Source organism: Saccostrea echinata, unplaced genomic scaffold (assembly GCF_033153115.1).
Source record: "Saccostrea echinata isolate AGI-Se365-2 ecotype Australia unplaced genomic scaffold, CSIRO_AGI_Sech_v1 ptg000016l, whole genome shotgun sequence".
In the NCBI taxonomy this organism is placed as follows: Eukaryota; Metazoa; Mollusca; class Bivalvia; order Ostreida; family Ostreidae; genus Saccostrea; species Saccostrea echinata.
The window spans coordinates 16,750,003-16,894,181 of NW_026889765.1; the positions used below are offsets into that span (position 1 = coordinate 16,750,003).

At 35.0% G+C, this 144,179-nt stretch overlaps 5 protein-coding genes across 5 annotated transcripts; 4 read left to right on the forward strand and 1 right to left on the reverse strand.

Annotated features, from left to right (window-relative positions):
• Positions 1-7,276: 7,276 nt before the first annotated feature.
• On the forward strand, positions 7,277-50,441 carry LOC133188189 (mucin-2-like; the record flags this gene model as incomplete). Its single annotated transcript, XM_061323567.1, has 47 exons — positions 7,277-7,447; positions 9,841-9,863; positions 10,301-10,345; positions 12,510-12,582; positions 13,069-13,190; positions 13,677-13,772; positions 15,444-15,632; positions 15,827-15,841; positions 15,982-16,189; positions 16,745-16,916; positions 17,249-17,435; positions 17,854-17,963; positions 18,156-18,318; positions 18,776-19,013; positions 19,556-19,901; positions 21,132-21,441; positions 21,729-21,899; positions 22,224-22,470; positions 22,633-22,941; positions 24,493-24,740; positions 25,259-25,443; positions 25,797-26,065; positions 27,347-27,477; positions 27,934-28,240; positions 28,611-28,738; positions 29,592-29,930; positions 30,310-31,125; positions 31,393-32,034; positions 32,378-32,871; positions 33,071-33,215; positions 33,606-33,680; positions 33,920-34,043; positions 34,572-34,897; positions 35,856-35,900; positions 35,997-36,135; positions 36,229-36,623; positions 36,874-37,009; positions 37,185-40,456; positions 40,715-40,844; positions 40,963-41,330; positions 41,594-41,744; positions 42,011-42,268; positions 42,627-43,039; positions 43,371-43,763; positions 43,978-44,170; positions 45,347-45,543; positions 47,020-50,441. Coding segments are annotated over exons 1-47 (16,830 nt in total), but the record flags the coding sequence as incomplete, so codon positions are not given.
• Positions 50,442-50,468: 27 nt separating this feature from the next.
• On the forward strand, positions 50,469-80,294 carry LOC133188190 (mucin-5AC-like). The gene is made up of 36 exons (XM_061323569.1): positions 50,469-53,715; positions 53,949-54,275; positions 54,493-54,546; positions 54,901-55,133; positions 55,513-55,627; positions 56,395-56,679; positions 57,236-60,394; positions 60,871-60,960; positions 61,148-61,470; positions 61,619-61,754; positions 61,992-62,351; positions 62,646-63,035; positions 63,317-63,694; positions 63,969-64,343; positions 64,520-64,915; positions 65,187-65,363; positions 68,627-68,794; positions 69,161-69,552; positions 69,896-70,046; positions 70,270-70,350; positions 70,633-70,923; positions 71,124-71,308; positions 72,274-72,369; positions 72,733-72,883; positions 73,009-73,134; positions 73,725-74,009; positions 74,932-74,982; positions 75,208-75,417; positions 75,765-75,811; positions 75,918-75,972; positions 77,358-77,434; positions 77,799-77,909; positions 78,551-78,637; positions 79,184-79,309; positions 79,485-79,536; positions 79,744-80,294. The coding sequence occupies exons 1-36, from the start codon at positions 50,547-50,549 to the stop codon at positions 80,091-80,093; spliced, it is 13,059 nt and encodes a 4,352-aa protein (XP_061179553.1). The 5' UTR covers positions 50,469-50,546; the 3' UTR covers positions 80,094-80,294.
• Positions 80,295-88,503: 8,209 nt separating this feature from the next.
• Positions 88,504-89,514, reverse strand: LOC133188191 (uncharacterized). The gene has a single exon (XM_061323570.1). The coding sequence runs from the start codon at positions 89,512-89,514 to the stop codon at positions 88,504-88,506; it is 1,011 nt and encodes a 336-aa protein (XP_061179554.1).
• Positions 89,515-96,009: 6,495 nt separating this feature from the next.
• LOC133188519 (uncharacterized) lies at positions 96,010-97,724 on the forward strand. The gene has a single exon (XM_061323987.1). It carries the CDS (start codon positions 96,022-96,024, stop codon positions 97,684-97,686), a length of 1,665 nt encoding a protein of 554 aa, XP_061179971.1. The 5' UTR covers positions 96,010-96,021; the 3' UTR covers positions 97,687-97,724.
• A 10,541-nt stretch (positions 97,725-108,265) lies between these two features.
• LOC133188192 (hemocytin-like) lies at positions 108,266-113,113 on the forward strand. The gene is made up of 11 exons (XM_061323571.1): positions 108,266-108,429; positions 108,785-109,177; positions 109,297-109,334; positions 109,483-109,653; positions 109,745-109,822; positions 110,215-110,382; positions 110,660-110,844; positions 111,439-111,534; positions 111,900-111,986; positions 112,592-112,646; positions 112,872-113,113. Exons 2-11 carry the CDS (start codon positions 108,891-108,893, stop codon positions 113,111-113,113), a joined length of 1,407 nt encoding a protein of 468 aa, XP_061179555.1. The 5' UTR covers positions 108,266-108,429; positions 108,785-108,890.
• Positions 113,114-144,179: the final 31,066 nt, after the last annotated feature.

The following is a 144,179-nucleotide window of genomic DNA, read 5'->3' on the forward strand; positions in this document are numbered from 1 at the left end:
AATCACTATACATACCTCTAGTTTTTCAAGCAGGGGTATTAAAAACAAACTTAAAAAACATTTGAGAACAACCCCCACTCCTCCCCATCCCCCTCCCAAAAAAAAATTTAAAAAGCAAACCCAAATCCATACAAAACAAAATAAACAATAATAAACCTAAAACAATACAATATAAAAAGGAAGCAAGCAAAATAGCAAAACAAACAATTCCAGAGGAAGAAATTAGTTCGAGAAATTCTCTAATCTGGAGAATGAATGCATGTTATGATACACTGTATTGACTAGAACAATATGTCTTTGGCAATTTCTCGGAAAATCACGTATTCCTATATGACTGTTGGTATATTTTGAATCATTTTATTGCTGAATACTGCTGGACAATTTTGGTCAACTTTTAATTCTCGCAACTTCATTCCTCATTCCCACGTACTGAAATAAAAGACGATTGAATCAAAAAAGGGACACAACCTTGAAATAAGCAATTGATTAGGGAAGAATCCAAAGAAGGCAAAAAGGTTGGTTTAATTTAAGAACTAACAAAATGGTAACATTTTCACATAGTTGTATATTACAAAACAATATTGTTATTACGATAATAATAAATAAGTGTTTTGAAAGTAAATGATCGAGTCTGAGTAGTGTAAAACTTATGTTTTCTTTTAACATCTGAAATTTTTGAAGACTTAGCTGAGGAATGAACTCATTATCGAAAATTTACTTTCCTCTGAACTCTGTTTTTATTTCGATTGAGAAAAACTGGATATGGAAGGGGAAAATGCCTTTGCAGAAGTTTATTCAGGTATGAATTGGATTAAATCAGGTTTCCCTTGACAAAAAAGCGAGGTCCTCCAGTTAATTCACCTAATCGTCGAAACAGCGTCACGTGTTTTTGATAACAAATATTCATAAAATCTTTGTAACAAAATGCTAAAAAATACCAGTCAAAACAAGCGATACTTTGAGAAAGTTATTTTCAATATGAATCTAAATCTGTTATATTTTACTAACAATACGTACATCTGTAAAAATGTAAAAATTAAACCTAAAGACAACAAACTCTAAGAAACTATACATTTCAGAAGTTAAAAGTAAATAACAGCAGTATTTTGCTCGCAAATAGTTACGTAAAAAATTGTATTAAAATCATTTCCTATCAAATTGAATATCATTCGTCACTTTTGGAATTACATATAAATTGCTTTCAACATCGCAATTCTCGGGTCCTACATACGTTCATTTTGGCAACTGGTAACGACCAGGGCTCCTGGAAACGTTTTATATATTTTAATTCACTATCGAAGAATCCTTTTGTATAAAGAAAATAATCTACAAATATAGATACCTGATGAAGTCAATCCCTAGATATAAATGTATATTGAACTTCGAGAAACTGTCTACCGAGCATGAGGTGCACAGGTTGAATTTTTTCTCTTTAATTTTCTCTAACGTCTTCTTAAAATCAAACTACATAGACAATCTGCTTTTGTACGCAAATTGTGAACAGCTGGAAATACTTTTAAGTTCCTCTACATAAAACATCGTAATGACCTAACAGGAGTGACAGTGCAAAATTTAGCTCGTGCAAAATAAATAAATAAATTAAATAATAAAGCGCATGATTTAATTTTCTAAAAGAGGAAATATTTAAATCTTTTGTCATTTGTAATTTCACTTTTACTACAGCAATAAGTAAATGAAAACAATGAAAATTTACAGGAATGTATTCATACCCATCTTAAGTTGGTGATTCGGTTCTCATCTGTGGTATTGAAAGTTGAATGCTAAATGTTAAAAATCTATACAGCTTATCAGTTGTTATAAGAAAATACATGTACATACATTTAATGTAGATGAAATGAAATTTAAAGAAAATTTAGAATGCTGTTAAAAATCAAAATTCATTCCTGTATAGTGCCACATGCACGTATACACAAAATTAACTAATGTCCTGATCAAAAGAACTTTTCACTGAATTTTGAACTCGTCATCAAAAGCATCTTTAAATAGACGTGAAAATTTCAGGGTATTTTATTCCTCATTCAACATGATGATGTTGCTGAAATAACAAAAACCTCATCATACCAGAAGTTAAAATCATACTGCAATAATTATTGTTTGAGGCATCAAAATTCCTTCTTTAAAACTAAATGACCTATTTGCACACACCAGAAAGTACTCTACGGGTGAATTCTACATTATCTATAAATGTACAATACACTTAATCGATACTGTCTCTGTTAACGGACTTCATTTTCAGTTTGATTAAAGGGTCTTTAAGAACAGGTGACACCAATGCGACGGGTTCATATCTAACCCAAATTTTACTCAATGTAGCGCAATTCATGTTAGAATACGTCACTAAGGCGTCACATGCACACTGGGTATTCAAAAAATGGCGTAAAAGCGTTTCATTTTTCTACACCACTAAGACAATATGTGAATTTTTATTTTTTATTTGTATGACATTATGGTGATATTAGATATCTGCGTCTATAAGCCCAAGATATAGCAATTTCGGATCAGCGTCATATATTTTGATTTACATTAATAATTAATGACTAAAGACTTTTAAGCAGTATAAAACAATAGTAGTTAGAATTACTGAGAAGTTTTACGGATTTATAAACGAAGATTTTCTTATCTTAGAATGTTATTAATTATTATTTGAATCTCATTTGTTTGTTGCAGTTACCAGGTAATTTCTTGCTTAATTTGGCCCAGACAATTTGTTTCTGTGGTGTTTGTAAAAGACTTGCTGTCTTGGAAATCAGAGAATGTCTCCGTCAATATATCGCCCACGCTGGTTCGATATGATTGACGAACATTGAAAGACAGCTACCCATTCTTATTATCAAGTATGGTTCCTCAGAGAGCATTTTAGAGCTTATGTATTCATTTCAATATTGAATGTTACTATCTTTGAATATAACAGAACATTAAATGTTCCACTGTAAAAACTCGTATTCAATAGCCCTTTAGATAGATCCTCTTTAAAAAAGCAAACCTAAATTCATCAAGAAACAAAACAAGTAAAAACTCACAACAAAGCAAACTTTAAAAACCATACGAAAACAACAAATAAAAACAAAAACGAACCTAAAATGAATAGAAAAACAAAAGAAATAAATAAAAATCCTCAAAAAGAAAACAAACTCAAAAGGAAGCAGTCGCCCACGTGGCGCAGTTGTTAGAGCGTTCGCAATAGAGTCGCGGAGTAAGGAGTTGATCCTTACGTCGCGGGTTCGAATCCCACTGTGGGACATGGAGACCGGTCCTTCGGATGAGACCGTATAAACCGAGGTCCCGTGTCGCAGTAGGTGCTGGCACGAAAAAGATCCCTCACTGCCCAATGGCCCTGAGTGCCAAGTATAGGTCAAAATTTGTAGCTCTCCACCGAAAGTGGTGGCGTCTCCATATGAGTGAAAAATTCTTGAGAGGGACGTTAAACAATAAACAAACAAACAAAAGGAAGCAAATAGACCAAAAAAAATATAATATCAAAATAAACAGTGTCATAGGAAAGGAAAAAATCAAATAACTTTAACAAAAGGAATTCAAATTTCCTAACAGTAGTTATTATATTTATATTTTTATATTTACTCCTCACCAAAATACTCACTGCTTCAAACGTATTGTGCTACAACATATTCAAGAAGTGGTTTAAATCAAATGTGGATTCAAAAAAAAAATATTAAAAAAATCTTTAAAATCTCAAAACTTTTTCAAACATCAATAGCATCAAAACATGACATTTCTACTCTTTATACTACCAATCATCACAATAATTTAAAGAGCAGGCTTTCTGACGTCATAGACAAATGCTTCCTCATTAAAAATTGAACTCGTAAATATTCATACCTTATGACTGGTCATGCACAAAATCATTCCGAATCAACATACAGTTACTCTGAAGTTGAAGATATTGGAGTTCTTCATTAACAATATCTATGTAATCATTAGAGATCAGGTCTTTCAGCAATCTTTTGGATTGCGATAGGCACTAATTGTGCTTCTTTATTAGACAACCTCTTTTTTATATTCCTATGAAGCGGAATTTATTCAAAACTTTATCACGAGAAGAAGTAACTCTGCTGTACCTTCAACTCAACATTTAGAGATAACGACGTTTTATCAATTAACAATAGTTACTTTAATTTATTCATATGTCGACTCGTTATATCTCAATGAACTCGAAATAAAAGACACCACAGAGTCTGCCTCATCTGTTTCACATTTGGATGTTTTACTGACTAAAAACGATATTGTCCAACTTATAACTAAACTGTATGACAAACGGGATGAATTCATTTTTCCATCGTCAACTCCCCTTATTTATGTAGCAATATTCCAACATCACCTGCATATGGTGTTTATGTCTCCCTACTGATTTGATATGCAAGAGCATGCTCTGAATATATACGATCAATTTTTAAACCAAGGAAAGCTACTGACAAATAAGTTGATGTTACAAGCATTACAACAACTCCGTTAAAAGTCAATTAACTTTTCGCAAATTCTACGGTCGTTATAAAGATCTTGTTGTAAATACAACCTATTGTTGGGTCATGTTTTGTCTGACATGTTTCATACCTTTTGTTAGATCATTGCTTTTATACTAAAGTTGACTGTGAATTACTCCTTCTACCTTATGAAGGAGCTCACGGCGGTGTGACCGGTCGCCTACTCCTCTTAGGCACCTGATCCCAACTTTGGTTTTCCAGGGGTCTATGTTTTTTCCATGTTCACGATTCGTTTTGTTTCCTGGATTTTTGAGATTAATCGCTGTTCATTATCTTCACTGTTTACATTGAGTGTTTTCTGCAATGTCAGAACCTTTAATCCCCGTATTAAAAATATTGTTTATTGATATTCATGTTACATTGTTGGAAGAGCCCACTTCGGCCTTCGAAGACCAGATATAACTAGTTTAGAGTTAATCAATTGATTAACGACAATCGGTTTCATATTTTTAAAAAAAAGGAGAAAATATTCAGTGGATGTAAATATGAAATGATTCGTTGTATCTATAGGTACAGGTACAATTAATATATAGTTGGCAATTTTCGAGCAAAACACTACGACCTCCGATACGACTTCTGGCTTTGCTTTATGTCTATGCTTCTGGTATAATCATGCAGTTATTGTTTTTGATAATATTACTAATATTTAAATTAAAAAATTAATGAACTGATCCATAGCTCCCAATGTTGGAAAGCATGCAACGTTAATTGCTGGCAAGAAATGGACATTCAATACAAATTTGAAAATTTTTACAGCCCAGATCTTTTTTCATTCCATTCTGTCATTTACATTTTCTTATATTTCTGTGCTCTTTTGCGGCGGACGTGAATGTGTTAATGTGCAATATCACAACTTTTTTGTTTCGGCCAGGTAATTATTCTTCATAATAACACTGGCCAGTTTGAAGGTCATCCAGGGACGGTCTGAATAAGAATACGACTTACTAAGTTTGAGCAACTTGACCCTATCCTCATTCATATCCGATTGATTTATTGTATGTTGTTTTACGTCCCATTCGAGAATTTTTCACTCATATAGAGAAGTCACCATATACGGGTGAAGGGCTTCAAATTTAGACCTTTACTCTGCACTAGGGGCCATTGAGCAATGAGGGTTCTTTATCGTGCCAACGCCTACCGTGACACGGGGCCTCGGTTTTTTAGCTCTCATCCGAAAGACCCGCAACTTTCACTTCAAAGTGCCGAGCGCTTGGAGAAGGAACAGTTGCTACCTATTTTGTATCATTTAGGTCAGTCGCGGCCCTGATTAGAACACACGACTTTCTGATCACGGAGCTCTACCAACTGAGCTACCGTTACGGCTCATTCATATCCGAAGAATTTCAGAAAAGTATTAGATTTCCAAACTCAGATTCTAAAATTAAATCTAAGGAGCATTATAGTTTCTGATACCTTTGAGTCACCAGTAAAAACATTTTCAACAGCCCAGTAGGAAGCAAATTCACTTTGAGGGGGCACAACCATACTTTTTTTTCAGTTGGGGGGGGGGCACTATCAACTACCAAAATTCCTTGACAAGAAAAAAAAAACAGAAAAGGTCATCAGACGTTATTATTGAGGGGGCACAAACATATAGTAGCTATGTTTTCTATAGTATTCTATATATAGGCAAAATTATTGGGAGCATGCCCCCCCCCCCCGGTTCCTACGGCCATGCTCAAGATTGATTTGATATCAAATAAAGGATTCAAAGTTAAAGCCGGGTCACCATTTCATTATATCTCATTACCTTTTGACCTTGACGTTTGACATATGACCTTAAAGCAAAATCATGACAGACTTAGATTGAGGACAACAACATACTAACTTTAAATCCATTTCAATCCATGGTTCGAAAGTTATGGCCCGGGCACGATTTTGTTCTACCCTGAAAGAGCCAATAAATAGACAGCAATTTTACACTGTATCATGATGATAAAATGATATCTCATTCCTGTATCTATATTCTTTGAAAAGAAAAAAAGGAAGTCGTCAGTGGATTATGATAAATGTGCAGTGATCGGACTGGATAATTCTACCACTCTAGATACGCTATACATGGAAGTGCTTCCGAAGAACTATATCTTTAATAACTATATATTTTTGACAGAATACGCGTTTTTGAAATTATACTACGTATCACAAAATTGGATTTGTCAATGATAGAAATAGGACATGGATACTAGTATTATGCCTTAGGCATTTTCTCATCACCAAGGTATTGAGATCAATAAATATTTGAATACCTTAATACACAATATATTATGAAGAACAAGAATATATCGACGGTATCTGCGTCATTGGTGACAAAATAAATTGCGGGAGATATAATAAAATTCTTAAATAGAAAAATTTTCTTTTCCCTTTTTCTTAGTGATTATAGATTGTTAATGTTGCTGATGACATTACATATTGTTTTGCAACCATGTTACAAAAGTGCTAGTCATTGAATTTATATAACCGAATTATGAAAGGTGTACCCGATTCACATAAAGGGTCCCCTGCTCCATATCCTCGAACGAAGCGATTAATCATGACGCTCAGATTGGCGATATCTAAATCTTTTCAAGCTGTGTGTTTCCAAAAGTAAACGTTCAATGAAATTTTAAATAAAAGACTTTGACATTGGACTACTCATACAGGTCTCTGCAAATGATAAACTTTTTGTTGTGATTTTGGGGGGATATGTCACGTGGTTTTCGGGGGTTTATATACAGACGCACATTCGGCAGAAAATCAGATTTCGTAACGAACTCTGATATTTTTGGGGGGTGTAGAGAAACTGGAGCCAGTACTTGAACATTTTGTTTTGTAAAATTGTCTGCACACTTCCATTTTAACAAAGGAGAGATTTTTCAAGTCATGAATTCAGGCGCCCTAGCCTGGGCGATACTATTAGGCGCCTTAGTAACACAAGTTGACGCAAGGTAGGCTTTAGTTAGAAATTAAAACCTAAAATCTCAAACTCTCTGCCTTGTATATATCTTTCTTTTAGCACTATAACAATTTAGCACGTATAAGTTGAGATGAGGCTTATAATTCGTTATATGTTATCATGTTCATAAAACGTTGCATAGAAATTATATGTCTCTTCTCAATAGGAAAATATATTCGTGTCTTCTTTGATGAAAGTTGTCTTGCGCATTTTAAATCTCTACTCAACATGAAGATACACTTTACAAGAAACTTTAGACGGTTACGCTTTTGAGATTTGTATTTTTGTATAATTTTTTCTTAATTATTAATTTTCTTAAGCCTATATTTAAATGCCAAAAATCTTTATATCTTTCGTCTTCTATCTATCACTTTTGACGTATATATGAATCCTATACTAATAAATAAGCTAAGTAACAAGATATTTTTACAGTAATATTTATTGTAGAGTGCATGCTTGTCATAAGAAAAAAAATATTTTATTGTTAGGAAACCGTTAACATAGAAAAACACATCTATGAGACTGAAAATGTGAACATCGTAGTTTGAACGTTGGAGGATATCGAATACTAAAAACAAAACAGGCAAAAATTTAAGCCAAGTCAAAAATGAAGTGGTTGAGCTTTTTCAAACATTCGTTGTACACTGCAAAGGGATAAACACAATGAATGGTCAAAAGTATTAAAGGAAAATATTGCAATAATTATAACGTTTATGTGTTAAGTGCGTTCTCTCAGAGAATGGGTCGTGCTTGATACATGTACCTGTATAGCAATTTCATGACATCGCTTGAGATTTAATGTTGGAGATATGATTCTACTGAGAATGAATCTAAAATTTTGACTAGAGACACTAAGTTTTATATAGTTCAGAGTAAAATTTTGACTAGACACTAAGTTTTATATAGTTCAGAGTTAAATTTTGACTAGACACTAAGTTTTATATAGTTCAGAGTAAAATTTTGGTTCCATGACCTTAAAGGACGCTTAAGAAATATCACCAAAAACTTCTTATCAAAAATCGAAAAGTTGAAGAAAAATCAAATAACTGCGCAAAATTCGCCTTAAAATGGAGGGATACAGAAGAAGAAACACTAAATTCAGTTTGTTTGTTTGTTTGTTTGTTTGTTTGTTTGCTTTTTTTTGTTTTTTGTTTTGTTTTTTTTAGAATATTAAATCATGACAGGTCATGTAATAGGTTTGAGGTTAGCTTTTGCCCAAACAGTTTTCTTTCAAAGATATGTAAGCATACACTCTTTATATTTAGCAGTTTCGTAATTCGTTGCCCTTGTATGCAATTTGCGATTCCATTTCTTTCAAATATTAGTTCTAAATGTTTGATAGTTCCTTGTGTGATAACATATGCATAATTACATTTCTAGAGTTAATTATAAACATAAATTAAAATGGTCCGTGTTTTACATAATTTTAATGTGACATATGAAACAATATGGTTCAGGTGACATGGATGTATTGTGTGTTATTATATTCTGAATTATTGCATTTTGCGTTAACGACGCAAAATGTTCTATAAAGCAAAATATATAAACGCAGTTTATTACATTTTGCGTCGTTATTTTAATTTGCGTTGTTGCAAAGCATGTTGCTAAATAAAGATTGCATGGATATTTATTATCCACACGTGTTAATTGTTTCAACAAATTGATTTGCTTTTGATTTGTGAAACTAGTTTTTACGGTATTCATGATCATATTTGAATATATGTAAATTCTGTAATGAGTATTATCTCATTCTCACGATATGATTTTACTCCCATATATATGGCAAAGACTTACAAATTAACTTGATTTTCCATTTTTTCCCACGAGATCATGGGTTTTTAAAGGCAAAGTTAATCTTCCTCTAACTTTATAAGAAATGATTTAATTAATTAAGTATTATCACATGACAAGAGTTGGTATTGAGCATCATCGTATTGTGTCAATAGCTTTACAATGGAGCTGGTCACAAAGTATTTATATTTTTTTACCCTCTCCCATCAGGTAACAACTTACATGCATGATGAAAGGGTGTGGGTCATGCGTGCAATTGATAATATGGTAGAAAATATGGATAAGAGCGAAAAAAAATATAGAAAAATGCATCATTATTTGATCGAAAAATTAGTAATGAAGATAACTTAATTACTAATTACGCTTAGTATGTACAGATATACATACAAAATGTATATACATCAACACAATCATCTAAATATTTTTTATGAATGATTGCATAATTAAAGATACAGAGAAAGTTGTTACTTAGTTGGAGTTCTACCCAGATAAGTTATTTGACATCGGGAGGAAAAGTTTAATATTTATAAATTATGATCTCTGGTCAGTTAATAAACTACATGTACTGTATTACATATTTGTATTTATTTTCAGGGCACATCGACAAAAAAGGCAATGTAAGTACATGTAGTAGAACCATTTTCATGATTTAAAAATAGATATAAAATATACATTATATCTTTGATTAGCACAGCCATGTCCATTTTTGTGATTATTGTGAAATAAATATAAAAAGACTCACAAGATCTAACCTTTGCTTAAAAAAAAAGTCAATCTGTAAAAATGGCGAAAAGCGTTTTCATATTACATGAAGTTTGTCATGAAGTGAATCGCCATATCAGAGTGAAAAGCTTCTGGATCGAACGTCCAAACCTTTTGAAATTAATTTAGACCACTTTTTTGTTATTCAATTAAAGATAATTAAAATTAACCTGATTATATCAGCCTTGAAGGGTCAAAGATAGGTGTAACATCATATTGGCATTTTTTCATTTCTCGATTTAAAAAAAAATTTAAAATTTTGTTGTTTTTTTTTTTTTCTTTCTGTGTACAGTTGGCGGTTTCGGTGGTGGAGATTCAAACCCATTTGGTCCCGGAAGTGAGTATATTGGATTTTCTAAACTAAAGTTTAAAATGAATGATGATGTCTCGATCTGATGAAGCCGTTTAAATTATATAATTTGTTTCATTTACTATAAATTTGAAGCAATTTTCGAATTAACCTGTATAATAATGTGTCTTTTTTTTAAACCACAAAGTATAATTAGACGATTAGATATTATTTGCGATTTTTTTAAAGTTCAAAGGTTTTGAATTTATAGGTACAATGCGTACTGGGTTTCTTATAGCTAGAAGCGTATAAAATATGTGTATATTCCGTTCAAGATGCACGGTTTGAAATAGTTTAACTTCTCAATTTAAAAAGAAAGGGGGGGGGGCTTAAAAGGCTCTAATGAAAGCAATTACTCAAAAATACAGATATAACATTGATTACATCAGAATTAATATGAAATTTAATTAAGTTTAAGAAAAGAATTGACAAATAACTTCAGAGAGAGAGAGAGAGGGAGGGAGAGAGGCAATCTAACTGAATTAGATGTCCGAAATCGCCTCTCATGCATCTTTGAGAAACGGTAGCGGATTCGGAACATCTAATTTTCATTAGACTGGAAAAGGCCTGGGGGAGCTGGTATTTTCTCGGTAGAGAACTGTTGGCTTTCGAATTACTTTGTTTCTTTTTAATGTCATCTATGATGCATAAATACATGATATTTATTTGTTTTTTAATTACCTGTATTAATTCTACGAGTCTTTAAAATTGAATCTTAACAGTATACTAACAATTTTAGCCAAAACTGCTTTAGAAAGACTATATAGGCTTACGTAAAAAAAAAAAGAGGGGGGTCATGTTTTAGAAAGGTACAAGTAGCCAGAACAATATTTGTTTTTCTTATAACCCTATCTCTAAGGTATAAGATAACACGTTTCATATCGACAGCTCTATATTTGTATACAGTTTATATATGAACATACCGTAATTTTCAATACCCTCTCCGCGCCAAATCTCCCAGGGGTTCTTGATATCAGATATAGGCTTTTGTTAACTGAAAATAAATTACCTTATAAAATAGGAAAATAGATGAATCATTATTTGTTTTAGAAGACAGGGCACAATCTTACTTCAATATCACGGCGACCTTTCGCACGAACGATGTAACACTTTGAGTTATTAATAACTCGAAAACGCGGCGAATTTTTCTGTCTCTTACATCAAGATTATTTTTCTCTCGTGTCTTCTTTAATCATATTTAAATCACCCACGATTTTTTTTTTATTTTATTATATATTGCCGGGACATAAGAATGAACTGCAGATACCCAGTATTCTAATTTCAGATGACATTGTTTAAAATTATCAAGGCCTAAAATATCTAGATAGAAACCTTTCACGTATAGCGTGATATTGTCCTTGAGATATATACCAAGTGCGGCGCACGATCTTCCTTTATTTTTTATTTTTGTTCCTTTATAAAAATTTTTGAATGATTATATTATCAATCACACATTACTTGAAAAAATATGCTACTTATAGAGACTCTTTTGAATTGATTAGCTATAACTTAATTTAAACTTGTCATATTCTTGTAGAAAGAGTGTGTGATAAGTTTTTAAAAAAAATTGTTGCACTCATAATGCGTTCAAACTAGAAAAACAATCGATTACGTATTTGTCCATATCCGAGTGTTTCATAGTACGACTCTCTGAATCCTTCACGCAGCATCCGGTTAACAAAAAGCGGGAAAGATAAAATAGTAAAATCATGTTATCTGTTTGTAGATTTGATATTACATTTTATTATTCATTATAAATCATTATACATGAAAATGCATTAGCTGTGACAAAATTTAAATTCTAAATTAGTTTTGCAACCAGAACGGTAACGTCCCTGCATCTCCTGCTCTTCGCAAACACCCTGCTTCTGCCAGGTATTGCCCACAATAAACATGCTGATTATTATGGCAAGTATGGTGCGCATCGGCATGATGCCGAATTTAAAACTTTAAAAGGTTAAAATAATAGTTCTCCTTTATAGTTAGTAAGGAGACGGTCGGTCACCTGAGACCTAAAGGTGTCAGGTGTATTCGCTGAGACAATTCCTGGTGGTAAACAATTCCATTCCTTGATGGTACGAGGGAAATAGGAGATCCTGATTGATCTTTTATCATTTTGTATATTTTAATAAATAAATCTTGTTTTTTGCAGCATCCGGTGCTTGCAAACCTTTAGCAGCTCCTACAGATGGACAAATAAACTGTGGGGATTCTACGATATTTTAGTGAGTATTGCAACATGTAGTTCTAAAAGAATATGGATGCAAACATGGTAAAGCAACTGTTTGTGATCACACAGTTGCTTCTTAAATAAAATTATGAAGGGGGTCAATTCTGGTCACCAAGATAATTGATCGGTAATAATTCAGCACAATGTGAAGCAATCATACTTATCCACACCTAAACGCACACAAAGTGGTATACATGCAGTATTGATTATCAAAACAATGGAAATGCATCTTTTGCTTAAAAGTACTCAAAAACTGCAATGTTAGAAATATCTTTGATTTGGGTTGCTTTTTTGATAGTCCATAGTACATATATGAATAGTCAGCTTTTTTTCTATATTTCTTACAAAAATCTTTTATGAGAAAAATTGCATATAACATGTATAAATACCTTTATCAAGCTATATAGCTAATTTAAGCTATATAGCTAGATCAAGAGATTGTGCTGGACCTGATAATATTTCTGTTCTGTAAATTTTTCAGCCGCTGTACAGCACAGTGTAACTCTGGGTATCAATTTGATAATGGAGACTCAACAATACAGAAAGATTGTGATCCTATGACAGGACAGTTTTTTGATGGCCCAACATTTCCAAAATGCATACGTAAGTTAAAAAAAAATATTAAACTGTTTGTTAGCATCAATTGGCGCTTTGTTAGTCCCAAAAAATTTTCTCACTAATTGTCCATGTATCCATGGTACCATTTAGCATGTTTAGGAATCATGGAACTTAAGTTATATTACAGAAGCATTTGGTTTTTAACTGTGATTTCACAGACATTTACATAGTAAAGCCTTAATTCAAATAAAATTGTAAGTTTTGATACTCTTTATAGATATTCATGCTTGCTACATTGATAAGAAATGGAATATAAGTTTAAAAAAAAATTACTCTGATGCCAAAATAAACTAACCTGTTGTAGAGTTTGTTTTAACACAACATAGTACAAATGCTGTTATATTATGGTTACTTTGACCAATAACTAAAAAAAAACAAAAAACTGGCAATTGTTAATAAACTTTAATTAAGTCTTTGCATAATCATTCATAAGTATCTGAAACTGATTCTATTTGTTTTCAACACTTACAGCCACCTGTAGCCCAGCTTGCCAGAATGGAGGGACGTGTGTTCAGCCCAACATCTGCTCATGTGCTCCTGGGTGGAGGGGAACTTTCTGTGAAAGTCGTAAGTTTCCTTAGATTAAAAAGATAAATTCAATCAACTCTTAAATAAAAATAGGTGAACATTGAGATAATTTATTGATACCATTGGTATATGTGGCAACATTCATGCTTTCATTATAAATTAAAGCTCATTGACCATCTGGAAAGAGAGATAACTCTCAGTAGTGATGGGCCAATTGTCACCGACAATCGATTGTCGGTCGTTAGGAGCTCTTCGATGCTACAAATCGATTACAAAATAAATGTCGCTGACATCGCTGACAAAAAATAATATTGTATGACTTTATTTTTATTACCAAATCCAAGTGCAGAGAGTTGTTACGGTAAGTAGTGATGAATGTTTAAAATATTGAAGGTATCCATGCCTTGTTGATATTTACCACCATGATTGATTATAGGGTCGGGCTAATAACAGAAAACGAACACTATTACGAGGTTGTACTATACATAGGAAAACATTTTTAGTACAGACGATCTGTAACGTGTAAACATAATTATAATCAGGAATACAAGTCCAATTTCTGGATAACTACTTTTAAAACATGTAATTCCAAGAAATAAATACATGTAATGCGAGGTGGGACTAATATCCGTAATATTCCCATTCAATATATTTAATGAGATTTTTGTAAAAAAAATAAAATAAATTCCCATTCAATATAGTCTAGAATTTTTTTAAAGTAAAGAAATATTATTTTCCACTTTATTAAAAGAAAAAATGATAAACAATTTTGAATATTATATTTAATTAAATGATTTTTTGTAAAAGTCTAAACTGATATCTTGATAAGTTATAACTTTTTTTATATATTTATTTCATTTGATTAAAAAATTTGATTATAATCGATTATTAATCAATACGTTCTATTTCCACTATGGAAGAGTTATACTTCTTAGTGCGCTCTTTTGTGAAAAAGTTGGAAAATGTACAAATCTCGCGGGATTTCTGGGACAAACGCAACATAAACATGTAAACAATATGTTGAATGTCGATGGACAAATCCTAAGAAAATGCAAATGAAATATTTTATTGTTGTGGACTTATATACATCAAGAGTAGGAATGACAACGATATCAGTTTATATCTATTATTGATCGTATGTATCTATTTATCGTATGGTACATCTAAATACAATAAACATGCCTCGGAAATGTCGTATTTTTTTTTTATTAATGGATGATAAATTTAGGGTTCTCGCTCTCTTACATTTGTCTTTTAGTTCTTCTATTCTTTAATTGGAATGACAAATACATTTAACATTTAAAATTGGATTGAGATTGGCATGTTTTGTATTATCCGCAACGCCATGCTGTCCCAGTCAGATGTCCAAACGTGCCTCTAATTTTGAAGAGTTCGCTAATGGAAATAGAACGTATTATGCCTAGCCGATTATTACCAATAATCGATTCTGATTTTTTTTCCGATTTCCCATCACTAACTCTCAGTTAGATGAAAGTCTATAATCATTCCTTTTTAAAATTATCAGCTGATTGAAACTGCATTTATGTCAAATTTTGCTTAAATTATATACATGTAAATGCGTTTTAATTATAAATTGAATTCCTTTAGGAAAATCATCAGCATGTAAGCAAAACTTTGAGTGAACAGAACATTGAATCTTTGAAAATTAAAAGGTCACTACATTGTTAAAATTTGTTGCTAACATTGCAGCGGATAGGAAATGTATCGAGCCTGCCAACCCAAGCAATGGACAGGTCCAGTGTCAGAGCACGGCCACCACAATGCAGTGTTCAATTTCCTGTCAGGGGGGTTATAAATTTGAGTACACCCCTCCCACAGAATATGTCTGTCGAGACGGCACATGGAGCCCAAGTCCTACTTTTCCTAAATGTATCCCAGGTAAGTGAAAATCACTACCGGTACTTACCGGTAAATTTGCATATCATTATTAACAGTATGTAATGTTAATTTCAATATTAAATATAAACCAGCAATTGTATTATATCTTATCAGTATTACTGAAGCACAAACAAATAAATTTAATTTTGGTTATGTATTTTTAAATAAATTAGTCTCATTATTTTTTTTTATAGCTGGACAATCCACAGGTAATTATCTTTGAAAGAGACATTAAAAAAAAACAAAAACAAAAAGAAATATTTTTTTAAAGAAAATTGATAATCAGTGTTTTATTTTAGAAAATTCTTTGCCCCCCTCCCCCCATGCCAGATTTTCTGTTGTATTGCAGTTAGTCCACCCACACAGCCAACACCAGCTTTTGTGCGAGATGCCATGTGCGTAGCCTGGGGACAGGATCACTACAGGACGTTTGATGGCAATGTTTTCTCGTATCAAGGCCAATGTGAATATGTGCTCGCCAAAGACTGCAGCGGAAACTCATTTCATGTTAACGTAATCAATGATCGCAGCTGTACACCAAATGCTCCCTGTCATAGGTAAAAACTTGAAAGAATGTCATGATGTTTGTTTTTTTCTTCTGTTGATTTTTTTTTTATTAAAATGATATTTTTCTTTAAGTGTGGATGATTGGATATAAAGGCTCTCTAAACATAGATAAGTTATCAGAATTTGTACAATTTGTAGAATAAAATACACTTATAGCAAACATGCTTGGAACAAAATCATGCCTACAGCAAATTAATTTTCAGTCCCTGTGGTTTTAAAACATATTGTGAACTTAATGTGTATAACGAATTGTGTTCATAATGAAGCAAAACTGTTTGCTCCTTGAACTTCTCTATAAGTATGTCTGACTGTACATTGAATATATGGTAATACTTAACTATAACCCAATCAATCAGACAAAGGAACATAAAATAAATATATTGCCAAATATGAGAATAAGGAAAGAAATATACATGTATGAATAAGGGGGGGAGGTGGGGTGGAAACATGCAAACCAGTTTGTCTGCCAAAAAACAAAAAAAAAAAAAACACCTAATAGTCTACCAAAATAATATATTTGATTAAATTAACATTTTTTTTTTCAGGAATGTAGATATTTATTTTGGCTCAACAAAAGTGCAATTTAAAGCAGAGGCTTCTGGAGAAAAAGTACTTTGGGATGGAACTGAACTTACCGTCCCTGCGAGTAAAGAACGAGCGGAAATTATAAAAGTCGGACACTACACCATTCTGACACACTCAGCTCTAGGCTTCAAGGTACTGTGTGCAGTAATTAAGGTTCATTGACCGACTGATAAGAGAGATAACTCTCACTGAAAAAAATAACTATCATTCCTTCTTACAATTGTACAGTAAAAAGGCCATTTCTGTGAAATCAGTAGCCGGGAAAGAATTTTTCACTGTATTTGTTTAGGATCATAATTGCTATTTTGATATTATGACTGTAGTTAAATGTATATGCTAACTGATAAATAATTATTCTTTATAAAGGGCTATTGTAGTGTCCAGAAGTGCTCCTCCCTGCATTCTACATAGGACTAAAACTTTATTCTATGACCCTTTGCTCTATATCCATATTTTGCATGTAGGTGCGATGGGATGGGAGAGAATCTGTCTTTGTCTCCATTAATGCCGCTCTGAAGGGTAAGATGTGTGGTCTGTGTGGACTTAATGACGGGGATAGAACAAATGACTTCAAAACCTCCTCGGGAGCCACCGTCACTAAGGCAGACACCGCCACATTCGGCAACTCGTGGAAGGAGACTGCAGCAGGAGGTGATTTGTGTTTAGCATGTTGGAAGTAGTTTACAAAATTTCTTTGAACTTTCAGCAACGCTTACAAACTTCTGATGAATTTTAAAAAATTACAATGTTAATTTAAAAAAAAAGAGTTTGCAAGTTTTTGGGAAAAAAATGGTGGGTAGGTGTCCTTATAATTTTAACTTTTTTCCCCCCAAAATACTCTTAAACAATTAAGGGAAAGGGGAATAATATCTGATTTCATTTGTAATATTCAAGAACTTGGAAGTTTTTTTCTTTACTTACTGGAATTTAAAATCCTTTTAAATTGCTCTAAAAATACATAGAATCTGTACCATTTTCTTAATTGTTTTTTATACATGTATCTAAAATGTCACTAGAATTGACTGTAATATTGACATAGCTCTGTCCAATAATGATTGTTTTTCTTTAGCTGACACCTGTCCTGACAGCACACAGAAGACATGCACATCAGCAGGCAGCACACAAGCACAGACAGTGTGTAGCCATTTAACCAGTGGCAGCTTCCAGGCCTGTAACTCAGTAAGTAAAGGCCTGTAGTTCAGTAGTATTTCCCCCCCAGATTTTTGGCAAGCTTGAATTGCAGTCAAGTTACATTTCAGAGAAGTATATGTACTGCATGTACCATGCACTATTTTCTCAATCTACAAGATCATTTTGACTTTCAATTTTGCCATCAATGTACATTTTCACTTTCTATTTTCACTTTATTAGAAGGTAGACCCCACCCCATACATAGAGGCATGTAAGCTGGACTGCTGCAGTGGTGGAGACTCTACAACATGTGGATGTAAGAATTTTGAGGCATATGCCCGTGCCTGTATGGATGCGTCACCAACACTTAGAGATCTGAACTGGAGGACAAATCAACTTTGTCGTAAGTAGTTGTATAAATTCAGTCAAACCTTGTTATCTCAAACTACATGGGACCGTGAAAATACTGATATCTGAGGATTTGAGATATCCAGTGTAAAATACTTAAGGAAGAAGCAGTTGGGACTTCCAAAGCACTTCGATATATATCCATGGTATTCGAGATACCGAAGTTCAACTGAACCTTCTTTGTTTACAGTTGTGTTGTTGGCTTTGTTATTTTTAATGGGAAAAGAATTGGATTCAATAGGAAGTCTTCTTTTCTTTTATTGATCCAGTTTATTTAAAATCAGGATATTAGGAAGTTAAGAGAGGAAATCTTAATATTAGAGGATCCATGCAAAATTTTTTTTCTTTTCCCCCATTAATGATAAGGTACATGTATCTTATTAGTAAATCCATTCCATATATCCTGGAAAAACTCCATCAATCTATGTTTATCGTAATATTTTTTCTTGCAGCTGCCCCATCCTGTCCTAACAATCTGATCCACAAGGAATGTGGTAATTGCCAACTGAAGTGTGGTGCTGGGTCTAATGTGGCAGGCTGTAAGGAGACCACATGTTTTGACGGCTGTTTCTGTCCCCCAGGGATGGTTCTGGATAAGGGTGTGTGTGTGTACCCAGAGCAGTGCCCATGTTTACACGGAGACAAGATGCTACCTGCAGGCTCTGTGGTACCCAAAGACTGCAACAAATGGTCAGTGATGATTAATTCTAGTAGCAAAGATAGTGGTTAATTCAGGTGGATTAGTATACATACCCAGAGTTCAGGCCCCAGGGTGGGGCTTAGTAGATCATATATTGAAAATTCATCATACATTGTATCTTTAAAATCTTATTTATACCTGAGCATTTAGGAGACACTGACAAGCTTCATACAATGGATAATGAGCACATAGTTCCTAACTAAATTGTTATTTTTACGTAATTTGAATCCAGAGTTCATTGTTAGGTTGGGCAGGCTTGGATATAGTGAGAAAACTTGTGTTACCCAAGTGACCTTCAAGGCCCATGGGCCTCTTTTTTCATGGATTATATTATTCAGACCAGATCAGATAAATTACACCCTTCTTTCTCTTATTCAATTTTAATTGTAACTGTATGAACCAGTAAAAAAGGTATGAATTAATTACTGGTAAGCAAATTATTAAAAAATGAATGTAATACTAGAATGTTTGATACTGGAGTTAATGACAAGATCCTTTGCAATAGTTTTATGTCTGTGTGTTTGTATTTCAGTACATGTAAATCTGGAAAATGGGAGTGCACTACTAAACGCTGTGCTGGAACCTGTGCTGCCACTGGCGATCCCCATTACCTCACATTTGACGGGGTCCGCTACAACTTCATGGGAATCTGTAGTTACTATATGGTCCAGGATAACGATTTTGATATCATTGCTAACAACATTGCTTGTGGTCACGGACATGCATCTTGTACAAAATCCATCAGCTTCAACTATAACCATCATTTCGTTACTATGGACCACAATCATGTGTTGACCATTGATGGACATGATATTACCCGGTTGCCATACAAGGAAAATGGAATTCAGATTTTCATGGTGTCATCATTGTTTATGAAGGTATGAGCCTCAAATGAATTATTCAAGTTGTTTCCTCAAAGAATTGAAGAAATAAATAATTACAAAAAGAACCAGAAGTCTCTGATGAGACTGTAGCTCTACTGGTCTGTTTGTATAACAAAAGAAAAGTAGCACTTGGATTTGAAACATTGCAACATGCAACAATAAATAGAATTATGTATCTTAATGTAGTCTACTTTTGTGACAAGTTATATTGAAATCAAATGAAAACTAGGAGTAGTAGCGTTTTGAAAGTATTTCACGGAAATTTCTATTTTTAGTAACCATGACAACACCATTCACCCAAATAAAAAAAAACAGAAATACATATTATGTATCGTAGTGTATTCTATCTGTGTGCTAAATTAGATTGAAATCAGACCAAATTTGTAGGAGGAGTAACGTTTTAAAGGAATTTCAAAGAAATTTCTATTTTAAGTAACCATGGCAACACTGTTCATCGAATTCAAAAACCAATGCAATAAATTATGTATCTTAGTATAGTCTTCTTGTATGCCTAATTATATTAGAAGCAGACTAAAACTGTAGCAGGAGTAGCGTTTTAAAGAAATTTCACAGAAATTTCTATTTTTAGTAACCATGGCAACACCGTCCATGGAAATCAAAAACCGATGCACTAAATTATGTATCTTAGTGTAGTCTACTTGTGTGCCAAGTTATATTGAAATCGGACCAAAACTGTAGGAGGAGTAGCGTTTTAAAGGAATTTCACAGAAATTTCTATTTTTAGTAACCATGGCAACACCGTCCATGGAAATCAAAAACCGATGCACTAAATTATGTATCTTAGTGTAGTCTACTTGTGTGCCAAGTTATATTGAAATCGGACCAAAACTGTAGGAGGAGTAGTGTTTTGAAAAATTGTTTACAGACAGACGGACAGACAGACAGACAGACAGACGGACGGACGACGGACACCTTACTATCGCATAAGCTCTTCTGGTCTCTGACCAGTAGAGCTAAAAATATGGACATGAACAAATTGTTAAGATTTGACCTAAAATAAAACTGCATGGATATCTGAAAGTTACAAAGGTTACCTTAAAAAATAAATGATATGACATTCACTGTATTTGAAACTGACGCAAATTATCCCCCTTCCCCTATGTAATTTAACTTTCATCCACTACTGCAGAAGTAAACAATGCCATTTAAAATTGTGAATTAAACTTGAGCATGATCTTTGAACGTTTTAATTGTCTATGTAAGGCTGTCCTTGGAAACGGAGTTGAAATTCTCTGGGATGGAAGAACAAGGGCATACATCACCATGCCAACAACCTTCTTCAACAACACCAAGGGCATGTGTGGGACTTGGGATCACAACCAGAAGAACGAGTATCTGACGCCCCACGGTGACATCGAACCGAACACCAATCTTTTCGGTAATCACTGGAAACTGCAGGCTAACTGTCGAGATGAACCAGAGAACGCAACCACAGATCCCTGTGTTGATAATGCAGTAGGAAAAGCTCAGGCTGTGAAATACTGTGCCTACCTCAAAGGAGATGTGTTCAAATGTGAGAAATTAATTTTTTTTTAAAATGAAAAATCATCGAGCATACTTTGAAATGAGATTAGTTTAAAATTCTTTTTTTCTCTTTCTTGGAAGGGGTAAGGGTTTTAAAAAAAAGATTAAAATGTTTTTACTACCATTTACTTTGAAGTTCATAATTTCAAAAATCAACTTGGAGAGTTTTAAAAGTTAATTTACAAGTCTCCTTCAAAATACTCTTTTTCTCATGCAGTAATATCTTGTTTCAATATTAATTTTTTAAGAATTTTGTTTTATATTTAATCTTTTTAGCCTGCCATGCTTTAGTGGACTATACTCCTCTATATGAGAATTGTATGTTTGATATGTGTGCATGTACTGATAATCTAAAAGACTGTCTGTGTCCAATGCTGGCACAGTACGCTGCGGACTGTGCTGCCTCGGGCGTTAACCTACATTGGAGGAACAGTATACCGGAGTGTCGTAAGTGAAAACAGTTTTGTTAAGTTAGAATATTTACAAGAATTTTCTCTGTCAAACACATACGGGGATCTATGTCCAGATTGCTACTGAATCTACTGAAACTTAGTTTTTGTCGAAAATAGCAGTATACATGTATACTGTATTTGAATAATCATCTACCCAAGTTTAAGAATTTCTAATTATAAATTATTGCATGAAATACATACATTTTATTATGTTAATCTCTACATGCTCTGCTTTTGGATCAGTGCAGCACCATATATTCTTTTCCTTTTTTGTTACAATTATAAACATGTATATTTCATTATCCCCCTTTTTTAAAAGGTTTACCATGTACGGGTGGACAGGAGTACAAAAACTGTCCAAATGAGTGCGTGCGAACTTGCCACATCATATCCAACAACCCAGTCTGCACCCAGGACCTGACCCGCTGTGCTGAGGGCTGCTCCTGTCCTGAGAACCAGACCCTGAACGACCACGGAATGTGTATCCCCATCAGCCAGTGTCCTTGTGAGTTTGGCAGCAAGCAGTTTGCACCAGGAGTGCAAACCAAAATGGAAAACCAAATTTGGTAAATAGCATTTTTTCCAAATTCATTAAAACTCTGTATTCATGTTGGTGTGATCAGCCAAGGATGCAATAAACTAGAAGCAAACTAAATAGATAAAGCTTTTTGCTCTGATTGAATTTCTTTCTAAAATTTCTAAATGGAAAATAAACTTATGTATTTCAGTACCTGTGAAAATGCCCTCTGGAACTGCACCCCGATCACCAACACAACCAAAGTAGAGATCCCAAATATTTGTAAGGAGACGGAAATCTACACCAACTGTACCTCCCTCTGTCCTCTCACGTGTGAGAACATTGGAGCACCACCCACCTGCCTGCCCCCTGCTGCTGATGACTGCACCCCGGGGTGTATATGTAAGGATGGATATGTATGGGATGGTAATGATTGTGTACCACGACTGGAGTGTCCCTGTTATCATGGGGGGAAGCCGTATAAGGAGGGGGAAAAATACTACCAGGAATGTAATGAATGGTAAGTGTTATCATTGGGGAAAGCTGTATAAAGAGGGGGAAAAGTACTACCTGGAATGTAACGAATGGTAAGTGTTATCAAGGGGGGGGGGGATCTGTATAAAGAAGAGGGAAAAATACTACCAGGAGTGTAACGAGTGGTAAGTGTTATCACGGGGGGAAGCCGTATAAAGAGGGAGGGAATACTACCAGGAATGTAACAAATGGTAAGTGTTATCAAGGGGGGGGGGGGATCTGTATAAAGAAGAGGGAAAAATACTACCAGGAGTGTAACGAGTGGTAAGTGTTATCATGGGGGGAAGCCGTATAAGTAGGGGGAAAAATACTACCAGGAGTGTAACGAGTGGTAAGTTTTATCATGGGGGGGAAGCCGTATAAGTAGGGGGAAAAATACTACCAGGAGTGTAATGAGTGGTAAGTGTTATCATGGGGGGAAGCCGTATAAGTAGGGGGAAAAATACTACCAGAAGTGTAACGAGTGGTAAGTGTTATCATGGGTGGAAGCCGTATAAGTAGGGGGAAAAATACTACCAGGAGTGTAACGAGTGGTAAGTGTTATCATGGGGGAAGCCCTATAAGTAGGGGGAAAAATACTACCAGGAGTGTAACGAATGGTAAGTGTTATCATGGGGGGTGGGCAGCCGTATAAAGAGGGGGAAAAGTACTACCAGGATGTAATGAGTGGTAAGAGTGAGAATGGAGTGAATGGGAAATAACTTATTTTTACCTTCAGAATTCTTATACACATTCAATGTTCATTCAGGTCATTCATATACCCTAGTTGGGGTGCTTGTCTTAAATTAGAACTTAGCAATATTTCTGCATTAAATTTTTGTTGGATTTGTTGAATCAAGTTAACAATTGCGCAATGAATTTAAGTGAGTGTTGTGGATATCATGGCTGTTTAAAAATGGATAAAATAATATTTTTTGTTTCTCTTTTTAATACTGTATATACTCGCCTATAAGTAGGTTTTTTGGGAGTTAAATTTTGTTCCAAAAGTCTATGTCCGACTTATAGGCAAGTCATGAAAAGATTAATATTTTTTTGGATGGCGAAATGTAGTATTTTATAAGCATTTTCCATGATTATCGTTGAACAAAGTCTGGATATATTATATCATTTATGTTTTCTAAGATTGTCCTTAAAGTACAAGTATTTACAAATTTTAATATCTTTTTTTATCTTAAGTGTGCATAATGTATTTTTCTTAATGATTTAAAATTAAATGTTGGTGTCATTTCTAAAAATATTAATCATACCAAGTTAAAACATTAGAGCATTGATTTGAAATTGTCAACTGATTTTGGCAAAAAGTTGTACCGACTTATAAGCGGGTCAATGGCAAATCCCTCCAAAATAACCTCAAAAAATACAACCAACTTATAGGCAGACCGACTTATAGGCGAGTATATATGGTACGTTGAGGTAGAAAATTCTTACACATTGTATACTGTGTACATGAACATTTAACAATGCATTTGGAAAAGTGTTTCTTGATCATGCAGGCTTATTAATTAAAGCTAAATTATATTTTATTTATGAATTACAGCACTTGCAATGGTCAGAACTGGGTGTGCACACACAAGGAATGCCCAGCTGTGTGTAGTGCCTTCGGTGATAGTCATTATACAACATTTGACGGCAAGCATTATGAGTTCCAGGGAACCTGTAGTTATGTGTTGGCCCAGTCCACCACTGATAACCCCAACAAATTTGTGATCTCCACAGAAAACATGCCTTGTGGAAGTACCGGGGTAGCTTGCACCAAATCCATCCACTTCACCATTGGGGAACCAGGTAAAAATCTTAAATTATTAGTGTTTCTAAAAGTGAAAATCATCTTGGCCTCAGATTTGTGTGTTCTCAAAAGACAAAAACTGCTTAGAGGTGAATGTTTCTTGTAGAGGAAACTTTTCTGAAGGTGTATGAAACATGTTTTGACTGAAATGTTTTAATTTCAGAATCTGTAATTTTTCTGTGGAAGTACAATGAAGTCTCTAGTGTTGTTAAACTGCATTTATTGTAAATTAAGACATAAACTTTGAATACTGTTAAATGTATCAATTACATGTTATTATTTTTTTATTTTTGAACATTGTTGATTAAATAAATTTATTGGCTATTTATAATGATATGGCCTCTATTTCTTTTGCCACTCAAAGCAAAATTATTTAGATAAAGAAAAAAAAAAACTCACACGGTTTGAGAAATTTGAGCATACCTGTTATGTCAAGACAGCAAATATTTTCCACAAAATTTTTAATGCCCCAGTTAAAACTAGAATATTTTAAAGAGACAATTTTCTTCTTAATAAGGGACTGCTAGTTACTTCCAACTGACCTTGATTCGAGGAAAGTCCCCCCAAGTAGATGCCAATACCCCATTCTCTATCCAGGACACGGGGAGCTTCTTTGTCATCAAAACTCCCACAGGAATCACCCTCACCTGGGACAAGGGAACCCGTGTGTACCTCAAACTGGGCACCCAGCATAGAGGGAAGGTGAGTAGATTTTTGTTGTAGAAAAAAAAAGCCTTCAGCTAAGGTAAATATTTCTGAAATATTTCCTCTTGAAACTCCTAGTCCTAGGTACAAAAAATAAAATCTTTCTTTCTGTATTAAAGAAGTCTTTGGGAATGGAGGATTTGTATTAGGATTTAAAAACTTTATTTAAAAAAAAACACAACAACAAAAAATGAACAAATTCTTTGACTCTAAATTAGATATCAGACCTTGGTTAGTGCTTTGATACTGGTAATAATACAGAGACAGGATTAGTCTAAGAAGAAAAATAAAGTCTCTTAATTTTAAGACTTTTGTGTGTAGAAGTTTTTTTTATTGTTTCTTGTTCATAGGTGGAAGGACTCTGTGGTAATTTCGATGGTGACCAAGGAAACGACTTCACAACCCCACAGGGTGGTCCCCCAGCAGTACAGGTCACGACCTTTGCTGACAGCTGGCAGGTGAACCCGGACCTCTGTGTGCCCTCTAAGACTGTGACAGATACTTGTAAACAGAATCCAGAGAGAGAACAATGGGCCAAGAGTAAATGTAGCATCATTAGCAGTTCTATTTTCCAGCCCTGCCACAGCTTGATGCCAGACTACCTGGCCTATCAGTCTAGGTAAGTTAAATCTGTCGAGATGTGACAGATCCTGATGCCTATTTAGTAGGGATGTCAAAATATTTATTTTTCTTAGTCGATTATTCGATTGCATTATTCGAACGATAGTCGAATATTTGAAACATTTTCTGAAAATAAAATTTTATTTCAAACTTCACTGGTACATGACGTATTTATAACTCAAAAACCCTTAATCTGTTTAAGAAGTAACATAAAAATCAATGCAGCGTGTAACGTTGGATAGCAAGATTATATGAAATAAATTTAGAAATCTAATATTCCTAAATTCATGATTTCATGACCCATCAATCGAATTCATAAATTGGTCTGTACATGCAGTTAGTTTTTATTTTAGTTAGCATTCAAAATTTGCTAGTCGATATTTTTTAAAGCTTATTGTGAAATAAATTAGGGGGGGGGGGGGAATCTCACACTATCCAAACGCCGGGTGGCTGTTAAATTGTTAAGCAGTTAGTTACTGTTTATTCATTTATTGATTGTTCTGGCCATCAAAATGTCCTTAATTATGAACAATTTAAAATGCAAGCGAATTGTTCTAATAATTATCGAATCGTCAAAAACATGTCACATGTTCCTCGCATTTGAGCAATCTTAAAATAAAAGATAATTGGTACATCGTATAAAATCAAGTCCAATTAATTATTTTACAAAGAAAGCAAGATATATATTGATGGTTGATTTATTACAAAAACAACACAAGCAGTAACTGGTAGATAATTAATTCTCGCGGTAGTGAAGCATTTATAATTACTGTACTTTCTATATATGCACATGGAAAATCAAGTTTTTTTTTGTAGAGGAAAATTACCTTATCAACTGTCTCCGAGGAAAGACGGTTTCTCAATTTTGAAATGAGAATTGCATATCGTTATCACTCTTTTATTGCATTTTTTAAAAATTATAATATTCGAATGTCGTTTCACTATTCGATCGTCGGTCCATTCGACTGACAGTCGAATAGTCGACTATTCGTTGACATCCCTACTATTTAGACAAGTGCATTGAAGATGCATGAATGTCCATGAATACTTTAGAAATACAACCAATGCCGCTTAAATGTTTTCTTTGCTCCAATCAATTCATTATTTAAGCAAGTACATAAATATTTTTCATTTCTATTCAAGTACACCGTACATGCATGTTGATTGTATATATATATCATTTCCAGTATGCAATGCCATGATGATACTTTTTGGGTGAGTTTTTCCTAATTTCAAGTCAGTAACAGTTTATTATATTATGTAACTATTTATGTTATAGGTGTATTTTTGATGCCTGTGCCTGTGACTCCGGAGGAGACTGTGAGTGCTTGTGTACTGCTATTGCGGCTTTCGCACATGAGTGTGCTGTCCAGGGCGTTCCCATCAAGTGGAGGAATCCCGCCCTCTGTCGTGAGTTGACGTACTATATATAGTACTAGTACTTGCTATTAGAGGTGAATAAATACATTGTCCTTATTTTATTTGTTAACTTTATAAAAAAAGAACTTGATAGATTAGGAAAAAATTAGAATCTGAAAAGATACATTACACAGAATTTCCTTTTGATGCTTGTTAGATATATTCAATTATATTGCTAAAGACAAAGAAAGACATAGATTTTTTGTTCCCATATGAAATCATTATGAGTAACCCAGTTTCTTTCAAGTATTTGACAAGAAAGAGCAGGTCTAAGTCTTCATTTTTTTTTTCAATTTGGACATAAATACATGTATTATGGTACACAATATAAAACAAGGAGGTTGGGGTGGATGACCTAAACTATGTACAAAAGAGGAAAAATTTACTTCTCAGTATTCAGAATGAACAAAATAACCCATGTACATTGTACCATATTTGTTTTTTTAGCTATCCAATGTGAGGAATGTGAAACATACAACCCTTGTATTTCTTCCTGTCCCAAAAAGACATGTAAAAACCACCTGACCTATGATCAGATTACTAAGGACCTGGGTTGTAAGGAAGACACCTGCATTGAGGGGTGTGACACCAAACCCTGTGCCCCAGGGATGGTGTATGACCGGGACTCTGCCCCTATGAAGTGTATCCCCGAGCCATTCTGTAACACCCCAGCTTGTACCGTCAATGGTAGACAGTACCGACTTTATGAACAGATCAAGGACCCTGCTGTGTGCAGGCAGGATTGTGAAGTCTGGTAGGTGCATACTTAGCTTGCTGAAGCTATCTTTAGCCCTGTTGTCTAATAGGAGAGAATTTGTAATGTCACATTTCAGTAACAATGAACAAAGAGTTGAATCGAAAAGTATTTGAATTATAGCAGCTCTAATGCTGAGATCTGTGCTGAAGATTTTTGGAATTTCATGTCATAAACAACCAGTAAAATCTGTCACTCTAAAACAACATGAAACATTTTTTCTTTTTTTAAAAAAGCAGAAAAATATGAACAAATATCACAAAATTAATTTTGAGCAAATGTAGATGTGTCATTTTTATTTCTAGATATTTCACTGCTGATGAAAAATTTTGTTACTAATAATTATATGGCATTCTTCACTTCTTAACAGTACCTGTGGCCCTGATGGTAATGTAATGAGAAACAGTGTTTGCCAGAGTACAACTGCACCAGTGACCCGATTTCCACCAGTGACCTACCCAACCACTACCACTGTGGCCCCAAATGCATATAGTCAAGGTAGTACTTATGTCTCAAATTTTTCCACCTCCTGCTACATGTAATAGCAGGCATTTTGTTACATTTATTACTACAATCATGATAAGATTTCCTCGTTCTGCATGTTTAGTTGATCTGTTGTTAGCCTTTCTTGACCTAATTGTTATTGTTCTGTGTCATCCCTGATAAATTCTTAATTTAGTCCACTCCAGATCCAACTGGCCAATTACGAACAAAACTTGCCTCAAAGTATCAGTGTATAATTGTATTTGCTTATTCAAATTAAGTACCATATACTTAATCTTAGAGGGAGATAGTTAAGAAATAGAGAAAATAGGCTGGTCATTTGAAGTTTTCTCAAGAAAGAGAAATTAAAGATTTCCCTGATACATTGTACATGTATTTCAGAAAATTCCAATTTTTTTCTACATATTGAGACTGCCTTATTTTTATTAAAGTCGTAAGTAAAATATTAGCAGGGCTTAATTGACTCTTTTTGGGACCATTCCTGTACAATTTCTATTGGTAATTTTAATTGAAAATGTGGCAAAAATTGGAAATATTTATGACATACATGTATAATTTTTATGTACTATAGAATAAAGTCAGATTGTAGGCTTATCCTCTATTTACATCTTTATTAACCATTATAAATTCAAAACTTAAGATTTTTTATGAAAAACATTGAAAAAATTCAAATTGCATATCATTTTGGAATGTTTACAATGTATCTTATTTTGGGGGAAAAAAACTCAATTTTCATTAAGACAGGGTCCTTTTACTGGACCTACATCGCAATTGATATAAAGCCCTGATTGATGTCTTTTTTTTTTCATGTTAGCAAATTTTTTCAATTTTCATCCATTTCCCCTAGGCATTCCAACATTTTCGAAACATGCTGGACATGACGGATATACACCTCATCTCAAAAAGTCTCACTGTGAGGATGGCTGGACAAAGTGGATGAGTTTTCACACCCCGACTGGATCCAGCCCAGATGATTTAGAGATCAATGAGAAACTGAGAATACAGTACTCATACTGTGCTGACAGTCAACAGAGAGCTATTGAGTGCCGAGTGATTGGGACAGGGCAGGCTGCTCACCAATCTGGACAGAAGGTGACATGTGACCTCGGAAAAGGCCTACATTGTAGGGCCCAAAATAGCACAGAAGTCTGCAATGATTATGAGATTCGATTTATGTGTGACTGTAGTAAGTACCTTGAAGTCTTTGAGATATTATGTTGTCAGGAATTTTTTTTATAATGTAATATTTTTTATTTTATTGTACATGAAAATTTGGAGCATCATGTGGATCAGGATGGGTTAACCGGTTTTCATACATGTATAAGATATCTATCCTCAAGTTTCACTAAAGACCCATGCTTGTGAAAAACATTCATTGCAAACAATACTTAGTTTTTGTTTTCTTTAAACCAGACTTTTTTTTAACTATGGGATTTTTTTCAGTTATTTGTCAATTTCAGTTTAGTTTTTGTTTTGTTTTGTTTTTTGTTTTGTTTTTTTGTTTTTCTTGTGCTGAAAATTTTAATCTAAATGTCAGGAAGTGATCCACCTCTTGTTATTTTTAGGCTTATCCACCCATGCACCCACCTCCCCCACCACTCCAAAGTCCACCACAGAATTTTTCACTGGAAAAATCCCTGTCACTGATGACTTTGGTAATCCTGTTTTACGGCCACTGACTGACCAGTTCCACAAACCAGTCACTGATGATTTTGGAGAGACGGTTTCTTTGGTTCCGGCATATATCACCCAGGCCAGACCAACTCCTTCACCACCAACTGATGAATTTGGAAGACCTTTTGTTATGTATCCGAAGACAGACGAATTCAAGAATCCAATCTTGGTTCCAAAAACAGATATTTACGGCAATCCAGTTACAGATGCCTCTGGCCACACCACAATGATACCAGAGTACGTGACACAGGATATCCCCACAGCAGCGCCACCTACTGACAGGTTTGGAAATCCAATTCTGTCACCTAAAACTGACGAATTTGGAATTCCCCTAAAGAAGCCCACTGTCACTGATGCATTTGGTCAACCCACTGTTTCAAACAACACCCTGACTCCTCAGCCATACAAATGTGTGCAGGGCTGGTCACCGTGGATGAATGTGGATACTCCAAAAGGTGAAGGAGCCTCCAGTGAGATTTATGGTGCTGGAGATATTGAGAGCTTGTCTGCACTCAGGCAGAAATACAGCTTCTGTGCTCACCCTACCTCCATCAAATGTCAGTCTGTTCTTGACAAAGTGCCGTACACTGTGGCTGGTGACGTGGATGTGGTGTGTGATGTTACTAAGGGATTGTTGTGTGTGAACAGGAAACAGGCTAGTGGGCTCTGTGAGGATTACGAGGTTTCTGTCTACTGTGACTGTGGAGGTATGAGGGAATTATAATATGGTCTTTGTGTAAAGAAAGCATACCATACATACATGTATAGTGACATAATGAAAAGTTGGCACACTGTTTTAAGGCAACAAGAGAGAGAAAAAATGATGATGATGAACTGTTGGATATACCTGTAGATAAGCCCTTTAAACATAGGCTAAATAGATATTATAGTGGTGGATGAACATAGTGGATACTTGATGTGAATTATTTTCATGATTTGACAAATTTTCAGTTTTTATTGTTTTTGTTTTTTAGAAACAACACCAAATCCACCCATGGGATCCACACCAGCACCCAGACCAGGTGAACCCCACCCCCCTGTTCCCTCATGTGAATGGTCACAATGGATGAACAGCCACAAGAGGGCACCAGGAGACATTGACGAACGTGAGACTCTGAGCCAGTTACGTCTTCACTATGATTTCTGTGAATTTCCATCAAAGATAGAATGCCGCGATGCCCAGACAGGACAGATGTTTGACAAAACAGGAGACCTAGGGGTGACATGTGACATCAACCGGGGTCTCGTTTGCGAGGATCTATACCAGAATTCTGCTGAGGGCTGTCGGGATTACGAGGTCAGGGTGTACTGTACAGACGCGTGCCAGTCAACAATTAAACCCACTGTCTCATCTCTCTGTGGGGAAGGTTGGACAGACTGGATAAACAATGTACATCCATCAGCAGCTTCCCCTCTTGATGTGGAAGTACCGAGAAGCATCCCAGGATTCCCAGCCACCTGTAATGAGGTCATTGCAGTTCGCTGCTCGGTCGCTGCCACAGGATTGGATTACAAGAGTAAAGGAGAGAATGTTATGTGTACAACTACTGGACTTAAGTGCACTCCAAAGCCAGGGGACACTTGTGAGGATTACCAAGTGCAGTTCTATTGTGCTTGTAAGTGTTGTATTATTATATATCTCAATCTGTCAAACACGTAGATTAGTACTTAACTATGTGTTTTATATGCTGCCTCACTAATTTTTCTTGAATTTTTTGCATCATGAGGCCACATAAATTTGATTTTTAGGTAACTATCATCCTTATATGAAAAGTTATTAAATTTTATTATCATCCTATTTTCAACCAATATTAAGAAAAAAAAAAAACTACATGGCTGGACTCTTTGAGAGCAGCAGGCAAAGAGATGAGAAATCAATTAAAAAAAAAATAATTTTATGTGGCCTTATTTTATGTTGAGAAATTCAAAAATTCTCTCACAATGTTTTCTTATCTATAGGTGCCCAACCTCCTGTTCCACAAACAGATATTTTTGGAAATCCAATACTCATTCCTAAGACCGATGCCTTTGGCTTCCCAGTCTTGCGCCCCAAGACTGATGCTTTTGGACAACCTGTTACTGATAAAGATGGCCACACTTTCATGGTTCCAGTTCCAGACAATACAACTCAACCAACTCCAAAACCAGAAACTGATGCCTTCCATAATCCAATAATGGTCCCAAAAACTGATGTGTATGGGCATCCAGTCACTGACAAGAATGGAAATCCAGTCCTGGTTCCAAAACCAGACAACCAGGCCATTCCAAGCACAGCTTCACCAGTCTCTGGTTCCCCGGAACCAGGAAAGATTGTGTGTAACCCAGGCTGGACCTATCCTATGAATGTGGACTCCCCCAGTACGGGAGATGGGGACCTGGAAACTCTGGCCAAACTCCGAAGCAAATTTTCGTTCTGTCATGAAGATGATATTGTGGCTGTCAGTTGCAAAGAGGTAGGAAAGAGAAAACTTTAAGTCAGGGCTTTGTTGTAATATTATTTCGAAAACCAGATTTTTTAAATTCTTTCATATTAATAGACAAATATGTAGGACACAAAACAAATTAGAACAGCTGGAATCTAACATTAAAGAATTCAAATACCGCAAAATGATTTCTTATTGATATTACATTGTAAATCATTATTTTTTGCAGTTATTAAGTGGCCGGTCCCCTGCCGATCTTGGACAGAAGGTCACTTGTGATAAGAATGGTCTGACTTGTCTGAATGCTGATCAACCCAGCGGCAAATGTCATGACTATCTGATACAGTTCTACTGCAACTGCAAGCCCACCCCAGGTAAACTGTTAAGAAAACCCTGACCTGGTCTTATTATAGTATGTTTATGAATTTTCATACTGGAAAAACATGCATATTTGGCAGAGCCTTATTTTCATACAGATTTTGCAGAGCCTTATTTTCATACAGACAAGTGCATTATATATTTTTTTTCAAGTGACATGTTCATATTAACATGAAAAACAATTTGTAATTAGAGTTACTCCTCTATAGTTGTGATGAGGACTTTTATGAAGCTCTGTGTTAATAAAATTCCTACAAACAAACTATGATTGACATTGCATTTATTAATAACTTGTAGAAATTTTTTTTTGGGGGGGGGGGGTATACAATGTCATGCAGGGAAGTTTCATAATAAAAATGACTATACAAAGTTGATTTATATTGTAGATGTAAACATGACGGTATCCCCAAGTCCCACACAGCCCGGCCCAACCACACCCCCACTTAAACACGGCCAAGACAGTAAGTGTCTGAACAAGTGAATTAGATAGCCTGAGCTTAAATTGGTTTTATTCATGCAATTTCATGAGACATCACATTTAATATGTTGTCTTATAAATAACTGTAAATTGATTGGATGATTCTGCTCTGATTTTATAATCAAATGATCAGTCATTAAACTGTTAATGTAAACCCACTGTTCAAAATTCTGAAGAAAATTTTGTGCATCCATTGACATTGATATTGTTCTGTGTACACAGACTGTGACCATGAGGTGGGCGTGGTAGAATTCACCCCCGACCAGTTCCTGGCCTCCTCTTCCTTGGATGTGGACCACGACGCCGACAAAGCACGACTTCGTAAATCCACAGCTTGGGTGGCAAGGTAGATTGAAATTCTTAAGATCTGTTTTCACAGATGTCATTTAGCTATCATCTCTTTGGTATTTCTTCAGAATGGAGCACACTGTATTACATTTAAATTCTCTGTGTCTTGGAAAACTAATTACGTATTATCCACTTTAATAGCTGTAATAGATTATATTGCAACTATTTTTATAAATGATGAATTTTCTCTTATTGAAAGAAGTAATCAGTACCAGTTTTATTTGACTGTATCAAAATACAAGAAGATAATAGCACTGTTAATCACCAAATATGGTGTTTGCATTCTCTTATGATAGGAAGTTCATCCTATCACAGGATCGACATTCTAATTTTGTAGCATTTTACAGTAAATTCTTTTGTATTATGTATGGACTCTGTAAAGTGATTTGCATCATGTTCATAAATCTAATAAATTGTTTGATGCAAATTGCTTAATTAAGTCAAGGTCTGGAAATTAATAATTTTAAGTAATTTAGAAGTTTTTTTCTCCTACCAATAATGTACACAAGTTTTAATTTCACCTCAGGTACAATGATGAACATGAATTCATCCAAGTCAACTTCCACATGCCTACAGCAATGACAGGTGTTCGTATCCAAGGAGACCCAAAATCCCAGTCCTGGGTCACAAAGTTCACTGTTAAATTTAGTAACGATGGTCAGAAATGGACTCCTTATTACCAGAGTTTCGCAGTGGCACCTAAGGTGTTCCAAGGAAGCAAGGATAGTGACACTGTTGCTTCTGCATTTTTCGATCGGGAAGTCACAGCTCGATACTTGCGCATTGTTCCCCAAGAATGGCACAACCGAATAGCGATGCGATTTGAAGTCCTAGAATGTCCCAAAACTACTGGTGAGTGCCTGGTGCTAAAGGAGTATAAAGAAATACACATTTTTTTTGCTGAAATTGGGGGAAATGATAATTATTTAAAATCGTGAAAATTTTGTCCTTCTGTTCTGTGATTTTTTTTCTAGTTTAAATGCATGGGTTTTCATACATTGAGTGAAAATAAATGCATGGGTTTTCATACATTGAGTGAAAAAATAAATATGTTTACATTTAATGCCAAGGAAACTTATACTAGTCAAAGCTCGACATTAACGCTTGTCCGCTTGTCCGGTACCAGTGAAAAAAAAATACGGACAAGTAAATATTGCTTGGCACTTGTCCGATTGGACAAGTGCATTTTAATGTAAAGAAGTCTTCAAATAATAAAAAGAACGACTATTGAAAGTTCATCGGTAAAGACGGAAGAAGTACATTAAAAACGAACTTTGATCCCGATATGAATTGCTCTGTAATCGAGTTCACACTCGATCGGGATTGAAGTTCACTAATTGCATAATACTGCAAAGGCATGAAAATTACGTCGAGTTACGAAGTTTAGATTCTGTTTGATGTTGACATTTTCATTTGTGAACATTTATGTTGTTGTTAGGATAGAAAGTCTGGATAAAATTTGTTTTTATGTGTTTTTTGTATTTATAGATAACATCACTAATCAATCACATGTAATGGACTTTAATTTAGTTTTTAAGTTAACAGTACTGTATCTTTGTACTGAACAATGCTCGGACAAGTGAAGTTGAAGTTCGGACAAGTAAATGTCTTGGTCACTTGTCCGAATGGACAAGTAGGGAAAAAAGTTATTGTCGAGCCCTGCTAGTGTTTAAAATTAATCTCAAACGGAAATATTAAAATCATTTTCTAATGGATTATAGTTTTAATTAGATGGAATGTCAAAGTGACACAACAAAGTTGCACAACCTAATACATGTTGCCACCTTCAATTTGTTTTGTAACATTACAGAAACACCATCTGTGTCCACTATGACCCCTTCAACAACACCAAAACGTGAGTGTTGATGAAAGTATTTTTTCACAGTTGTGTACAGATTTGCCTTTACAAATTTTACATTCTGTTGATGATAAATTTTACCTTTTTTTTCAGGGGAGTGCTTGGACCCAATGGGAATTGAGAACAGTGCTAAGATCTCAGATAGTCAGCTGATTGCCTCATCCTCAAGGGATTCCCTCTCTGGAGCCACTTCTGGTCGTCTCTTTAATGACCTTGGGGCCTGGGTCCCACAGTAAGTAAAGAATTTTAAAAGACTGTCCGGATTAGACAAGTTTTATTGTAATTATCAGCATGCTTTTCATTCCTTTGATGCATTGATTTTTAGGGATGGTGGTCAGAAGAACTGGATACAGGTTGATTTTGGTTCCCCCCGGAATATCTCTGGAATCCTCACCCAGGGAAGCCCAGGGGAGGAAAGATGGGTCACAAATTTCGCAGTATCTTACAGTACCGATGGACTTGACTTTTCTCTGGTCAATGGACCAGATGGCAAGGCAACCATGTTTAATGGAAATGTGGACCAGAACTCAGTGGTGAAGAACATGTTTGCATCACAGATCTACGCTCGGTTTATACGGATCGTTGTCATAGAATCCAGTCCAGCTGGAGCTGGGCTGAGGTTTAATTTACTGGGCTGCTCCCCCGAGTCCTCAAAGACAACCACAGGGGCACCAAAGATCTCTACAGTCACTCCCAAACCTGTGTCAACCATTGAACCAAGTACGTTAATGGGGGAACTTAAGTGTATGTTTGCGAAGTGTCTGCTTAATATTTATCCTTTTTTATCTGAAGTATTTAAATTTAATAGCTATTAAAGTAAAAAAAAAAATAATGATCAAAAAACATTTTTCAAAATCAAATGTTCTTCTCTAAATAGACCAAGTATTTAGAATCTATTTAGTGTTTATTTCTGCTTGCACATATCAGTGAAATTAGTTCCTTTGTTTTACTAATGGCTAATATTTTACAGTCTGTAGTCAGTCCATGGGAATCGAGGAGGCCACAAGGATCCCAGACAGACTTCTGACAGCATCATCAGAGAAAAATGCAACATATGCTGCTACACAAGGTCGCATCAATACTGACCATCTCTCCTGGAGACCACTGTGAGTATTTATCTTTTGGTCAACGTTAAAACTGTCATTAATATTGTTTGGGCATTGATTAGCAATGAAAATTGATTTGGCTTCAATCTTAATATTTAGGAATATTATTTAAGCTATGTGATTCCAGTACTCATTTATACCATGTCTAGAAGTCGTTTTATTTTTGTACATGTAGGTCTACAGATCAAACACCATACATTCAAGTAGACTTCTTGGAACCCAAACTTATTACTGGCGTAATAACTCGAGGAGATGGAATTACCAATAACTGGGTCAAAACCTTTACAGTGTCAACAAGTATTGATGGAACCAACTTTTCTCCGTACAGTGATGGAGGAATTCCAGAGCCTAAAATGTTCACTGGCAACAATGACAAAATCACGGCCGTCACAAACTTCTTCAACAGACAAGTTCTTGCCCAGTATGTGCGTATCTATCCTAAGTCAGTGAATGGAGAGGTTTCCTTACAGTTCAGTGTCCTGGGTTGTAATCCTGCTCAGAATCCAGGACCCACAACTCCATCCCCCATTGTTCCAGAAACAGACGAGTTTGGTAATCCTATTCTGATCCCAAGGACCGATGAGTATGGACGTCCAATGACAGACTTTTACGGCAATACTATCATGGTTCCTAAACCTTACACCCAAGGCAAACCAACTCCTTCACCAGCAACAGATGAACAGGGCCGCCCTATCATGGTGCCCAAAACTGATTCTTATGGAAAACCAATAACTGATGAACAAGGACACACAGTGATGGTTCCACTACCTTATGACCAGGCCACTCCCAAAGCTATCCCAAAAACAGATGCTCAAGGAAATCCCATCTTGGTTCCCAAGACAGATTCCTATGGAGTACCCATGACTGATGAAAATGGGCATACTATCATGGTGCCTTTGACTGAACCTGCAGAGAAACCCACTGTGGTGCCTGTAACTGATGCTCAAGGCCGGCCCATACTGGTACCCAAGACTGATTCTTATGGAAAACCCATGACGGATGAGCATGGTAGCACTATCATGGTGCCTATACCATATACACATGGACCTCCAACACCATCACCACAAACAGATGAGTTTGGAAACCCAATTCTGGTACCAAAGACTGACTCCTATGGAAAGCCAATGACAGATGAGCATGGTAATACAATCATGGTGCCACTTCCTGCTTCTACAGCAAAACCCACTCCAGAACCAGTGACTGATAAGCAGGGAAACCCTGTGTTAGTACCCAGAACAGACACTTATGGAAGACCTGTTACAGATGCTCAGGGGCACACCTCAATGGTACCTCTCTATGTCACGCAGAAAACACCTGTTCCTGTGCCAAAGACAGATGATTTTGGTAATCCCATCATGATCCCAAAAACAGACACCTATGGAAAGCCTATGACAGATGACTTTGGGGAGACCATCATGGTGCCTGATTACTACACCCAAGGTTTACCTACACCACGACCCCAGACAGATGAATTTGGAATGCCAATCCTTGTGCCAAAGACTGACACCTATGGAAAACCAATGACAGATGATTTCGGTAATACTATCATGGTTCCTCTGCCTGAGGCTACAGAGAAGCCAACTCCCTCACCAAGAACTGATAAGTTTGGAAATCCAATACTGGTTCCCAAAACAGATGAGTATGGAAGACCATTCACAGACAAACAGGGACACACAGTGATGATCCCTCTAACTTATCCCCAGAGTACACCAATACCAAACCCAGTCACTGATAGATTTGGAATACCAGTGTTAGTGCCAAGGACTGATGAATATGGAAAACCATACACTGATAGGTTTGGGCACACAGAAATGGTACCCATACCTTATTCACAAGGTCAGCCTACTCCCAAACCTAAAACTGATGCTTTTGGAAACCCCATCCTGGTGCCAAGGACAGATGAATATGGAAAACCATACACAGATGAACACGGAAATACTGAAATGGTTCCAGTGCCAGAAAACCAGAATACACCAACTCCTGTGCCTCTGACTGATGAGCAGGGAAATCCAATTCTTGTTCCAAAGACAGACTCTTATGGAAAGCCAATGACAGATGAACATGGTAACACCATTATGGTACCCAAACCAGCCCCAACTGGAACTCCCACTCCAGTTCCACAAACAGATGAACATGGAAACCCAATCCTGGTGCCCAAGACTGATTCCTATGGCAAACCCATGACAGATGAACATGGTAATACCATCATGGTGCCATTGCCTGCCACACAAGGGGTGCCCACAGCTGAACCCTTGACTGATAAATTTGGAAATCCTGTCCTGAGACCAAAGACAGATTCCTATGGCAAACCAATGACGGATGAACATGGTAATACAATTATGGTACCAGTTCCTGCCAATCATGGAAGTCCTACACCAGCACCCCAGACTGATGCACAGGGCCGTCCTATTTTGGTTCCAAAGACTGACTCCTATGGCAAACCTATGACAGATGAGCATGGAAATACTATCATGGTGCCATTGCCTGCAACACAAGGACAGCCCACTCCTGTACCAGAAACTGATAAATTTGGTAATCCTATTCTGGTGCCAAAGACTGATTCTTATGGCCAGCCCATGACAGATGAACATGGTAATACCATAATGGTACCTAAACCAGCAACACATGCTACACCAACCCCAGTACCAGCCACTGATGAACATGGTAATCCAATCTTGGTCCCAAGAACTGATTCTTATGGCAAACCAATGACAGATGCAGAAGGAAGTACAATTTTGGTCCCATTGCCAGCAAATGGCAGCACTCCATTGGTTATTCCAGAAACAGATGAATTTGGAAATCCTATCCTGATTCCAAGAACTGATGAGTATGGCAAACCATATACGGACAGCCAGGGCAAAACTGTACTGGTTCCAAAACCAGCCACACCACAGAAACCTACACCTGAACCAGAGACTGATAAATTTGGTAACCCTGTTTTAATACCTAGGACTGACGAATATGGAAAGCCTTATACAGATGAGTATGGCAGAACACAATGGGTGCCTAAACCAGCCACACATGGTCTCCCCACTCCAGCACCAGAAACTGATAAATTTGGAAACCCAATCCTTGTCCCAAGAACAGATAGTTATGGAAGTACATACACTGATGAGAATGGCAATACAGAAATGGTTCCAAAACCAGCTTATCAGGGAACACCGACTCCGGCACCAGAAACCGACCAGTTTGGACAACCCATTCTGATTCCAAAAACTGATGAGTATGGCAGGCCCTACACAGATGAACATGGAAACACAGTTATGGTTCCCAAACCAGGTACTTTCGGAGCTCCCACTGTGGTACCAATGACTGATGAGTTTGGACAACCAATCCTGGTTCCTAAGACAGATGAATATGGTAGACCGTACACAGACAGGTTTGGCTCTACAACAATGATACCACTGGTGCCTGTTCCCCAAGGTGTTCCAACCAGGGTACCAAGAGGTGATCAGCAGAACTTAATTTTCAGATACGCTCTGAAAATAAGGAATTTTTTTCTATGATCTTAATTCAATTCCCAGATAATTTTTTTTCTTTGTCATTTTTCACCAAATTGGTGAAAAATGTGCAGTGATGTAAATGAGTCAAATGATCAAATATTTGTTTTGCTTAATATTCATTCAGATAACTTTGATTCCCATTTGAACATTTATAATCAGTGGTATTACGAGATATAGAGGTATGTCTTATGTCCTGTTTCAGTGTGCCTGTCCTACATGGGAGTGGATGATAGATACGTCATTAAGAACAGTCAGATGACTGCCTCCTCCTACAGTGGAACCAACACACCAGACCAAGGTCGTCTCTATGGTGACTTCTCTTGGCAACCAAGGTTAGTGTAGAATGGTTAACAGATTTGTAATGTAATTTCAACGTATTTGACTTGCATTGATATTCCAGATCTTATCCACAAGGTTTATTTGGTAACTTACTGGTATTCTTTGTTGCAGATCAAATGACACATCACCTTGGATTCAGGTTGACCTTGGAAAATTGTCTTTGATATCTGGGGTAGAAACCCAAGGAGACACGATCAACAGAAAGTTTGTCAAGACCTACACAATTTACACCAGCATTGATGGGAAGACCTTCACCCCCTACTCTGACATCCCTGGGGCAGGAATTCCTAAAGTGTTCTCTGGGAACAAGGATGGGGATACCCCAATGAGGAGCTTATTCAACAGAAATATCACGGCTCAGTACATCAGAATTTACCCACAATCCACTTCTGCAGCTGGAGCAGCAATGAGGCTGAATATTCTGGGATGTAATCCTACAGCACCTGTGAAACCTACTCCCACTGGAACAGCTACACCAGGTGTGTAGTGAAATAATCGTACTCTAGTAAATTCTATTGTTTTGTGCTAGGTGGAGTTTGAATGCAGACAAAATGAAGCAAAGGTTGGGGCCAAATATTGGATTTATTATGTCAAAGTTCAACCATATATCCAGTATCACTTTAAAATTCTCAATTGTAGAAGACAAATTCATTTACTAGAAATATATTTTTGATTGGACTTTGACATGAAAAAAAAATACATGTACATCTATGTTATAATGTATTGCATTTTGATGTTTTAGTTTGTGATGTCAAGATGGGTCTGTCCAATGGACTCATAGTCTCTAAAGCTCAGTTCAAAGCATCCAGCGTGTTGGACGGTTTCCATGGGCCAGAGCGTGCCAGATTATATGGCCACAGGGATGGTAGCTTCACCGGGGGCTGGACACCAAGGTCAGATTTTAAAAGAGTCAAATGCTCTCAAATTTTACAGCATAATTTCTGCAGATTCTTTTATATTTTCAATATACATGTATTAAGTACTGACTGTAAAATTGATTTTTATAAAAAAAATTATACTTAATTTTCATTTAGTATTATTAATAAAATGATTTAAAAATTTTTCTTTGAGATCAAGACTTGCAATTTGTCTAAGATGTTGTTTGCAAGTATATGTAGATCTGAGTAGATTTAAGTTCAAGTCAATTTTTTTTTCATAGTGTGAACAATAATCGCCAATGGATTCAGGTTGACCTACTTTCAAATGAAGAGGTATATGGTGTGATAACCCAGGGCCGTTCTGACCTCCCCTACTGGGTTACTGAGTACCAGGTGTACTACAGCACAGACGGACGATCATTCCAACCCATAACTTCCAGCCCAGGGGACAAAACGCCCCAGACCTTCAATGGAAACATGGACAACCATAATCTAGTCACCAACGTCTTTAACCAGAAAATAGTGGCACGATTCATCAGGTGATTTTTGTATACCAAGACTTTCACGAAAAGGGTAGACAAATGATAGAGAAGATTTTTGCTTCTTAAGTCGAACTTGTCAGCAAAAATAATGCAGTGAGATTGAATGAATCAATTTTGTATCTGAAGAATAATGAAAATGTAATAATAATGAACATTTAAGAATAATATCAAGATGATGAGAAAGCATAATAAATATTAGATAAACAATGTAGTATATGATGTTTTTTTCCTGGGAAAAAAAACAAAACCAAAAACCAAAAAACCTAGTTACTTTAATACCTAAGTATGATTTTTTTTTCTTATTTTCCATTTTAAATGGGCATGTGATCTTTACTTTCTTTTATATCACACTTAGAATTGTTCCTCTGAAGTGGAGAGAGGCAATTGGTCTGAGGTTTGAACTGGTCGGCTGTAAACAGCTCACTCCTTCACCTCTTGTCACCGTCCCTCCCTCCTCATCAACAACTGCTGGTCAGGGCCCCCTCACTTGCATGTACTGGACACCGTGGGTCAACACCAATACCCCCGATGCTACCGGCGATTATGAGACCATAATGCACCTGAATTCACTTGTGCGATCATGTAACTTGACAGACATGAAGGCCATCGAGTGCCGTGCCGTAGGAACCAAAAAGTCGTGGGATGAGGCGGGTGATGTGGATGTTAAGTGTGATCTTGTTACACAAGGTCTTCTGTGCTTTAACAAGGTGCAGAGGAGTACACAGTGTCAGGACTATGAGATCAGGGTGTTCTGTGATGAATGTCCAGGTAAGAAAATAGGTAGTAATTAATTACTGTAAATGGAAGCTCAGTGTAAATCCATGTATTCTAGTTGATTTTTTTTAATCTTTCTATTAATAAAAAAATCTGCAAACATAATGTCTCAAGCAAAAAACATAAAAGATGATAATACTTGTGAGAATTATTCCTATTTTTCTGTATGCCTGGTATATTAATAAAAAAAAAATTAGAGAAAAAAAATATTAAGGAAACAAATATCTATAAAAGCTACATGTGTAGACTCTAACTTTTGAAATACAATCCTTCACATATTTTTGGTGAAAAATTTTCAAAAGTTAAGAAAAACCTTCTCTTTCAGCCACTACAGGTGTGTCACAGCCAGTGACTACACCTGCTCCTGGTGGATCCACTCCCAGCCCCGGCGTGTCCACTCAATCAACTGTAACCCCTAAATCAACAACGAAAGAACAATGTCAAAACAAGACTTTCTGGTCATCCTGGATCAACAAGCAGAGCCCAGGCAATGGTGGGGAGGTGGAAAAAATGACTGCCTCAGAAAAAAAGAATTTCTGTCCAAATGGTATAATTAACGGTGTAGAGTGCGAGACAGTGGATGGGCAGCCATGGTTTGACACCAATCAGATTCTAACCTGTGACGTCAGAGATGGACTGAACTGTGATAATAGCATTAACTTCGGAGATATGTGTAAAGACTACAGGATTCGTTACCAGTGTCAAGTGATTTGTAATGGTAGGTCTCTAATTTATTTTGAAAAAAATGTTTTCTTTATATTTCTTGCAGTAAAGCCACAGACTGATCTTAACTATGATTTTAGAAGAGGATACTTGATAGTAATAGTGGAAACAAATAATTCTTCCTCCTATAATATACCTGACCATATTCTGGAAATGGATAACTTGTTCATTGAGTGACAAACTGATTTATTTAAATGTTTGAACTTCAGAAACCACTACAACTACTAGCACCACTTCTACCACCACCAGTACCCCCACAACAAGCCCCACCCAGTCTACCAGCACTCTACCCACCACCACCAAGTGTGTGGAGCAGGATAAGGTGTCCCCTTGGATCAACAGAGACAAGCCTTATATTGGAGATGGAGACAAAGAGGCCATGACTGGAGCAGAACTTGCCAGGTATGTAGGACAATGATTAGGGAAATTCTGGCCAGGGATGTAAGGCAAATGACTATAGCATATTAATGTTAAAATGCCTCTTTGCTTATGTCTGGAGAAAAATATTTCAGAAACATAATTAATAAATGTCAAGATTCATAAAATTGTGAACATTGTGATCCTCATTGCCAAATAGTGAAAAGAAATTATTTTTTATTCTTATATATGTTTGTTATTTCTACTATAAATAAGGGATGTCAACGAATATTCGAACATTCAAATATTCATTCGATAAGTTAATATTCGAATATGAATTTAAGATTCGAATATTAGGTGTTTTTCAGATTTCCTGTGCTGTAATAAATAAATTTTGATTAAAACATTGTTGGAATTATCCCTGTTTAATTTACTAGCTATCAATTTCGTTTGCCTGATTTCTTTCACTACTTTCTTTTCTTATAGAACTACTAAATTATTTTGTTTTGAGTAAGGTGTTAAAGAATTAAATAATGCTTTAAATACGATACAAAACGAAATATTTGTCTATATTTTAAAAACATTGTTTCAAAGATTATATTTTATTATGATTGATTATTGTTGTTTTACGCCGAGTCGGCAATATTTCAGCCATATTTAGGGCTGATAATTGTTATCAGTAATTAATAACACGTATTGAAATCTAGACAGTATTTGACTATCTAGCCTTTGGTAAGGCGACTGGTTTCTCAGTTGGAGCTACTATAAAAACACATGTATCATTTGTTAAAATTATATTTGTCTGCATTTACATGTAAATCAATTAGTTATTTCAAAAATAGACAAATATCAAATAAAATTCCTTATTGTAAACCTACAAAAGTCTTCTTACAATTTTACTTTCAATATAAGAATAACTACGCTAAACCTTTCATGAGAGTAGGATGATGCATATTTAAAATAAACCAGATATTATTTATTTTATTTATTATATCGAATATTCGAATATATTCAAATATTTTCATTGAATATTCGAATATGAATTATTGACAAAATTGACATCCCTACTAAAAATACAAATGCTTGAAACTTTTATGAAATCGATATTTTACTCTTTTACTCTCATTTCCAACTGGATCACAGAGGCTTATAGCAAATCAATGTAATTTTTGAACTTTTTAAAAATGAATTTCTATAGTAATTATTTTTCAAATAATTAAGGTTCTGTCCTGCGGAGCTTGGCAGCTACATTAAGAAGGTGGAGTGCGTGGCAGTGGATGGTATGATTCCTAGCTACAGTACGGGAGACAAGATGATCTGTGATAAGGACCTCGGCTCAGTTTGTCTGAATAGCGACAACTTCCCCGTACAGTGCCAGGACTACATGATCAGATACACTTGTCACCAAGCATGCTTGCGTACGTATCTTACATAAAAATTACGGATAAAAATTGTGTGGTTAGGGGATTTGGTGTTTGGTGTAGTGGCACCAATATTGTTATAGCAAGCAGATCTTAATAAATTATTATCAATTACAGTGGCTGCAACTTTATTGTTGACAACTTACACGAACGATCACATTACACGAACGATTCTGCACGATTAATGCATGATTAATCCTGTTTAATGAACGATCCTTCACGCACACGATTCTCCACGTTACACAATCTTTCATGATTGCTAACGCAAGTGCATGATTCTTCACACAAAATAGTTAAAAATATTTAGGAGTGAATATTTTGAAAATGAAATAAGGCTTAATACTTATTTATTATTGATCAAATAATTATTGATACTATTCATCGAGTTTGGAAAATGAGAAAAATATTTTAAAATGGATATTTTTGAAACTAAATAAGACTTATTAGTTATAATAAATTTTAATTTACAAATATATATTTATTTTTATATACATGTATTTCTGACTTAGGAAAATTGATTTTTTTCTTTTCGATCGATATGTAAAAATGTATTTCATGATCGATTGCTACACGTTTTATCAGATGATATAGATGGGCCATGAGTTTTGATTCTATTGGATTTTATGATATGCAGTAAGGGGGATAAGATTTTTAAAAAAAACATAAAAATGAATTTAAAATATATCCATCTTTCCATTGTGAATTTCTAAAATTAACAATTGTTATACAAATCATATGCAGAAATTATAGAAATAAAGTAAGTTTCAGAGATAAACACGGATAAAAGTAACCCCAACAATCATGTCGTGCACATTCGCCGACTGAATATTATGTAAATAAAGCAATGGGACTTATTATTATAATTATTATCTTGTAAAATTATACTTTTTGATATAAAAAATATCTTGACCACATTTAGCAGTAAACATAATTAACATCAAAGAAAAAAATCGTAATACATCTAAAATACGGTTTACCATTAAAGGTAACACTATATAATTGAAGAGAATACAATAATGTACGGCTTACTATATTGCTTATTTACTAGTGATATTGGTTCGTTCAATTATGTAAATCGCACTTCATTTATTTTATTTAAAAAAAGAAACAGACCAGAAAATGCTTGTTTAACAAATAACATTCTGATAAAAACTTACAAAAGGAATTTGCATGTTTCTTAATGCACGATCACTCATGATTAAAACCGCAAACGATTGAGTCTGATACACGAACGATCTCTCACGTTACACGAACGATCACGCATGTTACACAAACGATTCTTCACGATTGGTTTGTCAACAATAACGTTGCAGCCACTGTATCTATAAAGATAGAAAATTTTTATTAATTTATTAAGCAATTTGTGATATTGTTATGTGTGAGAAAGTGACTTCTCGTAAACAGGGATTTGAAAATCTATTTCAGAGCTGTATGTACTCAGTTTTTCACATTCATTCTGATTTTTTTTTACAGCAACCAAACCTGCATACCATGGTATGTATGTACCAGTGACGGACCAGTTTGGAAATCCTATCTTGGTTCCCAGGACTGATGCCTACCACCACCCCTATACAGATGAGCATGGTAGAACCCAGATGATACCCATAGGTTACATTCATGTAACCCCAACACCAGCACCTGTCACAGATGAGCAAGGAAACCCCATCCTTGTCCCCAAAACTGACTCGTATGGCAAACCCATGACAGATGAACATGGTAATACCATCATGGTGCCACTTCCAGCCACTCAAGGACAGCCAACACCTGCACCACAAACTGATGAACACGGAAATCCTATTTTGGTACCAAAGACCGACTCTTATGGTAAACCAATGACAGATGAGCATGGTAATACAATCATGGTGCCATTACCTGCCACACAAGGTTTGCCTACCCCCAGTCCTCAGACAGATAAATACGGAAATCCAATCTTGGTGCCAAAGACTGATGAATATGGCAAGCCATACACTGATGCTCAGGGACACACAGTGATGGTTCCTTTGCCACAAACCCAGGAAAAACCAACACCAGTACCAGTGACTGACAAATTTGGTAAACCTGTGCTGGTCCCAAGGACTGATGAATATGGTAGACCTTATACAAATGTATATGGTGAAACTGAAATGGTTCCAATACCGTTTAATCAAAACACACCCACTCCAGCTCCTCAAACAGATGAAAATGGAAACCCAATATTGGTGCCAAAGACAGACAGTTATGGAAAACCAATGACAGATGAGCAGGGCCACACAATAATGGTTCCATTGCCCGAGTATCAGGGAACACCAACTCCAGCACCACAAACTGATGAACATGGAAACCCAATCTTGGTTCCAAAGACTGACTCATATGGTAAACCAATGACAGATGAAAACGGAAAAACCATTATGGTACCTTTACCAGACATTCATGGTCTGCCAACTCCTTCGCCAGAAACTGACAAGTTTGGTAATCCAATACTGGTTCCCAGAACTGATGAGTATGGTCGACCATACACAGATAAGCATGGTAACACAGAGATGGTACCTGTTCCAGTAACACATAGTCGGCCAACTCCATCTCCCCAAACTGATGCCCAAGGGAACCCCATACTGGTGCCTAGGACTGATGAATATGGCAAACCATACACTGATGAACATGGTAACACCCAAATGGTGCCACTTCCTTATGTACAAGGCACACCAACACCAGCACCAGAGACAGATAAATTTGGAAAACCTATATTGGTACCAAAAACCGATGAATATGGAAAACCGTATACTGATGAACATGGTAATACAGTGATGGTGCCAGTACCATATACACAGAGTTCTCCAACGCCAGCACCTGCTACAGATGAACATGGTAATCCAATTATGGTACCGAAAACAGATTCATATGGTAAACCAATGACAGATGAAAATGGAAAAACCATTATGGTACCTCTACCAGCCACTCATGGTCTGCCAACTCCTGCACCAGAAACTGACAAGTTTGGTAATCCAATACTGGTTCCTAGAACTGATGAATATGGTAGACCATACACAGATAAGCATGGTAACACAGAGATGGTACCTGTCCCAGCAACACATGGTCAGCCAACTCCATCTCCCCAGACTGATGCTCAAGGGAACCCCATACTGGTGCCTAGGACTGATGAATATGGCAAACCATACACTGATGAACATGGTAACACCCAAATGGTGCCACTTCCTTATGTACAAGGCACACCAACACCAGCACCAGAGACAGATAAATTTGGAAAACCTATATTGGTACCCAAAACAGATGAATATGGAAAACCATATACAGATGAGCATGGTAACACAGTGATGGTGCCAGTACCATATACACAGAGTTCTCCAACGCCAGCACCTGCCACAGATGAACATGGTAATCCAATCTTCGTACCCAAAACAGATTCATATGGTAAACCAATGACAGACGAGCAAGGTCACACCATTATGGTGCCATTGCCATCAGAGCAGTATGTTCCAACTGTAGCACCACAGACTGATGAACATGGTAATCCAATCATGGTACCTAAGACGGATTCTTATGGCAAGCCGATGACAGATGCTCAGGGTCATACAATCATGGTGCCTCTACCAGGAAAACAACAGAGTCCAACACCAGCCCCCCAGACAGATGCACATGGAAACCCAATACTAGTGCCTAAGACAGATGAATATGGTAAACCATACACTGATGAACATGGTAACACAGTAATGGTACCAGTACCAGCCACACATGGTCAGCCAACTCCATCGCCACAGACAGACAAATTTGGAAAACCCATATTGGTACCTAAGACAGATGAATATGGAAAACCATACACTGATGAACATGGAAATACAGTGATGGTACCATTGGCTTATTTGCAGAGTTCTCCAACACCAGCACCAGCCACAGATGAACATGGTAATCCAATTCTGGTACCAAAGACAGATTCATATGGTAAACCAATGACAGATGAGCAGGGTCACACCATTATGGTGCCACTGCCATCTGAGCAGTATGTCCCAACTGTGGCACCACAAACTGATGAACATGGTAATCCAATCATGGTACCTAAGACTGATTCTTATGGCAAGCCAATGACAGATGCTCAGGGTCATACAATCATGGTACCACTGCCAGGAACACAACAGACCCCTGTGCCTGTGCCACAGACAGACAAACAAGGAAATCCAGTTCTGGTGCCCAAGACTGATGAATATGGTAGACCCTACACAGATGAACATGGCAGCACTGTGTTGATCCCTGTACCATACACACAAGGCAAACCAACTCCATCACCACAAACTGATGAGTTTGGAAGACCAATACTGATACCTAAGACTGATGAATATGGTAAAATCTTTACAGATGTTTTTGGACAGACAGTGATGGTACCACTGCCTGAGGGACAAAGTAGGCCAACCCCTGCTCCAGTAACTGACAAACAAGGTCGACCTGTTTTGGTACCCAAAACCGACTCCTATGGAAAACCAATGACAGATGAACATGGTAATACAATAATGGTTCCCCAGCCATATACTCAAGGTTTGCCAACGCCTGCCCCACAGACAGATGAGCATGGAAATCCTATCATGGTACCAAAGACTGATTCCTATGGTAAACCCATGACTGATGAACATGGTAATACCATTATGGTGCCACTTCCAGCCACTCAAGGACTGCCAACTCCAGCACCACAAACAGATGAACACGGAAATCCAATTTTGGTACCAAAGACCGATTCTTATGGTAAACCAATGACAGATGAGCATGGTAATACAATCATGGTGCCTTTACCTGCCACACAAGGTTTACCTACCCCCAGTCCTCAGACAGATAGGTTTGGAAATCCTATCTTTATTCATAAAACAGACTCTTATAACAAACCAATGACAGATAAATTTGGAAGCACCATTCTTATCCCTCTGCCAGATGGCCAGAGTACTCCCATACCAATTCCAGAAACAGATAGATTTGGTAACCCAGTTCTTGTGCCAAAGACAGATTCTTATGGAAAACCAATGACTGATGCCCAGGGACACACAATATTGGTTCCCAAACCAGCCACTCAAGGTAGTCCAACACCTTCACCACAAACAGATGAATTTGGCAATCCTATCTTGGTTCCAAAGACTGACTCCTATGGTAAACCTATGACTGATGAACATGGTCACACTATCATGGTACCACTGCCTGGTCAACAGAACACTCCTATAGTTATTCCACAGACAGATAAATTTGGAAATCCCATCTTGGTTCCAAGAACAGATGAGTACGGAAGACCATACACTGATGAATTTGGAAACACTCAGATGGTTCCACTTCCTGAAAAACAAAGCAAACCTACACCAAAGCCTCAGACAGACAAGTTTGGAAACCCCATTCTGGTGCCAAGAACTGATGAATATGGAAAACCATACACAGATGCATTAGGACATACCCAAATGGTGCCCCTTTATGAAACCCAGAGTATACCTACACCTAAACCACAAACAGATGCATTTGGAAACCCAATACTGGTTCCACGTACAGATGAATATGGCAAACCATACACAGACGAGTTTGGAAAGACCCAGATGGTGCCACTTCCTGAAACACAAGGAATACCTACTCCAAAACCACAGACAGATGCCTTTGGAAACCCAATCCTTGTACCTAGAACTGATGAATATGGAAGACCATATACTGATGAATTTGGAAATACACAGATGGTGCCACTGCCAGAAAAACAAAGCCAGCCCACTCCTGCCCCCAAGACAGATAAATATGGCAATCCAGTTCTCATGCCAAGGACAGATGAATATGGCAAACCTTATACAGACAAGTTTGGACATACACAGTGGGTTCCTGTGCCAGCAGGACAAGACAAACCAACTCCTATACCAGAAACAGATGCATTTGGAAACCCAATACTTGTTCCCAAGACTGATGAATATGGCAAGCCATACACAGATGCTAAAGGAAACACAGTGATGGTGCCAAAACCATATCACCAGGGTTCACCAACACCAGCACCACAGACTGATGAATTTGGAAATCCCATCTTTGTGCCTAAGACAGATTCTTATGGAAAACCAATGACAGATGCCAATGGTAATACCATCATGGTGCCACTGCCAGCAACTCAGGGACTGCCAACACCAAAACCACAAACTGATGAACATGGAAATCCAATCTTAGTTCCAAAGACTGATTCTTATGGAAAACCTATGACAGATGTGAATGGTCATACAATCATGGTTCCTTTGCCCGAGACACAAGGAGTGCCTACACCTGTGCCACAGACAGACAAGTTTGGAAACCCAGTCCTTGTACCAAAGACAGATGAATATGGCAAGCCATTCACTGATGAACATGGAAATACTATAATGGTGCCTGCTCCTCCTTATCATCATGAGATGCAAACACCAGTACCAGAAACAGATGAGTTTGGTAACCCCATCCTTGTGCCAAGGACAGATGAATATGGCAGACCATACACAGATAAGAATGGTCAAACAGAGATGGTTCCTAAGCCACATTACCAGGGACAACCCACTCTAGAACCACTTACTGATGCTCAAGGAAGACCAATCCTTGTTCCAAAGACTGACTCCTATGGCAAACCAATGACTGATATACATGGAAGCACTATCTTGGTAACTGTTCCAGCTCCTGTGAAACAGCATACCCCAATGCCAGTGCCAGAGACAGACCGGTTTGGAAATCCTGTGCTTGTACCAAAGACTGACTCCTATGGCAAACCAATGACAGATGAACAAGGTCACACTATACTTGTCCCAAAACCATACAGTCAGACTCAGCCAACCCCAGCTCCTGAAACAGATGAATTTGGACAACCCATCTTGGTTCCAAAGACAGACTCCTATGGCCATCCTATGACAGATGAGAATGGTCATACTATCATGGTACCTAAACCAGCAACACAAGGTCTTCCAACTCCTGCTCCTAAAACAGACAAATTTGGTAATCCAATTCTTGTGCCTAAGACAGATGAATATGGCCATCCTTTTACTGATGAGCATGGTAACACAGTAATGGTCCCAGTCCCTGATGTACATGGAACTCCCACCCCAGCACCAATGACAGATAAATTTGGAAATCCAGTGATGGTACCAAAGACAGATTCCTATGGTAAACCTATGACAGATGAACAAGGCAATACAATGATGGTTCCACTGCCAGAGAGTCAAAAATTTCCAACTCCAAAAGTACACACTGATATGACAGCTGGACCTGCTCTCTTTGAGCCAAAGACTGACTCCTACAATAAACCCATGACTGATGCACATGGAAATACCATTATGGTGCCAGTACCTCAGACAGCAGGAGTTCCAACTCTGGCTCCTCAGACAGACGAGCATGGCAACCCAATCATGGTACCAAAAACAGACTCCTATGGAAAACCAATGACAGATGCTCAGGGACATACCATTATGGTACCATTGCCAATGCAGCAACAGAAACCAACACCATCCCCACAAACTGATAAATTTGGAAATCCCATTCTTGTTCCTAAAACAGATGAGTACGGACAGCCATACACAGATGAACATGGCAACACTGTCATGGTACCACTACCAGCCACCCAAAACAAGCCCACTCCTTCACCAATGACTGATCAGTTTGGTAATCCAATATTAGTGCCCAGAACTGATGAGTATGGAAGACCATATACAGATAAGTTTGGAAGAACTGAAATGGTGCCTCTACCAGGATACCAGGGAACACCAACTCCTGCTCCAGAGACTGATCAATTTGGAAAACCCATCATGGTTCCTAGGACTGATGAATATGGAAGACCATACACAGATGAACATGGACATACTCAGATGGTGCCCTTGCCAGCATCTCAGTCTACACCTACACTGAAACCAGAGACAGACATTTTTGGTCACTCTGTTTTGAAGAGATGCTCAATGAGTCACTGGTCACCCTATCTCAACCGAGACAAACCTGACCTTGGCACAGGTGATTTCGAAAAAATGACTCCAGAAGAGCTCAGCGATTTCTGTAAAGGTGGAAATGTCACCAAGATTGAGTGTATGACATCTGATGGAATTCCCAGCTATAGCTCCGGTGAAGTAATGACATGTAACCTTCAGAAGGGCTTCTCTTGTGTTAACGCTGACAACTTCCCAGTGACTTGCTCCGATTACAAAATCAGATACTTCTGTCAATGCGAGGAGGGTAAGCTATATTATCTAAGTATTATGTTAAGATTTGATATTTCAAAAAATGGAAATAGAATAAAGAATGAAGGATTATTTGAATAGAAATCAATATATGACAGTTGTAATTTTGGATATGCAGATTTATAAAGTTTGTTTCACTTTTAATCATTCTCAGGTTTTATTTTCTAGAGATTTTATTGATAATTTCCTTAGTTTCATACTTTATTTTATTTTCCAAATATTTCCCAGGATCTGTTCCACCAGATTCCACCCCCACCATTACTCCATCCTTCAAACAATGCGGCTGGTCTTCCTGGCTGAACTCTAACAGTCCCTCGGCCTCTCTGAACTCAGGTGATTTCGAGTCCATTTATGACCTCAAGTCTAAATATGGACTCTGTAAGGAGATCAGGCAGATTGAGTGTCGTGTGGCAGACAGCAAGACCCCAGTAGCCATTGCAGGGCAGGAGAGTGTAACTTGTGATGCTAGAAATGGTCTCCGTTGTTACAACCGAGACCAGCTCTCGGGCCGATGTTATGACTATGAAGTCAGAGTCTTATGCTGGGCTGACAATTGTAAGTGCAGGCACTTTTTTTGCATAAATATTTTAAAAATTTGAAAAATTTATGTTAAATGGAATTAAAAAATTAACTAATTAAAAGTAAATTATTTCTGACACAGAAAAATCAATGTATAATATGAGCAAGTTTTGATTTTTTGGTTGATTTTGTTATAAGTTTGAGAACATTTATTAAAGCAGGATCTGTCTAACCTTTGATCTTTGTTTCCTAGGTAATCCTGACCTCCTGACTTCCCCAACAGCTGCCGTTGTACACCAAACAACTCGTAAGTCTTCAAATTTAAAAATTCTACAATTGTTTGAACTGCAAAATATTTTTTTTTTCATTATAGGCAGTTCAGAATAACTATTACAGATATTTTTTTCAGATCCAGTGGATAATTTAGGAAATAGTTTTGTTTGTTTTTTTTTTTCTTTCAAATGAGATTTGGAAATATTATTTTTATCACCTGATTACAGAAATTCAGTAAGATTCCTAAAAATCAACAACTTTGCTATAAACACCATGCTTTTATAGTTTAGCAGAAATACATTTACAAACTGAAGTAAAAATTTTATACGAATCTTTTCTTTTGGATAAGATTTATCGATTGTTTATCATCTAAATTTTCATTGTTTAGCCATCTGTGCCCCTGGTGAGGTTTATGAGGCCTGCCCCTACCGCTGTAGTGACCTGTGTGATGTCCTCTCTCGTCAGTCCGTGGCCTGTGGAGGTCAAACAACTGATTCTTGTGTGCCTTACTGTAAACCAGCAGGTCTGACCTGTCGACCCGGCGAGAAGTTGAAGGACAAGAATACCTGTGTCCCACAGACCCAGTGTCCTTGTAGAATGCAGAATGGAACCATTGCTAGTGTAAGTTACTCACAGAAATCTCAGTTTATTTAATATTTTTTACCTTGTTTTCAATGTATAAAGGGAGTGGAAAGAAATAATTAAAAAAAAGGTGCTTTTGTTTTTACAGCATTTATATATGAAAACTTAGATTCCTTACTGCATGCAAGAATTAATTACCTTATAATTTCACGAGAAACAGCAAATAAATTTAATACTTGCTTTTAATTTTGAAACTGAAATCCATATAAAATCCATTGATCAACTGTCCACCCATGAATTATGTCCTTGTGATATGTCATCTAAGAGGCATATCACTATATTAAGTATTCATGTTAAATAAGGAATCTACTGTATTGTGTAGAAAATTATGTGTTTGAAACTTTTTTACATATTGCAGCCTATGGAGACCTGGACTAACCCTTATGATGAATGTTCCACCTGTCACTGCTTCAACAATACAGTTACCTGTACACATGATGAAAGCTGTAAGACCACTCCTGGTCCAACACCAGGTAAAATGAATAAAAAAAAACTGACCTGTACACACGATTAAGGTCATGTCACCATTACCAATCCCACACCAGGTAAATAGGAATAAGAAAAATAACCTGTACACATGATTAAGGTCGAGTCACCATTACCAATCCCACACCAGGTACTCCTGGTTCCACTCCAGGTAAATAAAAATCTTGATATGTTGACTCACCTGTACACATGATTAAGGTCGTGTCACAGTTCCCAGTCCAACACCAGGTACTACTGGTTCCACTCCAGATAAACATAATCTTGATATATTGACCTTGTCTTTACATGTGATTAAAGCTGTGTTACCATTCCCAGTCCGACATCAGGTACTCCTGGTTCCACTCCAGGTATATGAAAATGTTGACTCACTTGTACACAATTAAGGTTGTGTCACCATTCCCAGTCCAACTTCAGATAGCATATACAGTATGTAAACTCAAACTCACCTAGCACATGATTATGGTTCTGTCACCATTCACTGCCCCATACAAGGTAAATAAAAATTGAGGTAAGCAAACTTATCTGTTCACATGATTAAGGCTGCATTACCATTCATTTAAATGTATGCAACGTAAGGATCCTTTAACATGTTGTTAGATATGAAATTTAAAGTTACCTGAAAATCTGTTATGCATCCTTCCTCCATATAATTATACACATGTACCTGATAAGTGCAAAATCTAATACAAAATATAAAAAAAAAGTTGTAACAAACTCCACTCCAATTATACGTCTTCTTTTGTCATCATTTCAGCCAACCCAGTGAAACACCCTGACTGTGAATGGACCTACTGGATCAATATGGATACACCTTTAAGTGGAGATGGAGATCTAGAAACCATTTCAAAGATTCGCACTCTTCACCAGTTCTGTTCCTCACCGGTCCAGATTGAGTGCCGAGATGTCGAGACAAAAGTTGCCAGCTTGCAGGCAGGCCAGAGAACCACTTGTGATATCAACTCCGGATTTAAGTGTCTCAACTGGGAGAATAATGGTCATTGTCGCGATTATGAAGTCCGATTCTACTGCCCTTGTGCAAGTAAGTGAAATAAACATAAAATTTTGAAAGTTGGATTATAGATCATTAAGTATCTTTCATTGCGAAGTATGTGGAAATTAAAGTAGAGGATTTGATAGGAGATGAAAAGGTAATCCTAAAAAGTAACAAATGATTTAGTGACTCATGGTTCAGATACATGAAAACACATCTGAACACTTGAACTGATTTATCTCAATTGAAGTTAAAATGACAAAAACAGCATGATGTCACATCATAATTATGACTTTATGATGAAGAATTGCTGAGTGTCACATGTATATAAGTGTTACAGAGTGCTATTGAATACTATTCAATATTTATCAACAGTAGTCAATGCATTGTTTTTCAAAAATCAAAGTACCATGGTATAAGAGCCTTAAATTAGATTTAAAGTTGGTACTAAAGTTAGGTTCCGTTATTGTTTTCTGCAATATGATATACTAGGCAAAGAGAATCTAGAAAATAATTCATTTAATTTCTAAACATTTAAAAGAAATAGACTTTTGAGATTTGAATTAATTGAATAAAAGGCATTAACTTGCATCTCTTGATTCAGGTACTCAAAGTCCGAGAATAACTACCACTCCACCTTCAGCAAAGGCCAACATTTGTGGTTGGTCTGACTGGATTAACATGGACAATCCATCTGTCATGAAACCTGACAAGCCATTCGCAGGGGACATTGAATCCATGGCAGCCATCCGAGAGAAGACATGTGGGTATGACATCATGACCAAGATTGAATGCCGCACTGCTGAGGGACACATTCCCTCCGACAGGACCAATGAGACCCTGTCCTGTGACAGAATTCGTGGGTTGAGGTGTAAGAATGCACTACAGACAGATAAGAAGTGTATGGACTATGAAACAAGGGTGTACTGTGACTGTAGCAATGTCACCACCACTGGCCCCACTCGACCAGGTGGCCACTATGAAGGTAGCACCACCAAGACTGTGGATGTGTGTGGTTGGACGGTATGGATGAACGGTCATGCTCCAGATAACAATGGTGAGGTGGAACTATTGTCAGAACTAGAGAAGGAATGGCGATTCTGCCACACAGACGAGATCACAGCCATAGAGTGTCGTGACAGTATCACTGGGTTGTCTGTCATGGAGTCTGGGCAGAGTGGAGTGATTTGTGATGTGAATCATGGTGGACTGAAATGTGATGCCACGAAGCAGACAGCTCATGGTGGACAGTGTTATGATTATGAAATAAGGGTGTTATGTGAACCTAAAGGTGTAAATTGTGGTGGTCCAACAACAGAACCAGCTGCCACACCAAAGTTTGAGCCACTGACAGACTCTTACCATAAGCCAGTGACAGACAAGGATGGACATACTATCATGGTACCTGTCAAGGAGACACAGGGCACTCCAACGGCTGTCCCTATCACTGACAAGTTTGGAAACCCACTTCTGGTACCAAAAACAGATGCATATGGTAAACCTGTTACTGATAAGAATGGAAATACTGTAATGGTCACTGTTTTGGAGCCCATAAAAGGACCACAGGGTGTGCCCACCGCTGTACCAAAAACAGACAAGTTTGGCAATCCAGTATTAGTGCCTAAAACTGATACTTATGGCAAACCAATGACAGATGTCAATGGACATACAGAGATGGTCACAGTGCTTGTTCCCAATCCAAATGGACAGAGCACTCCTATGTTGGTGCCAAAGACTGATGAATCTGGAAAACCAATTTTGGTACCCAAAACTGATACTTATGGCAAACCAGTGACTGACATCAATGGACATACAGAAATGGTCACTGTGCTTGTACCAAACCCAGAGGGCCAAAGTACTCCAATGCTTGTGCCAAAGACTGATAGATTTGGTAACCCTGTCCTTGTACCCAAAACTGATACTTATGGCAAACCAGTGACTGACATCAATGGACATACAGAAATGGTCACTGTGCTTGTACCAAACCCAGAGGGCCAAAGTACCCCAATGCTTGTACCAAAGACTGATAGATTTGGAAACCCATTGTTGGTACCCAAAACTGACACATATGGTCAACCATTGACAGATAAAAATGGACACACAGAGATGGTTACAGTGTTAGTACCAGTACCAGGTAATCAGTCCAAGCCAACCGCAGTACCCAAGACAGACAAGTTTGGAAACCCAGTGCTTGAACCTAAGACAGATGCTTTTGGTAAACCAGTAACAGATGCCAGTGGTAAACCCATCATGGTAACAGTGTTGGAGCCAGTCACTGAACCACAAGGCACACCCACTGCTAGACCCAAGACTGATGAATTTGGAAACCCATTGTTGGTACCAAAAACTGATGCCTTTGGCCAGCCAGTTACAGATGTCAATGGAAACACTGTGATGGTTACAGTGTTGGAGCCAATTCCACAAGGCACAAACACACCAATGCTGGTTCCTAAAACAGATGAACAGGGAAATCCAGTTCTTGAACCCAAAACAGATGCTTTTGGCAGACCTGTGACAGATGTCAATGGACATACAGAGATGGTTACAGTGATGGTACCTGCACCAGGAAACCAAGCCAAACCAACGGCAGTACCAAAAACAGACAAGTTTGGAAATCCAGTGCTTGAGCCCAAGACAGATGCTTTTGGTATACCAGTAACAGATGCCAATGGTAAACCAATTATGGTGACAGTATTGGAGCCAGTAACTGAACCACAGGGTGTACCAACAGCAGCACCAAAAACTGACAAGTTTGGTAACCCAGTACTTGTTCCAAAAACAGATGCCTTTGGAAAACCAGTCACAGATGCCAATGGAAACACTGTGATGGTGACAATATTAGAACCTATTCCACATGGACAGGGCACACCAATGCTTGTTCCAAAGACTGATGAACATGGAAATCCAATCCTTGTACCAAAGACAGACATCTATGGTCAGCCAGTTACAGACCAAAACAAGAACACTATCATGGTTACTGTGTTGGAACCAGTCACTGAACCACAAGGCACTCCTACTGCTAGACCAAAGACTGACGAATTTGGAAACCCATTGCTGGTACCAAAAACTGATGCTTTTGGCAAACCAGTTACAGATGTCAATGGACACACAGTAATGGTTACAGTGTTGGAACCAATTCCACAAGGCACAAACACACCAATGCTGGTTCCCAAGACGGATGAACAAGGCAATCCAGTTTTGGAACCCAAAACAGATGCTTTTGGCAGACCTGTGACAGATGTCAATGGACATACAGAGATGGTTACAGTGATGGTACCTGCACCAGGAAACCAAGCCAAACCAACGGCAGTACCAAAAACAGATAAGTTTGGAAACCCCCTTCTTTTCCCTAAAACAGATAAATACGGACATCCAGTGACAGATAGCCAAGGTAGCACTATACTAGTCACAGAAATGGAGACCTTACCCACCACAACAGGACCCACTCCAACCACTACACCAGGAGTAGTGGTCACCACTTGTGCCACTTACTGGTCCAACTGGTCCAATGTCAACCACCCTGGAGGCACATTCCCAGGGGACAAGGAGCTCACCCCCAAAGAATACACAGATAAGACAGGGTTCTGCCGAGGTGGGTCTGTCACGAAGGTTGAGTGTTACAGTGTGGGAATGGATGCTCCATCATATTCCAGTGGGGAGATCTTGACATGTGACACCACTGTGGGTCTGCAGTGTAATGATGCTGATAACTTCCCCATGCCTTGCACTGATTACAAGATCAGATACTACTGTGACATCTGCAGTAAGTGTTAAATTAAGAATATTTAGTCAACCAGTTCGTATTTGCATGCAACTTGTGTTTATAACATTCACAACCATGTGTTCCATGTGAATATTTTCATTTCAAAACAGCCAGACTTGTAGTGATATAATCTTAACCTTTTTGTCTCAAAACAAACTAGAGAAATCTATGTCTCACATTACTTATAATGATCCATTCAAGTCTTGTACTATAAAAAATGCTTATAATGAAGTGCCACAGATGGACAATTTTGCTTTGTTAGAAACGTAATTGGTTATATCCATTAAGTTCACATTATATTTTAAAACAAAGGGGAACGGATATCCATTCCCTCTACATGCCAATTCATTATAAATGTGGTCACTATTAAGTGTGTTTACTGTATATGGACAAGGATTGGTATTGATTTTCTGATATGGGTATGTATTTTAGGTTTATGTAAATAGAATAATAAATCTTTGCTTTATTTATCCTAGCTGCAGTGACTCCAGGCTCTAATGAGACCCCTGTACCTTCCACCTCCATCAGTGTGGGAACAAACACACCCAAACCCACTGCACCACTGGGTATGAAGAAATTTTATAACTCCCTAAAATAACTCCCCAGAATAATAACATAACAATTATAAAGTTTCTTCAGTTGTAGCTTTTCATGTCTTTTACAAAATATCAATTACCTTCTAATAACAAACATCATGTGAAAGAAAAAGTTGTACTGTGAATACTGAGATATTTTTTGTTCACCATTCTATAGTTTGTGCTGATGGAAACTCAGCCCAACTGCCCATCCATATGGATGACAGTCAGCTGTCCGCCTCTTCCAGTCTCCGCCCAGACTCTGGCCCTCAGAGATCCCATCTCGACAGCACAAGCTCTGCCCCCATGACTGGAGGGTGGATCCCTGCTACCAATGACAAGAACCAATGGCTGATGATCAGCTTCACAAATCCTGAGATCATCTACGCTGTGTCTACTCGTGGCCTTGATGGTCAACAGAATTGGGTGACCGCATACTATCTGATGTATTCCATGGATGGAACAAACTTTACTTTCTACCAGGAAGAAGGACAAAGGAAGGTAAAAAAAAACTAGAACAGCTTCACTTTCTTACAGATAGCTGAACAAAAATCAGGTCATGATAACTTAAAGTTTTATGACTCTAATTGTATGTACTCATACTGGGGTTTTGAGTAAAATTTTGTCTCACTAAATCTTATCTTCCTAGGTCTTCTCGGGTAACTTTGACTCAGCAACCACCTCCACACACACAGTGAATCCTTTTGTTGCTAAATACGTCAGAATTGTTCCTGAGCGCTGGCAGGGTGGAATTGGCCTTCGCTGGCAGCTGATTGGATGCAAAGGTAAAATTCTTGTCCAATCAGACAGGGATTTTTGGTTGTATTGTTTACAGTGGATATGAATGATGATACAGAAATATTGTGTGTGTGTGTAATTGATCATTGGAAATGTGTAACTGATCATTGAAAATATTTTGGATTAAGTGTTACTTGGTCTTGCTTAAGTAGCAAAATATCTCAGTTATTTGTTAAAGAATGTTATAATACTGAAAATTGCACTATTGGTAATTTGTAATACAGCATCACCAATGACAGTGGTAACTGGCCATGGATCAACCTCAACCCCCTCTGCCACTCCAACCCATGCCCCTGCCCCTCAGTGTGTAGAGAAATGGTCAGCCTGGATCAATAATAACAGTCCACTAAAACAGGGTGCTCTAGGAGACTATGAAAAGATGACTGCTTCAGAAAAGGCCCAGTTCTGTCCTGGTGGGAACATCACTAAGGTTGAGTGCCATGCTGTGGCTGGAGATATTCCTAGCTATAGTTCTGGGGAGATCTTAACCTGCTACCCTGATCAGGGACTTATATGTAACAATGCTGACAATTATCCATTGGCGTGCTCTGATTACAAGGCACGGTTCTTCTGTGGATGTCCAGGTTTGTAAGCTGTGCTACCATCTGCAGTTAAATACTGAGCTTTAATTTTTTTTTTTTTCCCCGAACAAAGAAATTGGAGGGGATATAGTAAAGCCCATGTTGAGTGTTTGAGTGAGTGGGAAATTTCGTATGTGATAGAAGTAATAAATTATACTGAGATCAAAGTTGTTTGCTGGCTTTTTTGTGAGGGGATGCTCTGCTTTGCAGTGCCTATGTTTAAAAAAAAGCATTTAATTGATAATTTTGATCTATGAATCAAAGAAAAAAATCTTCACTGTCAGGATTTTGTTTCAGCTACACCGGCACCCACCACATCTGGAACTGATGCCAATGCTAAGTCGACCAGTGCTCTACCAACAAAACCAGGTGGCCACGACAGCCACTCTACTACGACACCACCACCACCACCCTGTGTGGGCGGATGGTCATCTTGGATCAACCATAACAACCCAGCTAGCGGGACAGGGGACTATGAAAAGTTGACTGATGCCGAGAAACTCCAGCTCTGCTCTGGTGGTAACATCACAAAAGTGGAATGTTATGTGTCCACTGGTGACATTCCAAGCTACAGTTCTGGAGAAGTGCTAGAGTGTTCCCCTGATAGAGGACTTATATGTAACAATGCTGATAACTTCCCTATTCCTTGCTCAGACTACAAAGCCAGATTTTTCTGTCAATGTGCAGGTAATTTGTATTGTTTGCTCTCATCTTTGTTTCATACCTTTTACTACTAGTAATATGTTGTTGATTTAAATCGGGGGGTTTTGTGAATAATATTTGAAGGTAAAGATGCCAACACAGAAACTGCATTGTTTTCTTGTTTTCAGGCATTTAAGTAATTAGATTTCTACATTTAACTTCAAAATTTTGTGAACAAATTCTGTGCTAATAGATCATGATACCTACATTTCCAAACTATAAACTTTCTTGTAAATAGTAATTTGTATTTCTATCGTTTTCTGTAGCACCTGTTACTGACACCAACAGTAAGACCACCAATATAGCCCCAACAAAACCAGATGGACACAATGTTCAGTCCACCACCTCCCCAACTCCACCCCCTATTCCATGTGTAGGAGGCTGGTCATCTTGGATCAACCACAACAACCCTGCTAGCGGCACAGGAGATCATGAAAAGTTGACTGATGCTGAGAAACTCCAGCTCTGCTCTGGTGGTAACATTACAAAAGTAGAATGTTATGTGTCCACTGGTGACATTCCAAGCTACAGTTCTGGAGAAGTGCTAGAGTGTTCCCCTGATAGAGGGTTAATCTGTAATAATGCTGATAACTTCCCTATTCCTTGTTCTGACTACAAGGCCAGATTCTTCTGTCAATGTGCAGGTAAATGGCACAATTTTCTGTCATTTTTTTTGTTATAACTAAGTCTTAAATTACTAAATGTACATTGTTAATTTTAATCTGAGGTTATTAGGAATTATATTTGATTTTACAGATGGAAAACATGCACTGGATTTATTTTCATGCATTTTTCCTCCTTGCATAAAGACTTTAAATTTTTGAGAACAAAATCAGTGCTTATAGAACATGGTACCAATTTTAACAGAGCTAACAACTTTTTGATGAAAAGAACATTGTAAATCTTTTGTTTATTTAGCACCTGTCACTGGTGCCAACAGTAAGACGACCAACATTGCTCCCACCAAACCAGACAGTGGACACAATGTCCAGTCCACCACCTCTCCAACCCCACCCCTCATTCCATGTGTTGGAGGGTGGTCATCTTGGATCAACCACAACAACCCAGCCAGTGGTAACGGAGACTATGAAAAGTTGACTGACGCTGAGAAGCTCCAGCTCTGCTCTGGTGGTAACATCACAAAGGTGGAATGTTTCACTGGTGATATCCCAAGCTACAGTTCTGGAGAAGTGCTTGAGTGCTCTCCTGACAGAGGGTTAATCTGTAATAATGCTGATAACTTCCCTGTTCCTTGTTCAGACTACAAGGCCAGATTCTTCTGTCAATGCCCAGGTAAAGGAGGTTTCAGTGATATTATTTGTAAGACACTTCTCAATTCACTTGAATATACATGTACTAGTATTTCATCAAGTTGGTCCCATGACAATTGATTTGACTTTTGTTAGATAGTAAATATAGTGCAAAACTTCTACAGGTATGTTTTTAACTTAAATATTCTGTATTAACAGCTTCAACAACCCAGCCAACTGGCACAGCTGCCCTACATGGTGGCACCACAAGGCCAGTTCAGACTGACTCCAGTGGTCATCCAGTATCCACCACCACCATGGCACCACCACAACACAAGGTCTGCAGATCAGGCTTTACAGACTGGATCAACAGGGATCGACCAGAGACTGGAAATGGAGACCACGAGGCTCTGACTGATGCAGAGAAGGCTGACCGCTGTCCTGGGGGAAGAATGACCAGAGTGGAATGTTACGCCGAGGCTGGAGACATTCCGTCGTACAGCTCTGGGGAGGTTCTGACATGTGACACAGCCACAGGTCTAACATGTAACAATGCCGATAACTTTCCAGTCACCTGCACAGACTACAAGATCAGATACTACTGCCAATGTCAAGGTAATGTACATGTATTGCTTCATTGATTTTATGTCTAAATGGAAGATTATGATTATCAATAAAAAAAATGATTTACATGTATTCTTAAATTTTGAAATAAGACATGAAAATTTCTGTATTTATCCATTTCATCAATTGTGATTGGAGATGAAAAAATTTTAAATGATTAATACCTCTCTATATAATACAATATATGTGTTAATGTTAAAAAATCAAATTGCATGTAACATTGATTATTCAGATATTTTATGAAATAATTTTGTATTAATAGACAATGTAAGTGGTGGAAGCACTCCTCCTGTTGCAATAGATACCATGACACCCTCAATAACGCCTCCCCCTCAGTGTCAGACGAGGTGGTCTTCATGGATAAACACGGATAATCCAACATCCGACGGAATGGAGTATGAACACTGGACAGCTGTTCAGAAGCTGCAGTTCTGTCCTGGTCTGTATATACTGCATCACCCTTGTGAATTTTGCATATTTTTTGTGCTAAGAACCTCAGTTTTAATATCTTGTTGTACAGTTGAACTTCCGTATCTCAAACATTAAGGATTAGTCCAAGAAATTTGGAAGTCCAAATCACTTATTCCTTAAGTACATGTATTTTACCCTTAAATCCTCAGATATCTCAAAGTTTCTTCTTGGTTGCTTTGAGTTCGAGATAAGGAAGTTAGACTGTAGGTACTTGTCCTAGTATTAGGCACTGTCAACTGTTTGTCATAGGGTGTTTCCTCTTCATGTTTCTTTGTTAGGTCACCTGAGTCACTCAGGTGACCTATTGCTATCTGTTTTCATCCTGCGTCGTCCGTCGTGCATTAACTTTTGAACATTTTTAACTTCTTCTCAAGAACCGTTCAACCAATTTCAACCAAATTTGGTATATAGCATCTATGGGTGAAGGGGAACAAAAATTGTGAATTTCATGGTCCCTGCCCCCCCGGGGCCTGAGGGGTGGGGCTAAAACCACCAAAAATAATGCAATCTTTAAAAATCTTCTTCTTTACTCCTGGACATCAAGCAGTCAAACTGTTGGCATCATTGTAATAAGCATTGAGCCCTCTACCAAAATTGTGAAATTCATGGCCCCAGGGTCAGGGGTTCTGGCCCCAGGGTGGGGCTATATAGATCATATAGTGAAAGTGCAGTATTTCTTTGAAAATCTTCTTCTCTGCTCCTGGGTATTAAATAAAGTTACTAAGTACATAGTTATGATGAGCAAGAGTGCCTCTTCCAAAATTGTGAAATTCATGGCCCCAGGGTCAGGGGTTCTGGTGTTAGGGTGGGGCACTATTGATTATATAGTGAAAATGCATTAATTCTTTGAAAATCTTCTTCTCTGCTCCTGGGTATTAAATAAAGTTACTAAGTACATAGTTATGATGAGCAAGAGTGCCTCTTCCAAAATTGTGAAATTCATGGCCCCAGGGTCAGGGGTTCTGGTGTTAGGGTGGGGCACTATTGATTATATAGTGAAAATGCATTAATTCTTTGAAAATCTTCTTCTCTGCTCCTGGGTATTAAATAAAGGAACTAAGTACATAGTTATGATGAGCAAGAGTGCCTCTTCCAAAATTGTGAAATTCATGGCCCCAGGGTCAGGGGTTCTGGTGTTAGGGTGGGGCTCTATTGATTATATAGTGAAAAAGCATTACTTCTTTGAAAATCTTGTTCTTTGCTCCTGGATATTAAATAAAGTAACTAAGTACATAGTTATGATGAGCAAAAGTGCCTTTTCAAAAATTGTGAATTTCTTGGCCCCAGGGTCAGGGGTTCTGGTGTTAGGGCGGGGCTCTATTGATTATATAGTGAAAATGCATTAATTCTTTGAAAATCTTCTTCTCTGCTTCTGGATATTTAATAAACTAACTAAGTACATAGTTATGATGAGCAAGAGTACCTATTCCAAAATTGTGTATTTCATGGCCCCAGGGTCAAGAGGTTCTGGTGTTAGGGCGGGGCTCTATCAACTATATAGTGAAAATGCATTAATTCTTTGAAAATCTTCTCCTCTGCTCCTGGGCATTAAGGTGATAAACTAAGTCGTATTTATGATGAGGAGGTGGGCCTCTTCCAGAAATGTGAAAGCCATGGCCCCTGGGTCAGGGGTTCTGGTGTTAGGGCAGGGCTCTATTGATTATATAGTGAAAATGCTTTAATTCTTTGAAAATCTTCTTCTCTGCTCCTGGGTATCATTTAAACAAACTAAGTGCATGGTTATGATGCATAAGGATGCCTTTTCAAAAATTGTGAATTTCATGGCCCCAGAGTCAGGGGTTCTGGTGTTAGGGCGGGGGTCTATTGATTATATAGTGAAAATGCATTGATTCTTTGAAAATCTTCTTCTCTGCTACTGGAGATTATTTAAACAAACTAAGTGCATGATTATGATAGACAAGGATGCCTCTTCCAAAATTTTTAAATATATGGCCTCAGTTTTTGGGGTTCTTGAGGAGGGGGGGGGGGGGCTCTATTGATTATATAGTGAAAAAGCACTAATTCTATTAATTAATCATTAGTTAATCCTGTCTGCTTCTTAGTGTTGAGCTGATAAATAAATTGCTTAGCTATGATGAAAATGGGAACTTCGAACAGAATTTTTAAATCTTGTGGTCCTAGGGTCAGGGGTTCTAGCATAATGGGGGGGGGGGGGGGGGGCTTTTGATAATATAGTGGAAAAGTGTTAATTCTTCGAAGTCCATAGTTATGATGAGGAGGGTAACTCTTCCAAATTTGTAAATTTCTTGACCCTTGGTCTTGGGTTCTGGTGTTAGGGTAAGGCTTTGTTGAATCTGTAGTGAATTCAAAATGCATTGTACCTGTGAAATTCTTCTCTGCTTCTGGGCATATCGGAAGCAAACTGAGTAAAAGTTTAAATGATATGGTAAGTGTATTTCTACCAGATTTTTAAACATCTGGACCATTCGTCTAAGCATTCTGGTCCTGGGCAGGGCTCTATTAACTTGTATTCTACTGAGAGAAGTTATTCCCCTTTTCCATTCACCTTTGATAATTAAACACTGTAAATAATGTATTTGAAAGGTTAATAGAATAAGATAATTATGCAAGAATGTTTATCCTATAATTCAAAAAGTACTTTCTTAGTTTTAATAATCAGGTAGACTTGTAAGTAATAGATAAATAAAAATGAGACAAAAGTAACTTATCTTATTAAAAGTTCTTCAAAGACCATAAGAGAGGTCAATGCTAGAGGTCTTAATATGGGTTTAAAAATATTACAGAAGCACTAATAGTTTGTTAATAGTCTGCATGGTGACAGTGTTAAGTGGGGGACAGATTAGAACTTAATTTATGAGTTGATAATGAATACTAGACTAATTATTTTGTTGATCCTGATCTTCCTACTTCTCTTGCTTTAGGGCAACAATGCATCATCTGTCAGTTTATTTAACTTCTAAATTGTTGTATTATACTCAGGTGACCGTTAAGGCCCTTGGGCCTCTTGTTTGATTAATGTCATGGTAACAGAGAAGAATTTAAAAATATTTCAAAAACTTCAATAAAGCTTTCCAGTGAAAATTATTGCAATTAATGAAGTAAAAGGGGAGATAATCTTAAGCTATTTGTACTATAAATTAAAGTAAGTTATACAAGACATTTTATAGTCTTTAAAGATTTCCACACCAAAACCAATTAAAAAAAATTGTACAATGTTTGATAGCTTTTAACCCCCATTGAATTTTTAAGGTGGAAGCATTGACAAGATTGAGTGTGTGACCTCTGATGGTGACATCCCATCCTACAGCTCAGGAGAGATGTTGACATGTTACCCTGACAGCGGACTTGTGTGCAGGAATGCTGACAACTTCCCTGTACCATGTTCTGACTACAAGATTCGGTACCACTGTCAATGCTGTAAGTACTTGTTCACAACTTCCTACTTCTTAGTGAAAAGAAAACCGCATGGAAAGTGTGTCACTAGTACAATTGCAGATGTCATAAATATCCCATTTCTTGCAAAATTCATATCCCCACTATATCCAAACAAAATGCAAACTTCTGTTTGACATGTAACTAAAAGATTAGATTTTAGAAAGACTAGCATTGTCATACTCCATTCCAGGCCTCATAATTCCACTGTTAGAGAAAACTTGTTTAAGAGTGTAACTTTTATTATAGAAAAGAATTAAGTTGCTGTATAGAAGATTAGATTTTATAAGGGATCCTAATCTAGATTTACAATATGTCATCTAATTGAATGTGACATCATATTCATTTCAGCTGGACCAATACCAGGTAAAAATCTTAGAACCACCCCAAGTCCAAACCAGTCCCAGACCACTAAGAATACACCCACCAATATCCCGACAGTCTGTAAAGCCTCAATGGGAATGGAGAGCAAACAAATTCGTAATGAAATGATCACAGCCTCGAGTTTCCGTGATGCCAATAGCAGCCCAGAGAAAGCCCGACTGAACACTAATGGATTCTGGATGCCGGCTATGGACACAAAGTCTGAATACCTACAGATTGACTTCCTACAGCAGGCATACTTAACTGGTATCACCACCCAGGGCCGTCCTGATGCCCCTACATACGTTACCTCATACAAAGTTCAGTTCTCCACAGACGGCATCAACTGGAATATGTACAGAGAGACAGGGGCAGAAAAGGTATAGAGATGAAAGTTTTAAAATAAATCTTGATTTTACGCCTTACCAGGTCCTTTCCTACAGTCAAATAAATTTATAGCGAACACTCTTATTATGAATTCATGGTTACAGCAAAATGATTTTTATTCCCGCAGTATTAAAATGTACATGACTTATGGAATGACATATGTTTCTCAAAAATCAAAATTGGTCATTCCTGTCATTTTGTTACAATGTGTTGTACAGTATCCAGAAATCTTATATATAATTCCATATGGTTTTAAAGAATACTGTCCAAATTAAAAAGGCTTTAAAAAGTTCTTCAAAGGATCAAATTTTCAATGAATTGTACTTTATTTTGAAGATTTTCAGTGGAAACTTTGATTCCTCTACACCAGTGACGTATTACTTCACCAGTCCTCTTCACGCCAGATTCCTAAGAATCCTTCCACAGACATGGCAAGGAAAAATAGCACTGAGAGTGGAAGTCATTGGCTGTCCTGTGACCTATCCCAGTATGTCAAGCTCAAAAAAAAAATAAGAAAAACTGTGTCTTTTTTTAAATTAGTTTTAACACCTAAGCCTATGTGTGCTGCATTGTCAGGCAGATTTAACATATATTTACATTTGTTTATCCTATCCTGGTATATCTATTTCCAGGAAAGAAAAGAAAATCTGTTTCTTTTTTGAAAAAATATTACAGAAATAGCAGATTTAACAAATATTTCTATTTTTTAGCCACCACCCCACTACCCACTCCTAAGCCTACGACTGCTGCATTGACACCAGCCCTAAAACCTGGAGTCACTTCAACCATAAGTAAGTCTTATTCTTATTCTACATCTTGTTTCACTGATTAGGACAAAGTGTTTTATCTGGCCAAAGAATTTTATCATTTTGGTGATACATGTACCCCGGCACATGGAATAGGAAATATAATAATTACTGCTTTATTTCATTATTCAACAAACTTAACTAATGAGGATTACATGTATTAATAGGGAATTCCATTCCCAAAGAAAAATATAAACTAAAATAATTTCAACTTGGTTTTAAAAAAAGTAGTTTATTAAGATATCCAAATTTCATCAATTTTTGCAGGAGAATCTTGTGTCCAGTATGATACCTGGGTTAATGTGGGTCACAACACACCTGGATCTACAGGTGACAGAGAACCAATTGACAAGGTGAAAGAGCTGTCACACAACTGTCAGAATCCACTCAAGATTCAGTGTCAAACCGTAGGGGGCATGGCCTATGACCAGACGGGACAGATTGTCAGCTGTAACCTGTGGGAGGGTCTGACCTGTAACAATATGGACCAGTTTGACCCCACAGGGTGTTTGGACTACAGGGTCCGACTCGGTTGTTTAAAACAGACTCCAGAGTGTGGTATGTAACTATTATAAAAAGGCATTTTTCTTATAGGTAAAAACGCTGGTGTTTTTTTACCTTGCAAAAAAAAATATAAAAGGAGCAGTGACTTACTTAAAATTGAATTCATTTGTATTGATATTAACAAAAGACATCATCATAATCTTAAAAATGTTAAAAGTTGCCAAAATATATTGTCATTTTATTTCTCTGTACAGTTCCAATGCCCAACACAAACCTACACAAAACAGTGGCACCCGTTTTGAACCCTCATGTGGTTCCATGCTTTGAGGGACTTGACACCTCCCAATGTCCGAACTGTTCTGCTGGTCTCTACTGTGATGGAATGAGATGTGTGAAGAAAGCGGACTGTACATGTCAATACAATAACAAGATTATCATGGTAGGTCCACAGCAGTTTATGTGTTTTCAAAGAGACCTCTAAATTAAATTGGGTAGATTTTGTAGAGGGGGATAGAGGAAGCCAAATAAATTTAGCTCAAAATTAAATAGATCTTTATCAGGTCACCTGAGCCACTCAGGTTACCTATTGCTATCTGTTTTTTGTCCGTTGTCGTGCTTTGTTTTTCATCTGTCATTCATCTGTCGTAAACTTTCAAACATTTTCAGCTTCTTCTCTTGAACCACTGAGCTATCAAACAGTCAAACTGTTGGCATAATTTTAATGAGCTTTGAGCCTTCTACCAAAATTATGAAATTCATGGCCCCAGGATCAGGAATTCAGGAGATAAGGCGAGCTCTAATGATCATACAGTTAAAATGCATAAATTCTTTAAAAATATTACTCTCTCCCCTTGCATAGTTAGCAGATAAACTAGCTATATATATCCGTAGATGAATATGATGATCAAGGGTGCCTCTAAAATGTGAAATTTGTGACCCCAGAGTCAGGGATTGGGGACTCTATTGATTATACAATGATAATGCATTATTTCATTCAAAATCTTCTTTTTGTGGGTATTAAGCAAACAAAGTAAGTGCATAGTTATGATAGCAAGGGTGCCTCTTCCAAAACTGTGAATTTCAGTTGCCCCTGGGTTAGGGGTTCTGGTGTTAGGATGGGGCTCTGTTGATTATATAGTGAAAATGTATTGATTCTTTGAAAATCTTCTCTGCTTCCTTGTATTTAACAGAGAAAATAAGTGCATGGTTATGATGACCATAAGGCACCTTTTCAAAAATTGTGAAATTTGTTGCCCATGGGTAAGGGGCTCGAGGACGGGGCCTCTTTTGATTATATAATGAAAATGCATTTTACTCAAGTTACTGTTAAGGCCCTTGGGCCTCTAATTTCATTAGATGAACACAGGCCAATTTGATTTTACTTAAACGTTTTTGTCATTGTAGAAATCGGACATTGTTACAACAGATATGTGTGAGACTTGTCAGTGCTACAGTGGTGAACTAAGATGTGTTCCTAAGAGCTGCCCACCTTGTTCTGCTGTAAGTGTATGGCTCAGAAAAGGTGTTAATAGGTCATTCATTTATATAGGACATATAAGATATTTATATAGGACATATAAGATTTTTCCCTACATGAATATGTGAACTCTGATTATGTAATCTTTGCTTTGCAAGTCAGTAAATCTTGGTTATAAGATGAGTCACTGGGACTTTAAATTTTCCTTATTATTATCTAAGATTCTTGATATCTATATAAGAAACGAAGTGCAAAGTCTTCTACTGGATTTATAAATGTATCTATATAACCAACGCTTCCTTATAACTGAGTTGTACTGCATTGAGGAACTTGAAACATGTAATGCAAGTTGCAGTCTATCAATTAAGTGTTTCATTCATGTACAGGGTGAAACAAAAGTAGTCAACATGACTAGCTGTAGCTGTTCATGCAAGTCATGTGATGCCAACCAATTCAGATGTGGAAACGGACAATGTATCCCAGCATCCTCCAAGTGTGATGGTGTCATCGATTGCGACAACGATGAAGTTGGATGCTGTATGTCATTCATACAATGACTTTATTTAAAAATCTCAATAATAATGTTGCACAATTTAAAATAGATAATGTACAGAGACTTCCAAAAACTGTTATTAGATATTTTGTTACATTTTGATTTTTAGTGGTACAACCTCATTTCACACCTCCTTCTATCCCCACGCTGTCACCAGTTCCCGGCTCTCACGTGGTGCCAGTCCACCAGTCAACCCCATTTCATGATGGCCATCAGACGCACACCAAACCTCAAAGTAAGTGATGGAAATTAAATTCTTGTCTTAAGGATACAGTGAAAACAATATGGCTCAGATGAAAGACTAAATTTTTTTCCTTCAAATTTTGTGTTATGTTTTAACAAGATGTACTATAATGCAAAAGAATCTAAAAGGAATATATTAACCGAGATTAAATTTCCCTAATATGTACTTAGGCAAAGCTAGATGACTTAGATACATTTATGTTAACTTATTTACATATAAATATAGACAATGTCAACAATGACAGTAATCAAACGTAAGAAGTCTTTTTTTATTGCTTAGTTAAATATCTGTGATTCCTGAACAGAAAAGCAAGAAAAAGACTTCCACAATATCCTCAAACTATATGCACTAGTATGTAATGTAGGTCTAAGTTGTGTATCATGTAGTATTTGTTTATTTATGAGGCCAAATATTAATATTTAGAAATTCTGAATCCAAAAATGTTACTGTTTAGTTGAGAAAACATTTTTTTGCAGAATGAAATTCAAATAAAGGGGTTGGGGATTCTTAGAAACAAAGGTACAGTAATATGGTATGTAGAAAGACGTGTATACTTTACTGTGAAATAAAATTTATTTCAGCTTGCCACTCTCGCTGGTCAGGCTGGATGAACACGCACCACCCTGGGGACCCAGGAAGCCATGGGGATCATGAGCCCTCTGCCGCTGAATTTTCCAAAACCAACAATTTCTGTACTAGTGGCTCTATAACAAAGGTTGAATGTTACTCTGTCTCAATGGATGCCCCTGCTGAGTCCTCGGGCGAGATCCTGACCTGTACCCCCGAAAGGGGACTCGTGTGTGACGACTCGGACAATTTCCCCATCCCGTGTGGCGATTACAAGATCAGATACTTCTGCGCATGTGGTACATAAAACATTTTCACAAAAATATATTAGACATTCTTTTGATCAAATTGATTTTCACGTGTAAGGTGTTGGACTTGTTATAAATTGTATGTTTTTTTTTAAAATTTGTAATAAGTGATGTATAGTAAGGGCTATTCCTGCAAAATATCATAGGGCTTGGAAGGCAGCTGTTTTTTTTTTTTATATGGTTGGTGATGCAGGAAAATTTTGATGCATCAGTGACTGTTAACTGGCTCAATTAAGATTTGTAAATGGTTATTAAGGGTAATAAATTGTTGTTAATTTTTGTAGCATATTAATAAAGTTATGAAGACTGTGGTTTTGTTTGTTTTCTTTCATAAGAAGTCAAAATTAATTCAGAAAGTTCACAGTTTCATAGAATCAGTTCCAGCAATTAATGCACACGTGAAATGGGCAGATGACTTAATTTCAGTGAACATATTTTACCCTTATCAGAGAGAAAGATTTGCAGTAAAGATGCCCCCACAAGTGAAAAGAATTATTAATATGTTTCTGGAGATTTTGTTGAACTTGTGACATTTTACTAAGAGTGATCAATAATCCTACCAAGAACAAGAGATATACTCTGCTTTTGAAAAATCTGAGAAGATGTTTATGAAGATCTGAATAAAAGCTGAAGTTATTAGTAAATAACTGATTTTGTGAGTGATTGTCTATGAGTGGGTATTAGTATATAAATGATTATCTGGTAGTAGTCCTATTTTTGTTTCAATTATGTATTGGTGAAAAATGTAGATTACTATTTTACATTAATTCCAGAGAAATGCTCTCCAGCTCTCCATTCCCATGGAATTCTTTTGCTGGAATAGCCCTTTAAAAAATACTGTACATTGTTAAACAGTGAGAAATGAACACAATTTAATGTCCATTGTAATGAATAAGTGATTTCCCCTTTTCAGCTAACAATACCTCAGTTGTTTCCCCAGTCACAACACCAGTCCCTCAGCCCTGTGAGTAAAGTCTATTTAAAATCTGAAAAAAAAAAATATACTTACATATATAAGAAATCACAACAAACCTGACCATGTAGCATATTTGTTAGTGTTATTAGAAAAATGAGGCAAGCTTAAACATGTATAGGTTTAATTGTGGATCTGTGTCATTTCCTACTTCTTGCAGAATGTTCTTCAGTTTTTAGTGTTCAGATTAGCAACATATTCTAATTTTGTCCGTAGCTTGTGATTCTGTCCACTGCCAAGCTCTGGTCAAACCTCCCATGATGCCCGGAGAAGTGGCTCGTATTGTGAAGACTTCCGATGGGTGCTGTGATAAGTATGAGTTGGTTTGTAAACCAGAAACCTGTACGATTCACCCCCTGACTTGTACCCCTCCTCAGCTGATGAAGAATATCAACCCAGGGGAATGCTGTCCAACATTCCAGTGTGGTATGTACCTCTGACATTTGAAATTCAATTAAGACTTATAGGGGTTGGGAGCGGATGGTCAATGGTTTTTGCTACACAGCAAATTAGTCCTTGTATAAGTATTTTAAAAAAATTTTAATCATTAAAAATAATGGCATGATATTTGACTAGTATGAAATATGAACACGGATATGGTCTTAAAGTGATATTTTAGTAGGGAGATGTGCTAATTTAAAAAATGTTTTTTAATTGTCTGTCAGAATATTTAAATATAAATTTATTTATTCATAATAAGTGAAATTCAAATTTTCAGTATTATACATTGGAGGTTAAAATATTTAATGCTGTATGAATGCTTCTCGTTATAGAGTGCCCAGCAGTGTGTCCCACCGCAGTTAAACCGACATGTCAGGCGGTAAGTATTATTATTATGTAACATAACTTTAAATAACAACTCTCATAATTTAGATAAAATTCAATTAATTAACTGCTCTTAAGGATCCTTTAAATGATATTTTTAGGGAAAAGTTGCAGTGCCAGTCGATACTACTTGTAATTGTACCAGTTACACATGTGGTAAGTTCTAACAGTAATTGTACCAGTTACACATGTGGTAAGTACTAAAAGTAATTGTACCAGTTACACATGTGGTAAGTACTAACAGTAATTGTACAAGTTACATATATGGTTAGTACCAACAGTAATTGTACTATTACATATGTGGTAAGTACTAATAGTAATTGCACCAGTTTTGCATGTGGTAAGTACATGTACTAACAGTAATTGTTCCAATTACATATTTGGTAAGTAATAACAGTAATTGTACCAATTACACATTTGGTAAGTACTAAAAGAAATTGTACTAATTACACATATAATAAGTGCTGCAGTTTGCAAGTTACATATACTGAAACGCAACAAGCAGTAAACTTCAAATATTTGAATTTTTTAACTAATGATTTTCAAAAATGAATACAGTAAGGTAAAAATCGATTTATAAACATCAGAGATTTGATAAAAATGTTGAATTATAATCTTTTAACTTTAGAAAGTTACACATGAATGTTAAAACATTCCCCATCCCGGCCATCCAATTACAGCGTGCAAGACTGCCATTTACAACAGTTGCAGCTTGATTTCTACGATGCAATAGGTTCATCAATCTCGAGATCTGAGCAAAAGAGATATTCTTTGCCTGTTTTTCAGATGATGAGGTCGAATTTTCTCTAGCCAGGCGCAGTGTAGTACCCTTGGACTTCCGGTCCAAGGACTGTCATTCATGCTAATGATATGTAAGAGCCTGTTGAGGCGTGATGTATTGGTTTTTTGCGTCTGCAACTCTCCATCACCTTTATTTTGAGATTTTCCAGCTAGAACAATGGAAATGGGTACTTAAGTCATTTTTAGGAAGCCTTGGCATCACTTACGGAAAAGAAAGAAGAATTTATTTTTCGTAACATTGTTTCATTACTTATGTTGAACAGATACAAGTTCTTAAAACCCCATATTATTGCCAAATATTTTGTTAAACATGCAATTTTTTATTTCTGTTAAGCGGACTCAAACTTAACTTCCGGTAATGGTTTAAAAATCATTCAACCGATAAATTACCGATATTTACAAAGTTGAAGATGTCTTTACTTTTTAGATACAAAATTATATCCTTTATATAATATTTCCCCCTAAAATAGGATGTTGCGTTTCTTTTGCGTTTCAGTATATATGCATGTAGTGGCCACCTCATTAAAATACCAGTTTTCACATGGTATATACTACTGTATTTATACCAGACAAAAATGTAGTAAGTACTACAAAAAGAATTTTAAATATGGCTCTTTCAAATGATGTAGCTGCTATCTCTGTACACTGTAATATACATGTAGTTATAATATAGCTGTGTTTAACATGTATACTTTACTCCTCTACGATTATGGGTTGACCATTACTCGTTATGATTCCAGTGAGTCGTGTCCCATTAGACTATGGACCTGCAGTCTGTTGGTACAAACACTCTAATGGTTCAAGCCTTTCCTACAAGGTAAAACTTCAGACAGTTTGAAAGTATTTTCTTGGAGCCTTAAAATCATCCTTTTAACAGGAATCTTCTATGATTTTGCATAGAAACAAAAAATACTGTAAGATTAGGTATATAATGCTACCTATAAGGCTAACATCAAACCTTTAATAATAAAAAGTTTTCAATGTTGTCTAATTTCATTAATCGCAATATTTTTTATTACATATTTCATATTTTTAGATGAATAATTATGTAATTGAACACATTCAAACTTACAAATTCAAGCTTTTTGAAGAACATGGAAATTTTTTTTCTCTATTTTTAATAGAAGAAGCTGTATATCCTATTTCTAGAGTACTGACTAATAATTTTGTGTCTATATTAGGTGAATGAAACCTGGACAGATGGAGCATGTAAATCCTGTGAATGTGAGAAACGACTGGGAGGAAATGTCGAGACAGTATGTCACAGAGAGAGATGTAAAGCCTGCCCTCTGGTGAGTATGAAACAAGGGAGATAACTGAATGTGAGGAGAGATGTAAATCCTGCTTCTGGTGAATACTAAATAAGGGAGATAATTGAATGTGAGAGGTATGTCATTTAGAGAGATGTAAGGACTGCCCTCTGGTGAGTATTAAACAAGGGAGACTGTCTTCTTGTGAATACATGTACTAAACAAGAGGGATAATTGAATGTGTTAGAGTTTAGTGTGTGTGTTAGGGTGGGGGGTTGGGAGGACACTGGGAGAGTTGAGAAGCTTTAATACCCTCTGGTGAGTACTAAACAAGGGAGATAATTGAATATGAGGCTATATTACTGGAAGAGATGTAAAGCCTGCCCTTTGAGAATTATAAAACAAGGGCGATAACTGCATATGAACATTCATGGGAGGAACTGTGGCAACAGTGTGTCACTTAGAGAGTTGTGTAGACTTTTTTTCTGAGAGTATTTATGAAGGGAGATAATTGAGAGTGAGTTAAATTGGAGGAAAATCACAACTATCAAGTTTTACAAGAGGGAGTTGTAAATGTTGTTGATTTATTTTCAAAAAAAGAGGAGAAACTATTTGTTTCTATTCAAAGCTTCAGTCATTGAACTTGGTTTCAATTATCTAAGTGAATATTTTTGTATTCACAGGGCACAACTTTAGACAATAGTGACCCTAACAGCTGCTGTGGTACGTGTAAAGAGACAGGGTGTGTGGTGGATGGAAATGTTTACAGGGTAAGTACTGCTGACAAAATCAAAGTAATAATTTATGAGTGATTGTTAGTATATAACGAATACCATTTTACTGTGCATATTTCAGTGCATATTTCATATATACAGTAATAAAAATACCTGTCATCCTCAATCAAGATGTACATTTGCCTTGTCAACATTTGGTGAAAGATTTTAATTCTGAAAAATTCTTGATATCTTGAAGACAAATTAATGTGGCAAAATTTTGTGGAATTCACCTTTGATGGCTACTTAGTACTCTAATCTTTCTTGTACAACAGTTTGTATAACTGCAAAATTCTAAATACTGTACATATACATAAATTGACGTATTCGAAATTTAGTACACTCTCTGGGTATTGAGAGGATGACTCAATCATGAATCAGCGATATAAATGTCTGTGCTATGTATCGTATTCAAAAATGATTTATTTACGTTATTCACGAATTAGTGCATTGTTGTCCGTGCTAAAGCTGCTACAACATGAAGCCAGCTGTTCACAGCTACGAATCTAAAGAAATGTTCATGTGATTTCTCTATTACCCTAGGATGGAGAGGCAATACCAAATGCAATGAAATGCTACACAAAGACCTGTTCAGCAAGTTCATATGGCTTCCTGATAAAAGAAACACAAATACAATGTCACACAGACAATCTCCCAGCATGCAAAGGGGTAAGTTAACTTCCTGTTTGGAACAAATATAAAACATATCCCTTAGCAGTGTTTAGGTTCTCTGGTAAAAATTTTTATTTAAATAAATATGTAGCATGTTCAATTTGTGCATGTGTGTAACTGCAAACGAAAGTTATAGTGGAATTTGAGTTTTAATATAATAAACTTTTTTCAGAATACAACAGAGTATGACCAGTCAGGGTGCTGTCCTATGTGTATACTAACACGTAAGTTTGAATTACTGTAACTCTTGAATTTCCTTGTAAACCATTAACATTTTTATTGTCTTTAGTCAGGAAAATGCACTGTACATGAAGAAAAAAGAATATTTTGAATAACATTTTTATGGACAAAACTAATAGACTTTAAACCTAAGATTAACTTAGCAAAACTTGATTATAGTGAATTTTATTGTTTGTTTTCTTTTCTTTCAGCTACAAGTTCCAACCTTGTAGGTTCCAGCAATAGCTGTTCAACCTGCCAACCCACTCTACAGTTTGGAAACCCAGTATTGACAGTAGGCTATTTCACTCTCACAGAAGGAACTGTGACATGTAGAAACGAGCAACCTGTAGCCGATCTCATGCAGTGCTCGGGTCATTGTGAGTCCCAGGCTACCTATACAAACGTTATGAAGGGATTCACAAATAAGTGTAATTGTTGCCAGCCCATACGAACTGTTACAAGGACTGCCGTTCTCACGTGTTCTGACAAAACCACACGAACCAAATCGTACACTGTTCCTGAAGTGTGCGGATGTAGAGCTTGTACCAGTGGAACCTGATTGGACGATTACAATTAAATCTCATTTACCCCCCGTTTTTGACCAGTATTTAGTTTAAAGACCATATTTTATACAAAGACATGTTTTTTTTATGAATATATATTTTTAACTTCTCATCCTAGGTTGTATATATATTTTTGTGCTATTTTGTTGTTGTTCATCTTCAATCTCATGTTATATAAATAAATGCAACTGTTACAATTTTTAATTATTATTTAGATAATTAATTATATAGGGATAAAAAGGATGTACAGGGATTTGGGTACAAGGGATTATATTCCATACACCTAGATGCTGAAAGGTGTGTGGAATACAAACTGGGGTAATTACCTGTGCGACCGTGATTGAACCTGGATAAAGAACTAATTTCCAAATAAACCAAACCAAATAAATACAATATCCAGGTCCAATCAATGGTGTATCAAACAATTGATAAAATTTACCACATGCTACAATTCATCTTTGACCCTGACTTCAGAGGGTGTAAGATAAACACCTGGCGTGTTCACTAATCAAACTCGTGTTACAAGTTACATAAGAAATAAGGAGTATTACAGATACAGAGCATGGAAAATTTAGACATCTAGCTACATCTATTTGTACAATACGGGATTGAAATCAGTGGTATGCTGCATTAGTCTAATAAACAGAAATTCAGATATCATTGCTTACAGAATTATATAATTAAGCATTGCCGTAATTGATTTATTGCGTCCAGATCATAAACTAGGAAAAGTAGCATTTTGTGAGATCCATATAAAATATGTAGAAGAAGAAGAAATTATGCATCCCCCAGTGGGATATTTGCATTTTTGAAGAAAAATCACTGATTATTCGTTTTAAGTTACGATATGACACCTCGTACCTTTCCCTGACATCGAAAGCTCTTATAGAGAATTATTATGTATCATGTTTTGGACTGCTAGTGCACCAAGTTTTCTTGAAATCAGATCAAAACTTTGAGAAGTGTGGCATTTTGAGAAGAAAACGTTTGACTAGAATAACAAGTGTCTGTAATGGGCTTGCTTGATACTCTGTCGTTGTTTAACTTCTTATATATAACTGTTCTAAAATTCTGTATGCACTCTGAGCCTTCATGAAATGATGTGCAGTGGAGCCTAGTTAATCCGATAATCAGTAATTTGGACGCTTATATTCACCTTTCGGACACAGTTTGTGGGAATATATTTTTAGTATATATAATTTATAATTTACATTATTTATTTACATTATTATAATTTACATTTATATTAACCAATAATAAAAAAATTCCTGACACTGCACTAATCTGGACAATTGTAATAAGCACAAGCTTCCAGATTAACGCTGCTATATACATGATATAGTAGGTTTTTTTTGTAAAAAATAGAGATGAAATATGTATCTTTTCACATACCTCTGCATAAAACCTAGCTACATCGATAAGATTTCGTCATCTGTACAAATAAGAGTCCGAAATTAAAGAGTTTTCCAAACAAAAGGCCCTTTGGAGGAACGTTACAGTAGCAAATCAAAATTTCACAAAAATATGTAGTTTTCGGGGAATTAAAAAGTTTAGATAACATCCCTTATTCACCCATTTAATGATGATTTAAGGACATAACCGGAATAAATCTTAGAGATTCTGTGTCATCATGTGTCAGGGAAACAGAACCCCATAAACCTAGAGCTTCACCGTGGATTTTACACAAAAACGTTATTTTCCAGAATGACAAAAAATAGGGCAGTATCCTGATACATCCATTTTAATGATGAGTTAATTTAAAGCATAACCAGGTACAGTCTTAGAGATTCTGTGGACACAGTCATAATGTTGGTCTGAATCATCCAGAAAAGGGGCGTCTCCACGTACTAGGAACACACTAACTTAATGTCCAATTCATTGTGGATTATCTCTTTCAGAGAACTAAAATTTTTTACAAAAGTTATGTATCAAATGAATCATTGATTTCACAAGATTTTTTCCTCGTCAGAGAGAATGAAATTCTCCGTTCACTGTACGTCCTTATAGTTTCTTTTTATTTCCTTTTGCTACAGAATCACATCTTTGACTTTGTCGGCTGGGGTCATATTTGACATCTGTCTACCTACGCAGAATCAGATGGGGACCAAAAGTCACCGACGAGAGAGTGGACATCGCCAGTCATACAAATCACGTAAAGTTTCCCTGTTTTAAAACCTTGTGGAATAAAATTGGGTTTTGACTTTATTCCAATAAATCTCATTCTTGATTTGCAACTCATACACATCAGTGTGGCAAACATAGATAAAAAAATCTAGTAGCGCATTTTTTTTAACTCAAATGACCTGTCTGTGTAGGTTCATTTTGAGACGTTTTGAAATACCGCAATATATTGGTGTTACAGAGTGGGATTTCCCTCGATAGTAGGATAATGCGTTACTTTGAATTGGTTGTGTGTATAGATATATTAAAAGATATCTTTTATTTCTATTACAAAATAAATTCAAAGAACCTTGGCCTTATTACATGGTTTTAAAATACCATTAAAACATCTGAAACATTGGTAGTCATTTGCTCCTTCTTTCTTGCCAGGACAAAGGTGCAAGTTCAGCAAAATCTTGACAACTTGTATTAATAATAAATGCATCTAAATTAATCAAAAAAGTTATAGATTATAATTTTATTATTCATAATGGTTCAAATCCATTTTGTGAAAGTATGTTGGTTATATCTTTCTCTATTTCATCTGGATTTTTGAGCAAAAAAAAGTTGGAGTCTTTTCTTGTTCGAAAAAATAACCAAAAAACCATTAGAGAACCATCAAAATACGCGAATTTTGCACAATGCACTAAAATATCTATTTGATCATTAAGTTAATTTAATTTCCATTTGCGTCCTAGAAAAAAAATATAAAAATAGTGCAATAATTAAAGAAGAGGTTTCTATAAGGCTGTTTTTTTGGTCCATGTTTTTTGCGAAAAATGAAATTGGATTGTCTTCAAGTTTAAACTTATTTTCATTATTTTCAACATGTCTAATTTTGTGCTGTATATTTTTTGTGAGAATAAAATTCGGATAATATTGGAATAAACGATGAAAGTATGGTACCTTCAACCACTTTAACTTTGAGTATATAGGAAATTTTGGAGGGTTGTGTTGTTTAACTTCCTAGTACGTGTTGCATTGAGAACCAAAACCATATTTTGATAATTGATTACGTATATGTACAGGAACATTGTACAGGAATATGGTTGTGGTTCGCAATGGAACACGCACTAAGATACAAATGACTTTGCTAATTTTGCAATTTGTTGAGTTGTGGTTAATTCATTCAAATATTTAAAGTGATCGATACATATTCATGACATGGTCCAATTAATCAAACAGATTAATTATACCCCCGCTTCGAAGGAGAGGGGGGTAAACTGTTTTACCCTTGTGTATCTGTCTGTCTGTCAGTCTGTCTAGCTGTGTGTCTGTCTGTAACAAATTTTCATCGCAGTTTTCTCGGCAACTACTAATAATAGATTCTTTATGCTTTTAGCACACTCTTTATTTAGGCATGTCATATGGTGGGATTCATTTTTGTATGCATCCAATGTCCACTTCCTGTTTATCTGTGCGTCTGTCTGTACCAAATTTCTGTTGCAGTTTTCTCGACAAATACTCATTGCAGATGCTTGAAATTTTAGCACAGTCTTTTAGGCATGTCATATAGTGGGATCCATGAGAGCCTATCAGAGCGGGGGTATTATTATTGGTGAGCATTGGCTCACGGACTTTTTGTTATATAAGCATAATTATGATGTCATGAAAGAAAAATTTATCCTATTTATTATAATATGCCTGTGTCGGTCTGTGAGGAAAACCACAACTTTGACATTAGAGACGGTTGTTGCAATATGTAAAGATCAAGCTCAGACTTATTGTTTCACAGTAAACAAAATAATTGTTTAATGAAAATCTAAGTCAGTTTCTTGCTTTGGGTATGTTGCTGCCTCACACATTTAACGTATGTTTTTTTTCCATTTCTAAAACCAAATGCCATCAGTACCCGGCTCTTTTAAACTTAATGTGAATTTGAATTTTACAAGATGCTGTTGATGATGTAGTTTGTACCTCGATCAGTCTAAAATTTATTGCTCATATGACCAGTGGTATTATCAATGATTGAGTCAGTTGTATAGTTTTGAAAAAAGAAATGCTGAAAGTCCCTACCATAACCTGTTTATCCGTTTATATCTCCTTTGTGGTGAATTGCGAGAAAGAAATATTTTCTGTACATTTTACACTTGGATATTGAAGATAAATGTGCAATTCAACACGTATCTTTACTGTTGCAAAGACCTGTAATCTGCGACTGGAGGACTCCTCAGATGTCAGGGGAGATTTTCTGAATGGTCATCCCTGGGACACAGTAGTAACTACTTAAATGAAGACATTCTGACACTCTCTCCTTTTTTTGAGATCGATATGTAAATAGCCACACAAAGTAAAGGTAGAAAAAAAGTTACCTCCAAATAAAACAAACAGAATCTCTAAATGTAAACTAATATAATGCTGGTCTGTTGAGAGCAAGAATTCAATCATAATCAATCATATCTTCATGAGATATCTGTAGATACTAGTATCTATCAATGACACTTATCATTTACCCCCAATCACTGGTTATTATTGACAGTGCAAAGTATTATCAAGAACTATTGTTTGATGTACACAATTTGGTACCTGCGGTTTCAAAAACATTTCGAAGATACGTTCCTCACGAAAATGGGCACAGACATGGATTCAAATGATAAATCATTAGAATATAAAAATGTATATAAAATGAAGTTTGAGAATAGACACATCTTCCATCGAATTTCTATAAATAAAATATAATATTACACAAGTGTATGGGAATTGCTATTTTTATACCTATAAATCCTTATGCATGATATACATGTAAATAATGTATAACTGCCTGTTTATTATTAGTGCATAGTATACACTTTCAGAATCAATTCTAAATGCACAATGAATTTTTATTCCAAAAATCCCATTAGCCATGCAAAAGAATTTAAGAGATTTTTACACTTTTTAGGTGTCTATCTAAATCAAATACTTAGAAATCGGTGTGCTTACTTGCGTAGAGGTCTTTTTTCTAAACTTGTAAACGTATGTAGGACTTGCAAGCAACGTTGTTATTTTAATGATACGTCACAATATATGATATTTCTTAAAATTAAAAGCTTTTGTTTTCATGACTGATTATTTTTCATATCTTTTTATGTTATTATAAATAGCAAATATATCGAACAAGAAAGCGTACACCATTTCCATCGAATTTTTATGGCTACAATTACAGAAATTTTCTTTTCCAAAACAATATTTTATTTTTCAATTAGCCTTTTGTGTTACTTCAGCCCTGTTCTATGTTCCCTGGTGATATACTGTTAATCTTTCTTTGGTTTTTCACAATGAATTGTCTACTACATGTAATAAATAGTCATAACCCTCTTAAACGCTTTTAGAGGGACCCTTTAGATACCCCTTGGTCATGTGACAAATATACGTTGGTTTTGCAAATAAATATAACAGAGGAAACATAACTAGACATTACTAAATAAATTAATTTAAAATTCATAATGAGCCTAAAACAGCTAGCCTTATTGAGCCCTGTCCTTTGTTGTCTTGTGAAAATAGCTGTTGTATTCAGGAGATTTACAACATTTTATTAATTGGTTGTCAAAACATGATAACCATATTCTTTTCAAGCATGGATCCAGGAATTTTTTCCAGGGGGGGGGGGGACAAAAAAGATTCCAACCCAGAAAATTCTTGACAAGCAAAAAAAAAAAAAAAAGAAAAAAAGAAAAAAAAAAAAAGGAAAAAAAGAAAGAAAATCAAAACAAAACAAAAATAAAAAAACAGAAACAAAAACAAAAACAAAACCCCCGTAAAATCCAGTTCCTAAACGTGAAAAACACCTATTTCGTGGTGGTGATGGTGGGGTCCACGTTTTCTAGGGGGGTCCAAAGTCATTTTTTGTCTGCTTCAGTATATACTTTTAATACCTCTGCAAATTCCATCGGGGGTCCGGACCCCCCGACCCCTCCTCCCCCCACACACACTCTAGATCAGCGCATGCTTTTGCGTTTTGCATTAATTTACTGGTACTGGGTGGGAATAAAACCATCATATAGAACATGCCATCTATTATGAATTATTCTGTATTTGATTTTGTGTGAACGAGACGGAGAAGCTGAGTGTTACTCTAAGTCACGCACAAAACACCTGTTTCAAGAATTGGTGGCTGGTATAAGACATAGTATTATTTTTTTAATTAATTCGTGGGCACAAAAAAAAATTTATAACCATGTACAGGTCCCATAACAGCCACCGAAGGGGATTATTTAATTCATTATAAATATTTTATTCTTTAGTGATCAGTACATTTGTAAGGCTCTCGTATGGGGGGGGGGGGGGGTTCTACACGTGTCTTTATAGTATATCGTTCTGGAGAATGAAACAATTGTTCAAAATTAATTTTCATCGTAAGCAGACGTTGACATGATTCTAGAACATACCAAAAGGTTGATTTGTAATTTATCCCCGACAAAACTTTAAAGGGTATATGCAAAGGCCACTGCAATAATTTCTGTTTGTTACGAACGCCATAAAAAACCGCATCGAAATCCATGCAGTAGTTACAGAGTTATTCCGCTTGTAAAATGTCTATTTTTACCTGTACCGGAAATCCAATCAAGAGAAAATAGAAACACCCGAAAACGAGGCTCAGTTTGTGTGACGTCACAAAGAGGACGATGGCGGCGAATACAGATAGTGTTTATAGCGATTATAGCGACGAAAACAGCGATAGAGACTGTGGTTCATCAAGTTTTGAGGAAATGATCGATAAGATGACCAATTTGGGTACACAACCTTATCTTTTTGAGCCTGAAGCGAGTACAGACGAGGAAGCTACGGCAGCTAGTCCTTCGGAAGCCACAAATCAAGATCGAATTGGGAACAATGACTGGTAGTTATCTATCCTATATTTGATCTTATTAAGATTTTTTATTATTATTTCTTACATTGAAGTAAACCTATGTCTTCATGTTCAATTATAAATATAAATTTCCTGTTATCTTTACTACAATGACTGTATACATTCGCTTCATTACGTTAAAGCATGAATATTGCAGCATTATGTATAGTTACAAGCACTCATTGTAACTCAGCTTTAATTAATGTATTTTGCAGAGTATCAACCTTTTTTTACTTTATCGCAAACAACTCACTTTTCGTTTAACTGAAATGATCTATCAGGTTACATCACTTCTCAAATGGAGGGGCAGAAAAAATAATTGAAAAGCAGAAGACCAAAAGTAACAAATTCTTAAATACTGGTGTATATGTGTATGTAGTGTGTGAAAGGGAGGTGTTCAGATACCATTCTCAGTCTCAGAAATAAAATCCCCGTACAGTAGTGTGGTATTTACAGCTCAGACACATGTGGTAAAAAGGAAAGGGGAGGCCTGTCTTGGAATGGAAATTTTCAAACAAAATTTACAGTTATTTTTTTTCAGTAATGTTTGATTTATTCAGAACAGCACTTTTAAAGACATAGTTTGAATTTAAGACTTAGGTATTTAATACAATGTTAGTAATAATACTTGGAATCATATATCAGTCAATTCATATATGAAGTTTGTGTTACATGTACGCATGATCACAATCTGTCCCATTAATTTTGTAAAAACTCCGTGAATAACAGGTACTCTAATTACATGTATTAAGAAAGTAATATAAAAAAAATCACAAAAAGATATGCTACCTTTCTACATGTTTTAACCACAACACAAAACGAAATCTCAGGATAATCTATTAATCACAAACACGCAAACTTAAACAAACGAGAATGATGGATTTTAAATTATAACAAAACTTTTATTCCCAAAGGAAAATGAAATCTCTGTCAATGACTGAACACAACGTTCATTCTAAAATTCTAAAATTTTTGGAAATAAGTTAACTGAATTGAATTTTACTGTTCTATATAGATTACGAAAAAAAATTATTGGTTTTTTTCGTTGGAACGAAATAAATATATTGTTTATGTAGCCGTTATCTTCAGCGATTTCGAACATAAGAAATTAAAAGAAATATATATATATATATATATATATATATATATATATATATATATATATATATATATATATATATATATATATATATATATATATATATATATATAAAGTCGAAATATTTAAAACACACACACACACACCCTCTCACAAACACACACACACACACACAATTAGAAATAAGAATGTCTGGATAACTGCTACGTCGATATTTGTTTGTAAAAGAAATTATTTTCAGTTAATTAAGGTATTAGTATTGGAATATAGAACTCGTATCACAAGTGTAGTAGATGTATATTGTCATCAAACTTCTTCCTTATTGTAAGTACTTTATTCTCTTGATCATTGCTGTATTACACTCCCCCACCATTAACTCCCCTTCCCTAACGATACACACGGCGCGTGGTCTCCGTATCTTCTGATCAAGATTGATGTATCTCAGGAATCGGCCGTCCCTGTCCAGCATGTGAATCTTGTCTCCTTCAAAGTCAGTGATGATGATGTGATGCATGCTGTCTGTGGTAAGGGAGCTAGCATCGAATTCCTTCTTGGATGCTTTGTTCCCTGTGTAAGAGAACCTGAATATTCCAAACTTATCAACAACTGTGACGGCTTTTTTATCCCAGTCAGCTACACAAACGTCGCCGTTACCATTCTCCACCACGTAATTTGTTTTTCCAAACAGAGGCTGGTACTGGGAGTCGTATTGGATTTCCTGCAGCACGTCACCGGAACAGCTATACCTTACGACCTTGGACTCTGTTTTATCTGTCGACAGGAGACAGACCAGGAAGTCGCGTGCTGCAGTACAGGTGATTCCGCGAGGACTCCATTCACCAGTAGGGAATAACGTTTCTACTTTACCGTTTATTACTTTCTTCACGGTCTCGTCATTTGTATCGGTGTACACCACATGTCCATCATGAAGAGTCAGGTACATGCTGGTATCTGTGATAGTGGCAGTGTCGTGGAGACGTCCCTGGAGATCAAACAGCTTGAGCTCTCTACTATCTCCTCCTGCCCACACTCTGTCATCACCGAGGGGAACCATGTCATACAGCCGGTTGTTGTTTTCTATGTCAGCTGGGAACTCTGTATCAAAGGCGGAAAGAACTGTAGGTACATCTAAAGCTTGTCGTGATGAAGAGATTGGGACTTGTTGTGTCAGATCATCGAAAGGTAGTTTGTGCGATTCTAGTGTTTCTACGTAACCGAAATACGATGTTGTATAACTTTCGTTAAACTTAAAAGGTTGGAAAAATGCCGGCCGGGTTTCTTCTATAAAGGTTGGCATCTGTTGATTTTCAAGTTCAAGCTTAAGTTCCATTAAATCAGAAACGTCTCTGGATTTCGCCAAGCTGAAGACTCTTTGTTTTAGGTTTTTCAATTTCTTCACTATTTCTTCAAACTCTTTTTTCTGCTTCAATAATTCTCCTGCATGCTTTTCCTGCAATTTATTGAGGTCATTGTGCAGTGTTATCTCTGCTTTATCAATCTCTCGATGTCATTCTTTGGCATGGGATGAAATGTTATCTTTGGTCTGTTTATAGGCTTGTGGAAGTGCTGTAAATCTTTTACTTATGTGATCGAGAATTTTCTCCAATTTTGATCGCATGGACTGTAGCCGCTCATTTTCGTTTGTGATAAAATCTGATATTAAGTCGACTTTCTCGGATAATTCACATATTTCATGTGTCTTGTGCCTGATTGATGCACATAAGACACAAATAGGAATGTCACATGTCTTGCAGAAGGCGCTGAACTGTTGATGTGGGTGGGTCAGGCATTCTTCACCCTCGGATTTATTTTGTTCGCTGTATTTTGTAACATCATGACCATTTACTGATTTTAATAACAAATGGGGCCCTACACATGTGCTGCATAAATTAACGGCACATCTTTTGCACGTGAAGTTGACAGGACTTTTACAAGTATCGCATTCCAGGTAGTGTTGTCCTTGACTTAAATTTGAGGACGCCATTTTTTTTTATCTTTAAAAGAAAATGAGAAAAAAAAACCCTGAAAATATGAGTTTTAGTCAAAACTATGTACACTGTACTCAATAATTTAGAGACAAGGTTATGTACCAGAACAAATCAGTTCCTTAAAATAACACTTGATTTTTTGGTTTTTAATTTAATTTCAAAGAAAAAACTTCTTACAAATATTGTGGTTTTCAGAAGGACGAATAAAGAAATAAAAGAAATAATTTTGCAGCTTGTTAATTTTCATTTAATGTTAAGGATGAAACATCATGTAATTATCCTGTTTTTCTCGTTTTCAATTTTACTTTCTTAACTCAGAGATTAATTCCTAACGCAGAGATTGCACGGAGGCGTATTGTCATAAGGAAAATTGACATGTACTTAATATATATTTAAAAAAAAATTTTTTTCTTAATTTTAGGAATATCATTGTGACATAGAAATCACCACTGTGTATTATGTAAATGTTTATGCAAATGTTTATTTCTCCGTTTTAATGCCTAGTTTTCTACCTGCCCATTTATTGATTTGACAAAAGTGTTTTCTCCAATTTACTGTTTACTACTGTCATGTCTAACAGAATTATTTGAAGTTCTATCAAGATTTTTATTTTGTGGCCTAGTTTTTGTTTAGATATATCATATAAAACAATGTTCAACTTGGTAACCCTTACTTCGGAGAGAAAAAAAAATATTTGTAGGACTGTAAAGCGATTTGTAAATTAAAAGTGAAATTTAAATACTAAACTTAAATATTGAATTTTTAACTTTTTAAAGTTACATTAGTTATTAAATATTTATTACAAACCTGCTCACAATGAATTTTCCATCTTGAACAGAAAGTTTACCCGGCCAACAAGTGAAGCTGATCATATATCGCTAACTTTTGCTCGAACAAAAGGGTGCATGCCTATATTTGTTGTGTGCCATGTTAGTTTCCACAACTGCAACAACAATTCAATAGATGCATTATATCAATATTAATAAACTGATATAACTTAGTTTTTTTCTAAATAAAATTCTATCAACATTGATTAAGTCATTAACTTTATATTACATCTACCCTTTCGTAGTCCTCAGTACACTTATTGTGCAATATATAGTCATATGATACGACAAGAAATGCATTCCAAGTGTCCTTTCTGACATATTTTATTTCGTAAAGAATATCTGCAACATGACAACTTTGTGTATATTAAACACTCAAGCGTGCAAAAGATTTGAATATTTTTGAAGAAAGGGGGGAAATGGAGATATACTAGAAAATGTAAAGAAATGAAAATATTGAATATTTGTTTAAATTCTTTTCTATTCCTCTCCAAGGAAATTTCATTCCTCTAAAGATCATGATTAACTCCTTTTGACTGCACGAGTTTATGATTTCATCATCACTCTATAGGAATTGAGTTAATTTCAACTTTTGCTGCCACTAATGAACAACAATCACACCTGACATATCTATGTCTGTATAGTAAGTTGAGGGATCTTTATCGTGCCAACACCTGCCGTTACACCAAGCCTAAGTTTTTAAGGTCTTATCCTAAGTACAAGCAACTTGCAAGTCAGAGTGCCTTGCGCTTGGCGAAGGAACAGTTGCTACCTATTTTTTTATCGACTTAGACATTGAATTTCCCTAATATGTACTTAGGCAAAGCTAGTTGACTAGATACATTTACATTATTTACATGTAAGTCTAAACAATGTCAAAATGACAGAAATCTTATTTTATCGCTTAGTGAAATATTTGTGACATGAAAAAAAAGACTTCAACAATATCTTTATATTATATGCACTAGCATCATGTTTTGTAGGTCTGTGTTTGTATAACGTAATATGCGCTCATTTATGGGACTAACTATCAATTTTTAGAAATTCTTAATCCAAAAACATTACTGTTTAGTTGAGAAGACATTTTTTTTCAGAATAAAATTCACTTAAAGGGGTAGGGGAGTCTCACAAACAAAGGTACAGTAATATGGTATGTAGAAAGACGTGTATACTTTACTGTGAAATAAAACTGATTTCAGCTTGCCACTCTCTCTGGTCAGGCTGGATGAAAACGCACCACCCTGGGGACCCATGAATCCATGGGGACCATGAACCCTCTGCAGCCGAATTCTCCAAAACCAACAATTTCTATACTAGTGGCTCTACTACAAAGGTTGAATGTTACTCTGTTTCAGTGGATGCCCCTGATTAGTTCTCGAGCGAGATCTTGTCCTGTACCCTCGACAGGAGATTCGTTTGTGACGACTCGGACAATTTCCCCATTCCATACGGAGATTACAGTATACTTCTGCACAAGTGGTACATGTAACTGTTATAAAAATCTTCACGAGTGATAATCCTTCTCTTCTAGATCTCACTTCTATTTTTATTTATAATTGGAAGATTCTGCAAGTTTCGATAAAATGACTATGCATGTAACCGAATAAAAAGGGGGGGGGGGGGGTGACGAGTGTCCTTGTTTCTTACTTTAATACGAGCAAAAAAAAAAAAAATGAAATCCTGTCTGGAAAATCAAACAAATATTTTTAACAATGTTTTATATTTAAATTTTATATTAAAGTACAAGCTATGATAATATATTAAGTTTGTAACAGTCAACATAAAAGAATTATTTAAACAAAATAAACAGGACTAAATCACCATAAGAAATACTTGAATTCAACTTACGGGTGGTTGCATGAATATACGGGGATATATACGGCAAACCTTTGTTACATACACCGTCTTCAAAACCATGTCTTTTCGGCACGTAATCGCAAGTGCGTTGCGGGGAAAAGAGTAACAAATGTAATGCTACTATTACGTCACAGACAGCGCAAATGGCAAAGAGTTAAAGACTATAAAATGGCTTGTATAATTTTCTTTTAAAGTACAAATGGTTTAAGATTGTCTCTCCTTTTACTTCATTAATTGCATGATTTTCCCTGGTAAGCTTCACTGAAGTTTTCAAAATATTTAATTCCTCTCTGTTACTTTGACATTATCAACCAAAGAAACTTGATGAGGAAACACAATATCACAAACAGTTGACAGTGCCAAATACAAGGACAAGTACATACAGTCAAACCTCCTTATCTCGAACTCAAATCAACCAAGAAGAAACTTCGAGATATCCGAGGCTTCAAGGGTAAAATACTTAAGGAATAAGTGATTTCGAAATCCAAAGTACCCACAGTATTCCAGATAATTGTGTTCGAGATATGAAAGTTTAACTGTATATTAAGATGATAAATCTCAAGTTCTTAGCACAAAAAAATATGGAAAATTCGCAAGGTTGATGCAGTGTAGACCAGGACAGAACTGCAGCTTATGAACAGCTGTCCAGTGTTCGTACTCCATTCCATCAGATGTTGGATTATCTTTGTTTATTCATGAGGACCACCTCGTCTGACACTGAGGGGGAGGAGTTATTGAGGGTGTCATGCTATCTATGGCAACAGTCTGAACGGTCTGAGCTGGTCTGGTGGTGCAATCATAAAGATCAGCTGTACCGGTTGGGTTGTTGAAGCTGTTAAAACAGATTTAAAAGTTAAAAACATAGCTGTAGTAGTTTTGAATACATTTACTGTCTAAAGAAAGTCAAATCAAAGGACTTGCGACCTTCACGAAGTATGAGGATCCGTTTTAGTATTTTCTGCCATTAAATGATATCACCTATTTGAAAATGAGATATTACCCATTCAATTTGTAATAACATCTATTCGAGTTGGTTATATCAACTATTCAGCTTTTGAATTGATGATGTCACCTATTCGAAGATATTGGTACATATATAGTCATTAAGTGATATCACCTATTCAAATATATGATATCACCTATTTGAATAAGTGATATCATCTATTAAGCTTTTGAATTTGTGATATCACTTATTGAATTATGACCTATTTGAATCAGTGATATCACCTTTGATTTGATTTTTAAAAGTTGTTTCCATTTATTTGAGTTAGTTATCTTACCTATTCAAATCAAATAGGTGATATCACCATTTCAGATAAGTGATATCAAGCAATTACAATTCCCAATAATTTTGGTACTATATACATGTAGCACACTATGAAAAATAATTTCGTCATGCTTGTGGCTCTCAGTATTGAACATCTGCTGACAATATTTGCATGTTCCCCAACTGAAAATATATTGTTATGTCCCCCTAGTTTAGAAAATTAATATAATAATTTACTTTGGGGTTGTAAGTGTGTTTCTTGTGGCTATGTCTGTGAAATACTTTCCTTTAAATGAATTTACTGAGAAGGGTCATCTATCTTCTCATATAAATCAAAACACTGGTGGTTTTGTAAGTGCGGATCGAATAGATCTAGATCACCACTGTATGACGTATACAACGAAACTTTATCTCCATTATTATAAATTCTATATAGCCTACTAAATCAAAACTGCTAGCGAAGGTGTTTTTGGAATGGCCCTCTGTAAAATGCGAACACACCTTTTCATTGTCTTCATTTTCATTTCATCATCTCTTTATTTTATTTTTTCATATATAATATGTTACATGTATGTGTGATATTACTTTATGAGTTGCAGAAAAAGTTGAAATTAATACAATATATTGTGATAAAAATCATAACACTTGTGCAGTCAAAGAGAATTAAACATTAAATCATTTTGAGGATATGCTTTACATATACCAATTAAATTGTCGTGAGGATAAAAAGAGAAGAATTTTAAAAAAATTCGTTCATTATCTTCATTTTCATTTTAAGTCTTGTATATGCTTTAGTGCTTAATTTACATGTACAACTTGCCTGTTTATGAAAGGAAGGTAGACACAGTTTCAGGCTAGCACTGCATTTTGTGTCATATCATATTACTTTATCTTGCAAAATAGTGTACAGAAGGCTCCGAAAGGGTACATGTAACATAAATTAAAGAATTAATTAATGTTGATAATTTTTGATATATAAATTATGTAAATTATATTAGATTATTAATGTTAATATAATGCATTTATTGATTTGTGGATGCAGTTGTGGAAACTTTCATGCAACACATCACATATATATGCATGCACCCAAATTTAAGTGATATATGATCAGCGCACTTGGTAGCCAGGTAAGCTGTTACCTGTACATAATGGAGGATTGATCGTGAAGAGGTTTGTAATAAAAATTTAATGTAACTTTAATAAGTTATCAATTTAACATTTTAAGTTTTGTGTAATTTAATTTAAGCTTTTGCTTACAAATCGTATAACTTGAGTACAAATATTTTTTTCTCTAAGAAATAAGAGCGACCTAGCCATACATATTTTATATGTGATGTTTAAGCAAAACTAGGTCACAAAATTAGAATTGACAGAACTTCAGATAATTCTGTGAGTTTTGACATAGGTTGAATGTAAATTGACGACAACACTCATGTCAAATCAGTGAATATGCACTAGATAACTTCAGAACGCAGTGGGGAAAATGCCTAAAAAAATATACTTAAAAAGATTTTTTTTTAAATTACAATTTTTATCATGCCAAAACCCTCCGTGCAAAATTTGCGTTGGATATTAATTTCTAATTTAAGATATGAAAATTTCAAACAGATTAGAATTATTGCATAATGTTTAATACTTAATTTTAACTTGAAAATGAATAAGCTGCAAAGTTATTTTTTATATGTAAATAACAATAATTGTTAGAATTTTCCTCTTAAAACTGAAACAGAAGCAGAACTAGTCTTCTTTTTTGAAAAGTGATAATCTTACACGTAGGAGTTTAGATGATATCCTGATTTAATATATGGTACATGACCTCATTTCTATTAAAACATTGTTTTAAAAAATGGACTTACATTCATAATTTATATTTTTCCCCATTTCGTTTTAAAGATAAGATGGCTTCCTCAAATTTAAGACAAGGACAACATTACCTAGAATGTGATATTTGTAAAAGTCCTGTCAACTTTACGTGCAAAAGATGTGCCGTTAAATTATGCAGCGCATGTGTATTACCCCACATGCATATCAATTCAGAAAATGGACATGAAGTTACAAATTTTATCGAACAAAAGAAACCTGACGTTGGAGAATGCCTGACCCACTCCAAGCAACCGTTTAGTGCTTTCTGCAAAACATGCGATATTCCTATCTGTGTCTTATGTGCATCAATCAAACACAAAACACATGACATTTGCGAATTATCCGAGAAAGTCAATGCATTATCAGATTTTATCACGAAAGAAAATGAGCAGCTGCAGTCAATGCGATCAGAATTGGAGAAAATTATCGATCATATAAGTAAAAGATCGACAGCACTTCCACAAGTCTACAAACAGGCAAAAGATAACATTTCAGCCCATGCTAGAGAATGGCATCAAGAGATTGATAAAACAGAGAAAGCATTACACAAAGACCTAGATGAATTGAAAGAAAAGCATGCAGGGATTTTATTGAAGCAGAAAAAAGAATTGGGAGAAATGCTAAAGAAACTGAAAAACCTAAAACAAACAGTATTGGCCTTGGCAAAATCCAAAGATGTCTCTGGATTAATGGAACTTAAGCTTGAACTTGAAAATCAACAGGTGCCCACCTTTATAGAAGAAACACAGCCGGCATTTTTCCAACCATGCAAGTTTAATGAAAGTTATACAACATCGTACTTCGGTTACATAGAGACACTAGAATCGTACAAACTGTCTATTGACGATCTAACACAACAAGATCAAATATCATCATCACGACAAGCTTTAGATGTACCTACAGTTCTGTCCGCATTTGATACAGAGTTCCCCACTGACAAAGAATACAACAGCCGGCTGTTTGACATGGTTCCACTGGGTGATGACAGAGTTTGGGCAGGAGGGAACAGTGAAGAGCTCAAGTTATTTGATCTCCAGGGACGTCTCCATGATACTATCACCATCACGTGCACAGCTATGTACCTGGCCCTTCATGATGGATACGTGGTGTATCCAGAACAAAGTGACAAGACCGTGAAGCAGATTATAAACGGTCATGTAGATACGTTGTTCCGTACCGGGGAGTGGGAACCTTTCGGTATCACCTGTACTGCGGCAGGGGACTTCCTGGTCTGTCTCCGATCGTCAGATCAAACAAAGTCCAAGGTCGTAAGGTACACCAGTTCCGGTGACGTGCTGCAGGAAATCCAGTATGACTCCCTTTTCCAGCCTCTGTTTGGAAAAACAAATTACGTGGTGGAGAATGGTAACGGCGATATTTGTGTAGCTGACTGGGATAAAAAAGCCGTCACAGTCGTTGATAAGTTTGGAATATTCAGGTTCTCCTATACAGGGAACAAAGCTTCCAAGGAGAATTTCAAACCTAGCTCCCTTACAACAGACAGCATGCATCACATCATCATCACTGAGTTTAACGGTGACAAGATTCACCTGCTGGACAGGGACGGTCGATTCCTGAGGTACATCATACCTGATCAGGGGATACGGAGACCACGGGCCGTTTGTGTCGTTAAGGAGGGAGAGTTAATGGTGGGGGAGTGTTTAACGGGAATTATCAAGAGAATTAAGTACTTACAATAAGGAGGATGTTTGAAGACAAAATATCTCCTTCAAAAGTGATGCGAGTTCTATATTCCATTACTAATACCTTAATTAATTGAAAATGATTTCTTTTACAAAAAAATATCGACGTAGAAGTTATCAAGACATTCTGCTTTCGTTTTTGGATATTTCAACCTTATCTACATTTCTTTTAATTACTTTATTATGTTCGAACTCACTGAAGATAGCTAAATAAACAATATATTCATTGAGTTCGAACGAAAAAAAAATGTTTGTACCCTATACAGAGCAGTTAAATTCAAATCAATTAACTTATGTCCAAAGATTTTAGAATTTTAGAGTGATTGTTGTGTACATTCAATGACAGAAATTTCAGTAACCTTTGTGAATAAAAGTTTTGTAATACTTTAAAATCCCTTATTCTCGTGTGTTCAAATTTGCGTGTTTGTGAATAAAAGAGTATCTTGAAATTTTGTTTTTTGGTTGAAACGTGTAGAAAGGCAGCATATCTTTTTGTGATTTTCTTAATATTACTTTCTTAACACACGTAGTTAGAGTACTTCTTGTCTTTTTGCATGTAATAACTAAAACATTTATTATATGATTGAATAATTCCTATCTCTCTGATTGGCTAAGATCCAGCTATGTAGAAAAAATATTAGGTTATATTCACCTGCACGTGACCTTCGAGGTGAATATAAGGATTTATTTTCTCTACATTGGTCTAAAAAAAGATTGGGAAATTCCAAATTGATACAAATAGTTTTGGAAAGCTATTTCACTTGCTACCGACTTCCAGTCAGGTCAGCACAGGAAAAGGAAATAAATAATTTTGGGTGGGGTGGTTGGGGGTGCAAGGGCCCCCAACACTTTTTTAATGTAAATTTTTCTTTTAATCTAGACTAAAAATATTCATTGAAAGGCTAGTACCCTACTTATGGACCTTAATCACCCACCCTAACCCCCTCCAAACCCCAAAACAAAATTTGAAGTTAAGAGAATTCTTATTTCGTGGGGGCTAATGAAAGATTTTTTTTCAGCTGTCAGTTTTCTCTGATAACACCACCCCCCTTTTTTTCAAAATCGATCCTATAAAAAACCTGGCTATTTCTTTTTTTTTTTTCATAGGAACTAAAGTTGATTTTAAAAATTCCAAATTAAACGACTGGTAATGTTTATTTAACTCTGCTTCTCTCATTGCATTTGGTTATGACTTCAGCATTTGTAAACAAAATGGCATGAACGGCTTAATGAGTTTGTATCATTTAATCATTGAATCATATAATAAAACAATTGTTGCTGTTTTTTTTTCAGTCAATTCGATGATTTAGCCACCTGGAAGTATAATATTCACCTCGCCCTTCTGGCTCGGTTAATATTGTACTCCTCAGGTGGCTAAATCTCCGTATTGACCTCAAAAATAGCAATAATTGTATAATATTTTATGTGAATATAGTTCCTTAAAAAAGATTATGTCTTACTGTAAAATAACTGTGATGGCAGAGTCATTTCAATTTTATTCCATCTCTAGCACTTTGTTGAAGAAATTCCAGATCGATCCTTAGGGGAATACAAAATTAAACATGATTCTATGGTGATAGAAATGGCTACGAATGCAGTGGTAACAGACATTATTGTATACATTTATTCTATTCCAAATATAAAATCTACATGACGTGTTTGTGAAACACTTATGACCCCGTATGGCAGCTCATGGCAAAGGATAAAATTTCTGAAATGAAAATCAAAATCCAAGGTCAAGAGATCAAAAATATGGTGCCCAAAGAAGGGTCTTTCACAAGAAATACACATGAAATATGAAAGCCGTAGCACCAACTGTTCAAAAGTTATGGCCAAGGTTAAAGTTTTTAAAAAGTTGGTCAAACTCAAAAGTCAAAATTGGGGAAAAAATTGAGAAATATGCAATAAAACACAGTCAGTAAATACATGTTAAAAGTATTGAAAATTTAAGTAAAGACATGTACTTCTTAACTGAAAACAGTAAATACATATATGTTCAATGCATAATACTCATTTTCATATGGAACAAACAAGTTAGATTTAAGTAAACAAGCTATACAATAAATTTTGACAAAATCCTGGAAATTTATGAAATAAATTGTAATTGAAACATATAATTTAATAAACTTCAGTTCAACGCCCTAGTATTGTGCAAAAATATAATGTTAAGATAATTTTTGGCAATGTCCCGTTGCTGTTCCTGTATCGACTCCCAAGATAGATATATAGAACCCCCACGATTTACTGAGGAAAATGCAGCTAAAACAATCCGTTTTTTCCTTAAACTTCAATATGCCAACAAAGGAATTGACGCGGTTAATATAAGTAATATTCTTAATCACAAAAGGGTCCAGTCTTGTATTCCACCATATTTCAAGTTAAAGACTACACCTTGTATTTCCTACAAATATACATCGACTATTGCTTCCAAACTTTTCAATTACAAGAAAACTTTACAGGGCCTGGATATCGAATATCTGAAACATAATCCTCCATCGTGTTCATGTTCTTCTTCACCCTATAACTATAGTCCTGCTGGACACGTTATTACTGGTGACGTAAATAGACACGTTATTACTGGTGACGTAAATATAGTTAATAATGAGGACCTTAGATCACCAATTTTCAAAGGTCCTAGATATAGGGAACCCCGATCCTTCAATTGGCGTCGGAATTTCATAAATATTATGGATTCTGTAGAGGACTACGCCAGGCGATGGGCCAGACATGAAAAAGAAGACCTTGACACTTTGTCAGAATGGATTAAATGTATCAGATGTACGTTAAAATCGCGCATAAAAAGATTAAGGGGCAATATGAGAACCATCTATCCTTCTGTATTCAATAATCCAGAAGTGAAAAAAGAATTAGATAGATTACATGATCAGTACGTACTGGTCCCTGCTGACAAAGCAGGTAACAACATTGTCTTTGTTTGTAAGGCTCATTATATTAAATGTATTTTAGAGGAACTTGGATTTAATTCTACAAGTGGTAATCCAACTTATACTCATAGTTCCCTTTCTAAGGAAGAAATTCTTCAAAATCATATGTCAGTTTTGAACATTTTTAATATTCCAAACAACCAAAATGAATTTGACTTACCATATTTATATTGGATTCCGAAACTTCATAAAAATCCTTGCAAACAAAGACACATGGCGGGTTCCAGTAAATGTTCAACCAAGCCTCTTTCTTTACTCCTCACTAAGATATTAACAGTAGTGAAGGAGAAACTTCAAGAGTACTGTGCAACAATATATTCGAGAAGTGGTGTAAATCAGATGTGGATACTTAAAAATTCCAATGAACTTTTGGAAAATTTGAAATCACAAGATTTTACCAAAATCAACAGCTTAAAAACTTACGACTTTTCAACTTTATACACAACCATTCCCCACGATAAATTAAAGTCCAAGCTTTTTGATATCATTGACAGCTGCTTTTTCAATAAAAATGGAACTCGTAAATTTACTTACCTTGTCATTGGTCATTTACAAAATTATTTTGTTAAAAAACATTCTGATTGTACACACAAGTACTCTGATGTTGAAATTAAAAAGATGCTTGAGTTTCTGATTGACAATATCCATGTGGTTTTTGGAGACCAGGTCTCCCAACAATCTATTGGAATTCCCATGGGTACCAATTGCGCCCCGTTATTAGCAGACCTTTTTTGTATTTATATGAAGCAGAATTTGTCCAAAATCTTGTACGTGAAAAGATGAAAACACTTGTTGTGGCTTTCAACTCGACATTCAGATATATCGACGACGTTTTGTCAATTAACAATGCCTATTTCCATTCTTTTGTCGATACGATATATCCCGGTGAGCTTGAGATAAAAGATACCAAAGAGTCTGACACATCTGTTTCATATTTGGATATTTTACTTGAAAAAGACGTTAATGGTAATCTAACAACCAAGCTTTATGATAAGAAACGTGATGACTTTAACTTTTCAATCGTCAAATTCCCTTACTTATGCAGCAATATACCTTCATCACCTGCATACGGGGTATATATCTCTCAGTTGATTCGATACGCAACAGCATGCTCTACGTATGTACAATTTCTAAAACGAGGTAAATTTTTGACAAACAAGTTGATGAAACAAGAATATCAGCTGTCTCATTTAAAGTCATCATTTCGTAAGTTCTATGGTCGATACAATGACCTTGTCAGCAAATACATTTTATCATTGAGTCAAATGCTGACTGACGTTTTCATACAAATTTTTAGGCCATTATTTACAAACTGAATTCTCGACGGATTTTTCCGTTATTTCCCGATCATGACAAGGAGCACACGGCCGGTTGTGACCGGTCGGCAGAGGATGCTCACTCCTCCATGGCACCTGATCCCACCTCTGATGTTTGGAGGTCCGTGTTTGCTCTGCTCCTATTTTGTATTGATTGATGGACTTTTGAGCCTGAATACTGTTCGTTATCTTCATATATTTCATATACATCCTTGTAGCTTAATTACACTGTCCTTAATCCGATTACCAGGTTTATTTATTCTTACGGAAAAGTCTTATACTTTCATATCAAGTTTTTTGACGTGCCTAGATGGCGGAGCGGTCTAGCGCACTGTTCCTGTACTGCTGGGAGACAGATTCCATAGGTCGAGAGTTCAACCCCTGGTTGGGACGGAAGTGAGTATCCTTGTAAAAGCGAATGTATTTGTGTTTTCTCTCTCTCTCTCTCTTACTGTTATTACTTAACAAATGTGTAATTGGAACAATTACTGTTGGAACATTTACTTACCACATGCATAACTGGTACAATTACTATTATTACTTATCACATATGTAACTGGTTCAATGACTGTTAGTACTGACCATATTTAAAACTGGTAAAATTACTGTTGGTACTAACCATATGAGTAACTTGTACGATTACTGCTAGTACTTACCATATGTGTAACTGGTACTATTACTGTTAGTACTGACCACATGTAAACTGGTACAATCACTCTTAGTACTTACCACTTGTGTAACTGGTACAATTACTCTTAGTACTTACCACATGCATAACTGGTACAATTGCAAGTAGTATCTACTGGCACTGCAACTTTTCCCTAAAAATATCATTTAAAAGATCCTTAAGATCTTAAGTCAATTAATTGAATTTTTCTAAATTATGAGAGTTGTGATTTAAAATAATGACGTTACATAATAATAATACTTACCGCCTGACATGTCAGTTTAACTGCGGTTTGACACACTGCTGGGCACTCTGTAACGAGAAGCATTCATACAGCATTAAATATTTTAACCTCCAATGTATATTACTGAAAATTTGAATTTCAATTGAATGAATCAATAAATCTATATTTAAATATTCTGACAGACAACTAAGAACCATTTGCCAAAATTAGTAAATCACTCTACTAATAAAAATAACTCTCTCTGACCCAATCTGTATTCATATTTTATACTAGTCAAATGTCATGCCATAATTTAAAATGACTAAAAAAAATCCTAAAATATTTGATTTTAATTTCATGACTAACTAATACAAGGAATAATTTGCTGTGTAGCAAAAAAAAAAAAAAAAAAAAAAAAAAGACCATCCAATCCCAACTCCTCTAAGTCCCAACTGAATTTCAAAAGGTCAGAGGTACATACCACACATGAATGTTGGACAGCATTTCCCTGGGTTGATATTCTTCATTAGCTGAGGAGGGGTACAAGTCAGGGGGTGGATCGTACAGGTTTCTGGTTTACAAACCAACTCGTATTTATCACAGAACCCGTCATCGGTCTACACAATACGAGACACCTCCCCGGGCATCATGAGAGGTTTGACGAGAGCTTGGTAGTGGACAGAATCAGAATCTACGGACAAAATTAGATTATGTTGCTAATCTGAACACTAAAAACTGAAGAGCATACAGCAAGTAGGAAAATGACATGGAGCCACAATTCGGCCTATACATGTTTAAGATTGCCTCACATTCCACTTTTTAAGTTTGATACATGGTCAGATTCGTTTGATATTTTATATAAGTAAGCATATAATTTTCCAGATTTTAAATAGACTTTACTCAGAGGGCTGAGGAGATGGCGTTGTGACATAGGAAACAACTGAGGTATTGTTAGCTGAAAAGGGGGAAACCACTCAATCATTATATTGTGTTCATTTCTCACTGTTTAACAATGCATATCATTTTAAAGGGCTATTCCAGCAAATGAATTCCCTGGGAATTGAGAGTTGGCGAGCAATTCTTTGGAATTGATGTAACAATTGATATCTACATTTTTCAATAATACATAATGGAAGCAAACAGAAGACTACTACCACATAATCGTTTATTTACTAATACCCACTCATAAGCAATGACTCACAAAATCAGTTATTTACTAATAACTTCAGTTTTTATCCAGATCTGCATAAACATTTTCTCAGATTTTTAAAAAGCAGAGTTCTTGTTCTTGGTAGGATTATCGATCAATCTTAGTAAAATGTCACAAGTTCAACTAAAACTCTAGAAATATTCACTATTCTTTTTGCTTGTGTGGGCATCTTTCTCTCTGCTAAGGGTAAAATATGTTCACTGAAATTAAGTCATCTGCCCATTTCACAACATTATTTGATGGGAATGATTTTATGAAACTGTGAAGTTTCCAAAATAATTTGGACTTTGGATGAATGAAAACAAACAAATCCACAGTCTTCATATCTTTATTAATATGCTACAAAAATTAACAATTATTTACCCTTAATAACCATTTACAAATCTCAATTGAGCCAATTAACAGTCACTGATGCATCAAAATTTTTCTGCATCACCAACCATGCTGAAAAAAAAAAAAAAAAAAAACAGCTGCCAAACATGCCCTATGGTATTTTGCAGGAATAACACTCACTATACATCACTTATTACAAATTTTAAAAAAAACCCATACAATTTAAAACATATCCAGCACCATACAGGTGAACATTAATTTGAACAAACGAATGTCTAATAGGTTTTTGTGAAAATGTTGTATGTACATGTATTTTACAGATTTTTAGCACAAATAAGAAGTTGTAGCTTTCAGCATATTTGTTTTAATTTATATGAAATAATTTTTTACAAAAGATATTGTTCGAATATCGCTGAATTTTCTATTGAACAATAGCAAATTGTCAAAGGGAGACATTTCAATTCAACATCTTCTTATTATTATTTTGGCCGATACACGGATAAAATACTGTCGACTCGGCATTAATATGCGGGTTTATGAGTAATCATTAAACAGTCACTCAGTTAATAGAAATTTATCATAATAGATGTCTGTCAGGTGTTAAACAGCATTATCTCATCCTCGCTAGCTACGGGTTTCCAGTCCGAAATCTATTCTGACTAGTTGTGGAGGTGGAGGTGTGAAGCGGATGGGAAACCCTTGCCTAGCGAAGATGGCAGTATCTTTACACCTAAAGGTACATGTTGACTACTAAAAAGAATCAGCACGTTTAAAAACCCATGAAAGATTTTTTTTTTTTGCTAAAGGCGAATTTATACAAAACACATCGAAATGCATTATTTCTTTTCTTTAGAATGGATTTAAAACACTTTTTTTTTTTACATGTAACAATAAAATAGTTTACAAGTGAGTCTAAGAACTTGCATGTTGGACGTAGGGGTCAGTACTCGATATTTTTCCCAATGGTGTCCGAAGTATTCCGATTATTTGTGGAGCAAATCAGGCAGTACATATTTTATTGTAATTTATAATTACAAAGGATTGGGCACAAGTTCTGAAAACTTATTACGCCCTCTCCCTACATGTAAATTACACGTTAAATCGTCACAGTTAAACATGAAGTTTTTAAAGTATACAATATTTGTAAATGTTTACAAATTGATGCGTTTTGCAGATATATACGAGATACGTAGATACACTTAATTTTGAACAAATGCATATACTAATACATTAAGTAATGCTGACAAGGAAATCTACCAGAATGAATGTTTGAATAAAAGAAAAGAGACGTTCATTCTCTGCAGCATTTTATGAATCTAAGCACCCCCCCCCCCCCCCCCCATAATAAGACGTGTATCAGGCAGTACTCTTTAGAGGGTTTCTATGTAAATGCATTAATTGTAGCCGTATTTATTGAGAAATATAGAAAGTATTTCCACAATTTTTCCGATTTATCAGATTTTATGACATGATGAATTTTATGAACATGCGGAGTGGATGTAGGCGAAAGCCTGTTCACTTCTATAAGAGAAAAGCGTATTTATATCAAATTTAATCAAACTTTAAACAGGAAATAAAGTCAAATTAAGAAACATGGTATACAATAAAATTAATCAATTACTCAGGATCTATCAGGAGTTGATGCGTAGTGGATATACAGATTTTTCAATATCCGCTTTCGTGACTGCGCCGTTATCCCTATGATCATCATTTAATTAAAATATACAAATTAATGGCAGAAAAAATCTTTAATTGATTGTGTTTGTAAAAGTTATACGATTCTGACCGAAAAAAATGAACATGTAGATCAGAAAGGAGAATAAACAGATTGTCTCAATATAATTTGGCTGCATTTTGTTAAATTCCGTATTAAAAAAAAATCTATTTTTTATTTTGCGACATTTTATAGTTTACTGACATTTATAGTTTTATTTTCCGAATTTTATGGAAGAGTACATTTCATTTAATAGAACTGAGTCTGAAGACTTTCTTTATTGAAAATCAAAATCTTTAAACAATAAATCATTTACATCAAAATAGGGTAAAAGTTTTGCTTTGTTTTCAAAGAAACCAGTGTTAATTTTGAGATCAGTATCATATGTCTCGGACATAAATTAGGTGCAATCACTGACATAATATAATTCAAGTGTAGTTGACTTTTTAGACCGATCGAGTATACATAAACTTGGTAGACATAAGATGCATATTAAGTCCCCCCCCCCCCAAAAAAAAAAAATCTGGAAACGTAAAAAAATATCGGAAATGCTGAGCATAATTCCGGAGATGAAATGTAGTGAATAATTTCTAATCAGTCCTTATATTAAACAAGCTGTTGGTCGAAGAAAAAAAAATGCTGAACATAATTCCGGAGATGAAATGTAGGAAATAATTTATATAGCTGTTGATCGAAGATGTGTACCCCCCCCCCCCCCATTTCGGGCAAGGAATGGAGTTTTAAGCGCCTAAATGCATTGTTCCTCATTCATTTATCTAAGGGTAGTGCAGATCGAGGTAGTAAATAAGTCACGAGTTAACTGCCCATCCACAAGACGGATGTCAAATGTCTTTTCTGGGTAAACATATAGCTGGTGGAAGAATCACATCGGACCACATCGTCGTCCTCTTCTGGAAAGTTTACTTCGCCTGAAGTTTTTCTTAAACTTATTATTTCTAGTGTATGCAGTGTAGACATACATGGACCTACAGTGTATGTTTATATTTTCTTAAACTACATGCGAAAGCGGCTGATAAGTGAATATGTATTTAATGTACTGACAATATAAATGTACTCAATGCGAATCAAGGAATATTCCTAAGGGACTCTATACCCACTGATAAAACTAATAATAAGACATCACATGTCTTTTATTTTGTATCCGTTTTTTCGTCCAGTCCTGTTTTTAAAAATATCAAACAAGTATCCAATGTACTTCCATCAAATTTTCCCGGATACCTTGTTTTATCTAAATATACTTATATTGTTGGAAATCAAGACATAAGTGCAACACTTTTTTTTTACGAATATTGGAAACGTTGACTTGAAAATGAAATCATCTAAAGTTGAATTGACCTAAACATGAACATTTTACTTCATTTTTCATCGTGATATTGTCGTTCCTTTTTTTAGCCTTTATTTTGTATATGAGTATTCTGTTTGAATGCTGTGTAAGGCGAAAAAAAAAATAAGGTTGTATTTTTTACGAATTCGAATTTAAATCGAACAAGAAAAAAGATCACATGTAAATTAGAACAAGGCTTTATTCTATGAACAAAACCTCTTTTCTCTTCAGCTGTACTAGTATGAATTAACTTCTTCTTTCGTATTTTTATCTGTTCCTTCTGTCAATTTCTGCACACGCTTTTATCAAACAGTTATATAAAAAAACTTTTCATTTGTCGAATAATTTGATGAATTCTAGATCAAGGGTCCCATCTCAAACAAGATTTGGAGACTTCTACATCACCAACCCAGTGGTTCAAATGGTGAGCTTATTTAGTGTCAAAAGAATGTCGCGCACCCGAAGTTTCGTAAAATAAATCGAACGACTCGGACATATTAAATGAGGAAAAATATTCTTATTTTTGAAATATTTTAGAATAGAATTACAAAAAATTTATTATCTAATCATTCATTATCATGCTATCGAAAATTTACGCGTTATCAGAGCAGAAAACGTCAAAAACGAAATGTGCGTTAAAGTGCGTGACTGCGGGGTTAAGGTATATGCGTTAAAATGTGTGATTGCGGGGCAACGGTATATGCATTAAAAAGCATGACTGCGAGGAAGTGGGTTAAAAATTTCCACACTAAAACCATTTTTTTAAAAAAAAAAATGTACAATGTTTGATAGTTTTTAACCCCCCATTGAATTTTTAAGGTGGAAGCATTGACAAGATTGAGTGTGTTACCTCTGACGGTGACATCCCGTCCTACAGCTCAGGCGAGATGTTGACGTGTTACCCTGAAAGCGGACTTGTGTGCAGGAATGCCGACAACTTCCCCGTACCATGTTCTGACTACAAGATTCGGTACCACTGTCAGTACCGTAAGTACTTGTGAACATCTTCCTACTTCATAGTGAAAAGGAAACTGGAAAGTGTTTCACTTTTGCATGCTGTTGTCATAAATATCCCATTTCTTGCAAAATTTATGTCCCCACTTTATCCAATCAAAATGCAAACTCCTGTTTGACTAGTAGCTACAAAATCAGATTTTGAAACCAGTAGCATTGCCATACTCCATTCCAGGTCTCATCATTCCAATGTTTAAGAAAACGTGCTAGGGTGTAACTTTCATTATAGAAAAAAATGTGTTGCTGTAAAGCGGTTTAGCTTTTATGAGATCCTAATCTAGGTTAACAATATGTCATCAAATTGAATGTGACATCATATTCATTTCAGCTGGTGGACCAATACCAGGTAAAAATGGAAGAGCCACCCAAGTCCCAACCAGTCCCTGACCACAAAGAATACACCATCCAATATTCCAACAGTCTGTAAAGCCTCAATGGGAATGGAGAGCAAAGAAATTCGTAATGAAATGATCACTGCCTCGAGTTTCCGTGATGCCAATAGCAGCCCAGAGAAAACTTGTCTGAACACTAACGGATTCTGGATGCCAGCTACAGACACAAAGTCGGAATACCTACAGATTGACTTCCTACAGCAGGCATACTTAACTGGTGTCACCACCCAGGGCCGTCCTGATGCTACGACTTATGTTACCTCATACAAAGTTCAGTTCTCCACGGACGGAAATAACTGGAATACGTACAGAGAGGCAGGGGCAGAGAAGTTAAAGAAATTTTTAAATAAATCCTGATTTTATGCCTTACTAGTAGTTGCCTACATTTAAGGACATATGACATATTCCTCAATAATATATAATTTTTTCGAAGAATTTGTCATTGAAGTATTGCTACTTTATTAACTTCTCTCACAAAAAATTATGGTACCTTACCAGGCATTTGTGCAAGATACCAGAGGATGCTATTCACTTTATAATCCTACTGGAAATCACTAGCATTGCCAATATCACAATTTTTTGGTGTCTATTTCTACGTAGATAAAAAGTTCTTTCAAAGATTAAACTTTATAAGAATTGTATTTTATTTTGAAAATTTTCAGTGCAAACATTGATTCCTCCACACCAGTGACGTATTACTTTACCAGTCCTCTTCATGCCAGATTCTTACGAATCCTTCCACAGACATGGCAAGGAAAAATAGCGCTGAGGGTTGAAGTTTTCGGCTGTCCCGTGACCTATCCCAGTATGTCTAGTTCCAAAAAAGATATGAAAATCTGGGTTTTTTAAAAAAAAATTATTAAACAAGTAGATTTAACAAATATTTCCATTTTTAGCAACCACCCCGCTACCCACTCCTAAGCCTACGACTGCATTGACACAGGCCCTCAAACCTAGAGTCACTTTTACCATAAGTAAGTTATAATCTTATTTTACATCTTGTTTCTTTCATTAGGACATACGTGTATTATTTTATCCGGCCAAAGAACTTTTATCATTTTGGTGATACATGTACATGGAATAGGAAATATAAAAATTACTGCTTTATTTCATTATTCAACAAACTGAACTATTGAGAATCATTAAAAGTGAATTTCCATTCCAAAGAAAAAAGCTAAACTAAGATATAATTTCAACTTGGTTTTAAAGAAATTATTTATTAAGTTATCCAAATTTTACAGGACAATCTTGTGTCCAGTATGATACCTGGGTTTATGTGGGTCACAACACACCTGGGTCTACAGGTGACAAGGAACCAATTGACAAGGTGAAAGAGCTGTCACACAATTGTTAGAATCCACTCCAGATTCAGTGCCAGACCGTAGGGGGCATGTGGCCTATGACCAGAGGGGACATATCGTCAGCTGTAACCTGTGGGAGGGTCTGACTTGTAACAACATGGACCAGTTTGACCCCACAGGCTGTTTGGACTACAGAGTCCGACTCGGTTGTTTAAAACAGACTTCAGAGTGTGGTATGTAACTATTATAAAAAGGCATTTTTCTTACAGGTAAAAATGTGGGTGTTTTTCTACCGTGCCAAAAAAAAAGATGAAAGGAGCAGTGACTTAATGATTAATTAAAATTGAATTCATTTGTATTGATATAAACAAACCCCAACATAATCATTGTTTTATTGCGAAATAAGTGTTTAGTAGGTCGTGTATAGTTCAGAATTTTACTGTCGTTTATCTTGAAAAATGTGAAAGGTTGCCAAAATATATTGTCATTTTAAAATATTTCTCTCTACAGTTCCAATGCCCAACACAAACCTATATAAAACAGTGGCACCCGTTTTGAACCCTCATGTGGTTTCATGCTTTGAGGGACTAGACACCTCCCAATGTCCGAACTGTTCTGCTGGTCTCTACTGTGATGGAATGAGATGTGTGAAGAAAGCCGACTGTACATGTCAATACAATAACAAGATTATCATGGTAGGTCCACTACTGTTAATGTGTATTCAAAGAGACCTCTAAATCAAATGGGGTAGATTTTATAGAGGGGGATAGAGGAAACCAGATAGATTTAACTCAAAATTAAATAGATCTTTTTCAGGTCACCTGAACCACTCAGGTGACCTATTGCTATCTGTTTTTGTCCGTCGTCTTGCATAGTTTTTGAAAATCTTCTTCTCCTGGGTATTAAGCAAACAAAGTAAGTGCATAGTTATGATAGCAAGGGATCCTCTTCCAAAATTTGTGAATTTCAATGGCCACTGGGCTAGGAGTTCTGGTGTTAGGATGGGGGCTCTATTGATTATATAGTAAAAATGTATTGATTCTTTGAAAATCTTCTTTGCTTCTTTGTATTTAGCAGATAAAGTAAGTGCATGGTTATGATGAGCAAAGGCGCCTTTTCAAAAATTGTGAAATTTGTTGCCCATGGGTAAGGGGCTCGAGGGTGGGACTCTATTGATTATATAATGAAAATGCATTTTACTCAGGTGACCGTTAAGGCCCTTGGGCCTCTAATTTCATTAGATGAACACAGGCCAATTTGATTTTACTTAAATTTTTTTGTCGTTGTAGAAATCGGACATTGTCACAACAGATATGTGTGAGACTTGTCAGTGCTACAGTGGTGAACTAAGATGTGTTCCTAAGAGCTGCCCACCTTGTTCTGCTGTACGTGTGTGTCTCAGAAAAGGTCTTAATAGGTCATTGATTTATATAGTACATATAAAATATACTCTCTTTTTCCCTACATGAATATGTGAACTGTTATTCTCTAATCTTTGTTTCTTTGTTCATTTTGCAATTCAGTAAATTTTGTTTATAAGATGAGTCACTGGGACTTTGAATTTTCCTTACTAATATCTAAGATTCTTTATATCTGTATAAGGAACAAAGTGCGAAGTCTTCTGCTGGATTTATAAATGTATCTATATAACCAATGCTTCCTTATAACTGAGTTGTACTGTATCAAGGAACTTTGAAACATGTAATGCAAGTTGCAGTCTTTGTCAATTACGTGTTTCTTTCATGTACAGGGTGAAACAAAAGTAGTCAACATGACTAGCTGTAGCTGTTCGTGCAAGACATGTGATGCGGATATTAATAAAGTTATGAAGACTGTGGTTTTGTTTGTTTTCTTTCATAAGAAGTCAAAATTATTTCGGAAAGTTCACAGTTTCATAGAATCAGTTCCAACAAATTAAGTTGTGAAATGGGCAGAAGACTTAATTTCAGTGAACATATTTTACACTTATCAGAGAGAAAGACTTGCAGTAAAGATGTCCACACAAGCAAAAAGAATAGTTAATATTTCTGGAGTTTTGTTGAACTTGTGACATTTTACTAAGATTGATAGATAATCCTACCAAGAACAAAAGGTATACTCTGCTTTTGAAAAATCTGAGAAAGAGTTTTTATGGAGATCTGAAGAGAAACTGAAGTTATTAGTAAATGACTGACTTTGTGAGTCATTTGAGTGGGTATTAGTAATATAAATAAATGATTATGTGGTAGTAGTCCTATTTTTGCTTCCATTATGTATTGGTGAAAAATGTAGATTACAATTGTTACATTAATTCCAGAGAACTGCTCTCCAACTCTCTATTCCCATGGAATTATTTTGCTGGAATAGACCTTTATAAAAATACTGTGCATTAAATTGTTAAACAGTGAGAAATGAACGCTATATAATGTCCTTTGTAATGAATGAATAATTTCCCCCTTTCAGCTAACAATACCTCAGTCGTTTCCCCTGTCACAACACCAGCCCCTCAGCCCTGTGAGTAAATTCTATTTCAAATGTGGAAAAAAAATATATGCTTACATATATAAAATGTCACAACGAACCTGACCATGTAGCCTATTTTTATAGTGTTACGTGAAATGTTAGGCAATCTTAAACATGTATAGGCTTAATTAAAGTGGATCTATGTCATTTCCTACTCCTTGCAGAATGTTCTTCAGTTTTTAGTGTTCTGATCAGCAATATATTCTAATTTTGTCCATAGCTTGTGATTCTGTCCACTGCCAAGCTCTGGTCAAACCTCCCATGATGCCAGGGGAGGTGGCTCGTATTGTGAAGACTTCCGATGGGTGCTGTGATAAGTCTGAGTTGGTTTGTAAACCAGAAACCTGTTCGATCCACCCCCTAACTTGTACCCCTCCTCAGCTTATGAAGAATATCAACCCAGGGGAATGCTGTCCAACATTCCAGCGTGGTATGTACCTAAAATTCAATTGGGACTTATAGGAGTTGGGATGGGATGATCATTTTTTTTCTTTTGCTGCACAGCAAATTAGTCCTTGTATAAGTTAGTCAAGTTAAAATCAAGTATTTTAAGATTTTTTTTAATCATTAAAATAATGGCATGATATTTGACTAGAATAAAATATGAACACAGATATGATCATAAACGGATATTTTAGTAGGGAGATTTGCTAATTTAAAAAAAATGGTTCTAAATTGTCTGTCAGAATATTTAGATATAAATTCATTTATTCATATTAAGTGAAATTCAAATTTTTCAGTATAATATATTGGAGGTTAAAATATTTAATGCTGTATGAATGCTTCTCGTTATAGAGTGCCCAGCAGTGTGTCCAACTGCAGTTAAACCAACATGTCAAGACGTAAGTATTATTATGTAACATTATTATTTTAAATCACAACTCTCATAATTTAGAAAAAAACCCAATTAACTGCTCTTAAGGATCCTTTAAATGATATTTTTAGGGAAAAGATGCAGTGCCAGTAGTTATTACTTGTAATTGTACCAGTTATACATTTGGTATGTATTAACAGTAACTGTACCAATAACATGTGGTTAGTGCTACTAGTAATTTACCAGTTACACATGTGGTCAGTACTAACAGTAATAGTACCAGTTACATATGTTGTAAGTACTAGCAGTAATTGTACAAGTTACACATGTAGTTAGTACCAACAGTAATTGTACCAGTTACATATGTGGTAATTACTAATAGTAATTGTACCAGTTATGCATGTGGTGAATACTTACAGTAATAGTACCAGTTACACGTGGTAGGTACTAACAGTAATTGTACCAGTTACTCATGTGTTTAGTACCAACAGTAATTGTACCAGATACAAATGTGGTAAGTACTAATAGTAATTGTACCTGTTATGCATGTGGTAAGTACATGTACTAACAGTAATTGTCCCAATATTACACATTTGGTAAGTAATAACAGTAATTGTACCAATTACACATTTGGTAATACTAAAAGAAATTGTACTTATTACACATTTGGTAAGTACTAAAAGAAATTGTACTAATTACACATATAATAAGTGCTACAGTTTGTTATTTACATATATGCATGTAGTGTGCACCACATTAAAATACCAGTTTTCATATGGTAAACATTACTGTATTTTTACCAGACACACATGTAGTAAGTACAACAAATAGTATTTTAAATATGGCTCTTTCAAATGATGTAGCTGCTATCCAATATCTCTATACACTGTAATTTACATATACACTGTAGTTATAATACATTTACTGTTTTAATGTATACTTTACTCCACTATGATTATGGGTTGATCATGACTCATTGTGTTTCTAGTGAGCCGTGTCCCGTTAGACTATGGACCAGTAGTCTGTTGGTACAAACACTCTAATGGTTCAAGCCTTTCCTACAAGGTGAAACTTAAGACAGTTTGAAAGTATTTTCTTAGATCCTTAAAATAATCCTTTTAAAAGGAATCTTCTGTGATTTAACATAAAAACGAAAAAAATATGTAAGGTTAGGTATATGCTACCTATTATGCTAACATCAAATCTTGAAAAAGTTTTCAATATTGTCAAGTTGCATTAATCACATGTGATTTTTTTTTCACAAAATTCCATTTTATTAGATGAATAATTATATAATTGTGTATAATCAAACATACGAATTCAAACTTTTTGAAGTACGTGTAAATTTTTTTCCTCCATTTTTAATGGAAGAAGTTGTATATCCTATTTCTAGGGTACTGACTAATATTTTTGTGCCTACATCATGTGAATGAAACCTGGACAGATGGAGTATGTAAATCCTGTTAATGTGAGAAAGACTGGGAGGAAATGTCGAGACTATGTCACCGAGAGAGATGTAAAGCTTGCCCTCTGGTGAGTATTAAACTAAGGAGATAATTGAATGTGAGAGTTCAGTAAAAGGGGTCGGGGAGGAGAGTATGACTGGGAGAGATGTAAGGCCTGACCTCTGGTGAGTACTAAACAAGGGAGATTACTGAATGTGAAATTCAGTGGGAGGGATTTTAGAGACCGTATGTCATCTATAGAGTTGTAAAGCCTTTCATTTTGAGACTATTGACCAAAGGAAGATAATTGGGAGAGATTGTTAAACAACACAAAAATCACCCCCAAGATGAACAAGAGGGAGATATAAATTTTGTGAGAAATATTTCCAAAAAAGAGGATAATTTGCATAGCTAAGTTTGTTTCAATTTTTTAAAAGCCTCATGCATTCAACTTCTTTCAAATATTTAAGTGGTGATTTGTTTGAACACAGGGCACAACTTTAGACAACAGAGACAATAACATTTACAAAAGGGAAATATAAATTTTGTGAAAAATATTTCCAAAAAAGGGGATTATTTGCATAGCTCAGTTTGTCTCAATTTTTTAAAAGCCTCATGCATTCAACTTCTTTCAAATATTTAAGTGGTGATTTGTTTGTACACAGGGCACAACTTTAGTCAACAGTGACCCTAACATTTACAAAAAGGAAATATAAATTTTGTGAAAAATATTTCCAAAAAAGAGGATAATTTGCATAGCTCAGTTTGTCTCAATTTTTTAAAAGCCTCATGCATTCAATTTCTTTCAAATATTTAAGTTGTGATTTGTTTGTACACAGGGCACAACTTTAGACAACAGTGACCCTAACATCTGCTGTGGTACATGTAAAGAGACAGGGTGTGTGGTGGATGGACATGTTTACAGGGTAAATACTGCTGACACAATCAGAGGAATGAATAATGAGTGATTGTTAATATTTTATCTTCATCAGATTGAATTAATGTCATTTTACTGTGCATATTCAAATATACAGTAAAAATACTTGGCATGCTCAATCAATTATTGGTGCGCATTTTCCAAGTCAACATTTAGGTGAAAAATTTAACTTTTGAAAGTTTCTTGATTACTTTTAAACAAATTTATGTGGCAAAATTATGTGGAATTAATCTTTGATGACTGTTAGAACAATTTCGTACAGTACGGAGTACTCTAACCTTTCTTGTTTAACAATTTTGTATAATTATTGCAGAATAACAGATTCTAAACATTAAATGATAAATTTTGTTCACAGGAACGAATAAGAAATATTGTTCATGTGATTTCTTTATTACCCTAGGATGGAGAGAAAATACCAAATGCAATAAAATGCTATACAAAGACTTGTTCAGCAAGTTCATCTGGCTTCCTTATAAAGGAAACACAAATACAATATCACATTGCCAATCTCCCAGCTTGCAAAGGGGTAAGTTAACTTCCTGTTTGGAACAAATTCAAATTTAAAACATTTGGTGTTCAGTGTTTCTCAGGTTAAAATGTTTATATGATTTTTTAGTACGTTCAATATTTGCATGTTGTAACTGCAAAAGCAAGTCATATTAAAAATTTAATTTTAATGTCATTAATTTGTTTTCAGAATACAACAGTGTATGACCAGTCAGGATGCTGTCCTATATGTATATTAACACGTATAAGTTTGAATTACTGTAACTCTGGAATTTCCTTGTAAACCATAAACACATTTTATTATCTTTATTCAGGGAAATACAGTGTACATAAAAAAAATAGAATATTTTGAATAACATTTTTTATGGACAAAACTAATAGACTTTAAAGCTAAGATTACCTTAGCAAAACTTGATTATACTGAATTTTATTGTTTTTTTTTTTCAGCCACAAGTTCCAGCCTTGTTGGCTCCAACAATAGCTGTTTAACTTGCCAACCCACTCTACAGTTTGGAAATCCAGTATTGACAATAGGCTATTTCACGCTCACAGAAGGAACTGTGACATGTAGAAACGAACAACCAGTAGCCGATCTCATGCAATGCTCGGGTCATTGTGAGTCCCAGGCTACCTATACAAATGTTATGAAGGGCTTCACAAATAAGTGTATTGTTGCCAGCCTATACGAACTGTTACAAGGAGTGCCGTTCTTACGACTGTTCCTGAAGTGTGCGGATGTAGAGCTTGTACCAGTGGAACCTGATTGGAAGATTACAATTAAATCTCATTCGCCCCCGTTTATGACCAGTATTTAGTTTAATGAACATATTTTATACAAAGACATGTTTTTTTATGAATATATATTTTTAACTTCTCATCCTAAGTTGTATATATATTTTTATGCTATTTTGTTGTTGTTCATCTTCAATCTCATGTTATATATATATGAATGCAACTGTTACAATTTTTAATTATTATTTAGATAATATTAATTATCTAGGTTCAAAAAAAGGATGTACAGGGATTAATGTACCCATGGTTATATTCAATACACCTTGAGATAGAGGGGTATATGGAATACAACCTGGGGTAATTACCTGTACACCTGTGAATGGAATTTATTTCCAAGGTAGAGAAATAAATTCAATACCCAGGTCCAATTAATGGTGTATCAAACTATTGATAAGATTTACTATGTGCTAAAATGTATCTTCGACCCCGACTTAGAGGGTGTTAGATAGAGGATGTTCACCAATCAAAACTCATGTTACAAATTACAAAGGAAATAAGGAATATTACAGACACAAAGGATGGATAGTTTAGATACTCAGCCTGAGTGGCATGTATTTTGGAATAAAGGATTGGAATCATTGATATGTTGCTTTAGTCTAAAAACAAATACAGATATCATTGCTATCAACAGTGCATGAAGTAATCTCCAATCATTTAGCTCCATTAGAAAGTTTGCAAGCTACCTGTCAGAAAAAAATCAAAATTATGAAAGTTTTGTGAGTTTAGCAAATGGCAGATAAACCTTCTCATGACAAATAGGGTTCACCTTATGAAACCTTTTTGTCTACTCCATCAGAGTCTTTTCATCTTATAAAACTTTTAATCATATAAAGGTGTGCATAATGAGCCCATTTAGTTCATTTTCAACATAAGGTACCTGCCTTATTTCTGCAGGAAAAATGTTCAAAGACAATGGACTATTTGTGAGCAGAAATCACTGTTGTTTACTTACATGGGGAAAATTAGTGGATATTCTGTATTCCATTACTTATTCTTGGTTTAATATAATGCTAAGTATATTTTAATATTGTGTTATTAACTGTAAATAACCGATTTTTCTATATTCCATATAAGGCCAGATCACTTTAACAGCATAAAACTACCCTATGAGTAGAACTCTTTAGTGTGCAGTGTTTAGAGCTTCCTTAAATTGTCAATTTCACAGACCAGAAGTCCGTGATGAGACTGTTGCTGTTAAGATTTGAACTTAAGTCAGTCAACTTGGACTTGCGACTTTTCTTTTCTGAGTTGTACACTTACAGAATTACATGTATGTTATTAGGCATCAGCCATAATTGATTTTTTGAGTCCAGATCATAACTAGGAAAAAGTAGCATTCTGTGAGATCAATTTAAATTACAAATAAATACTCAAAATATGTAGAAGAATAAAAAATGTTTATTGATGTAGTGTACCATTATTTTTTTTATGATATCAGACTAATTCAAGTGGGGGATTAGCATTAAGGTATCCGACCCATATTAAGACTTTATTTTCTAACCTTAAATATCATACGTGCATAGAATACACTGATATTATTTCAAAGCATTTTAGAGTAGATCTATAAGGATTTTACAAGAGATATTTTCAAAAAATTGTACATGTATTACCTAAGCAGTAATTAATCATTGAAGATTGCATTAAAGTCTATGGAAAAATCACTGAAAATTTGATTTAAGTTACCATATGACACCCTGAACCCTTCTCTGACATCGAATCTCTTGCACAGAATTATTATATATCATGTTGTAGAATGCTTGAGCACCAAGTTTTCTCTGAAATCAGATCAAAACTATGAGAAGAGTGAATTTTGAGAAGAAAGCGTTTGTAGATAACAGCATGTGTCTGTAATGGACCTACTTGATACTCTGTCATTGTTTAGCTTCTCACATATAACTGTTCCAGACTTCTGTATTCTGTAGTGGAGCCTAGTTAATCCGATACAGCTTCGGACCCTTAGATTTACCTTTCGGACAAAATTTATGGGAATATAATTTACATATAAACCAATTATAAAAAGAACATTTCTACAATTCTGACGCTGCATTAATCTGAACAATTGTTAGCACAAGATTTTTGCTTAATGCAGCTCGTTTGTATATGCTTTTGTAGATGATATAGATGAAATATATATTTTCTCACATATCCCTGCATCAAACCTACATCGATAAGTTTTCCTCATCTGTACAAATAAGATTCCGAAAATGAAGATTTTTTTCTAACAAAAGGCCATTTGGAGGAATGTTAGGTAGAGAAGCTAAAATTCCCATCTCATACAAGTGTATAAAGTTGTGCTTCGCCATGGATATTGTGCAAAAAAATGTAGGTTTCGGAAATGAAGATGTTTAAACAATAGCCCCCATTCACCCATTTAATGATGATTTAATGACATAACCAGAATCAATCTTAAGTGTCTGATAATTGCTCATTACTGGTATCTTTTATTGGGCAAGTACATGTATATGCGATAATTTTATTTCAAGTGAAAATTGATATACACTCATATATATATATATATATATATATATATATATATATATATATATATATATATATATATATATATATATATATATATATATATATATATATATATATATATATATATATATATATATATATATATATATACATATATATATAAAAGTTATTTTAATAACTGTTTTTATGTAGACGAGTGAATCATTTTCATTTTATTCTATTCGTGATATTTCTTTTATGTAACCTCATTTATCGTGTAACCCTTGGGAAGCACCAATGCATTAGATGTTTCTCTGATTTTTGTTTGATTGGTCAATTCTATTTAGGTATCTTGTTACATTCTTAGCGTCCCTGATGTAAACACTGTAAATTTAAAGCTCTCCATGGTTTATTAATATTGTACAGTTTATCGACTTTTCATTAAATTTCTGAGTGTACCAGTAGTTAAAAAATAATTCCAGACACGGATTAATCCAGGAAGGTAATGTTTTTGGCATGTGATGAATGAAAATTTGACGGATAACTAGAACTATGAAAACGTTCGCATGGGCGACGCCATGATAGTTCTCTTTGTTTTTGCTTTGTTATAACATCTTGATAGCATTCGAGGAACTGATATTTGAGGAAAAAAAAACTGAGCAAGACTTTGTTGTTATCTGTTTCACTAGATACATTATATATATATATATATATATATATATATATATATATATATATATATATATATATATATATATATATATATATATATATATATATAAAACCGTACGTATTCTCTACTACCATTCTCCAGCCATAGGCATATTACGTTATCAACAAAGTGGAGCAGCGCCGCGCCGCTCGCAGAGACGAGTTACAGATATGGACAAACGCACGAAAGTTTGAATTATAGGACATAGTTTTATTTCACGACTGGAAAGACTTTTAGGACGAAGTGATATATTAGCGGCCGATTTTAACCTTGCCCAGTGTGAAATCCGATGCCATGGAATAAGTGAGGGACGTGTAGATAGTTTGCTTCAGAACCAGGATATACAGAATTGCATGCAATCCTTCAAACCAGTTGTGATCATACTACAGACCGGTGGAAATGACATTTGTAGTTTATCTGCGAAACCAGAAACTTTCAGAAGTAATGGAAACGCTGGGAAAGATTGACTGTGCACAGGTCGGTGTTGTTTGTGAGCTTTTTATAAGACTTCGGCCTAGAAATATTTCACCACAAATGTATGAGGAAAAACGAAAGATAATCAACACCATGCTGCCAGTGTTGCTGGAAGATATAAACAATAAAAAGATAATGTTTTGGCGACATCTTCGCTTAATGAACAGTCCTTTGCATGTTCTTGGTAGTGATGGTGTGCATCTCTCTCCAGTTGGACATAAAAAATTTACAGAAGAATCAGACTGGCTATCATGCATGCTTTAGATTTCATAGTTTGAACGAATTGCATGTTATTAGGGTTAGCTACTGCAGTGATAGTTTCAGCATCCAAGGTAATACTTATTTGTAGAGTTCATCTTTGTGAATTGTTTAAAATCATAATTAATTGATTATGATTTTAACTTAAAAAAGCAATAGTCATGCATTCTAGTGTTATTATTCCTTAATTATCAGTCATGTATTTGACTGTTTATTATTATACTTCAATATACACCATGTTTTTGACTGCTTGGAAGTCAGAAATGTATTTTTCTACATTGGAAATTTATCAGACATGTATTTGTTTGCATTGAAAATTTATCCGACATGTATTTGTCTACAATGAAAATTTATCAGACATGTATTTGTTTGCATTGAAAATTTATCAGACATGTATTTGTCTGCATTGAAAATTTATCAGACATGTATTTGTCTACATTGGAAATTTATCAGACATGTATTTGTCTGCATTGAAAATTTATCAGACATGTATTTGTCTGCATTGAAAATTTATCAGACATGTATTTGTCTACATTGGAAATTTATCAGACATGTATTTGTCTGCATTGAAAATTTATCAGACATGTATTTGTCTACTGTAACATTGGAAATTTATCAGACATGTATTTGTCTACATTGGAAATTGATCAGACATGTATTTGTCTACATTGAAAATTTATCAGTCATGTATTTGTCTACATTGGGAATTTATCAGACATGTATTTGACTACATTGGAAATTTATCAGACATATATTTGACTACATTGGGAATTTATCAGACATTGTATTTGTCTGTGTGAAAATTATCAGTCATGTATTTGTCTGCATGAAAATTATCAGACATGTATTTGTCTACATTAAAAATTTATCAGACATATATTTGTCTGCATTGAAAATTTATCAGACATGTATTTGTCTACATTGAAAATTTATCAGACATGTATTTGTCTGCATTGAAAATTTATCAGTCATGTATTTGTCTACATTGGAAATTTATCAGACATGTATTTGTCTGCATTGAAAATTTATCAGACATGTATTTGTCTACTATAACATTGGAAATTTATCAGACATGTATTTGTCTACATTGGAAATTGATCAGACATGTATTTGTCTACATTGAAAATTTATCAGTCATGTATTTGTCTACATTGGAAATTTATCAGACATGTATTTGACTACATTGGGAATTTATCAGACATTGTATTTGTCTGCGTGAAAATTTATCAGACATGTATTTGTCTGCATTGAAAATTTATCAGACATGTATTTGTCTACATTGAAAATTTATCAGACATGTATTTGTCTGCATTGAAAATTTATCAGACATGTATTTTTCTGCTTGAGAATTATCAGACATGTATTTGTCTGCATTTAAAATTTATCAGACATGTATTTGTATTGAAAATTTATCAGACATGTATTTGTCTGCATTGAAAATTTATCAGACATGTATTTGTCTGCATTCAAGCCCTGGTTCAGGATTTCAGTTATGTATTTGACTGTTTTCATATTTCTTACTGAATTCAATAATTGTCTGTATTGTAAATGGATCAGTCATGTATTTGACTGTTTTCATATTCCTTACTTAATTCAATAATTGTCTGTATTGTAAATTGATCAGTCATGTATTTGACTGTTTTTCAATTTATCATGATAAGTAGTCATGTATTAGACTGTTTCAATTTGTCATGAATTCACACATATGCCATGAAGGCATTTTTTTGCATTCAAAAAAAAACAAAAAAAAAAAAAACAAAAAAAAACAAAAAAAAAACAAAAACAAAAAAACTCAAGTCTTCTGATGAGATGTTATTGACAAAGCAGGTGTTACCATTATAGATGTCCACTAGGCAGCCATCCAAACGAAAGAAGATGGATGTATCCAGCCAGTTGGAAACAACACAATCAACTATATCAGTAGAAAGTGAAACCGTACAGTCTTATATCATTGACCAATCAAATACAATGGAATGTGTGGCTACCTCCATGCCTGCTACAATTGTAGGGGAAACCACCCCATGTCCCAGTGTTACAAGTATGGGGCTGAAGCAAAAGGGAACACAGGGAAACATAACGAACTCGGGGGGAAATAAGAAACCCTCTCGGCCAACAGAACAACAAGCCTCCTTTTCCAAAAATTCAAAATAATATGCCCACACCCATTAATGCTGATCTGTTAGAGTCTTATTTAGAAGGTAATGATGAAAACAAGAAACAATATTTATTAAATGGCTTTCGAAATGGTTTTTCACTGGAATATCAGGGCCCCCAGGAACACATTTCTTGTCCAAATCTAAAATCTGCCTTAGGAAATCCAAAAGTAATTGAAGATAAAATTAAAAAAGAATTAGAATGTAACAGGGTTGAGGGACCCTTTAAAACAAATCCCTTCCATAACGTTCGAATTTCTCCCCTGGGTCTTGTCCCTAAGAAATCAGAAGGGTCTTGGCGTTTGATACACCATTTATCATACCCTGATAACTTGATAAAAAAACAAAAACTTAATTCAATCAATGCAGGGTTTAGATGAATCTGCTGCAGTTCAATATGCGGGTATTAATAAGGCAATCCTGATTTCTTAGTTGCAAAATATTTGAAGAATTTAGTACGGCTTTAGAATTGATAGCTAGGAATAAGTTGGGTATTTCTGGGATGGTGCATATATTAGATGAGTTTTTGATATTAGAGAGTTAAAAAAATATGGCGATATCGAAGTTTAAAGCATTTATCAGCTTATGTGAGGATATAAGGGTCCCTCTTGCAGATTTTTACGGCGCATGATCATTATGACGATGCATGTCTCTAATTCTCAGACACATATTTTGCTGACAAAAGAGGCTAAGGAAGATATGAAAATGTGGCTTCATTTTTTGTCCAATTTTAATGGAAAGTGTATATTCTTAAATGAAACATTCTTGTCAAGCTACACCCTAGAACTCTATACTGACGCGGCTCAGTCTTTGGGGTATGCAGGCATATACAAAGAAAGGTGGTTACACGGTGCGTCTCCTTCAGAGTGGCAAAAATTAAATTTTATGACTCTGGAGCTTTATCCGATTTTTCTGGCAATACATATATATGTAGGGTCACTTGTGGAAAAATCATTCCATCTTGTTTTTTACAGATAATGAAGCTTTAGTATTGGGACAAGTTAGTAGTCTTCCTTTATCGGTTTCAACCATATCATTGTTTGTTGCATATTTGTTTAAGAAGTCATTTTCACCAATTACCATTTCAACTTATTTATCAGCTTTGGGTCATGTACACAAAATGTTGTCTTTACCAGACAATACTCGAACTTTTCTTGTTGACAAACCTATAACAGGTACTTACAGACTTTCACAAACAATTGACACAGGGTTGCCCATTACAGTACCCATATTGAATAAAATGTTGCTGGCATTGCCAGTCATTTCGAATTCATGTTATGAACAGTGCCTGTTTAAAGCAATGTTCCTTTTTTGCCTTTTCAGCCTTTGCTAGAATTGGCGAATTGGTTGCTGTGAAAGATATACCTCAAGAACATATTTTGCAACTGATCGATGTAAGTCTGACATATGTTCAGGGTAAGGCTAAAGAAGTAGAAGTAAGCTTAGGAAATTCAAACATAATATTAAAGAAGGGGCAAAAGTCATTGGGTTTACGGATGAGAATACTGGTACCTCTGAATCAGCCATTAAAAGTCTAATAAGGTTCTTAACTTAGACCCAAATTACCAGGACCTTTGTTTTGCTTTACCACTGGACATCCAGTTGCTAGATCATGTTTTGATAAGATATTACACAAATGTATCGATTTCTGTCACTTGGATAGTTCCAAATACAAAGGCCACAGCTTCCGCATTGGGGCTGCCACAGCAGCAGCAGAGAGAGGGTGGTTTGATTCTAGAATAAGAGAAGTAGGTCGCTGGAAGTCCAATGCATTTCATATTCACATGTTCATAGCTCAATTGGTCCATCTATGAAAGACTCCAATCTATATGTGATACATTAATAATCTCCAAAAGGCAAATAGAACAATATTCTGCAAGAACTTTTTCTCAAAGGTACCTGCTTGGGCCGGTACCTTGCATATGAAGTTTTTCGCAGACAGCCTTTTCAGTTTCCAGGTTAATGTGTCATCAGGTATCAAAGGGTACATGTGCATTTCTGAATTGCTTTGCTTTTATGTCAACAATACTTGCTGGGGCCGGTATCGCATGTGTATTTTCACTGATTATAATTTTATTTATAGAGTACACCTGTACTGAAATGTAGAGATGTTTTTGGACTTGAATTTAAAATATTTCTTATCCTTAAAGTACATTATGTCACAGGTGATTATATATGTTAGTAAATGTCTGCTTGGGCCGGCTTATATACATTTAGATTGACTCCCTTTTTTCACTTGCACATGTTTTCAGATTAGGATATGTATTGTATATACGGGTATCAAGTCCCTAGGTTGTGATTTTGGTCTCCTTTGTTTTATGTTTAATATTTCATATCTTTGTGTTTATTTAGCCAATGCTTGGCCTCGGTGGAGTAGGAAAGAGTTCTCTTTCGTAGGAAAGAGTTCTCTTTCCTGGTGGGCTGTTGACCCCTTACAAGGCCAAGCTTACTTTGTATTTTCGTATTATGGTGATTATGTATTTGTTACCTTTTAAGGTGTTTTACATGTTTTTTGTCTTTTTAGTAATAGTTCATTATGTAATCATATATTATAATTTTTTGTATTTTACATGTATGTATTTTACGTGCTTTTTAATTTTAAAATTTTTACCTCTATTTGAGTAAAAAAAATTTCGCAATATAATCTGTTGTTTTGTCTTTTTTGCTACTTCATAAACAGGGGAAATTATATACAGGGTGAAATTTCTGTTTGTCCTGATGAAATAGGAAGACATATATATATATATATATATATATATATATATATATATATATATATATATATATATATATATCACATATAATTATAATGCTTTACTTATTGCGTGCAAAAAAGAAAACAGGTACTCTAACTACATGTATTAAGAAAGGGATATAAAAAAGATATTATGCAGCCTTTCTACACGTTTCAACTATGAAACGAAATTTCAAGTTAACACGCAAGTTTGAACACACTCGAATAAGGAATTTTAAAGAATTACAAAACTTTTATTCACAAAAATAACTGAAATCACTGTCATCGTATGTACACAATAATCACTCTAAAAATTTAAAATCTTCGGATATAATTGATTTAAATTTAACCGCTCTATATAGATTACAAAAAATCATTTTTTTTTTCGTTCGAAATCAATAAATATATTGTTTATATAGCTATCTTCAATGAGTTCGAACACTAGTAATTAAAAGAAATGTAGAAAATTTTGAGATATCCATGAAACGAAATTAAAATGTCTGGATAACTGCTACGTCAATATTTGTTGGTACAAGAAATTATTTTCAATTAATTAAGGTACTAGTATTGAAATATAGAAAACCTATCGACTTGAAATAGACATATTATCATAAAATTTCCTCATTATTGTAAGTACTTTATTCTCTTGATCTTTCTCGTTAAACACTCCCCCATCATTAACTCCCCCTCCTTAAAGACACACACAGCTCATGGTGCCTGTATCGCCTGATCAGGAATGATGTACCACAGGAATCGACCGTCCCTGTCCAGCATGTGAATCTTGTCGTGGAGGAAGTCAGTGATGATGATGTGATGCATGCTGTCTGTGGTAAGAGAGGTAGGTTTGAATTCCTCCTTTGATGATTTCTTCCCTGTGTTGGAGAACCTGAGTATTCCAAACTTGTCAACGACTGTGACGGCTTTTTTATCCCAGTCAGCTACACAAATGTCGCTGTTACCATTCTCCACCACGTAAACTGCATTCTCAAACAAAGGCTGGTACAGGGAGTCGTACTGAATTTCCTGCAGCACGTCACCAGAATTGCTGTACTTCACGACCTTGGACTCTGTTTCATCTGTTGTACAGAGAGAGATCAGGAAATCCAGTGCCTAAGTACAGGTAATACCGTAAGGATTCCATTCCCTGGTACTGAACAACGTATCTACTTTACCGTTTATAATCTTCTTCACGATCTTGTCCTTTCTATCAGTGTACACCATGTGTCCATCATGAAGGGTCAGGTAAAAACCACAAGACGTGAAGGTGACAGTGTCTTGTAGTCCTCCCTAGAGATCAAACAGTTTAAGCTCCATACTGTATCCTCCTGTCCACACTCTGTCATTTAAGGGAACCATGTCATACAGCTCGTTGTTGTTTTCTTTGTCAGCTGGAAACTCTGTATCAAAGGTGGACAGAACTGTAGGTATATCTAGAGCTGGTCGTGACGAAGAGATCTGGTCTTGTGTTGGATCTTCAATAGACAGTTTGTGGGATTCTAGTGTCTCTCTGTAACCGAAGTACGATGTTGTATAACTTTCATTAAATTTGAAAGTTTGGAATAATGCGGGGCGTAATTCTTCTACAAAGGTTGGCACCTGTTGATTTTCAAGTTCAAGCTTAAGTTCCACTAAACCAGAGACATCTTTAGATTTCGCCAAGCTGAAGAATCTTTGTTTTAGATTTTTCAAGTTTTTTAGTATTTCTTCAAATTCCATTTTCTTCTTTAATAATACCCCTGCATGCTTTTCTTGCAATTCACCAAGATCTTTATGCAGTGCCTTCTCTGCTTTATCAATCTCCTGATGCCACTTTCTAGTATGGGAAGAAATTGTATCTTTTGTTGTTTGTAGACATATGGATGTGTTGCCAATCTTTTACTTATATGATCGAGGATTTTTTTAGTTTTGATCGCATTGACTGAAGCCGCTCATTTTCTTTCGTGATAAAATCTGATAATTTGTCAACTTCCTCGGATAATTCACTAATATCATGTGTCTTGTGTTTGATCGATACACATAAGACACAAATAGGAATGTCACATGTCTTGCAAAAGGCACTACACTGTTGCTGAGGGTGGGTCAGACATTTCCCTTCCTTTGGTTTTTGTTCATTATATTTTGCAATATCATGATCATTTTCTGATTTGATTAGCAAATGGGGTCCTACAAATGCCCTGCATAGTGTAACGACACATCTTTTGCAAGTAAAGTGTTGACAGGATTTTTACAAGTATCGCATTCCATATAATGTTGTCCTTGTCTTAAATTTGAAAATGCCATATTTTTATCTTTGAAAGAAAATGAGGAAAAAAATTAAAATATGAGTACAAGTCCAAACTATGTATTCAACAATTTAGAAGCAAGTTAATGTACCATAGAAAATCAGTTCCTTAGATTAATTCTAATCAATATTGTGGTTTTCAGAATTATAAATATATTTCCAAAAAATAATTTTTCAGTGTATTAATTTTTAGTTTAAAGTTAAAGATTAAAAATCATGCAATTATCCTTTTCTTCCTTTGCAATTTTCCTTTCATAACTAAGAGATAAATTCAAAACGCAGAGATTGCACGGAGGCTTTCTGGCATAAGGAAAATTGACCAGTACTTATATTGACCATAATTGACCAGTATATATATATATATATATATATATATATATATATATATATATATATATATATATATATATATATATATATATATATATATATATATATATATATATATATATATATTAAGTACTTATTCAGTCATTTTGTGAAGATCAGCTCCATGTATTATGTAAACGTACGTCTATGCCTTTGTCTACAGCATTTTTTGCTTATTCATTCTGAATAAATCCTAGTTTCTTATATTTGTTCAATCATTGATTTGATAATTAAGCGTTTTCTCCAGTTTACTCTTACCCTATGTCAGGTCTAATAGGATTTTTTGAAGTTCTGTTAAAATTCTCATTTTGTTCGATTTTTTCTCAGTGTTTTCAGTTGTTGACCTAGTCTTTTTTTGGACACGTCAAATGAATTTGATGTTCGATAAGGATACCATTACGTCACATAGGGAAACGTAATTATACTACTGTAAATTAATAGCGATTTTTTAACATAAACTGAAATTAAACGACATTAAACGTCACTAAATTTTGAATAATAATTCTTTTACTTTTTAAAGTTACATAAGTTAATTATAAAGTTAAAAAATATATATTTATTACAAACCTCCACACAATCAATATTCCATCTTGAACATGTAACACACAGCTTACCCGGCCAACAGCGGAAGCTGGTAATATATCACTTTAACTTTTGGTCGAACAAAAGGGTGCATGCATACATTTGTTGTGTGCATATAAGTTTTCCACAAATGCAATCACAATCCAATAGATGCCTTATTATCAACATTCATAAACAAATATAACTTAAATTATTCCTGTGTAAATTTCTATCAATATTGATTTATTCATTAACTTTATATTACATGTACCCTTTCGTGATCCTCAGTGCACTTACTGTGCAATTTATACTATAGTCATATAATATGACACACAATGCATTCCAAGTGTCCTTTCCGACATATTTTATTTCTGAAATAATATCTGCAACATGACGACTTTGTGTATATTAAACTCTCAAGTGTGCACAAGATTTGAATATTTTTGTTTTAGAAAGGGGATGGGGGTGGAATTGCTAGAAAATGTTAAAAAAAGAAAAATTAATATTGAACATTTGTTTAATTTTTTTCTTTTTCTCTCCATGAAATTTCATTCATCTAAAGATCATGCTTAACTCCCTTTGAATACAAGACCTTATAAATGATTTCATTATCACTCTACAGGAATTGTATTAATTTCAACTTTTGCTGCTACTAATGAACAACTATCACAAACAACGTTTTGTTTATATATCTGTTTAGTAAGTTCAAGTACGTTACGTTATTGTATGTTTAATGAAAATATATGGCCTTATGCATAATACATGTAAACATCAACTTCTTAACATGTTAGAAGCAAACAAATCAGAAAGCTCTATATTAGTGGAAAAACTGAAAAGCAAAAATGAGGAGTTACTCAACATAAAAAACGAAAACAAACACCTTAAAGAAAAAAAAATGAGGCACTTTTTAAGATTCTTGGTTTGAAAATGCATATTTCCAGTTTGGAATCCAACAATGAGAAGCTTACACAGGTAGGAGAGAAGAAAATTGAAGAAAATCACTCTTCACCATATGAGCTTCATGAGGGAAATCAAACTTCTCCTAATTAATAAGAAAAAAACCCTAAACTCAAAGTCCTGTTAGTGTGGACTTCTAACACTAAGAAGATTAATCCAGACATTCTTAGTTCATCATTCAACTTGCATACACAATTGGAAGAAACCGGGGATAACATTTAAGATGCGAGGATGCAGCACCAGATTTTGTTGTTCTTCATCATCTCACTAATGATGTAAAGACAAGAAGTCCTGGATTTGAGACACCATCTCTTAAAAATGGTCAGCCGGAATGGTTCTGTCGCTATGTACTCCTCATAAAGATGACGAATTACACAGTGCAAATAGTGTTCTGATCAATGCCCTTCTAAATAAAAATACAAAAATGACTCATTTATGTATATTAGTGATAACATAAAGATGTCCATTAGGCTTGCCAAAGTCCTAGAAAGAGAAAATGTTCATCTGACACATGATGATGTTGTCATTTTGGCCTTCAACATAAAAAGATCAACCCTTCTAGCATAAGAAAGAGAGAGAGAGTCTCCAATTCAGACGGGAAAAGACAAAGACCGTGACTTTCGCCGTGCTTCACCAAAGATGTACACCTGCCATCGGAGGTCACGGAGGTCACGTAACTATCAGTGCGCACCATCTGGGGCATGGGAAAGGAGATCTTACCAACCTGCCATCTATGGCTTTAACTATATTACTAAAAAAAATTAAATATCTTTTAGGTGTTACCTTCAGTTACACGGATGAAATATAAATAAACAATGCTATTTGTTTTACTCCTGTATATGAATTCTACATATGAATACTGCACCACCTCCACTTATCGGTGCACCTTTACTCATGACCGTCATGTTTATTTGCAATTCCCTTTTTTTCTCACATAATGTTGCTAGAATATTTATTGTTTTATATGTATTGAAGGATGTTGTACCTTTTCTCTTGATTTGGGTTTGAAAATTTGGTAGTTGGTAGACAAATGTTAAATATACTTTTTGGAATATTGGAGGATTTAAATATCAAAAGGTATGAACAAAATAGATGATGAGGTTTTTTTCTATGAAGAATGACATATAGATAAAGATTAAGTATTTCTTGTGGAAACACACATTGGTCCAGATACAATTGTTATACATGATGATTTTTACTGTCATACAATCTGTAGAAGTCCTACTAATATTGGCAGATACGATGGAGGAATATCAATATTAATTAAGCAGGAGGTTAAAATCACCTCTCTATAGTTAAAAATACATGTAGTGATACCAGTGGATCAAATTAGAGAAAACTTTTTTTTTTTAATTTTGATAAAGATTTATAAATATGTACTGTATACAACTCCCCAAAAATTAATATTAATATTCTGGAGCTTGTACAGAAAGATATTATTCATTTTGAAGATTTAGGAAATATAATACTTTGTGGATATTTTAATGTTAGATCAGGAAGTGCAGCTGACTATATATTTGATGATAACAACCAACTTTTAAAAGATTCCCTTGTAAAAACCAAATTTGCCTAAAAATAAAACATGAAAAATTAATAAAAGTCCTGCTAAACATAAAAAAAATGGTTTGATAATGAGTTAACACATATGCGTTCAAAACTAGTAAGGAAGGGAACTTTATTTGGCCACAACCCTGGAAACATTTATGTTAAGAATTAGTATTATAGAGCGTATAAAATTTATAACAAACTACAAAAACAAAAATTTAGAACATACCATTGTAATATTATTAACAAGCTAAACACTTTAGGTTAAACTGATTCAAAAAAATATTGAAGCACATATCTAATGGGTGGGATATGTCTGTTTCTCTTTACTGTATCCTTCTGCTAGTTCTTTTCCTGAAATGAACAATGCAAATTATTTTAATATTTAAAGAACTAAAATACATGTATTACTTCTTTCTTACACTACAAACATGGTGTGACTATATAATGTCTATATTATGAATATAAGATATTTCTGTCAGATTATACTGTAGCAATACATTTTATATATATGTATTCATCAAATTGTCATGAATCTTTCAATCAAATGCATATATATATATATATATATATATATATATATATATATATATATATATATATATATATATATATATATATATATATATATATATATATATATATATATATATATATATAGTTGGCCTCATTAATCTGGACACTTTGCTCCCATGGAAATTTTTTGGATTAATGAAGTGTCTAAAGGAGATGGGTGAACATGACGAGCGATAAGCCTATAGTGTGACAAACATCAAGATGAAAAATTAAATTTCAATTATATCAAAATTTTCCTTGATATTTCGTCTAACATCAAAATATACTTTATGTAAAATCTCTACAATTTGCAAAAATCCCTCAAAGATTGAAATTATTTGCCTGTGAACACACACACTAAAGCGGACAAAAAGAGTCATTTTCTCATACTATAACACTATTTTTCGATATGAGTGGGTCTTCGCTCCACCTTTTTGAAAGTTAATCCTCAAAGTTTGCATAAAAATATACATTTTTTGGTTACCAAAAATATGGAGCAATGACCCACTATACCTTAAAAATATACTTTTATGACATAAAATTCGCATCTTTTCGAGAAATACTTGAAGTCCATTAAGTCAAGGGTCATATCACAAACATGACTTAAATGCCACTGTTCATCAGGACTTGTGTAGTCTAGTGGTTAGCGTGCTAGTCTCGAAAGAAAATGATACTCAGGATTTTTATTGCTAGGGTACGAACCCCACGAATACCACATTAATTTTTTTAATAAAAGAATAAATTATGCGAGAAAATTTTCCTCAGAAAAGTTTTGTTTATCGCAATTTCATAAACTTCAATAATAAGAACTTTACTCTAAATATTAAATTCACAAACTGAACATGATTTTTATATTTCTGAAGCTATAGGCTTTCTGCACGCTATGTTCGCCCATCTCCTTTAAAAAAATTGGTATATATAGATAAAGATTAAATATTCTAGTTTCTCAATGTAGGTCACACTCTATGGCCAAGATCATGGGGTTAAAAAAAGAAATAAACATGTGAAATACAAAGACCCAGCAATAATTGTTTAAGAGTTAAGGCCAAAGGATAAAGTTTTTGTGGAAAAAAAACACTACATGTACCTGTCAATGAAACATCTTCAATGTAAAACAATACATACAGCAACTAGCAACATGCTGTATGTGTACTTAAAAAAGCGGGCTTCATATTTAGCAGCTTTGGCGCAGACAACGATGCCCTAACTCAAGAATACTGCTAAGAAATCATTTATAAATACAATATACAGCAGGGACATACATAGCTCGAATTCATAAATTTGCCAAAAATTCCACACCCAGTAATTGCGCTAAATTTGAAATACACAAATTTATGTACACATACAGTAACTATTATATGTGGAATTAAAATACATTTTTTACATCATTCTTATTCCTTGGTTTTAAATCCAGTCTTGTCCTATTTACCTTATTGACATATTTCCAATATTCTTTTGTAACACTGCATATGACACTTGATTATATAGCCAAGGATCATGTATGTCCATAAGATCTGTAACATGAAGAAAAGACAATAAAAATTAAAGTAGATAGCTTGATCTATTTAAAAGATATTGTAGAATTTATTAACAATTCTGATTTAATTTGTAAATTTAATTTTTTGTAAATTTAGGTATGATAATGTGAAGAGGTCAGTATGTACATGTATTGTTAAAAATCATGTCTCATAAGTTTTTTAACAATACTGACTTCTTCAGATTATCATACCAATTCTTTGGTGTTACAGTTGAAACAATCTCATTCAAGTTAGAAGACATCTTTACATTTTATAATTTTTGGTTACATGTATTCAGTTTTTAATTCAATTTACAATGTGGTTTTTTTGGTATGTCTATACACAAGCATTTACCGGTACATGTATTTAAGTCAATAGAGCACCTGACTAGTGATGCAGGGGTCCCAGGTTAGAATCTCGGTCCAGCCATACATTTTCCTCTTTTCCTGTCACACATGTACAGTTAATGTAGCAGATCTGTCTTGAATTTTCCTGAAATATGTATATGAACTTTGAAAAATTATTGACTTGAGAAAATGCTTCTACATGTATACAATAGTTTGTACATTATGGTGTGTAACTTAAGAATATAAGGACTAAAAATTTGAAATTTAATAAATTTATAATAATATAAAACACCTCCTCCCTCCCCCCCCCCCCCTTATTGGAAAAATTCCTGGATTTTACCTGATACATGTGCAAGTGTAAATTGAAAGGACAAAATAAGAAAGGAAACAAATTAAGCTTTAAATACAAACCAATGGCTACTTTGAAGTTAATGTCAAAAGCACCCTTGATATTCCTCTTTCCAGCTGACACTTGATTTGAATGGCCACATTATTTCCGCAGAGAATGCTAAATACACTGCCTTAGCCTAGTCCATACTTTGCTTCACCTGTAGTATTTAATATTTCTTTTAGTATTTATGATATCTGTTTATAATCAGGGCCCTTTTGAGCATACAACAAATACATACATAATTTATTACATGTGCATATTTATTACATAAACTTGCATTTATTTAAAAATCTTTTGAATACAGCACCATTTAAACTGTAATTTATCATCTATGTATATGGTTCATAAGTTAACATGTAAAATACATGTACTTAAATAATATACAATGTTAAGTATTAAACAGGTCCAGTACAATCAGTACATTTATCTGCATAGGTTGAATTACCTACAGATGGCTACTGTAACTTTATTTAGCTATTTCAATGCAACTTTTTACAAATTTGCTTTTTATTTCAAAAAGACAAAAGATCTAGAACTGCAAGTAAATGTCCACTATTACTTATACAAGGGATTAATATTTAAAAAGTGATCCAAAGCAGAGAAAGTTTACACATTTCTGTGTTTTAACGCTTTAAGCAAAATATGCATTTCTATTGTTTGAGTAATTATACACAACATGGTGTGCGTTTAGGCACAGAAAAGTATGATTACTTCACATTGTGCTAAATAATTACCAATCCGGCCTTTATTATGTTCACCAGAAATGTCTGGTCTTGTTATTTCATTCAAGAAGTAAGAGTCTGGTCATAAAATAAGTTTGACTTTGTAGCTAAATAAAACTACTTTAGTTAGGTAAATAAACCTATGTAGGTAATTCAAACTACGTAGCTAAATCTAGTGATTGTACCAGACATGTACGTTTAACTGTTAAACAAACATGCACCATAGTCGTAATATTCACCTGATGTATCTGAAACGGACACTGCAAACAAAACATTTGTTCTGCAAAATTTTTACTTCTTCCATCATACCAATTAACATCTGCAGGGTCATGGCCTTTAATCAGTTAATGTCTATATTCAAAACCACGTCAGACACAGATATGTTAATTCTGATAAATTCTGAAATCGCCATTTTGAAGAGCGATTCAAATCACTGATGCTCATAACTAATTCAAAATTACTATTTTCCCCAAATATTTTCATGTAGAAATATTAAACTACACTTAGATTATCTATTTCAAATGAAACCGGCATCAAATTGTACTTTTTAATTGTTTTACAGATGTTAAATAAGTCAGTCTTGATAAATTCTGAAATCGCCATATTGAAGAGCGACTCAAATCACTGATGCTCATAACTAATTCAAAATAGTTATTTTCCCTAATATTTTCATGTAGAAATATTAAACTACACTTACATTATCTATTTCTAATGAAACCGGCATCAAATTCCATTTTTTTCTGGTTTTACAGGCTATAAATATGTTAGTTCTGATAAATTCTGAAATCGCCATTTTGAAGAGCGACTCAAATCACCGATGCTCTTAACTAATTCAGAATAATTATTTTCCCTAATATTTTCATGTAGAATTATAAAACTACACTTAGATTATCTATTTCAAATCAATCCGGCATCAAATTGTACTTTTTAATTGTTTTACAGATGTTAAATAAGTCAGTCTTGATAAATTCTGAAATCGCCATATTGAAGAGCGACTCAAATCACTGATGCTCATAACTAATTCAAAATAATTATTTTCCCTAATATTTTCATGTAGAATTATAAAACTACACTTAGATTATCTATTTCAAATCAATCCGGCATCAAATTGTACTTTTTAATTGTTTTACAGATGTTAAATAAGTCAGTCTTGATAAATTCTGAAATCGCCATTTTGAAGAGCGACTCAAATCACTGATGCTCATAACTAATTCAAAATTACTATTTTCCCTAATATTTTCATGTAGAATTATTAAACTACACTTAGATTATCTATTTCAAATGAAACCGGCATCAAATTGTACTTTTTAATTGTTTTACAGATGTTAAATAAGTCAGTCTTGATAAATTCTGAAATCGCCATATTGAAGAGCGACTCAAATCACTGATGCTCATAACTAATTCAAAATAGTTATTTTCCCTAATATTTTCATGTAGAAATATTAAACTACACTTACATTATCTATTTCTAATGAAACCGGCATCAAATTCCATTTTTTTCTGGTTTTACAGGCTATAAATATGTTAGTTCTGATAAATTCTGAAATCGCCATTTTGAAGAGCGACTCAAATCACCGATGCTCTTAACTAATTCAGAATAATTATTTTCCCTAATATTTTCATGTAGAATTATAAAACTACACTTAGATTATCTATTTCAAATCAATCCGGCATCAAATTGTACTTTTTAATTGTTTTACAGATGTTAAATAAGTCAGTCTTGATAAATTCTGAAATCGCCATATTGAAGAGCGACTCAAATCACTGATGCTCATAACTAATTCAAAATAATTATTTTCCCTAATATTTTCATGTAGAATTATTAAACGACACTTACATTATCTATTTCAAATGAAACCGGCATCAAATTTCACTTTTTACTGGTTTTACAGGCGATAAATATGTTAGTTCTGATAAATTCTGAAATCGCCATTTTGAAGAGCGACTCAAATCACTGATGCTCATAACTAATTCAAAATTACTATTTTCCCTAATATTTTCATGTAGAAATATTAAACTACACTTACATTATCTATTTCTAATGAAACCGGCATCAAATTCCATTTTTTTTCTGGTTTTACAGGCTATAAATATGTTAGTTCTGATAAATTCTGAAATCGCCATTTTGAAGAGCGACTCAAATCACCGATGCTTTTAACTAATTCAGAATAATTATTTTCCCTAATATTTTCATGTAGAATTATAAAACTACACTTAGATTATCTATTTCAAATCAATCCGGCATCAAATTGTACTTTTTAATTGTTTTACAGATGTTAAATAAGTCAGTCTTGATAAATTCTGAAATCGCCATATTGAAGAGCGACTCAAATCACTGATGCTCATAACTAATTCAAAATAATTATTTTCCCTAATATTTTCATGTAGAATTATTAAACGACACTTACATTATCTATTTCAAATGAAACCGGCATCAAATTTCACTTTTTACTGGTTTTACAGGCGATAAATATGTTAGTTCTGATAAATTCTGAAATCGCCATTTTGAAGAGCGACTCAAATCACCGATGCTCATAACTAATGCAAAATAATTATTTTCCCTAATATTTTCATGTAGAAATATTAAACTACACTTACATTATCTATTTCTAATGAAACCGGCATCAAATTCCACTTTTTTCTGGTTTTACAGGCTATAAATATGTTAGTTCTGATAAATTCTGAAATCGCCATTTTGAAGAGCGACTCAAATCACCGATGCTCTTAACTAATTCAGAATAATTATTTTCCCTAATATTTTCATGTAGAATTATAAAACTACACTTACATTATCTATTTCAAATCAATCCGGCATCAAATTGTACTTTTTAATTGTTTTACAGATGTTTAATAAGTCAGTCTTGATAAATTCTGAAATCGCCATATTGAAGAGCGACTCAAATCAATGATGCTCATTACTAATTCAAAATAATTATTTTCCCTACTATTTTCATGTAGAATTATTAAACGACACTTACATTATCTATTTCTAATGAAACCGGCATCAAATTCCATTTTTTTCTGGTTTTACAGGCTATAAATATGTTAGTTCTGATAAATTCTGAAATCGCCATTTTGAAGAGCGACTCAAATCACCGATGCTCTTAACTAATTCAGAATAATTATTTTCCCTAATATTTTCATGTAGAATTATAAAACTACACTTAGATTATCTATTTCAAATCAATCCGGCATCAAATTGTACTTTTTAATTGTTTTACAGATGTTAAATAAGTCAGTCTTGATAAATTCTGAAATCGCCATATTGAAGAGCGACTCAAATCACTGATGCTCATAACTAATTCAAAATTACTATTTTCCCTAATATTTTCATGTAGAAATATTAAACTACACTTACATTATCTATTTCAAATGAAACCGGCATCAAATTGTACTTTTTAATTGTTTTACAGATGTTAAATAAGTCAGTCTTGATAAATTCTGAAATCGCCATATTGAAGAGCGACTCAAATCACTGATGCTCATAACTAATTCAAAATAATTATTTTCCCTAATATTTTCATGTAGAAATATTAAACTACACTTACATTATCTATTTCAAATGAAACCGGCATCAAATTCCACTTTTTTCTGTTTTTACAGGCTATAAATATGTTAGTTCTGATAAATTCTGAAATCGCCATTTTGAAGAGCGACTCAAATCACCGATGCTCATAACTAATTCAGAATAATTATTTTCCCTACTATTTTCATGTAGAATTATAAAACTACACTTAGATTATCTATTTCAAATCAATCCGGCATCAAATTGTACTTTTTAATTGTTTTACAGATGTTAAATAAGTCAGTCTTGATAAATTCTGAAATCGCCATATTGAAGAGCGACTCAAATCACTGATGCTCATAACTAATTCAAAATTACTATTTTCCCTAATATTTTCATGTAGAAATATTAAACTACACTTAGATTATCTATTTCAAATGAAACCGGCATCAAATTCCACTTTTTTCTGGTTTTACAGGCGATAAATATGTTAGTTCTGATAAATTCTGAAATCGCCATTTTGAAGAGCGACTCAAATCACCGATGCTCATAACTAATTCAAAATAATTATTTTCCCTACTATTTTCATGTAGAATTATTAAACTACACTTACATTATCTATTTCAAATCAATCCGGCATCAAATTGTACTTTTTAATTGTTTTACAGATGTTAAATAAGTCAGTCTTGATAAATTCTGAAATCGCCATTTTGAAGAGCGACTCAAATCACTGATGCTCATAACTAATTCAAAAAAGTTATTTTCCCTAATATTTTCATGTAGAAATATTAAACTACACTTACATTATCTATTTCTAATGAAACCGGCATCAAATTCCACTTTTTTCTGGTTTTACAGGCTATAAATATGTTAGTTCTGATAAATTCTAAAATCGCCATTTTGAAGAGCGACTCAAATCACCGATGCTCTTAACTAATTCAGAATAATTATTTTCCCTACTATTTTCATGTAGAATTATTAAACTACACTTACATTATCTATTTCAAATCAATCCGGCATCAAATTGTACTTTTTAATTGTTTTACAGATGTTAAATAAGTCAGTCTTGATAAATTCTGAAATCGCCATATTGAAGAGCGACTCAAATCACTGATGCTCATAACTAATTCAAAATAGTTATTTTCCCTAATATTTTCATGTAGAAATATCAAACTACACTTACATTATCTATTTCTAATGAAACCGGCATCAAATTCCATTTTTTTCTGGTTTTACAGGCGATAAATATGTTAGTTCTGATAAATTCTGAAATCGCCATTTTGAAGAGCGACTCAAATCACCGATGCTCATAACTAATTCAAAATAATTATTTTCCCTAATATTTTCATGTAGAATTATAAAACTACACTTACATTATCTATTTCAAATCAATCCGGCATCAAATTGTACTTTTTAATTGTTTTACAGATGTTAAATAAGTCAGTCTTGATAAATTCTGAAATCGCCATATTGAAGAGCGACTCAAATCACTGATGCTCATAACTAATTCAAAATTACTATTTTCCCTAATATTTTCATGTAGAAATATTAAACTACACTTAGATTATCTATTTCAAATGAAACCGGCATCAAATTCCACTTTTTTCTGGTTTTACAGGCTATAGATATGTTAGTTCTGATAAATTCTGAAATCGCCATTTTGAAGAGCGACTCAAATCACCGATGCTCATAACTAATTCAAAATAATTATTTTCCCTAATATTTTCATGTAGAATTATTAAACTACACTTACATTATCTATTTCAAATCAATCCGGCATCAAATTGTACTTTTTAATTGTTTTACAGATGTTAAATAAGTCAGTCTTGATAAATTCTGAAATCGCCATTTTGAAGAGCGACTCAAATCACTGATGCTCATAACTAATTCAAAAAAGTTATTTTCCCTAATATTTTCATGTAGAAATATTAAACTACACTTACATTATCTATTTCTAATGAAACCGGCATCAAATTCCACTTTTTACTGGTTTTACAGGCGATAAATATGTTAGTTCTGATAAATTCTAAAATCGCCATTTTGAAGAGCGACTCAAATCACCGATGCTCATGACTAATTCAGAATAATTATTTTCCCCAAATTTTTTCATGCAGAATTATTAAACTACAATTTGATTTTCTTTCTGAAGCTAAACCTGCATCTATTTTAATTTCCTTAAGTTGGTACAGACCGTGAACTAGTAGCTTCTGATGGAATTCTGACGAGCGACAGAAATCACCGATGCTCATAATTTATTCATAATAATTATTATTCGAATTTTTTCTCAAGAATTATTAAACTAACCTTTTATCATATACTCTCTGTCATAACTGCATCCAATTTTTAAGTTGTTAGAGATGGAAATATAGTTCTGGTAGGTTATGAAAAACCCTTTTGAAGAGCGACCGATTAACTAAATAAATTTAAAATAACGTTTTCCGATTTTTTCCTTAGAAATATTGAACTACACTCAGATAATTTACTTTAAATCAAAACTGCATCCCGTTTTACTATTTAATGTTCTAACAGAAGGCATACTAGTTGGTTCGTATAAAACAATTGAACATGAAACCGTAATTTTGAAGAGCGACTTGAATCACCGACGCTCTTGATTTGTTTAAGATAATGTTTCTTCAATTCTTCATATTCAGATTTATTAAACTCAATATTTATATCAGCTACGTAAAATTAAAACCACATCCATTTTTTTTTCTCTCTCTTTTTTTTTATTATTTCGCCGGACAAGTGGCCAACCACTCTGAACGTATTTAAAATTATTATGTCGTCATTATTTATTTGTTCAGAATTATTTTCCCGTTATTTAATTTATCTGTTAAATAAAAAAAAGGTCGGAATGAGATAAGAATTATCACTTTACATTCTGGTGAAATACAGGTATTTATGGTTCATTGAAGACAAAATACAAGTGTATATAATGAAGTGGTTATCAAAACACACTTCACACCTTTGGTAAAAATTGACCACGGGGAGCTGTGTTTGTGAGTTATTAACATAGAGGTAATTGTTGACACCTGTCTAAGATAACGCCCTGGGCATGGTTCACACCTGTTGAAACAAATGACTGAGAGATTGTTAACCGTAGCATATTTTTCCCCCTTCTTTTTTTTAAAATATGTATTCAATTTACAAAATTTTTAATTAAATTTGAAGTCGTTTATTTCCTTTTAGAAAATAAATAGATTTTAAAAATCTAAAACATCATTTAATAATCCTATACGAAGAAAATTCAATATTAAGTTTTAAATAACATATATAATTTTTTTGCATACTTTTAGGATTAAAAAGCTAAGACTGTGGATACTATTACCGTGGATTTAAAACCAGTAGAGCACCGCTTTGATTTGAAGCGACTAAAATCCCCAGGCATGCGCAGAGGCCAGTTATTTGAGTCGCTCTTTTCCCTATATATTCTATCAAGAGCAACCCTGAGCACTAGCGACAGAAATCACGGTTACACCGGCACCCACGTGGAGTAGTTTCACCAAAATTATGTTCATGGTCGGTTTCAGTCTCATTTTCATTTCGATTCTTATTAAGGTGCTTCAATTTCGAGGACCGTCAAGATTAAATATGTATGGAAACTTTGTCTTTTAAACGAGGAAATTTTCTCGACTGCTTCGTCGGCCATCTTGTAGCATAGACAATAATGTGTAAATGAAGACTATTATTTGGCGGCGTTGCGGAATCCGGAAAAACAGCACGTGCTAATATGCGGATTCTATCTATCACGTGATTGCTATCCGTCTCTACCTTAAATGAAATAAATAAAGCAATCAGCAAACTAAAAAATGGTAAGACAGCCGGGCCGGATAGTATCTCTAATGAAATGCTTAAACATGGACAGATGTTCCGATACCAGTCTTACTGAAAATCTTTAATTCCAGATTGGTAGAGTCTATAACATAACCCAGTCACGGATTCCGGGAAAATTATTTCCGGTATGGCTTTTTCTAATATAAAACATGTTCGATCCCGATGCAAAATACATTTGTAAACATTATCGTTATGATTATGTGTGGCATCTACTGATCTAGCACGAACAATAAAACTATAATTGGAGATGGAATATTCAGGCAAATGGTCGGCTTTCATATCGATTGTTATATTTAGTACTTATAACCTAAATATAAATCAGCAGATTACGTTTTATAGCCCAGTAATGATAATAGGCGTAATTAATGAAAAAAATGTCCTAGTTTGTATATTGTACGAAATAGATTTCATTTTATAATCTTATTTGGTTGTTAATCATCCTTTGGCAGATCCGTAGGGCATTGGGGTATAAAATATCCCGCCCATATAAGAAGCATATAAATATTTTATTGAACAGATGAGAAAATCTAAACAACACTTGGCCTGCAGGTTTACAAGAAGTAATGTTTTTATTTGACACTTGTTGAAAACAGTAAACGGGTCACTGAACATTACCTGATAATGATGGCATAAACTAGTCTCTGAACAACACAATCCAATCACAGAACAACAAAATTCAGTCACAGAACAACATAACCCAGTCACAGAGAAACATAACCAATTAAACAACGTTCTAACCCAGTCACAGAGAAACATAACCCAGTCACTGAACAACATAACCCAGTCACAGAGAAACATAACCCAGTCACTGAACAACATAACCCAGTCACAGAGAAACATAACCCAGTCACAGAGAAACATAACCTAGTCCTTGAACAACATAACCTAGTCACAGAGAAACATAACCTAGTCCCTGTACAACATAACCCAGCCACAGAGAAACATATCCTAGTGCCTGAACAACATAATCCAGACACAGGGAAACATAATCTATTCCCTGATCAACATAACCCAGTCACAGAACAACATAACCCAATCACAGAACAACATAACCCAGTCACTGAGAAACATACCCAGTCACAGAGAAACATAACCTAGTCACAGAACAACATAACCCAGTCACAGAACAACATAACCAAGTCAAAGAGAAACATAACCTAGTCCTTGAACAACATAACCCAGTCACAGAGAAACATAGCCCAGTCACAGAGAAACATAACCTAGTCCCTGAACAACATAACCCAGTCACAGAGAAACATAAATCCAGTCACAGAGAAACATAACCCAGTCACAGAGAAACATAATTTAGTCCCTGAACAACATAAACCCGTCACAGAACAACATAACCCAGTCACAGAGAAACATAACCCAGTCACTGAACAACATAACCCAGTCACAGAGAAACATAACCTAGTCACTGAACAACATAACCCAGTCAATGAACAACATAACCCAGTCACAGAACAAATATATCCCAGTCACAGAGAAACATAACCTAGTCCCTGAACAATATAACCCAGTCACAGAGAAACATAACCCACTAACAGAACAACATATCCCAGTCACTGAATAAAGATAATCCAGTCACAGAGAAACATAATTCAGCCCCTGAACAACATAAATCAGTCACAGAACAATCTAACCCAGTCACAGAGAAA

What these genes read in the sequence shown, in the direction of transcription:
- LOC133188519 (XM_061323987.1), top strand. Translation starts at nt 96,022, where the DNA reads ATGGCTTCCTCAAATTTAAGACAAGGACAACATTACCTAGAATGTGAT.
- LOC133188191 (XM_061323570.1), bottom strand. Translation starts at nt 89,514, where the DNA reads ATGGAACTTAAGCTTGAACTTGAAAATCAACAGATGCCAACCTTTATA.
- LOC133188192 (XM_061323571.1), top strand. Translation starts at nt 108,891, where the DNA reads ATGGGAATGGAGAGCAAAGAAATTCGTAATGAAATGATCACTGCCTCG. An exon ending in AGAGAGGCAGGGGCAGAGAA is followed by an intron (nt 109,178 to 109,296) that starts GTTAAAGAAATT and finishes TTGTCATTGAAG; the next exon opens with TATTGCTACTTTATTAACTT. An exon ending in CTGTCCCGTGACCTATCCCA is followed by an intron (nt 109,654 to 109,744) that starts GTATGTCTAGTT and finishes TTCCATTTTTAG; the next exon opens with CAACCACCCCGCTACCCACT.
- LOC133188190 (XM_061323569.1), top strand. Translation starts at nt 50,547, where the DNA reads ATGACTGATGCCCAGGGACACACAATATTGGTTCCCAAACCAGCCACT. An exon ending in TGGAGTCACTTCAACCATAA is followed by an intron (nt 70,351 to 70,632) that starts GTAAGTCTTATT and finishes CAATTTTTGCAG; the next exon opens with GAGAATCTTGTGTCCAGTAT. An exon ending in TCCTATGTGTATACTAACAC is followed by an intron (nt 79,537 to 79,743) that starts GTAAGTTTGAAT and finishes CTTTTCTTTCAG; the next exon opens with CTACAAGTTCCAACCTTGTA.